The sequence below is a fragment of the Hippopotamus amphibius genome, chromosome 13 (genome assembly GCF_030028045.1).
Source record: "Hippopotamus amphibius kiboko isolate mHipAmp2 chromosome 13, mHipAmp2.hap2, whole genome shotgun sequence".
NCBI classification, from domain to species: Eukaryota; Metazoa; Chordata; class Mammalia; order Artiodactyla; family Hippopotamidae; genus Hippopotamus; species Hippopotamus amphibius.
In genome coordinates, this window is record NC_080198.1 from 1,923,071 (window position 1) to 2,052,463 (window position 129,393).

Consider the following 129,393-nt stretch of genomic DNA (forward strand, 5'->3'; position numbering starts at 1 on the left):
TCTTGTTTTCTTGATGAGTCTGGCTAAAGGTTTATCAATATTGTTTATCTTTTCAAAGGATGAGCTCTTAGTTTCATTGATTAAATTTTTTTTTTCACTCTCAGTTTCATTTATTTCCCCTCTGATCTTTATGATTTCTTTCTAACTTTAGCTTTTTTGTTCTTCTTTTTTAGTTCCTCTAGGTATAAAGTTAAATTGGTTGGTTTGAGATTTTTCTTATTTCCTAAAGTAGGCTTATATGGCTATAAACGGCCCTCTTAGATCTTCTTTTGCTGTGTTTCATAGTTTTTGTTTGTTTGATCATTGTGTTTTCATTTGTCTCCAGATATTTTTTATTTCTTCTTTGACTTTTCCCCCCAGTGACTCATTCTTTGTTTAGTAGCATATTGTTTAGCCTCCACATGTTTGTGCTTTTTTGCAGCTTTTTCCCCTGTAGTTGATTTCTTAGCTTTTGTAGTCAGAAAAGATGCTTGATACGATTTAAGGTTGTTTAAATTTACAGAGGTTTGTTTTGTGCCCTAGCATGTAATCTGTCATGGAGAATGTTCCATGTGCACTTGATAAAAAAGATATATTATGCTGGTTTTGGATGGAATGTTCTACATATTCTCTTAAGTCCATCTATTCTAAAGTGTCATTTAAGGCAGATGTTTCCTTATTGATGTTTTTCTGTCTGTCTGATCTGTCCATTGATGCAGGTGGGGTGTTAAAGTTCCCTGCCATTGTTTTGTTACTGTCAATCTCTCTGTTTATGTCTGTTACAATTTGCTTTATGTACTTAGGTGCTCCTGTGTTGGGCGCATATTTGCAATTGTTATATCTGCTTGAAGTAATCCCTTGATCATCATGTACTGGCCTTTTCTGTCTCTTGTTGGAGTCTTTGTTTTAGTCTGTTTTGTCTGATGCAAGTATTGCTACCCCAACTTTCTTTTGATTTCCATTTGCATGGAAGGCCTTTTCTCATCCCCTCACCTTCAGTCTGTGTCTCTTTAGGTCTGAAGTAAGTCCCTTGCAGGCAGCCTAGGTACATTTTTATATCCATTCAGCCACTCTGTCTTTTTTTTTTTTTTTTTTACAATTTGATTGGTTTTTTTGTTTGTTTTTTGTTTTGTTTTTAAGAACTTTTATTGAGATACAGTTAACAGACAATAAACAGCATATATTTAGAGTGTACAATTTGGTATCCCAGTCTCCCAGTTCATTCCCCCCCCCAACCCTCCCCACTTTCCCCACTTGGTGTCCATGTGTTTGTTCTCTACATCTGTGACTCTATTTCTGCCTTGCATTTCCTCTTTCATGGTTGTTAGCATTTGCCTTATGTATTGAGGTGCTCCTATATTGGGTGCATATATATTTATAATTGTTATCTCCTCTTCTTGGATGGATCCCTTGATCTTTATGTAATGTCCTTTCTTGTCTCTTGTAACATTTTTTATTTTAAAGTCTATTTTATCTGTTGTGACTATTGCTACTCCAGCTTTCTTTTGATTTTCATTTGCATGGAATATCTTTTCCCATCCCCTCACCTTCAGTCTGTATGTGTGCCTAGGTCTGAAGTGGGTCTCTTTGAGACAGCATATATATGCGTCTTGTTTTTGTATCCATTCAGCCACTCTGTGTCTTCTGGTTGGTGCATTTAGTCCATTTACATTCAAGGTGATTATCAATACATATGTTCCTATTATCATTTTTCTGAATTGTTTTGTTTTTGTAGGTCCTTTTCTTCTCTTATGTTTCCCGCTTAGAGAAGTTCCTGTAGTATTTGTTGTAGGGCTGGTTTGGTGGTGCTGAATTCTCTTAGCTGTTGCTTGTCTGTAAAGCTTTTGATTTCTCTGTCAAATCTGAATGAGATCCTTGCTGGGTAGAGTATTCTTGGTTGTAGCTTCTTCCCTTTCATCACTTTAAATATATCATGCCACTCCCTTCTGGCTTGCAGAGTTTCTGCTGAGAAATCAGCTGTTAACCTGATGGGAGTTCCCTTGTATGTTATTTGTCGTTTTTCCCTTGTTGCTTTTAATAACATTTCTCTGTCTTCAATTTTTGTCAGCTTGACTACTATATGTCTTGGTGTGTTTCTCCTTGGATTTATCCTGCCTGGGACTCTCTGCGCTTCCTGGACTTGGCTAGCTATTTCCTTTCCCATGGTAGGGAAATTTTCAACTATAATCTCTTCCAATATTTTCTCAGGTCCGTTCTCTCTCTCATCTCCTTCTGGGACCCCTATAATGCGAATGTTGGTGTGTTTAATGGTGTCCCAGAGGTCTCTAAGGCTGTCTTCAGTTCTTTTCATTCTTTTTTCTTTATTCTTTTCCGCATCACTGATTATCACCATTCTGTCTTCCAGGTCACTTATTCACCCTTCTGCCTCAGTTAATCTGCTATTGGTTCCTTCCAGTGTGTTTTTCATTTCAGTTATTGTGTTGCATATCTCTGTTTGTTTGCTCTTTAATTCTTCTAGGTCTTTGGTAAACTTTTCGATCTTTGCCTCCAGTCTTTTTTCAAAGTGCTGGATCATCTTCACTAGCATTATTCTGAATTCTGTTTCTGTAAGGGTGCCTATCTCCTCTTCATGTAGTTGTTTTTTCTGGGGCTTTATCCTGTCCCTTCATCTGGTACAAAGTCCTCTGCTTTTTCATTTTCTCTATGTTTCTGTGGCTGTGGTTTTCAGTTCTGCAACACAAAATACTGCTGATACTGCGGTCTGCTCTCTCCTGGAGGAAGCTATCTAGGAGCCTCCTGTGTGCTTCCTCATGGGAGGGACTGATGGTGGGTAGGGCTGGGTGGGTGGAGCCCAGCAAAGCTTTAATCCAATTTGGTGGGCAGAGCTCAGTAAAACCTTAATCTGCTTGTCTGCTAATGGGTGGGGCTGTGTTCACACCCCGTGTTGGTTGTTTGGCCTGAGGCCTCCTAGCGCTGGAGCCCACAGGCTCTTTGGTGGGGCTGATGGCAGACTCTGAGGGCTCACACCAGTGAGCACTACCCAAAACCCCTGCTGCCAGTGCCCCCGTCTCCTCAGTGAGCCACAGCTGCCCCCCACCTGTGCAGGCAACCCTCCAGCACCAGCAGGTAGGTCTGGTTCCGTCTCCTTATCAGGTCACTGCTCCTTCCCCCCGGGTCCTGGTGAGCACATTTTTTTGTGTGCCCTCCAAGAGTGGAGTCTCTGTTTCCACCAGTCCTGTGGAGGTCCTGCCATCAAATCCCGCTGGCTTTCAGGGTCTGATTCTTTGGGGATTCCTCCTCCCGTTGCTGGACTCCCAGATTGGGAAGCCTGATGTGGGGCTCAGAACCCTCACTTTAGCGGGTGGACTTCTGCAGTGTAACTGTTCTCCAGTTGTGAGTCACCCACCCAACATTTATGGGATTTGATTGTAACACGATTGCGCCCCTCCTACCGTCTCATTGCAGCTTCTCCTTTGTCTCTGGATGTGGGGTGTCTTTTTTGGTGAGTTCCAGTGTCTTTCTGTCGATGATTGTTCAGTAGTTAATTGTAATTCTGGTGCTCTTGCAAGAGGGAGTGAGCCCAAGTCCTCCTACTCCGCCATCTTAATCCTATCTACAATTTGATGTTTCAGCCACTCTGTCTTTTTTTTTAGGCTTTTTATTGGAATATAATTGCTTTGCACTCTTGTACCAGTTTTTGAGGTACACCAAAGTCAGTCAGCTGTATTTATACACATATCCCCATATTCCCTCCCTCCCTCAACTCCCCGCACCCTCCCCGTCCCGGCCCTCTAAGGCATCACCCATCATGGAGTTGATCTCCGTTTGTTATACGGCAACGTCCCACTGGCTATCTGTTTTACAGTTGGTAGTGAATATATGTCTATGCTCCTCTCTCACTTGGTCCCAGCTTCCCCTTCGCCCCCCACCCCCCCAACCTCATGTCCTCCAGTCCATTCTCTGCATCTGCATCCTTATTCTTGTCTTGTCACTGGGTTCATCAGTACCATTTTGTTTTTTTTTTAGGTTCCGTATATATGAGTTAGCATAGAGTATTTGTTTTTCTCTTTCTGGCTTACTTCACTCTGTATGACAGACTCTGGGTCTATCCACCTCATTACATACAGCTCCATCGCATCCCTTTTTATAGCTGAGTAATATTCCATTATATATATGTGCCACATCTTCTTTATCCATTCATCTGTTGATGGGCATTTAGGTTGCTTCCATGTCCTGGCTGTTGTAAATAGTGCTGCAATAAACATTATGGTACATGTTTCTTTTTGGATTATGGTTTTCTGTGGGTATATGCCCAGTAGTCGGATTGCTGGGTCATATGGTAGTTCCATTCTTAGTTTTTTATGGAACCTCCAAACTGTTTTCCATAGTGGCTGTACCAACTTACATTCCCACCAACAGTGCAGGAGAGTTCCCTTTTCTCCACACCCTCTCCGACATTTGTTGTTTCTAGATTTTTTGATGATGGCCATTCTGACCAGTGTGAGGTGATACCTCATTGTCAGCCACTCTGTCTTTTGATTGGAGCATTTAGTTCATTTACATTCAAACTAATTGTTGATAGCCGTGTAATTATTGACATTTTGTTAATTGTTTTGTTTTGTTTTGTTTGTTCCTTTATTCTTCTCTTCCCTTATGATATGATGACTGTCTTTATTGTATTTGGATTCCTTTCTCTCTTTGTGTGTGTATCTAGTATAGATTTTTAGTTTGAGATTACTATGAGGTTTATGTATAGCAATCTATATATGTGTGATTATTTTAAATTGCTAATCTTTTAATTTCAAATACATTTTAACATTCCTGCATTTTTAATCTCCCCCTCCATAATTACTGTGTTGTTTTTTTTTTTTTCTTTTGGCTGTACTGCATGTGGGCTCTTAGTTCCCTGACCAGGGATGGGACCTGCACCCCCTGCCTTGGAAGTGCAGAGTCTTAACCCCTGAACCATCAGAGAGGTCCCACTGTGATTTTTGACATCACATTTTACATCTTTTTGTGTATCCCTTAACTGCTTACTGTGGATATAGATTTTACTACTTTTGTCTTTTAACCCTCCTACTAGCTTTGTATGTGGTTGATTTACTACCTTAAGTGTATATTTGCTTTACCAATGAGTTTTTTCCTTTCATAATTTTCACGTTTATGGTTGGCTTCTTCTTTTTTGCTTAGTCTCCTGAACATGTTTTGTAAAGCTGGTTTGGTGGTACTGTAAAACATTTGATCTCTCCATCAAATCTGAATGAGAGTCTTGCGAGGCAAATTACAGTTGAGTGTAGGTTTTTCCCTTTCATCACTTAAAATGTATTGTGTCACTCCCTTCTGACCTGCAGAGTTTCTGCTGAAAAGTCAGCTGATAGCCTATGGGAGTTACTTTGTAGGTAAGGTTGCTTTTCCCTTGCTATTTTTAATGTTCTGGGTTTGTCTTTAATTTTTGCCATTTTAATTACAATGTGTCTTGGTGTGTTCCTTTTTGGTGTTGCTCCTTTGGGATTCTCTGTGATTCCTGGACCTGAAAGTCTTTTTCCTTTCCCAGGTTAGGGAAGTTTTCAGTTACAATGTCTTCACATAAATTCTCTGTCCTTTTTTCTTTCTCTTCTCCTCCTAGGACTCCTGTAATGCTAATGTGAGTACACTTGATGTTATCCCAGAGGGCTTTTAAACTGTCTTCACTTCCGTTCTTTTTTCTCGTCAGTTTCAGTGATTTCCGGTACTGTCTTCCAATTTGCTGATCTGTTCCTCTGTATCATTTAATCTGCTGTTGATTCCTTCTAGTGTGTTTTTTTCGTTTCAGTTATAGCATCCTTCCTCTTTGTTTGGTGGTCCTTTACATTTTCTAACTCTTTGTTAAGAGCGTCTAACTTCTCACTCTCATCATCTGCTCTTCTCCTGAGCTCTTTGATTTTATGATCATTACCTTGAACGCTTTCTTGGGAAGATTGCCTGTGTCTGGTTCACTTGGCTCTTCTGGGGTTTTATCTTTTTCCTTCATTTGGAACGTGTTCCTCTGTCACCTCATTTTGCCTTATTTGCTGGTTTTTTTTATGTATCTGGTAGCTTGGTTACATTACCCAACTTTGGAGAAATGGCCTTTTGTAGGCGGTGTCCTGTGTGTCCCAGCAGGGCAGTCTCCTCCGGCCATGCTATATGTTGTAGGGGTGCCCCCTATGTGGGCTGCGTAGGTCCTTCTGTTGCCGCAGGCTGACTAGTGTGGGTGGTCTGGTGGGTGTAGATGGCCCCCGGTCCAGTTGGGTGCCTTTTTTCTTTCTTTCTTTCTTTTAAAATTAATTAATTAATTAATTAATTATGTTTGGCTGTGTTGGGTCTTCACTGCTATGTGGGCTTTCTCTAGTTGCTGTGGGCAGGGGCTACTCTTAGTTGTGGTGCATGGGCTTCTCATTGCGGTGGCTTCTCTCATGGAGCACGGGCTCTAGGCATGCAGGCTTCAGTAGTTGTGGCACTTGGGCTCAGTAGTTGTGGCTCATGGGCTCTAGAGTGTAGGCTCAGTAGTTGTAGCACACGGGCTTAGTTGCTCTGTGGCATGTGGGATCTTCCCGGACCAGGGCTCAAACCCGTGTCCCCTACATCGGCGGGCAGATTCTTAACCACTGCGCCACCAGGGAAATCCTGGTTGCTTTTTTTCTTTTAATAATATTAGCATTAGCTGGGTACATGGTTGCCCAGCTATAGGTGATATTTCCCCGGTCCCCTGCAGCTAGATGTGGCCAGTGGGATGAGAACAGAGGAGATGTGAGCCCGAGTCCCCGCCCCTTCCTTTTCTGCCTCCTCCATCCTGTGGGCTGGAGGGTGATGCTGGTGAATTGGCTTCCACCATGTGAAGGAGGATGACAGCCTAGGGGATAACAGAGCAGCAAGGTGGGGGGATCCTGGGTCCCTGGGTGACTGCCTAGAGCAGAGCTGCCCTGTCAACCAAGACCACTCACCTCTGGACTGTTACAGGAGAGAAAGTTCTATCCTGTTTGACCCAGAGTATTTTGGGATCTCTTTTATCGAGGCGGTTTAGCCTGTACCAAAACCAATCCAGACCCCAAGCCTGGGGTTTCGTAGCCAGAGACAGCTAGTAGTGGTAGGAAGTGTGTGAGATGTGAGCTCAGAAAATAGGCCTCAGTCCAGGCTTGGATGCTACTTTGCTGTGTGATGCTGGGCAGGTCACCCAGCCTCTCTGGGCACCTCTGTATCCTAGTCCACCTCATAAACTTGCCTCCTGTGAGATGAGAGTCGTACAAGCGATGATGAGCCTTTGATTATCAGGCAGTGATGAGAGAAGGTTTTTTATTAGGAAGCTCCTGCGGATGAGTATACAGGAGCCCTCCCTGCCTGCTGTCACAGGTTCCAGGCGGCCAGAGCAGGGGTGCTTCAGGAATATTTCCTCTGGTCCCTTTCATGTTTTATTAACATGCAGTGAAGTTGACTTTTTGGAGAGGAACATCCAGTTCCATGAATCTTAACACATGTGTGGATTCCTGTGGCCAGGCACGAGGCCAGGCGCTGTCCTCCAGCTTTCCCTGTGGGCCCTGCCCAGGAGTGCCTGCTGGTCCCGGGGCCCCCGATCTCCCTCCCCCACGGCTCCCCTTCTGTGTCCCCATGGCTCTGCTCCAACCCTCTGGTGACTCTTTGCTCCCACAGTCCTGCAGCCTCCTGTCTCCCCCCTCCCGTGGCCCCCACTGCCTGGGGGATGGAGTCCTGGTCTGCCATCAAGCCCCCCTGACCTGCCCTATCCCCGCCAGGCGCCTGCCCTCGTCCTGCCCTCTCTGCAGTGCTTCCTCCTCCTCGGCTTGGACTGGTCCCTCTCAGCTGGCCTCTCGGCACCTCTCTTCCCTCAGTGTAGCCCACATTTCACCCGCAGTGCACTGCATGCCAACGTGTCTTTCTCCCCTACAAGGGTTTAAGGTAGATGAGACCAGGCAGCTTGTCCTCCTCTTTCCTGTGACCCCATGAGGCCCGTACCTACTGTGTGCTCAGGGAAGAGGGGCTCTGGGGTCTGTACTCATGGGGGCCCTTTCTGGCTCCACACTTTTGCTCTCACCGTTACCTCACATTAAATGCCCTTCCCTCCTCTCTGCCTGTCTAAATTCCGTCCCTCTTCTAGAGCTAGTTCAAGGCCACCTCCACCAGGAAGCCTGCAGTGATCACTCTGCCCCCCTTGGAGTTCCCCCAGCCCTAGCTGGCCTTCAGCAATTCCTGGGGCATCGGTAGTTTCCCCAGTGGACCAGGGGGCGTAGAGGCCTGCTGCAGGGCAGAAGGGGACAGTGCTGGGAAGGGAAGAGATCCTGGGAGCCAGGGAAGGGAGTCTGGACTGGACCGGGCAGAAAAGGGATGCAGCAGCAGGTACAGGTTGATCCAGCAACCGTAGGGAAATGTGGACACTGGCAGCAGGAATGCAGGGACTGCAAAGGAATCTGGGAGGAGCCCAAGATAGGGATGGCTGCTGGGCTCTGAGCTTGGACCAGTCTCAGAAGGAGCCGGCGCCTCCAGGGTTCTGAGGAAGTGATGGTGGCCAGGCTGCCCAGGAGGCCCACAGGCTGGGCCAGCAACATCAGCAGGAAACAAGGAGGGAGTTGGTGACTGCAGGAGCTGCAGAGGCTGGTGCCGAGGGCTCTCTGCGCAGGAGCTCACAGCCAGCCAAAGCTCGGTGCAGGGCATCCAGCATGGCCGAGGGGCCAGACGTCCCGTCTGGGAAGAAAGAGTAGGCAGCAGGGCGGGTCAGTCTGCTCACTCTGGCCCACAGAGCCGCTCCCCTTCCTCCCTGGGCCCTCCCCCGCCCTGTCCAGGTGCCCCCACCTCTTGCTCCTTTCCCACTGAGGACCCTGGGGAAGGGGGCTTCTAGTGCACAGTTTCTGATCTCCCCTTGGATGCCAGGGACCATTCAGGGCACTGGACATACCTGAGCCCTGCCCAGAGGTGCCCCGTGAGGGCAGCAAGCAAGGGCTTATCACCAGTCTCCCCATCAGCCTCTGAGGCCCTTTCAGGCAGGAGCCAGCCATGCGTCTCCTGATTTCACCGGGCGTGAGCTGGCACTGATGAAATTGTGCTGCCCTGAACTTTGTCTAAACAGCAGGGCCACGTGGCCTAGTACTTAAGAGAGAGACCTGAGGTCTCAATGTGGCCGGTCCTTGGCGTCTCTGTGCCTCCATCAGCCCATCCATGGAATGGGTGTGATAAGAGCCCTTCCTGCGCAGGAAGCCCAGGACTGCAGGGAAGTCTAAATTGCCAGCCGGGAGCCGCCTGGCTCCCTTGGGGTCTGGCCACACTGGCTTCTGTTTGGCCTTTTCCCTGGGGCGTCTGCTCCCTGCTCTTGTCAGATAGCACCTTCAGCTTCCCGGAGCCTGTTCCTGACTGTACCCTTTGCAGGTGGGCAGGGCAGGAACGAGGCGGCATTTTGCAGACAAGACACTTAGGACAGAGGTGCTAGGCTAGGATGCCCTCCGGCTGCTGCCCAGGCTCTGGAAGACGGGGCCGGGGGCTCACCTACCGTGTGCGGGGTCCCTGCAGGCATCCAGCGTGCTCAGCACCGTCCTCCCCAGGGCTCTTTTTGATATGTTCTTAAAGAGAAATGAGACAGGGTTGGAGCAGCCGTGGCTGCCGCGCCCTCAGGCGGCAGGTGGGGCTTGGTGGCCCCTGCAGGCTTGGTGCCCCCGGGGGCAGATCGAGTCCCCCGTGCCCCCATCCCTAGGGTGGCCACACTGCCCAGACTCTAGGTGGCTGATGGAGCAGAGCGCGGGGCCCCTGTCGTCAAAGATCGCGTGCCTACAGACTACCGTCCACGCGCCCGAGTAGGCACTTGGCAAGTGACTGTGAACAGAGCATTTTGATGCATTTGCTCCTTTAATCCTTGAAAGAGCTTATTTTATTCTCATTTTAAGCAGTGAAAAAAGCAATGCTGAGAAAATGGCTGGTCTGCCCAAAGCCACCCAGCAGGGAGGCGGAAAGACCAGCACTTGCCCCAGGCTGCCCCGGCCGGGAGCTGTGCTGGGAGCCACTGCCCTCTGCCCACACGTGCTGGGCTGCCACTTGCCGCTCTCCCAGGCTGTGTCACATCAGGCGGGGCCTCCGTAGCCCTACGTCCTGCGCAGCCTGAAGCGTAGGCGAGAGCCCCCTTCACACCCTGAAGACCTGGGTTCAAATCCTACTTCCATCCGTAGTGGCTGTGCAATCCTGGCTAAGTTAGCGTCCCTTAAAATTTTTTTTTTAAATGGTTTGCTGATGCTGTTTAGGAATACTGATTTCTGTGTTATGATTGTTAGAAAAATTGGGCACCTTGCCAAAGACTCACAGTAATTTTCCTTTAATTCACTTCGGGATTGTATGTGGATAAATGATACACAATTACTGATCACTTGGTTTCTTCCTCTCTAGTCCTTACCTCCTTTCTTTTTCTTATTTTACTTCATTGGCTAGAACCTCTGTGTGGCATAAGCAGTGATGACAGACAGGCCTGCTTGTCTAGATGATGATTTTTTAGGATTCCGTCTAACATTTCAGCGGTAGGTGTGAGGTTTGTGAGAGGTAGTCGACTGGGACGCCTTATGTTACTGAGGAAGATCCTGCTGTTGTTAATTTGCCAAGAGGTTTTATCATCGAAGGAGACTGTTACTGACTGCTCGGCTATTGAGATGAGTACATGGTTTTTCTCCTTTTAATCTGCAGTGTGGTGTCCTGTGTTAATGGAGGTTTGATCTTGACTCATCTTTGAATTCCTGGGGTGAATCCAGCTTAGTCACGTTGCATTTCTGTAAACACTGCCGGAGTTGGTTCACTGACCCGCTATTTGATATCTTTGCATCCGCGTGTAAACGGGACAGCAGCTCATGCTTTTCGTTTCTTATGTTTATGGTCACCTGGTTCTGAGACCAAAGTTATATCAGCTTCATAAAATGAGTGAGGGAGCCTCCCCTTCTTTTCAGTTAGCTTCCCTGAGCTCTTTCTGCATCTGGAAGTAGAGGTGACACCTGCCCACGCGGGGAGAGCCCAGAGCCAGGGCCCTACACAGGCCGGGCTCCTCCCCGGAGCGCCTCCCCTGCCCTGCTGCGCCCGCGCCCGCGCGCCTACCAGGTCCCGGAGCCTCTGCAGCAGCAGCAGCACGTCCTCCAGCTTCTCCTCCAGCAGGGACAGCCGCACCCTCTCCGTCTCCACCATCTGCAGCTCCAGCCTCAGGCGCTCGTTCTCGTCCGCCTTCCGCTGCAGCTCTGCCTGCGGGGACCCGCGGGGCCTCAGCGCCTGCCCCTGCCCGGGGTCACAGCAGCATCCCCAGGCAGGGCCCACGGCCCGCCTCCACCCTTTCGCAGAGGTCGTCTCCTCTGGCCCCCCAAGCCTGCCAGGTGGCTGGGCAGATAGAACCCCCACCCCGCCATCTCCCCAGGGATGGAACTGACGCCCAGAGAAGCTGAATGCCTGGCCTAAGGCCACACAGTGAGTCAAGCTGATGTCAGAATACACATATTCCTTTTCTGGTGGAAGGACTCCATCCTCCCTTCTTGGCTCTATGCATCTGCTTTTTCTTTTGAAACTTTTTTTGGGTGCAAGCAACAAACCAATCTGGCTAGTTTGAACAGAAAGGGAATTCACTGGCAGGCCAGCGGCTTGTTCCCAGGAGGGACTGGCGGCTGGAGAGCCTCAGGGATGGGCGGCCGTGGCGGGGGAGGCAGTAGAAACACCTGGAGTCTCCTCTCCAGGGGCCAGAGCTGAGAACCCTCTCCTGCCATTCCCCGCACTCCCTCGGGGTGGAGAGCCCCAGGAGAGGGGCACGACTCGCCCAGCCGCCGTCACCGGCCCACCCCTGGCCGGGGACACGGACGCTGTTGAGGGAGGATGGTGGAAGGTCGCACAACGCCGCACGGCCACCTGCCTCCTAAAGCAGGGACGGCAGGGGTGAGGCAGCCCCCACCCTGGGCGCCGATGGAGGGGAAGAGAAGCAGCTGAAGCTGTGCTGCTGTGGGACACTCAGCTTCGGGCAGGAGACAGAAGGCTTGGGAACATCGTCTGCGGGTCCCGGCAGCTGAGCTCCGCAGCCCCGTTTGAGGTTTACGTAGAAAGGGGTGGTTGCCATGTCTTCTGGAATGGCGTCAGACCACAGATACGTAAAAAAAGCCCCAAACGGTACAGGTTTAAGATTTCAGGTATATAAATGTAAAACTTTTATCAGAGTCTGTTTGTAAAATGCATTGTGCTGGAGGGCTTAGTGAGATGCTAAGTTAACAGCATTCCACGTGTGATTCCTGTGGAACCGGGAGGTTACCACGGAGTAGACACATGAGAGAGGAATACTCAGTGGTCTTATTGAAGTGGAGACACCTCTCTTCATGGTGCCTGGCCCCACCCTCCTCCCCCCACAACCAACTCACTAACTTTCCTTGGAGGAGGTGTCCCTCCTCTGTTTCATCTGACTTTGATGGAGCTGCCGATCATGGGACGCTGCCCACCTACCACAGGGATTGGCCCAGGGGTGGGCACGTGACTGAGGCTGGACCACTGGAGTTCTTCCCTGAGATTTCATGTGTATTCGGCTATTATTGTTCCTCTCGTGTTTCCTAAGTGGGCTGCTGTGAGCCTAGAGCTGTCTGTGGTCCTGCCTTCCCTCCCCCACCACAGGGAGCAAGCCCCTCTGAAGTAGGGGAAAGTGAGGCCAGCACACAGAAAAACACAGACCAGACAAGCTAATCTGAGTCCCTGGATCCAGCCGTGCCTGAAGCTCATCATAGCTGCTCCTCTGAAGCTGTTCTCCAGCTCCATATTCTCATTTTCACTCGAGCCAATCTGAGACGGATCCGTTAACTTGCAGCCAAAATATTCTTCATTAGATCTGAATCATCCCTCTCTGAGTCTTGGTTTTCCCGTCTGTGAATGGGGCACAGGACTTGGCTGAGATCCCTCTGTTCTTCCACCTGTGAGAGACTCCAGCACTGGTCCAGCTCTCAGTATCTGGGGCTCAACTGACCTCCTCCCCAGGTGTCCCCAGGGTCTTCCCAGCGCAGCCGTGGGTCCCCAGCTGCTCCACCAGCATGGCGACGCGGGCCTCCAGCTCCCCCAGGGCTCGGGCGTGGTCGGTGCTGCTGAAGTGACTGAAGTAAGTTACGAGCTCCTTGGCGGTCTGCTCATCACACCTGCAGCGAAGGAGAGCGCCAGCACTGAGGGAGCTGCTTTCCAAAGTCCGCTGCAGTCTGGGAGGGGGTTGTTATTACCGAGTCTGTCTCCTCTGAAAGCTGAGCGGGGCCATGGCCCCCCCTGCTCACACCCTCCGAGGCTCCCCATCTCATGAGAGCAAAAGCCAGAGGCCTCGCCCAGTCTGCCTGACCTCCTGGCCTCCCTCCCACCCACTCTGCGCGTTCCGCTGCAGCCACCCCGCCTCCCCGTGGCCCCTCCCACAGGCCTCAGGGCCTTTGCACCTGCTGCTTCCTCTGCCTGCAGTGCTTTCCCCTCATTTCCATCCGGTCTCCGCTCACACAGCACCTCCGCTCACACAGCACCTTCTCGGAGGCCCTCCCAGCATGTCCTGCCTCTGCCCCCTCTTCCTCACGCTGGTCACCACTCGCTAGAGCAGAGGCTGGAGGGCAGAGGGCCTGTCTTGGTAGTTTTGTTTTCCAGGTGCCCCCAGATTTGCCTGGCGCATCCTAGGTGCTTAATATTCGCTTGTTGACGTAAAGGGTTGGTGATGACAAGTTACCCCAGAAAACTAACCGAACTTTATAATAACAGCAGTCAAGGCTGCCCCCAGTGGAGCACCTGCTGGGATCGGGCACCCGTGAGGCCTCTTATATCCTCAGTGGCGCATCCTCACAAAACCTCTGCCAGACAGGTGTTACTGTCCCATCTTAGAGACGGGAAGACTGAGGCTCAGAAGTCAGGTGACGTGGTGCCCCCGGCGTCGGGCGTGGTGGGTTAGGAAAGGGTCTGTCGTGTCCGGGAGCCCACTAGAACTTTGGGGCAGGTCCTGGGACCGTGGCCAAGGGAGGGAGCGTCGGTGGGAATTAAACCTCCTAGGACCTGTGCCTTCACTCATGCCTCACACGTGCCGGGGGCCGTCTTCTCGCCTCCCCAGCGGACAAGGGGACAGAGCGTCAGAGGGTAGGGAGGTGACCCAGCCTGGACGTGAATCGGGGAGTCAGCCTCCCACGTTCAAGGTCTGTCACCACACGGAGGGGCCGCCCTGGGCTTCCAGGACAACTGTGAGCGCCCAGCGCCGGGTCCTGGACGTCCTCGCCGGCACACGTACCCACGCCGGCAGCTGGAGAGGCCGGCCAGCAGGGCCTTGACCTCGGCCGGTGGCCTCTCGTCCTCCCGCCACTTCTCGTCTTCCTCCTCGTCAGAGGCAGCCTGGCCCTCGACCGAGCGGAAGAGCTGCTCGTCCACCGCTGGGGAAGCAGGGGCTGTGGACAAGAGGCAGAGGGAGGGGAGCAGGCAGCCCTCCTGGGGGGAGAGGCCCTGGCACCGTCTGCCCAGCCCGTCCCCCTCCCGCGCGCCTGGCCCAGGAGCCCTCCCTGGGTTTCGTACGGGGACACCGGCAGAGAGGAGCCCCCCTCTCTCCTGCTGAGAAGCCAGGGCCTGTCTGTGCCCTCAGAGGGGCTGTTGTTGCCCATGGAGGACATGGTGATCCCAGCCAGGGAGCCAAGACCCGCTCTTGGGCTGGGGCCGGGGCTCTGCGGGGCACAGGCGCCCAGTGAACCCATCTTCCGCTCTCGGGGACCGCGTGCCCCTAACACCCAGGGGAGGGGTGTCAGGCGTGTGACTCCCTGTGATCCCCGACGTGGCCACGCCCCCCGGTGCGCTCCAGCAGGACTGAGCGTCACTAACCCCGGGGGTCTGTGGTGCCCGGTCTCCGGGGCAGCCCTGACTCTCCTGGGGGCCTCCCCCGCCTCCACGCCACCCCGGCCTGGGGGACCCGTGAGCCCAGCTGGCCGGTCAGGGCACAGACCGCCCAGCCACACGGCGGGTTCAGGCAGGGCCGGGGACCCAGCGTGAGCCCGGGAGGGTCGGGCCAACACCTGACGCAGACTCCGGGGAGGAGCGACGCCCCTGCTCCCGCAGCCGGGGGCCCCGAGGCGTGGGTCTGAGCTGCTGGGGGGCGCCTTCTGTGACGTGAGCTCTCGCAGGGGACCAGGGGACGGCAGGAGGGCTGGACTCCGCTGCCCCTCGCTGCGCCTGAAGCCTGCTTGGGCTTTTACGTGAGCTGTGTGAACCAGTAAGTTCCCTTTAACTCGAGTCAGTTCGGGCCAGACGGCCCGACACTCTAGGAGGTCCCCCCCTACCCCAGAGGATGCGCACAGCTGCCCGGGGTGGGCCTGGCCGGCCGGCGGGTTTGCAAACCACGGGCTCAGGGGTCCTGATGTGCCACAGCCAGCTGGGTTGCGCACAGGGCGGTTCTGTGCCGTCTCAGTAAAGAGCGTCCCAGACACAGTGGAACAGGGTTGAGGTGACGGGTCCATGCCTTTTTGATGATGTAAGGGTGTTTCCAATATTGACAATTTGTTTTCGTTCTGGGAACGTCCCGGTGCTGTGTGGGCGGTGCCACTGTTGTCACCGTCGTCTCGGTGCCCGGGGCGGGGGCGGGGCAGGACAGGGGTTCTGAGACGGGTGGGAGGGATGGCCCTGGCGGCCGGTCCAGGCCTGCTTGTCGCTGAGCCGGGAGAGCCCTGGGGCGCTGGCTCAGGCAGCCTTTCTCTCCTTTCCTCCCGCGGCTCTGCGCCCTTGGACCCAGGGTCCTGAGATGATGGGCTGCTTGTGGTCTTCTTGCGGGGTGACCATACAGCCCTGCTCACACACCTCACTCACCCCAGCGCCCTGGCCCGACCCACCCCTACGCGGGACTGACAGGAGACGCACTTTCCCCCACGCTGAGCCAGGACCTGCCTTCCTGGACCCCAGCCACCCCCACAGGGTGTCTGCTCCCAGGCTTGGGGGCGGGGAGGGGGGGAGGCTAGGGGCTAGGGAAGCCCAGCCTCAGCAGGTAGGGGATGGGGTTCTGTTTGGAGCCCGGTTGGTGGCATCAGCAGACAGGACCCTGGGAGCGGGGCTGGGGCACCGTCAGGTCGGCAGCAAGCCTGGGTGTGCGGGACAAACCTTCATCCAGGGATCTGCTCCCCGAGCTGCTGTCGGGCCCCCAGGCTCCCTCTGGTGGCGGGGCTGGACCTCTGGTCCCTCCATCCTCCGCTCCACCCCTCCTGGCTTCTGGCTCCGGGCCGGCTCGTGGGGAGGCTGGGCGCTGGGTGCCCTCTGACCTGTGGGTGGGGGAAGACGCAGGTGTTGAGAGCGAGGGGGACTCAGCCAACTTCCTGCCGGAGGGTGTGGGTACGGGCCCACCCTCCTCCACTCCTCAGCTGCACAGCTAGGCTGTCCGTGACATGCCTGCAGAAGCCCCCGGGTGGTCTCTGACCCCGTCGGCTCCCTGCTTAGTGGCCAGCAGGGCAGTCAGCCCTCCATGGTGGATAGTCTCCCAGCCTCCCTTGCAGCTAAGACATAGGCTTGTGACTCAGTTTTAGCCAGAGGCATCCAGGAGGGCAGGGCAGGGGTCCTTGACTCCCCCGGTGCTGCAGACAGGAACTGGCAGTGGGACTTGGGCCTCATCTTGCAGGTGGGTCACCGGAGCCAAGGCCTCTGAGGTCCTCCCGGCTCTGACTGGGTTCTCACGGTCGGGCCTGAGTGACGGGCAGGGGGTAGGAAGCCATTGGCTTGTCCAGAAGCTCCGCTGACTGCGGGCGGGTCACGGGGACCGTGGCAGCTGTCCCACAGTAACTGGGCATGGGGAGGAGGCACCATAGAGCGCCCGAGCAGGTGTGGGCACCCAGGGTTTCTCAGGTGAGCTCAGCACCCACAGCACCGTCTGCGGAGCCAAACAAGAGGGAGTCTGCAAGATTGCACGTGAGGCCCAGGGTGGGCCATCTGCCACTTGTGGCCATCCAGCACCCCCTCCCCAGTGGGGACAGCTCCCAGATTGCCACCCAGGTGTCTCACCTGCTCATCTATCCAGGCCACAGGCTGCTTCCCTGCTCAGAGGCACGGGCTCTTCCCCACACAAATCGGCATAATCCCACCCCTGGCCGCTGTGATTGGCTAAGAGCTGCACAGGTAGCTAGTGAGATGCAAGAAGCTGTCGGCTGGGGGACTTCCCTGAAACAGAGCCAGCCTCTCCCTAACTCGCTGTGCTCACCCCCCCCCCACCCCAGTGAGGAGCAGGGGTGCAGTGGGGAGATGTGACAGCCTCCTGTGACTCTTAGGGGGCCGCCTGGAGATGCTGGGGGCTACGGATAGAGCCTAATGATGACGGCAATAAAAACGGGTCCTTAGTAACATTATTTGAGCTGCTGGATCAGACTCTGCCTGAAGCCAGAGTTATGCCTAACCTTTTGTGTTTTATGAGCCAGTAACTGACGGATAAAGTCCTGCATTCAGGCTCCCCCAGTGCAAGCCAAGAACGGGAAGGGGCTTGGCGGCAGTCAGTGTGAGACCCCCCTGGATGGGGATTCTTGGCTCAATAAGAAACTGAGTGATTAGCACTTAGGTCATATCACTTGAGGTCTACCTGGGCAGGTGACAGTCCCTCTCAACTCTAGAGGCTCAGACCACAGCCGGAAGAAGAGAAGACACAGGGGTATAGGGTCATCGTCTCCAAGACTTGGGGGTGGAGGTGAGTAGCCTTGATGTGGCCCCAGAGGGCAGTGCTTGAGCAGAATGCGTGGCAGGCGGAGCAAAGATGACAGTTAAAGAGACAAAAGAAGGCAATCTTAGCTCACTTTCAGGAAAAGCTTTCTCACAAGGACTGCTGACCAAGAAAGGAATGGGTTGCCTTGGGAGGTGGTGAGCTTCCTGGCGGAGGAGGTATATGAGCAGGTAAGGGACTTTAATGGGTAGAGTTTTGAAAGAGTTGGACTAGATAATATCTAAGTCTTCCCACTATGAGAAACTTCTTTTTTTCCCTGAATTATTTAAGGGCTTCAACAGGAAAATGAGACAGGGGACAGCCCTTATTAAACATTTCCTAGCAGAGGCTGCCTCGGGTAGACCGGGTCCCTACACTCCCCGCGTCCCCTCGGCCACCGCAGTCTTAGAAGCTGGTTCCAAGAACAACTTCCTGTGTCATCACAACAGTAACTAAATCCTTCCGTGAGCTCTCTCGGTGCCAGGCGCCGTTCTAGGGCTTTAAACGTTTCCTCACGACAGCCCCATGAGGCAGGTACCGTCATTCCCCCCGCTTTGCCAGCGTGACCTGCTCAGGCCGCACAGCTGGGAAGTGGAGGAGCTGGGTTTACTCTCGGGCCCCTGGCTCCAGGCCTGCGTCTCAGTGGCCCCGCCAGGCGCAGGGGAAGCTTGCGAGGCAGGCTTGGAATGGCCCAGCCCAGCTGCTGGGCTCCTTAGGTGACCGCAGGTCACATGCAGTGAAGTGGGGAAGAGGAAGCTGGCGAGAACAGAGCTCGGAGAGCGGGACAGATGAGGACACGCTTTGGAATTTCCCAAGAAGTGAAACGTGGCTGCAGAGAAACAGAGTGGCTCTTACTCTCGTGCAGCAGCTGGTCTCCAAGGGCGGGTGTGGCCTCCCGCTCCCTGCTGGGTCCGTCTGCAGGAGCATTCTCGCGCCACGCAGCTGAGCTGCACTGTCTCCACCTTGAAACAAACAAAGCCCCCCTCCCACCATGTCCCCCCCCCCCCGCCCCCATCCCCTTCTCGGCCTGCTCTACTCGCATCCTGTCACCCAGCACCACTGCACTGCCGGGCCTGCAGAGAAAGGGCTGACCCCACGTCACTCCCCCGCCAGACACCTTCTTCCCGCAGCTTCCGGGAGATGTTTGACCTCCCCTGCACCCTTTCTTGTCTACTGTGCGAGCTCCTCCTCTTCATCCTAAACCCCGGTGGTTCTCGCCTCCCCCCCCCCGCCCCCCAGCACCTCCTCTCTTCTTTGAATGCGTTCGCTCTGTAAGGTCTCAGCCAGTGCTGTGGCTTCAAGCACTGCTGGCTTCCAGATCTGCCACCAGCTCTGGCCCCTCAGATCCTGTTTCCTGACGAGCTCCCCAGGGCAGCTGCTGCCTTGGCATCTCTGCCTGGGTGCCCACAGGCACCTCCGACGCCTCCTGGTCTTCCTCCGTCTGCCCCTCCCGCTGCCCCCGGGCTCAGGGTGAAATGCCCTCGCCCCCCGGCCACCCAGACAGCGGTGTCGGGTTTGGCCCCCTGGAGGTCATGCGGAGGGCCCAGCCAGGAGGGGGTGGGGCGCAGGGCGGCTGCTGGGCAGAGGGCTGCAGTGTAGATGCGGTCCTGTGGCACCCACCGTTGCTGTGTCTGTGCAGGCGGGGAGAGGAGCCGGGAGGCAGGAGGAGGGGAGAGGGGCACAGCCCCCGCCCTCAGTGGTCCTCTGGGTGGAGACGGGACCATCAGGCAGGGAGAGCAGAGAGAGCCCGCGTCCTTCAGCGCCGTGCCCGCTGGACACGGGGCTGGACCCCCCCAGCCTTCAGACAAGGAGCAGGGTTCTGCAGAGCGGGGAAGGCAGCCTGGAGGAGGCAGGGCGTGGGGGTGAGCAGCAGGAAAGAGGCCTGGGTGGAAGAAGAGCGCTGGCAGGACAGACGGGAGGCAGCAGGTCCAGGGCAGAGGACTCACAGACCAGACCCGAGAACGGGTGAGCCGGCGCTGACCCGACACCCTGCTCTGGGCCAGGCCTTGGCGTGCTGTGTGGGCCCCTCTCGTGCCTGGGCTGTGAGGTCGCTGTGTCTCAGAGGAGGAAAAGGCCACCTCACAGAGGCGGTGGGGGGACAGCGATCTGGACCCGGACCCGCCCCCGTGAGGTATTGACACACACACGTGTTCTCTTCCAGATTCTTTCCCGTGACAGGGTCCTGTGCGAGACTGAGTGTAGTCCCCTGTGCTGTACAGCAGGTCCTTGTCGTGTGCCTGTTTTATAGGTAGTATGTGTATGGCCTGAGTGTGTTCATGCAAAAACTCAGCTACCCCTCCCAGCAGCCCTAAGAAAAATGTGGTCTCATTCCTGCCATTTCACAGATGAGGAAACGGAGGTGCAGAGCGGGAGGAACTTGCTGAGACCACGCAGATCCCTCGGCCTGCGGTGTGCCCTCCTCCGGCGCTGGCTCTGCCTGGCAAACCCTGAAGGTCCTTCACGCCTGGCCCCCGCCGCAGACGTCCCTTCCTCGAAGAGCCCGCCTCCCCACCTGGACTCCCTGAGCGCCCGTGGTCTCCGGCGGCTGTTGTGCTGTGTCCCCCAGCCCGCCACCGTCGACGGCATTTCCTGGAGGGCGGCCAGCACAGCACAGAGCGGCCTGTCGAGGTTTGTTGAATGAATGGCTGACGGAGTGGGTGCACGTCCCCACGGGCGGCAGCTCAGGTGCCTAGAGGGAAGGCAGGCCAGGCGGAGGCAGACCCTGTGCCCGGTGGGATGCCAGCTCTTGGATTGTTCCAGAAAGACAGGAGAGCACTAGCTTTGGAGCCACAGGCCCAGGGGGAGGTCCAGCCCATCACTGCCCCGTCCCATGGATGGGGGCTGACCCCCTGCCCACCCCACAGAGGGTGAGGGGGACCTTCCCACATGGCAGGCACTTCGGGTCACTGGCCCTTTTATTGGCTAATACAGATTTCCTCTCATAGGAAACATGATCAGCAAGAGGAGCAAGCCAGTGCCTCTTGCCATAAATAGCAAATAACCAGAAAAACACCCAAAACATCCACAAAACAGCCAGCTGCAGCTAGATCTTGTTTTCTGTCTGCCTCTGAGCCAGGCTCTTCTTTCTCTGTTGAAAAGAGAGGTTGGCACTGCTAAGGGAAGTTGGAGATTGACCAGATCCAGTCCAGGACCTGAGACAGCCAGGACTGAAAAGGCCGGCGGAGGCCCTCCCTGGCCGGCAACCCCACGTCCACCCCTGCCCACCTCGGGCCGCTCCCCTCTGGCGGACATGGAGGGGCTGGGGGCGCTTCTGGGACCTGCAGGGATGCCTGTCACCCCACAGGCATAGCTGAGCACCTCCCGCTCGGCTTCAGGCCCTGCCGGGGAGAGGCAGGCCCTCGGCTGCCGACTGTCCCCTCCTGCCCTCACGCCCGGGCAGACCTGCGTCCTCATGCCAGCAGGGCGTTCCCTCCAGCTGCGCACATCTGCGTGCTGCCCCGAGCGAGCTTCTGATGTCTTCCTTGTGCTGGAGGCCGGCGGCCAACACCATCTGACCAGGGCCAGATGTTCCCCCTTCCCCCAGCCCTGGCAGCTCCCAGCTCCAGGCCTCCGGCGGACAGAGCCTCCCTCGGTTCTCTGAGGCAAAGGGGGGGGCTTCTCAGGAGCCGCCAAATCCAGATTGCACCCTCCAGGACCGCGTGACCCTCCACAACTGCCCCCGCCCCCGGTAAACACGGATGGGCCCTGGGGTCCCGTGAAGATGAAATGAAATAAGGTTCTAAACACAGGGAGTTCCTGCCATTGCTTAGTATTTAAGGGGATTTTAGGCGGCACTCGGATGAACAGGGGTTTGTGTGTGTGTGTGTGTGTTTTAAACAGTTAAGTATTTAGTATAATGTATACTAAAAACAGTTGAGCACATCAAACCATTTTCGTTTCATGTTTATGACAGTGATGGAACTTCCTTTTAAAGTAAGTAAAAAGAGTGAGATGATTTAAGGAAAAATAGTAACTGAAGAATGATAACATGGGTGCTACGCAGCTATGGTGAAAGATGACGCAGCGCCTAGGAGAGTGTGTAACTTGGCGCACGCTTGGACAGCAGTACCTCATAAGCTCTGGCACCGCTGGAGCCAAGCTCTTGCCCCATCCTTCAGCCACTCATTCTGTCCCCGCGACAGCGGAGGACCCCACCTTTAACAAACTGATACCCTCTTTTTATAACTGATATTTTGGAACATCCCTATGCTATCCCAAAATGAGCTGGATAAATAATAGACCCTGTCTTTACATGTTCTTTGAAAAAATTAATATGATGCCTTGTGACTTAATGGAGAGAGAAAGGAATTGTACAATATAAATTTCAATGTGTAAATACTCAGATATAAAGAACATTTTAGTTGCCTAAACCTATTTATGATGACTAAGGTTGAATTTGAGAGAGAGAAGATAATACTCAGTTGAATCTGTTGACACTCCTTCTCTGTATTTGACATTTTCAAATAAGGGTTAGGAAAAGATATTCAGGTAGGTGGATGGATGGATGGAAGGATAGACAGATAGGCAGATAGACAGATATGCAGACTCCCTGGGACACAGGATAACAAATGCCAGTGGACACAGGAACTCCTTACCATCTGGTTGAGCTTCACAAATACTGTTATCATCTGTGACATGGTTATGAAATGATGAGCAACCCTTGGAAAATTCCAAACCAACCAAAGTATAACCTTCCCTCAACTCACACAGCATTGCATTCTTGCAAAATTCTTTTTATATGAAAACTATACAAAAAAATTGTGTTTGTATGGAAAGCAGTTAGATGCTAGGCTCAGATAAGTGCAGTGAAAGCAAGTTTTTTGTAGAACGAACACCCAACAGGGCATTTGGAAGTCGTGTGGGTACAAGGCAATCCTGGTAGGTTGTGCAGGACCTACGTGGAGGCCTGTATCCTGGAATCCACCCCCAGCAAGTAGTGGGAGCACCGTCCTCCTAGTCATTGAGACAGACGGCCCCTTCCCCACACATTTCCTGAGTGTCTCCGGGGCAGAGACTGCTCCCGTGGAGACGCCTTGTCCTTACCACACTCACAGCTGCAGGAATTAGGGTGTGGGATCTCGGGGGCCATTCCTAGAAATTCTGCCCACGCCCACAGTAGCCATGGTGCCACCACACCAAGACAGACATTTCATTGGAAAGAAAGGAGAAGTGAGTTGTTCAAGGCTGTACCAGCCAGGGGTTCGTGGCTGTAACAACCGAAACCATCGCTGAAGCAGGAAAGGAATTGGTGTGCAGGATGCCCAGGAGCTAACAGAGTCGATGGGCAGCTTGAAGGACCAGGCTCGGGCAGAAGGCAAGCTGGTGCAGGAGCAGAATTTCTTGGCTGGTGCAGAAGAGGAAGTCAGGGAGATATGAAGTGTGAGAAGGACTTGGGTCATTGCTGACTGGAGGATGAACAGGGCCACGGGAGAGGTCATGTAGAGAGCAACCCCTGCTAACAGCCAGCAAGGAATGGGGATCTCAGTCCTACAACCACAAGGATCTGAATTCTGCCACCCCCTGGGTGAGCTTGGAAACAGACTTTTTGCCCTCACCCAAGGTCAACGACACCTTAATTTCAGCCTTGTGGGAGCCTAGGCAGAGAACCCAGGCCAGCCTGCATGGACTTCTGGCCTGTGGAATGTGAGATCATAAGTGGATGTTGTTTTGACTGCCTAAGTTTGTGGTAATTTGTTATGGTTGCATAGAAACCAAATACAATGACCGAAACAGTCACACCCCATCTGTCTTGTTGGCACAACCTCAGTTATTCCGTCAGGCACTGAGTGGCCAAGTGCAGACAGGAGCCCGGGTTGGTCTAAGCTGATCATGATGACTCCTTCCTTTTGCCAAGGGTTGGTTTAGGAACAGGCATGTGATGTGATCCTGGCCAATGAGAGGGGAGGGGAGGTCTGCCAGGGGGATCTCTGGAAATTGAGAAGTTGAAGGAAGAAGTTATTTTTTCTGTCTCTGGATGTGGCAGTGATATCTGAGCCATGGCAGCTATCTTGTGACCATGAGGGGCCTTTGCTGACAAGCCAAGATGACAGGCTGAGGAAGGCAGAGTCGGAAGATGGGGAATTGGGTCCTTGCAGACATCACTGAGCTGCTCTCCCCTGTGCTCCTCAGGCAGGATCATCAGAGTCAATGCTTTAAGCTATTCTGAGTTGAGTTTTCTGTTACTTGCAGCCTAAAGTATGGTCATTGATTAAACAGTTCACAGCACTGCTTGGGGGTTAAACAGTGTTGTGTGCCTGAAGTCATTAGCACAGCGCCTCATGCCTGCAGGTGCACAGAAACGCCAGCCTCTGTTCCCCTCCTGCCTCAGCCCCTGCACAAGTCAGGGTTCAACCAGCGGAGTGGGGCCAGGAGGGGATGCCCATCGACGTCCACGTCTATCGCTGTAGCGCTGTCTCAGGAGCTTTACCACCAGGAGGTGGCCTCCATGATTGGGGGACCTGCTCAGCGAGCCTGAAATCCAGAGCGAGGGAGGGCATGGTCGGGCTGGACCCCTGGGCACAGTTGGAAGCTCTGTCCACAGGCAGAACCTCTTTGTTTCAGGGATGGCCTCAGCCTCGCTTTAAGGTCTGTCGAGTAATTAAGTCGGGCTCACCCACATTATCCAGGACAGTCTCCCTTACTCAAAGTCCACTGGTTACAGACTTGAATTACATCTGCAGAATGCCTCATGGCAACCGTAGGTTAGTGTTTGAATGACTTGGGCTGGAACCAAGTGACTCAGCGGAGACCAACACACCCCCAGGTTCGGCTTTTTCTGAAATGGATGGAAAACAGCACTCATCTGTTCCCCTCCCTGTGTCCGACCCTCTGACACCCAGGGGCCCCCGGGGCTTCGGGCAGCTGCAGGGCACAGCGGACACGCAGGGCTGGCCGAGAGCCGGTCGCCAGGCAGCGGAGGTCCAGGAGGCGCGCACGCCGGCTGCCTTTGCTGTGTGGCGTTTCCTGAGTGAAGGCTCGCAGGAAACAGAGGCTTGTGTGTGAAAACAAGAGAACAACAGTAGGAAGAAGAGCTCGAGGAGGGGGCCTCAGAGGAAGAGCCGAAAATAAATCCTGAAGAGGGGAGTGTGCAGATAGGCCTCGGGGCTCGGGAAGCCCTCTCAACCGCTCCTCGTTTCTGGTTCCCTACCTGAATGCAGGACACTGTCATTATGGGGGGGGGTGCAAGGGAGTGTCCGAGCGGACCCCCACCCCACCCCCCAGTCCAAGCTGCTGATTCGGCTCTGCAGCTCATCCGGCAGATGGACGGAGCCAGCACCGCGCTGTGTGCCGGGTTCACTGTGCTTAGTGGAGCAGCCTGACCTCCTGGAGCCTGCCTTCCCCTGGGGGACACGGACCTCGCGGAAGGCACAACACAAATAAATGAAGGACAGAAAGGCCAGGGGCTGTGAGAGATGACAGGGGAGCAGGCTGGCTGGGCTGGGGCCTCTGAAGATGTCGTGGGATGTGGCCAAGACGGCTGGATGGATGTGAATTAGTCAGGAGTCGGCTGGGATGGGTTGGGGGACCCTGTGCCCGAAGAGGACTGGGGAAGGGGTTTGCGGAGTTTGAGGAACAGAGAGGTCAGTGAGGCTGGAGGTGTGCACAGCAGGCAGCGTGGAGGACGCTGGGGCCCAGGGAGGGGCCCCATCACTCACGGTCATGGTCACAGCACGGAAGGAGGCCCTCACCCCAGGAACCTCAGGATGTGACTGCATTTGGAGACGGGGCCTTTAAAGAGGTGATTAAGTGAAAACGAGGCCCTAGGGTGGCCCTAATCCAACGTGACTGGTCTGCTTGTAAGGAGAGGCAGACGCCTGCAGAGGGATGGCCGTGTGAGGGCACGGGGAGAAGACGGCCGTCTCCAGGCCGAGGAGAGAGGCCTCGGGGGAGACCAGCACGCGCACCCCTTGCTCTTGGACTTCCGGCCTCTGGGGCTGCGGGACGGCACTGCTCTGTGGTCGGCGCCGCCCAGTCCCGGCGCTCGTCACAGAGCCCGAGCTGCACACCCTGCTGCTCACGTCCTGCAGCGGAGCCGCCGCCAGCGCCTGCCCTCCCCTCGCTCACCCCGTCTGCTGCCGCCTCGTGGTCCGCGGTCTTGCCCCAGGACGTCAGCCCCGCGAGGGCAGGGACTCTGCCTCGTTCGCGGCCGTGTAGCTCGGACCCAGGGCAGCGTGGCACTCGGGGCGCGCGACGCAGTGTGGGTGGGTGACGAACGGTCGGCGGTTACCTCTGACGGCGTCGGGAAGAGACCCCGTGGATGGTCTCTGTCCCCTCCCCTCTTCAGGTCTCTGACGTCGGTGGCTCCAAGCTTCCCTAAGTCACCTCACGCCTCTCAGGAGGATTCAGGGCAGGTGACAGAAGCCTCAGGTGTTTTCCGTGGTCCAGGTACCTGCCTGGTCAGGAGGAAGTGCCTGCCTTCCTGGGCCAGGCCCTCTGCTGGGCGGTGGCCCCAGGGACAGAAAGGAAGGGCACTGGGCACCATCGCTGCCCACAGAAGCTCCCAGTTGAGAGGGACTCTTGTTCTTTGGAGAATCCACCTCCCCTTCAATTTGTCAGTGACACCCAGGTCTGGTCAACCAGAGTGGCACTCATTGGTCCAGAGTAGTCACATGACCCCCCACCTAGCCAATCAGCATATTCCAACATCCCTGGTACCACTGATGGGGTACCAGGGAAGGGCACGATCCATGTCAGGTAATCAAGAGTTAATCTAAGGACTTTCTGGGAGCCACTGGGAAAGAAATGCGCGTTCTGTCGGGGGTGATTAGAAGGACTGTTGCTGATCCTGGGCTCGGAGGCCCAGACATCCACTTCTTCATCTTCCCTTTGCTTGGCGCCACGCTGCAGCCTTCCCTCATCTTGGATTCTCACTTCCAAGAGGAAGGTCACGAGATGCCATGTGTCGTTTTTGTCTGATGGCATCCTTCTTCTGTCTCCTGGTAACAGCACCACCTTGCTTTCAGGAACTGTCCTGCCCCCTACCCATCCTAGCACCCACCTCTCCCAGACCACAGGATCGAGTGTGTGCCCTGGTCCTGGCTTGCTGGTGTATCCTGCTGGCCCAGCCACAGTGATGGTCTACACGTGGTCTGTAACCCAGGCTGGGCCGGGCAGCGTTCTTCCCTGAGACTTTATCTGCAGGTGCTGGGAAGCAGTATGCAGGGCACTGAATTTTTTTTTTTCGTTTTTTTTTTGTTTTTTGGTTTTTTTAAAATTTGTTTATTTATTGGCTGCATTGGGTCTTTGTTGCAGCACGGGCTTTCTCTAGTTGTGGCGAGTGGGGGCTACTCTTTGTTGTGGTGCATGGGCTTCTCACTGCATGGGCTTCTCTTGTTGCGGAGTGTGGGCTTCAGTAGTTGCGGCACGTGGGCTCAGTAACTGTGACTCACGGGCTCTAAAGCGCAGGCTCAGTAGTTGTGGCGCACGGTCTTAGTTGCTCCGCGGCATGTGGGATCTTCCTGGACCAGGGCTCGAACCCGTGTCCCCTGCATTGGCAGGCGGATTCTTAACCACTGCACCACCAGGGAAGTCCCAGGTCACTGAATTTGGAAAGTTATGGATCTGGGGTCCCTGCAGCCTGTGACCCGCCATGTGGAGCAGGAGTGCGTGAAACCAAGCAGGGACAAGCAGAGATTCGGGAAGGGAAGGCTGGACAGTGCTGGTGGCATGGGGTGTAGAGGCGGCTCCCCGCAGGTGAGGGCCAACTGATGACAGAGAAATCGGGAACCACTTACTGCGTGCCAGGAGTGAGTCGAGGTACTTTTTACACATAATCTCGTATAATTCTTACCTATGACGTAGGCACTGAGATTAGCCTCATTTTCCAGATGGGCAACCAGAGGCAAAAACAGGTTGAGTCAGACCTTCCCAAGAAGTGTCAAGGCACCAAAGAAGATGGATAAGGCAGGTCGCGGCCAAAGGCGACTGGTGTGGCGCTTCAGGCCATCCTAGTCCTTTGTGGCTGCCCCTGGCCTGGGGAACCACTATCTTGCTCCACTTGTCGCCTGTCTGCACGCCAGAGGCCACCCACCTGGCTTGGAACTGGAAAAGCAGGGCTTGCGAAGGTGGGGTCACGGAGCGCCCCCAGCTAAGCTCGAAGGCACAGAGCCGAGGCCTGTTCCCAGACCCCGAGGGAAGCAGCACGAGAGCCCAGGACGCTTGGGCTCTTGAGGACTGCGTTCAGCCTGGGCTGTGCCCTGACTGCCTAGGTGACCTTGGCCAGATCACCGTCCCTCTCCGAGGGACTGTATCCGTGGAACAACTCAGCAGATGGTCCCCGGCTCCTCGCCCCTCGCTGCCTCTGCTCGTTCCCGGGCTCCGCTGCCCTCTGGGGCCGCTCCCTGGCTGTGGGCTCACATGGACGTGCACTTGTGGTTTCTGGGCAGGCCCGGCTTTTCTGAACAGAGGAGAGCAGATGTCCACGTGCCTCCTGCCTTTAATAGATTGTAGAGGCTACGTGTGTGAGGGACATGGCAAAGACTCATCCCAGAGCCAGCCCCGGACTTCCGGTCAGGAGCAGACAGTGGTTCCCAACCACTGGTAGATGAGTCCTGCAGCTTGCGGCTGAAGGGCACCCCTAACCGATGGGACCCCAGCGCTAGAGACCTGTTCCCAGCTGCCCCCCGGAGGCCATCCTTCTGCAGGTGTGGCATGACCGTCCACGTGCCCTCCTGGCTGCAGCGTGTAACCTGTGGCCAATGGAGCGAGAGACGTCAGGGATGTAGTGAGAAATCGTAGATGGAACTTGAGTTTAGATCCAGATGATGTGGCTTTGCAAACTCTGGTTGCAATTTCAGGGTGATGTAATGGGGGGTAAAAGGTCCAGTAAGTCCCCATCGAAGGCTTCCTGTGCCCCGGCAGGACCCTGAGGAGTCAGGAGGGACCACAGTCACCTGACACCCCCTCTTCAGCCTGTGCCCAGTGGGATCCTTTGCTGAACCGGGCTCCCGGCGGTCTGCGACTGTGACCGTGACCGTGTAAGGTTCGCGAGGCACAGTGCTCGCTCCCAGTGACCCCTGGGGTCCTGGCGCACCACCTGGTCCACGCTGCTCTAATGTTTCCACCATTCGTCGGAGCGCTCTGTTAATCCCGGGGTGAAACCCACTTGTGTCTGCTCTCCCCAACCCAGCATGAGGTGAGGACAGCGAGGCTCGCTCTGGGTGACCTCGTGCTGACGCCTCCACCTGGAGGAGGGTCCCCGTTGTCACCCTGGCTGCTGCCTCCAGCTCTCTTGGCTTTTTCACCCTGCAGATCCTAAGGTTCTTGAAGAGGGCTCTGACCTAGCACGGGGAATGGCAGGCTGAGGCTCCGCCCAGCTCCAGGTAAGCCTCCAGGTGCGGGGCTGGTGGTGCATCCCTTCTCAGGCACGGGACCCAGAAACAGCCTCCTCACCCGCCTCCTTGCCTCTCGCCTCCCCTCCTGCCCATCTGTCCTCCACAGGCAGCCTGAAGGGTCACTATGAAGCTCAAAGTGGTCACTTTACTCCCTGTGTCAAGCCCTCCTCTGTCTCCCTCGTTCTCTGGGGCGAAGGCCTCGTGCCTCAGGGCCCTTCGCCGTCCTCACCTGCCCTTCGGCTTCCTCTCCTGCCACTTTCCACCTCAGATCCGACAGCCACAGCACGCCTTCCTGTTCCCAAGAGGCACCAAGCCCTTCACACCTCCAAGCCTTTGTAGTCATGGCAGCCTGAATCTGCGATACCTTGGAAAACTCCTACTCATCCTTCAACACCCAGCTCAGATGATGGCATTCCCCCAAGAGATGCCCTAGCCAGCGTCCCTCACGCCTCCTCTGTGCGTGCCCCCACTCTGCAGCGCTGGTAGGACCCTGACACTCAGCTGACGTGTCCACTGCTTGTGGTGGTCTCCGCACACAGAGGGCTCTTTGGGGCCAGACTCCATTCATTTCAACACCACCAACCACCACGACCATTACTGTTTCTGGGGGTGCTGTGATGGGGCAAATCCAGTAGAAACCTCCAGCGTTTCTCAAGACTTTTCTCAGTGCCGAGCGCTGCGCGAGGGGCTTTGTGCATGGGGGCACGTTATCTTCAAATCCCCTGTGAAGCAGGGGACGTATGATGATTCTTGTCACCCTCATTTTGCAGATGAGGAAATGGAGGCTCACGGAAGCAAGAATGACCTGCGCAGGTCAGCACCCCCCGCCGCGCCCTCAGCCTGTACCGCCCTGCCCCCACCGCACGGACCACGCACACATCCCGGGAACGGGGCCCCACCCCCCTTCACAGATGCGGTGACCGAGGCTGGCAGAGGGGAAGGGACCAGCTCAAGGGCCCACCGTAAAGTCCTGGAAGCTCTGGCATTCAAACCCAGGTTGGGCTGGGCCTCCCGAGCCTGGGCGCCCCCCTCACCGAGCCCCCCCTGCATCTCGACGGCCCCAGGGGGGCCGGGGCAGGGGCCCAGCCAGCCGTGTCCCTTTGTGAGCCCTGGGGTCTTGTCCCCGGGGAGAAAGGCCACCCACACACTCACACCTGAGGATAATGGGGTCCACAGCCACCCTCCTCCCGGTTCCAGATGGCGCCTCCCCGACCACCCGCCGGCTGCCCCCCGCCCATCCGCTTCCCTCCTGACCCACTGACTCTGCCCCCCACCCCCCATCAGGCCGGGCTGCGGCCCTGGGGCGGAAGAAAGGAGGTGGCCCTCCAAGGCCTCATCTCTGTGGCCAGCCCAGTAAGCCGCCCTCGGCCTCCCCGCCTCTTCCCCACCCGCCCTGCCCATCCCAGCCTTTCCATCCTTCCGCAGCAAGGACAACAAAGCCACAGAGGCCAGACCGGCGGCCCCTCCTCCCGCTCCAGCTGAGCTAGGTTTTCTGTCTTTTCTGGGCGTTGCAGCCCAGCCCGTGCCCAGCCGTGCTGGCCCCAGGCTGCCTATCCTGGTGTCCTGAAGGCCCTGCATCTCCTCAGTGGCGCAGAGCAGGGGGCGGCAGGACAGGGAGATGGCTGAGACGTGGGGCTTCAAGAGAATCCAGTCACTGAGTGGAGAGTGGTGCCCCTCGAAGCAGGATCAGGCTGTTGGGCCCCTCAGGGCTCCGCTGGGGCTGGACTCCTGCATGCCTGTGCCCTTTCTGCCAAGACGTTTTTGAGGCTGCCTCCATCCATGTGCTCGTTTGTCCGTTCACTTGTTCCCTGCATCTCACTGGGAGCCCTGGACTGGGTGCTGCCCCGGAGGGCTCACGGGCTGGGCCAGGAGACCGCCAGTAAGGACCCTTTCGGCTGATCCTCCCAGCAAGTTCTGAAGCACCAGGACAGGCAGGGCTGGCGAGGGTGCAGAGTGCCCCCAGCCAGCACCAAGCGTTCAGTAGCCTGGAAGAGCTGACTCCGAGACACGCCTGTCCCGTGTTTAAGCGTGCTCTCTCCCGGGGCCTCCACTCAGAGATCCTCCAGTTGCCACAGGTGGGCTGTTCCCGAGACAAGAAAGGGGGTTCGGGCTGTGAGTTCTGGAGAGGAGCAAAGGCAGGGGTGTGTGTGGTGTAACACGTCTGGGATACGTGCTCCCGTGATTCTCCTGGGAGGATCTCAGTCCCAGAGTTGGACAGGGTTGCCTGTGGGTCTGTGTATGTCTGGTGGGTAAGTGACTAAAGTTTGGCCAATCAGAGCATCAATTCATCATGGCCCCCTGAGGGGTTGAAGGATGAGCATGTTTCCAAGTTGGTCTGTTGAGGCTCAAGCCTGGCCTCCAGTGGGATAGCTCAGACAAGAGACGATCTTTCCTTACCGGACTTGGAACTTTGGAGATGTAAGTGCCCCAGAGGCTGCCAGGGGTGAGAACTTGCCTAAGAGTGAAGCAGAGCTTCCATATCCCGGTGACAGTGTTTGAGTACCTGGATCCAGCCATGCCTGAAGCAGGACATGCCTGAACTTTACTAAGAGCCAACTTCTTTTTTAAGCAAGTCAGTTTGAGTCAGGCTTTCTGGCACTCATCTAAGAGACCTGGCTGATAGGAAGCAAGAGAAAACAGGAGAGAAGGATGGAGAGTGGTTGGCTGTAGTTCTGGAGAAGTAACAGGGAAACTAGCTGGATGGGGGGTTCAATGACATAGTATGAATTGTGATGTTAAATGTTCCACGTGAAACTATTTGCATCGTTGCAGCGTAATCCACGTCTTCGCCTCTGGGTCATCTGTCAGGGTTACTGTGCCCACAGATGTGCTGGGAGGAGGACTGTCGTGTGGGATTTGGAGGAGCTGTCCCCTGTCTGGGACGGGGTGGTGTGAGAGCCAGGAGACCAGCTGTGGGAAGCAGAGGCCCGGAGCAGGCTGATGGGCTTGTGGTGGACGGGGCAAGCCTTCCCCGCAGGCTGGGCTGACTGGGTGAGCCCAGGGGCTTTGCCGAGCTCCAGGAGGCTGCAGACCGTGCTGACACGTCGAATGCTTGTATCCGATCCAGGACTCCCATGGTTCTGAAAGCAGCAGTTGCTCCCTTGGGGCCCCTCTGCACAAAGCATGTCTGTGTCTCAACGTGCGTGTTCACGGCCTGCTCCGCTTGGGCCCAGGAGACCCCCAGAGGGCAGTGGGCGTGCCTGTGCCAGCTCTCTGTACCCAGGGAACCCGTGCAGGTCTTTGTCCGCGGAAGGCACTTAGAAAATGTGGGACGAATACAGGAGTGTCTCCAGTGGCTTAAATATTTGCTGTCTGTTCTCTTAGGTCCCTGGTCAGGATGGCGGATGGAGGTGCTATGGGAGCCTCCCTTTCTATCTACAGACACACAGAAGCGCTGGATAAAATACAACCATTGGAAAGAATACAGAATCAAGGTCAAAAACAAGAAGGTGAGATGCCCAGCTTGTGTGGGGACCAGGAGATGGAGCCGAAATGCCCCTGAGGGGGCAGGGCTGGGGTTATGATGCCTGGGTGGGGAAGGGCCAGGAGACCCTGTGTGCTGAGAGAAGACGAGGAGGCCCCTGCCTGAAGCCTGGGGCTGCCCAGGGGCTGTCTCATCCACGGACAGAGCCAGAAAGCCCCCGGACGGGCCTTGGGATGGTATCCTAATGTGTAGAGCTCAACGTCTCACCACCTGAGAAACCCTGAGCTGGGAAACGCGTCTAGAAGCCGGGCCAGAGTCAGGCCCTGGTGGAGGCAGAGGGGGATCTCCACAACCCTGGTGATCAGGGGACCCTGCAGGATCCCGGCTTCTGCCAAAGCCAGGCTCACGGGCAGCAATCACAGAGCACGCCGGGAACTCATCACCACGGCAGGAAGAGCTGGGCGAGCTCGGGGCTACAGTAACCCCAGAGAGACGTGACAGCAGGAGGGTTCCCCGAGAAATGGGGCAGGAACTGGGTAGAACCTACAACAAAGGACTGAGTGGGGGAGGGAAAGAAGGTGCAGGTTCGAGAGAGAACTAAATAGAAGCCTGAGCACCGAGGAAGAGAGTTGCTGCGACAGCACTTGAGGCAGAGAAGGGGAAGGAGGTTTGATTTGAAGGTGGGAAGCTCAGCTGAGTTCTGGAAGCCTCGAGCGTGGCTACGTGACTAGTGTTCTCGGCCGTACTATCCCCTGCCCTTTCCTTTCTTCAAAGAGGGAGAGCTTTGGGGGCAAGTCACCCCACAGACCTGCGAGCTTTGACTACAGAAATAGGGGAGAGGAGGTTTGCTCTTAGGGCTGGGTGAGGTGTACGGGCAGGGAAACAAGTGACAGTCACCACCTGATCACTCTGTGAAGGTCACTCTCTGGTCCTTGGTTTCCTCATTCACTGGGCATCTCCTTTGGAGCCTCCTTTTTCCTTCCTAAGAAAGCCTCACTTTTGTTTGGGGCATCAATATCACCAGACTCTCCTGCAGGTAGGGGCAGCCACGTGATGCAGTTCTGGCCAAGTTAACGGAGGTGTAAGTTCCGGCGGGAGGAGGGGGAGCCTCTCTCCCTGAATATAAAGGAAAAGCTCACGAGAAGAAAATCCTTCCCACCCCCAAAATCACTGGTCCTTCTTATGCCTGGACAGCAGACATGAGGCCTGGAGGTGCAGCAGCCATCTTGTAACCAAGAGTCAACAACAAAAAAGGTAAAGTGGAAAGAAAGAAAGAACACAGGCTATGGGGGAAGACAGACCTTCCTTTTCCACATTCTGGCTGTGTGGCCTCGGGTATGTCACTTAACTTCTCAGAGCGTCACTTCCCACAACCTGTAAGATGGAGTGCTCGTGAGGATTAAGTACTGCATTGGCTTTGAATCCACGTTTTCTCCGGTAAAGAGCTATCCCAGTATTTGGAGTTACTTTTACAATCGTGCTGTAAAGGCCAGTTACTTTAGGACAAAAGAAAGAAGAGACCCTTTATTTCTCTTCTTGGAGAAAGTTCCAAGGCTGGACACGGGCCTCAAGCCAATGGGCCCTGCTCTTCAGCTGATCAGCTATGCAAACAGGAAGTGACTGTCCAAACATTTGGAGCTGCAGGAGGTTAGCCCAGAGCCGGCCTCCTCCCTCCACCATGGTGCCTTCTTGTCTCCCCGCTGGGAGCACCTCAGAAGTCAAGGATGTTGGTCGCCCTGGTGAGGAACTAGGTTCAGAGCCACCTCTTCTGGCTGCCCTGCCCACCATTCTGGGCCAGACCACCTTGCGTTCAGGCTGGAGGCGGGCAGCAGCCCCTCACCGGGCTCCCACTGTCTCCTGCCCTTCTCCTCTCCTTCCATCTTCTTGTTACAGCTGTAGCCAGGGTGATTGTCTTTGCAATGCATTTCTGTTCCTGTCGGCCCTTAGAACTTTCCCATGGCTTCATGCTTTCTTGAGGAAAAGGCTGACATCCTCACCACAGCCTTCGGGGTCGGCCTGGCCTCTGCCGGCCTCTGCAGCTCTACCCCTCCAGCCACTCTTTTAGCTTCTGGACCGGGCCAGGGTCCCTCCTGCCTCTGCAGCTTTGCCCACACTGTTCCCATGTTCCAGCACGCGCTCCCTTCTCCCCATCCCTGGCCTATCTCACCAGATGACGTCCCGCCCTCCACGCTCCTCTCCCACGTCAGGCCTTCCGGTGCTGGCTGAGCCTGCAGCAGGCGTGACACGGGTCCTGCGGCCACACATCCGCTCACGTGCGGCCCTCATATGCTCGCGGGTACTGCTCAGGGCAAGGATTTCAGAATGTCTTGCTCACAGTGACACCCCCGGTGCCCCGCACAGTCCCTCAACAGAGCTGGTCTTGAGTAACTGTGGAAGGCAGGCCTGGTGCCTTGTGATTGGAATGGGAGGGAGTTTTGTTTACTGAGCACCTAAGTGAGCCAGGCAGGACCTCACTGCCTCTTCACAGCCACCCTGGCAGGCAGGGACGCCAGTCTCTGTTCCACCCAAGAGGAAACAGGGGCTCCTGGGGGCCAGGACTTGCCCAGAGTCACTCAGCTGTCAGAGGCCCTGCCACGTTTTGAACCTTGGTGCCAAGCCCAGCTTCCTGCCCTGGTGAAGCCAGCACAAGGGTTCACTGCACATCTGCTTCCTCACTTGGAGAATGGGGCCGTGGTGGCACCTACCTCGCAGGGCTGGCGGCTGTGAGGACCCAGTGAGTTAGGTCAGTGCTTAGCTCCGAGCCGGGCACACGCTAGGTGCTCGGTAAATGTTAGCTCTTATCATCATTATTGCACTGATCCAATCGAAGAACAAATAAGAACAAAGATACCCTATTGCCACCAGTGAGTAGGCAAATGGGGGGACTTTGTGGGTGAATAGGCCCATGGACAGATGGATGGAAGGAGGGATGAGTGGGTGGAGGGAGGGAGGGATGAGTGGGTGGAGGGAGGGAGGGGTGGGTGGGTGGATGGATGGGTGGCGGGAGGGGCTGGCTGGCTGGGTGGGTGGAGGGGTGGAGGGAGGAAGAGATGGGTGGGTGCATGGATGGATGGGTAGATGGACGGGTGGGTGGATACACGAACGCGTGAACAACCAGGGGGACGTGAGAACGTGTGGGGAGGAAGAAAGCACGCCTGAGGTTCGGGAGAGCAGGGTGGGACCTGGGGCACCCGCGCGCCGGCTCACCTGTAGCGCTGCAGCTCGCCCTCCAGCCGCCGCACGCAGCGCTGCAGGCCCGGCACCTGGCGCGCCAGCGCCTCGAGCTCGCGCACGCGGCCCAGGCTGCGCAGCACGGCCCGCCGGGCCTCCTCCGCGCGCCGCCGCACCTCGGCCTGGCCCCAGCGCAGCCGCCCCGCGCGCGCCTCGGCCGCCGCCAGCGCGCCCCGCGCCTGCCGCAGCTCCCGCGCCGCCGCCTCGGGCCCGCCGCGCGCCGCCTCCCGGGTGCCCGCCTGGCTCTTCCAGAGGCCGACCTGCCGGGACAGCGCGATGGGGCGGGCGGTGAGCGCCTCGCGTGGGAGCCACCCGGCCCAGAGCGCATGCGTGGCGCGCGTGCCCGCCTTCCCCCCCACCCCCCCAGCTCTACCTTTTCGTGGGTGAGGGCCACTGAGGCGCAGAGCCCGCCTGCGGCCCCTGGCGCACCCGCGCTCTTCTCTGCCCGCCTCGGGGCCCCCCGCCCCCGTGCGCCTGCACCCCTGGACCCGGGAGCCCTCCTCGCGCGCCTCCTGGGCGCGTGCCCGGTCCTGCCTCGAGGCTGCGCTTTTCTTCCCTAGTTTTACTGCTGTGCGTCCGACGCCTGAAGCAGGCCCGACACACAGTAGGTGCTCACTAAATACTTGGAGAACGAATGACCCGGGACGATCTCACTGCACATGATGGCAGTCCTTTCCGCCCTAGACTCAGCGTCTCCGATGCCCAGGGGCCGCTGAAATCCGCACCTTGCACCCCGTGCGTTACCCGGCCCCTCTACCCCTCGGGGCTGTGTCTGGGCTGTGTTGGGGGCGGGAAGGGTTAATACCCCGTCAGCTCCCTCCTGGCCTGGGGTCCTTTGGGGCAGAGGCTGTTCTGGTCCTCATCTGAACACCACCCCCACCTCCGCCCCTCAGGCATCACCTTCGGCACACGGCTGGGCACAGGGCTTAAGTGCTTGTTGAGTGAATCGCAGATACTTAGGCTGGGTCCTTGCCTTGCTCGCTGACTGGACCCCACAGCGCTGGTGGCCAGTGCCTGCCTGATCGACAGTGACACTGCCTGTTTAGCACGAAAAACGCCAGGCCTGGCTCTGAAGGAGGCCAACCAGTGTTTGTTGAATGACCGCGCAGAGCTACGCATATGCTCGCTTAGGTAGGGAGCTCCTTGAGGGTGGGGACAGGGCCTTCCTCACACCTTACCTCCTGGGCCCCCTGGAAGCCTGGCACTGCGGAGAGCTCAAGAGGCATACGTGAGCCTGCCCAGGTTTCCTGGGAAGGGTCCACGGCTGCGTCAGAGGGGAGGATGAGTTGGGCTGTGTGTGTGGGTGGGGTGTTTCTCGGAGGGACTGGAGTTTTGGGGGGTGCAATGGGTCATGTGAGTAGGGGAGGGGACCGGAGTGCGTCGGAGTGGAGTGGAGTGGGATAGGACAGGAAGCGAGTGGGCTGCAGTGGGGGGGCTGCCGTTCCCCCCCCCCTTCGTCTTCCCCTGCGCAGTCGGGGCCCTGCAGCCAGCCTCCTGTCAGCCGCCCCCCGCCCCCCGCTCGCCCCGGGCCCGGCGCACCTGCAGCGCTAGGCAGCGCGCGTCACTGCTCTGCAGCGCGGCCCGCAGGTCCTCCACCAGCTCGCGCAGGCTGCTGTTTTCTTCCTCCAGTCGCGCCAGGCGCTCGCTGTCCGGGCCGCCGTCGGGGCCGCCGTCGAGGCCGGGCGTGCGGGCGGCGCGGCGGCGGCGGCGCGGGCGGCGCAGGCGGATCTGCGTCTCGATGTGCTCGCTGAGGGCACCGCGGGGCAGGCGCGGCCCGGCGCGGGCGCCGAAGTAGCCGCACAGGCGCGCGTGGAACTGGCGGAAGGTGAGCTCGGGCGGTTCCGCGCGCAGCGCCAGGCGCGCCTCCTCCTCCACGTCCGCGTCGCCGTTGGCGGCCACCCCGGCGGCCGTGTCCCCAGCGATCCCACCCCCGGAGTTCGTGTCTTCGGCGGCCGTATCCCCGGCGGCCTCCCCAGCGGCGGCGGCGGCCTCCTCGGCGCGCAGCCCCAGCACCGCGCAGAGCGCGCGGAAGTCGGCGCGCGGCAGGCGGCCAGCGCCTCGGCAGTCCAAGTGGTGGAAGACCTCCTGCAGATACTGGTCCAGGCCGGTGGCCAGCACCACGATCTCGTTCTCCACGCCGCGGTCCAGCCCGTAGTGGTGCGCCAGGGCGCTCAGCAGCCACTGCGTGCGCCGCGCCGGCCGCTGGTACGGGTCGCCCGCCGCGCCTTCCATGCTGGTCTCCGCGCCCGGGCCGCTGGGCTCCATCGCCGCCGAGAGCCGCTGCTCCGGTGCCTCCGCCCCGCCGCTTCCAGGGGCGGCCCCAGAGATTCTGGAAAGGAGGGGCTGAGCGGCGGCGGTCTGGTTGGCGCGGCGCCGAGGGCCGCGTCCAGCAGCTGCGCCGGCCTGGCCGGGCGTCTGTGTTTACACGGGTTGGCTTGGAGGGGGCTGGAATAGGGAACCTAGGAGCCCCGGGACCCGCGCGGGGCCGCCGCTGCCTGGTCTCCCTCCGGATCTCGCTTATCTCGGTGACCCTTGCACGCTTCTCCCCTCATCACTCCCGGGGCGTTCCTGGCATCTTCTCCTTTCCTCCCATTCCCGGGTCTGTCCGCTTTCAACTCCCCCACTCTGTGCCCACCGGCGTTGTGCAGAGAGTTGTCCCAGACCGGGCGAGGGGTGGGCGCAGGATAGGAAGCTGGGGAGGGGCTGGAGGGTGGCCGCCTGGTCGGGTTGCTGGGGGCGTGTCTCCAGGCCCACGTGTCACTCCACCCTTTCTCCCCTGAAAGCCTTTCTAGGGTAGCCCAGCTAGTTCGCTAGGACGGCCCTCTACCCACGTAAGTTCCCAGAAGCCCCCCTCCGCTTAAATTCAGCTACTGGGTTGCCAACACCCCTTCTTGCTCCACCAGGGCTGGTGCAAAGGGCCTTATGTGATAACTAGAGCAGAGGAAAACCCAGCTCGGAGAAGTGAGGGGATGCGTTAGGGCCGTCCCACTGGATAGAAACCCATCTGAGCTGGACCCTTGCTCTCCAAGCTCTGCGTGTGTTGGGGGGTGGGGGTGGGGGGGATGCCGGGTAGGAAAGCGGTGGTTGTCCGTCTTCCCATCTGTTTGTGCCCGGAGATGGTGAGTTGGCCCTGTGACCAGCCTTCCATCTCTGAACTGGGGTTAGGCTACCAGGTAACCAACATTTCCTCTGGTGCCTTAGAACAGCTTTCTGGAAAATGAAAGAAAAATCAGCCTCTCAGGTGAATGTAGGGCTGCTTTTCCTTTTCCTTTTTTTTTTTTTTTTTTTTTTGACAAGAGAGGTGCAGCAGTCTCCTAACCTGATGCCTGTGCCCTGCACGGGGAACTGTCACCCGCTCTTGCGGCACCGAGAGGCAGATTTCCTCAACTGTCGGCCTCGTGTACACCGCTTGGAGGGTTGCTGTTTGCATTTAGAACAGGACTCTGGGGACTTCCCTGGTAGTCCAGTGGCTAAGATGCCATGCTCCGAAGGCGGCTGGGGTTCGATCCCTGGTCAGGGAACTAGATCCCACAGGCCACAACCAAAGATCCCACAGGCTGCAACTAAAGATCCCACATGTAGCAACGAAGATCCTGCGTGGCACAACTCACACCTGGTGCCGCCAAATAAATAAATAAGTAAATAAATAAAATATTAAAAGCAAAAAAACGGGGCGCTGGGACTCGGCTCTGGACTTGTGAGCCGCATGTCTGCAGGTGAATCGGACTTGATTGCATGTGAATGCTGAGAGCTGTTGGCCCAGGCGACACTGCCCCTGCCCCTGCAGCTGGCGACTGCTTTGGCGGAAGGAATACTTTGAACAGGAACTTTTCTGGGCCAGTCAGTATTGAAAAGGAAGCCTTTAAATACCTCGCCAGCCACAGAACCGTCGCCTGGGCTTCGCCCCCCGCAGCTCCGCGGGGCAGGGGAGTCTGGGTTGATAATAGGGAGCTGTCAGGCCTGTCTGTCTGCTGGGCGGTGTTACCAGGCGCTTCTGAAATCATCCCAGTTGGACCCACAAGGTTTTTGTTTAAGGTTCGAAGAGAGCAAACTCAGAGGTCTCCTGCGCTTTTGTGTGAGCTGGGGGATGGGTGTGTGTCTGCGTGGGGGAGAGCGGAGGCCCCGGCAGAGAAGTGATTTTTCTGAAGTCAGCTCAGTATTGTTTGAGCCATTCCAAGTAGTACATTGTTCACAGTGTCTTGAAAGAGCCCAGAAGAATGCTAAAAAGCAAAAATCATCCCCCAGCTGACAACAAGAGGAGAACACAGAGTTCTTCTGATGTATTTGTTGTTAGGTGTTTTGCACGCATTCTAGGGGGTGACGGAAACATTCTATGTCTTCATTGGGACGGTGGTTACGTGACTATATATCTGTCGAAACACTTAGAAAGAGTAAATTTGTGTACAGTGGAAAGTAACACGACATTGCAAAGCAACTATACTCCAATAAAAAATTTTTTTTAATTTTTAAAAAGAGGGTGAATTTTACAGGATGTCAGTGGTACCTCCTTAAGCTTGACTTAAAGAAATGAGCTGAAATGCGGCTGTTGGGATCTTTCTTTGCACATTAGCCATCTCCCTGAATGGCTCTGTCATCATCACCATTCCTGGGTAACGCTGTTCTCGAAGGCTGGTCCCTGCTCCCTCTCAGGACTGACCTGGGAGGTGTTTCGTCATCCCCACAGGTGCACATTGATGTGCTTTGTGGTTTTTCTGTATTCAAACAACACTGAACCATTGGCTCTGTCTCCTGGGTGATTCCTCGTGGGCCTGGGGAGTGTGGATACTTTATAAGCTCTTGATGTTGTCAGACTGTTTTTCAGAAAGTTTGTGTCTTTCTCTATAGTCCCCTGGAGTGTCTGGGATTGTTCAAGGGCCATCATTTCTAGTGTCAAAACTTTTACGTTTTTAGGAGTCCTGACTAGGGGAGTTGCTTATAGCATTCACACACTGTTTTACTTTTCCCTATTAAATGGGCCTGAGGGAATTCCCTGGAGGTCCCGTGGTTAGGACTTGGTGCTTCCACTGCTGGGGGCCTGGGTTGAATCCCTGGTCGGGGAAGATCCTGCAAGCTGTGCAGTATGGCAAAAAAAAAAAGCAAAAGGAAAAAAGGGGCCTGAGTTAGGGAAAGATTTCTTAGCTACAACACCAAACACATGGTCCAAAAAAAGAAAACAATCAATACACTGCATCTCATCAAAATTCAGAACTTTTGCACTTCAAAGTGCAATGGTAAAGACACCATCACCAAATGACAGGACAAACGGACTGGGATAAAATGTTGATGAAACACATGGCCAGTTTGGGACTTGTATTCAGAATTGACAAAGAACTCCAACAGCTCAATAAGAAGACAAAGAACCCAGTCGAAAAATGGGTGAAAGACAGGGACAGACATCGCCCCAAAGAAGATATATGGATGGCCAGTAAGCATGAGAAAAGATCCCAGTACCGTGAGGCATTAGGGAAATACGAAACAGGACCTCAGCGAGAGACTAGCTCACCCTCACAAGAATAAATAGGATGTGGAGAAACAGGAACCCGCACACGGTGCTGGTGGGATGTGAAATGCTGCAGCCACACTGGAGGACAGTTTGGCAGTAAAGGACAAGCATAAAGCTTGAAGTACACGTGGAGCTCCCACGCCTCGGTGCCTCTCCCCGAGGGAAATGGAAACGTCTGTCCGCAGAGGTGTTCGTGTGAGTGTTCACAGCAGCACTTTTCTTAAATGTCTCCATGTCCAACCCCAGCGTCCGTGAACTGATGGACGGACAAAGTGGTCTCTCATACGATGGGATATTATTCAGCCGTGAGAGGGAGTGGAGTATTGACAGATGCTGCAACATGAGTGAACCCCAGAACCTGTGACGCTCGGTGAGAAAAGCCAGTCACAGAGCCAGACCACAGATTGAATGGCTCCATTTACATGAAATGTTCAGAAAAAGGCACATTTTTAGAGACAGACAGCAGATAAATGGTTGTCTGGAGCTGGGATAATTAATTATAGTACTTTTGGGTAAAACTTGTGCACGAAGGATCTTATTAGGAAGATGAAACTGTTCTAAAACTTACTTATAGTGATGATTTCACCACTTGGTGAAGTTATTAAAATCATTGAATTTACACTTGAAATGGGTGGATTGTATGATATAGAATATACCTCAGTAAAGCTGTTGTAAAGGGCGGGTGCACTTTGCTTAGGAGCGGGGTGACAAGAAGATGGATGTATGCTTCCAACTGCCAGGGTCTTGGGATAACTTCAGAAAGCTCTCTGGGCGCCCGTGGGAGCTTTGGGGCTCCACTGCCCGGGAGGAAGAAGGAAGCAGGGACAGATTGCCCTAGATTGCTGCCGTCCACCAGCTGCCCCTTTGCAATGTGACTTTGCCCTGCCTCCTGCCCAGAGGCAGAGCCTGTTCCTCGTCCCCTTGGGCTGTGGCGGAAGTGCCACCATGCTGGTTCTAAGCCTAGGTTTCAAGAGCCCTTGCAGCTTCCACCTTGGCCCTCTTGGAACCCTGCCCTGGGAACGCCGTCTGCGGAAGCCACTCCAGCCTGGGGGAGGGGGAGGGGCCACGTGGAGGGGAACTGAGATGCCTAGGCAGCGGCACCCACCACCAGACATGTGGGCGAGGCCAGCTTGGACCTTGCAGCCCTGTCGACCCCCCACGTGAGTACAGCCCAGTGAGTGAGCCCAGGCGCACTCGCGCAGCACCACCCACCCGGCCCACACAACTGTGAGCAATGACCAGTGGCTGTGGTTTTACCCACTGAGTGTTTGGGGTGCTTTGTCATGCGGCAATAAGACAATTGAAACAAATGCTCCCTTTCCTTTCCTTTGACTTTGCTGGCTGGGGGAAGGTTGTGGACCCACCCCTCACACCTGAGTGCCAGGTGGCACACTTGGCCCTGGTTCCATCCCATGATGCCCAGCTCCTGAGCTGGACACTGCCTCCCTCAGGGCAGTGGTTCCACACCTTGGCTGTGCAGCGGGATCTTGGTGGAGGTAACTTTAACAAATAAGGGTTCTGTCTCATTTGCCATTGTGCGGCAGCCCCCAAATTTAGTGGCTTAGGACAATCACTTACTTTGCCGATAAATCTGCTATTTAGAGAGGGCTTCGTGGGGGCAGTCGGTTTCTGCTACATGTGGTATCAGCCAGGTGACTCAAAGGCTGGTGTTGGAATCATCTGAAGTCCAGCTGTCACATGTCTGGCAGTGAGGCTAGTGGCTGGCTGGGAACTCAGCTGGCTGTTGGCCAGAGCATCTACATGTGGCCTTTGCATGAAGCTGCTTGGGCTTCCTCACAACATGGTGCTGCGTTCCTAGCATGAGCGCCCCGAAGAGCAAGGCAGACGTGCATGGAATTTGCATGACCTGGCCTCAGGTGTCACACTGTCACTTCCACCCTATGCTGTTGGCGGAGGTGGTCCCAGAGTTCTGTCTGGGTTCAAGGGGGAGGGCACTTGTCCCACCAGGGGATGTGAAGAGTGTTGACATCACTCTGTGAGAAGGGAGGGTGGGAGGGACTCTATAGAGGTGTTTGGAAAATACAACCCATCGCCGATTTCTAAGCCCCACCTCTGGAGAATCAACTCCACGAGCCTGGAGTGGAGCCTCAGGATTGACGTTTTGACGTGATCCTGGGTGATTCTCAGGCACGTCTAGGACCAAGGCTCTGTGGTCTAAGATCTGTGGCCTCTCGACCCTGAGCTCAGGGCCGCCCCACAGGAGATGCTGGGGAGACTGGCTGCTGCTGCCCTTGGTAACTGTGATTGAGGACCTTTTGGAGCAAAAGCAGCAGGTGGCACGCGACGGCAGGAGGCCTGCTGTCTCTCCCAGGGAGGGTGGTGTCACTGCCCTGCGCTTGGTAATGGAGCTTTTAGGAGCTGGTGTATCCTAGTAGCCTTTCCCCTTCCAACCCTGTGTGCCTTTTCAGCACTTCCTCGCTCATGGGCGGTGTGTGCAGGCTGCTGGAGAAGGTGTCATGGCGTTCACTGGTGAGAACGCGAGTCCTTCTCCCCAGGGGACCTCAACTCATTTGGTGACCTCCCCTCACAGCTGTTCTTGAGGCTCAATTGTTTTTAGACTGATTGAGCCTGAGGAATATTGGAGGATCCGTGGGCAGCATCCTGGAATACTGAACTACTGCCCCAGCCCCGGGGGCGGGGGAGTCTAGGGAGGCGGGCACTGGGGGGCAGGGGGCGTGGGGTCACAGTGTTGCTCTTTGGCCACAGATACGTCGCGTCTCAGAGTCTCAGTTTCTGCAGCAGCTAAGTGTGTGGCGGCTTGGCTTCCATTCTCTTGACAAGCTCCTGCCGGGGTGTTGTTCCGGAGGCCCCACCCGCTGCCGCTCCGGCCGCATCATCCCGTCCCTGAACTTACCATGCATTTCCACTGCACTTGGCCTTTGCGTGTGCTGTTTCCTCTGCCTAGAATGCCTTCTCTCGCTTACCTCGCCTGGCAAAGCTCCCAGTTTGGCTTTTGTCACCTCCTCTGTGAAGCCTGCCCCGACCCCTCGGGTCGTTGCCTCTGTGGCGTGTCCCTCTGCCCTTTGGGGATCCGTGGTCTACGTGGGGAGCCCCAGCCTGGGCTCCCTTGGCTGGGGCGGGGGCAGGGTGTCAGGTAGTCTGGATTTCAGCCCAGTGCTGCTGTATACCTGTGACCTCAGGCAGGTCGCGTCACCTCTCGAAGCCCCAGGTTCCTCGTCTCTGAGTCTGGGGCTCGTGATCACTAAACAGAATTCTCGTATTTTAAGGACCTCAGTGACGGAAGCGGAGAGCCTCTGTGAGAGAGGGGTGGGGTGGGGTGGGGTGGTCTGAGTTTGCAGAACCCAGAGCTTCCTTTGCCTTCACCAAAGAACGGGAGGCAGGGGCTGATGGAGCTGCAGTGGGGAGCCCACGACGCCGCTCCCCTGTACTGCAGGTAAGGCTCAGGCGCCTAATAGGCGCTGACGTTCAGAGCGGGAATTCCTTAAACACTGAATGGACGGGGGCTTCCCTGGCGGGCCAGTGGTTGGCTCCCCCTTCCAATGTAGGGGGTGCGAGTTCGATCCCTGGTCGGGGAGCCTAAGGTCGCACATGCCTCGCAGCCAAACAAAACAAAACAAAAACCCAAAACATAAAAAACTTAGAAGCAATATCATAACATATTCGATAAAGGCTTTAAAAATGGTGCGCATCAAAAAAATCTTAAAAAAAAAAAGAAAAAAGACGGAATGGATGAGCGAATAACTGAAGGCAGCTGGTTCTGCGCTTTGGGGACGCGTCTCGGCCCGACCCTGTGCGCGCGCCCGGCCCGGGACCCGCGGCCGCGGCGGGAGCCCCGCCCCCGGGGGCGCGGCCGCGCGCGTCTCCTAGCAACCGCCACACGCCGGCCTCCCTGCGCGGCGGACCCACCGCGTCCCCGGAGCCTCCTCGCCGGGGCGGCTGCGCGGCTGCCGGGAGCGCCTGCCGACGCCGCCGTCGGAGCCCAGCGCGCCGGCTCACAGGCGCCGCAGGTACCCCCGCCGCCCCGGGGCCGGCTCCAGCGGGCAGCCCCTGCTTAGCGCTCGCTGGCGTGCGGCTTCCATGGAGGGCGCCGGTGCCCTGCGCCCAGCACGCAATGCCTCGGGTTCGGGTTCGGGTCCTGCCCTGGGGTCCTCGCCCTCCTTGGCCTCACCAGGCTCTTGAGCGTGCGGCCCCCAAACAGCAAACCCACACTGTGCTTCGGCGCCGCTAACCTGTGCCCCCCGCCCGTGGTTCCTGGGGAATGGCTCTCACCTGGCGCAGGCACTCCGGACGTGCTGAGTGATCATCACCTTTCATCGCGAAAGGGGGAACAGCCGGGCCGGGAGGGCGGGACTCGGGACTCGATTTGGAGAAACTGGCTTTGCCGCCGATCACGATTACTGACCGCGCCATTCTCTGTGGTTCATCTGATACTTACTGAGTGTCCGCAGTGTGCCAGGCCGTGTCTGAGCCTTGGCTGCTCGGCCCGGGACAGGACAAGTCACCCGGCGGGGTGGGGGGTCGCCTGCAAGAGGCAAGGCTTCCCTCCTGGGAGCAGTAGTGGCGACAACAGTGCCTTTATCTCCTTGCAGCCGGGAGTGCCGGCCACTGGGCCGCCCTGCATCATGTCGCTGCACGCCTGGGAGTGGGGGGATGAGGACCAGGTGAGCGTGGGTCCCGCGTCCTCCACGGGCAGCTTTTACCCGTCGGGGAGCGAGTGTGACGTGGAGGAGCACCTGCCGGTCAGGGCCTGGGCCCAGGAGTCGGACACCGACCACCCGTGCAGCAGCGAGTCCTCAGAAGGGCCCGCCAGCACCTTCGACTCCGACGTGCCCCACACCGTCCCCTGCAAGTTCATCATCTCGCTGGCCTTCCCAGCGACTGCGGGTGAGTGTTAGAGCAGAGACGGCGTGTACCAGTGACCTTCTCCCAGGAGTTTAGGGCACCTGTGCTCCCTCCGCGGCCTCCCCTAAGTGGGGTGGCGGATGCCAGCAACAGAGGTCTGGAAGGAAGCTGCCATCTTAGGGCCCGCTGTGGGCCAGGCAAGGAAGCGGTTGTATGTGCTTCACAGACTTAATCCTCTCCAAACCCTGAGAAGCAGGTGATGTTATTTCTGCTTTTTGCAAGTAAGGAAATGAGGGAGAGGTTAAGGCCTTTTTTCCCCTATAAGCTGGTTGTGCGCCATCTAATTCCTTGTTAAATACAGATTCTCAAATTACTGAATCAAAATCTCTGAGTGCAAAAATAGTGAATTAGGTACTGCCGAAAAATGCCATGTAACAGATGCAAACAACTCCACATTTCACTGGCTTCAAACAGAAATCCCTGTTGTGGGTGAGCCAGCCAGCGGGTCTAGGCGGGGCTCCCTGTAGAAGCTCTGCTCTGCTGCTGTGTCTCCTCCTCCTCTCAGACGTGTAGGCACCCCACACACATGCCTGTCATGGAAAGGCAGGACGCACAAGAGGGCAAGTCCAGGCACCCCAGCACTCTTCAGGTCTTGGGCACCTCCTACCTGCAAACATTTTATTGGCCAAAACAGGTTGAACCCCAAGAGTAAGGTCAGAGAAAAGTCCTCCAATTTTTTTTAAGATGGACTATCTTTTTTTTATATCAGTTTTTTAAATTGAAATATAGTTAATTCACAATGTTGTGTTAGTTTCAAGAGTACAGCAAAGTGATTCAGTCATATATGTTCTTTTTCAGGTTCTTTTCCATCATAGGTTGTTTGTTTTGTTTGTTTCCTTGTTTTTTGCTGCGTTGGGTCTTCATTGCTTTCTCTAACTGGTGAGCGGGGGCTACTCTTCACTGCAGTGCGCGGGCTTCTGAGTGTGGTGGCTTCTCTTGTTGCAAAGCATGGGCTCTAGGCGAGTGGGCTTCAGTAGTTGCAACATTCAGGCTCAGTAGTTGTGGTGCGCAGGCCTAGTAGTTGAGGCTCACGGGCTCTAGAGCACAGGTTCACTAGTTGTGGCGCACAGCCTTAGTTGCTCCGCGGCATGTGGGATCTTCCCGGGCCAGGGATGGAACCCGTGGTCCCTGCATTGGCAGGCGGATTCTTAACCACTGCGCCACCAGGGAAGCCCCTCAGTTATCGGTTATTACAAGCTATTGAGTATAGCTTCCTGTGCTCTACAGTAGGTCCTTGTTTATGTATTTTATACACAGTAGGGTGCGTATGTTCATCCCAACCTCCTAATTTCTCTCTCCTCTGCTGCTGTCCCTTTTGATAACCATAAGTCTCTTTTCTACGTCTGTGCGTCTGTTTCTGCTTTGTATCATTTTTTTAGATTCACGTAGGAGTGATCTCATATGATCCTTGTCTCTGTCTGACTTCACTTAGTATGATCATCTTTGGGTCCATCCATGTTTCTGCAAATGGCATTATTTCATTCTTTTTAGGGCTGAGTAACATTCCATTGTATATATATGTACCACATCTTTTTTTTTCTCCCATAGGAATGTTCATTTAATTTTTTTTAACTTTTTATTTTTACAATAAACTGCATATATTTAGAATGTACAATTGGGTATCCCAATCTCCCAATTCATCCCCCCCCAAACCTCCCCCCTTTCCCCACTTGGTGTCCATGTTTGTTCTCTACATCTGTGTCTCTATTTCTGCCTTGCACACTGGTTGATTTGTACCATTTTTCTGTAGTCCACATATATGCGTTAATATACAATATTTGTTTTTCTCTTTCTGACTCACGTCACTCTGTATGACAGTCTCTAGGTCCATCCATGTCTCTACAAATGTCCCAGTTTCCTTGCTTTTCACAGCTGAGTAATATTCCATTGTATGTAGGTACCACATCTTTTTTATCCATTTATCTGTTGATGGACATTTAGGTTGCTTCCATGTCCTGGCTATTGTAAATAGTGCTGCAGTGAACATTGGAGTGCATGTGTCTTTTTGAATGATGGTGTTCTCTGGGTATATGCCCAGTAGTGGGATTGCTGGGTTATGTGGTAGTTGTATTTTCAGTTTTTCAAGGAACCTCCATACTGTTTTCCATAGTGGCTGTATCAATTTACATTCCCACCAACAGTGCAAGAGCGTTCCCTTTTCTCCACACCCTCTCCAGCATTCACTGTTTGTCGATTTTCTGATGATGCCCATTCTGACTGGTGTGAGGTGATACCTCATTGTCGTTTTGATTTGCATTTCTCTAATAATTAGCGATGTGGAGCAGCTTTTCATGTGCCTCCTGGCCATCCGTATGTCTTCTTTGGAGAAATGCCTATTTAGTTCTTCTGCCCATTTTTTGATTGGGTTGTTTGTTTTTTTGATATTGAGCTGGATAAACTGTTTATATATTTTGGAGATTAATCCTTTGTCTGTTGATTCGTTTGCAAATATTTTCTCCCATCCTGAGGGTTGTCTTTTCGTCTTGCTTATAGTTTCCTTTGCTGTGCAGAAGCTTTGAAGTTTCATTAGGTCCCACTTATTTATTTTTGTTTTTATTTCCATTACTCTAGGGGGTGGATCAGAAAAGATCTTGCTGTGATTTACATCGAAGAGTGTTCTTCCTATGTTTTCCTCTAGGAGTTTTATAGTGTCTTGGCCTTACATTTAGGTCTTTAATCCATTTGGAGTTTATTTTTCTGTGTGGTGTTAGGAAGTGTTCTAATTTCATTCTTTTCCATGTAGCTGTCCAGTTTTCCCAGCACCACTTATTGGAGAGGCTGCCTTTTCTCCATTGTATATCCTTGCCTCCTTTGTCATAGATTAGTTGACCGTAGTTTATCTCTGGGCTTTCTATTCTGTTCCGTTGATCTATATTTCTGTTTCTGTGCCAGTACCATACTGTCTTGATCACTGTAGCCTTGTAGTATAGCCTGAAGTCAGGAAGCCTGACTCCAGCATCTCCGTCTTTCCTTCTCAAGATTGCTTTGGCTATTCGGGGTCTTTTGTGTTTCCATACAAATCGTAAGATTTCTTGTTCTAGTTCTGTGAAAAATGCCATTGCTAATTTGATTGGGATTGCATTGAATCTGTAAGTTGCTTTGGGTAATATAGTCATTTTCACAATGTTGATTCTTCCAATCCAAGAACATGGTATGTCCCTCCATCTGTTTGTGTCTTCTTTGATTTCTTTCATGAGTGTCTTATAGTTTTCTGAGTACAGGTCTTTTACCTCCTTGGTTAGGTTTATTCCTAGGTATTTTATTCTTTTTGTTGTAATGGTGAATGGGATTGTATCCTTAATTTCTCTTTTCTGATCTTTCATTGTTAGTGTATAGAAATGCAAGAGATTTCTGTGTGTTAATTTTGTATCCTGCAACTTTACTAAATTCATTGATTAGCTCGAGTAGTTTTCTGGTGGCATCTTTAGGGTTTTCTATGTATAGTATCATGTCATCTGCAAACAGTGACAGTTTTACTTCTTCTTTTCCAATTTGGATTCCTTTGATTTCTTTTTCTTCTCTGATTGCTGTGGCAAGGACTTCCAAAACTATGTTGAATAGTAGTGGCGAGAGTGGACATCCTTGTCTTGTTCCTGATCTTAGAGGGAATGCTTCCAGTTTTTCACCATTCAGAATGATGTTTGCTGTGGGTTTGTCATATATGGCCTTTATTGTGTTGAGGTAGGTTCCCTCTCTGCCCACCTTCTGGAGAGTTTTTATCATAAATGGGTGTTGAATTTTGTCAAAAGCTTTTCCTGCATCTATTGAGATGATCATGTGGTTTTTATCCTTCAATTTGTTAATATGGTGTATCACATTGATTGATTTGCATATATTGAAGAATCCTTGCATTCCAGGGATAAACCCCACTTGATCATGGTATATGATCCTTTTAATGTGTTGTTGGATTCTGTTGGCTAGTATTTTGTTGAGGATTTTTGCATCTAAATTCATCAGTGATATTGGTCTGTAGTTTTCTTTTTTTGTAGTATCTTTGTCTGGTTTTGGTATCAGGATGATGGTGGCTTCATAAAATGAGTTTGGGAGTGTTCCTTCCTCTGCAATGTTTTGGAAAAATTTGAGAAGGATGGGTGTTAGCTCTTCTCTAAATGTTTGATAAAATTCACCTGTGAATCCATCTGGTCCTGGACTTTTGTTTGTTGGGAGATTTTTAATCACAGTTTCAATTTCATTACTTGTGATTGGTCTGTTCATATTTTCTATGTCTCCCTGATTCAGTCTTGGAAGTTTATACCTTTCTAAGAATCTGTCCATTTCATCCCGGTTTTCCATTTTATTGGCATATAGTTGCTTGTAGTAGTCTCTTATGGTGCTTTTTATTTCTGCAGTGTCCTTTGTAACTTCTCCTATTTCATTTCTAATTTTATTGATTTGAGTCCTCTCCCTCTTTTTCTTGATGAGTCTTGCTAGAGATTTATTGATTTTATTTATCTTCTCAAAGAACCAGCTTTTAGTTTTATTGATTTTTTGCTATTTTTTTTTGTTTCTATTTCATTTATTTCTGCTCTGATCTTTATGATTTCTCTCCGTCTACTAACTTTGGGTTTTGTTTGCTCTTCTTTCTCTGGTTTCTTTAGGTGTAAAGTTAGATGGGATTTCTCTTGTTTCTTGAGGTAGGATTGTATCGCTATAAACTTCCCTCTTAGAACTGCCTTTGCTGCATCCCATAGGTTTTGGATCATTGTGTTTTCATTGTCATTTGTCTCTAGGTATTTTTGATTTCCTCTTTGATTTCTTCAGTGATCTCTTGGTAATTTAGTAGCGTATTGTTTAGCCTCCATGTATTTGTGCTTTTTACAGTTTTTTTCCTGTAATTGATTTCTAATCTCATAGCGTTGTGGTCAGAAAAGGTGCTTGATATGATTTCAATTTTCTTGAATTTACCAAGGTTTGATTTATGACCCAAAATGTGATCTATCCTGTGCACTTGAGAAGAATGTGTAATCTGCTGTTTTTGGATGTAATGTCCTATAGATGTCTATTAAATCAAGCTGATTTATTGTGTCATTTAAAGCTTGTGTTTCCTTGTTAATTTTCTGTGTGGATGATCTGTCCGTTGGTGTGAGTGGGGTGTTAAAGTCCCCCACTATGATTGTGTTACTGTCGATTTCCTCTTTCATAGTTGTTAGCATTTGCCTTGTGTATTGAGGTGCTCCTATATTGGGTGCATATATATTTATAATTGTTATCTCCTCTTCTTGGATGGATCCCTTGATCTTTATGTAATGTCCTTTCTTGTCTCTTGTAACATTTTTTATTTTAAAGTCTATTTTATCTGATGTGAGTATCGCTATTCCAGCTTTCTTTTGATTTCCATTTGCATGGAATATCTTTTCCATCCCCTCATTTTCAGTCTGTATATGTCCCTAAGTCTGAAGTGGGTCTCTTGTAGACAGCATATATATGGGTCTTGGTTTTGTATCCATTCAGCCAGTCTGTGTCTTTTGGTTGGGGCATTTAGTCCACTTACATTCAAGGTGATTATCGAGATGTATGTTCCTATTACCATTTTCTTAATTGTTTTGTTTTTGTTTCTGTAGGTCCTTTTCTTCTCTTATGTTTCCCGCTTAGAAAAGTTCCTCTAGCATTTGTGGTAGGGCTGGTTTGGTGGTGCTGAATTCTCTTAGCTGTTGCCTGTCTGTAAAGCTTTGGATTTCTCTGTCGAATCTGAATGAGATCCTTGCTGGGTAGAGTATTCTTGGTTGTAGCTTCTTCCCTTTCATCACTCTAAATATATCGTGCCACTCCCTTCTGGCTTGCAGAGTTTCTGCTGAGAAATCAGCTGTTAACCTGATGGGAGTTCCCTTGTATGTTATTTGTCATTTTTCCCTTGTTGCTTTTAATAACTTCTCTCTGTCTTTAATTTTTGTCAACTTGACTACTATATGTCTTGGTGTGTTTCTCCTTGGGTTTATCCTGCCTGGAACTCTCTGCACTTCCTGGACTTGGGTAGCTCTTTCCTTTCCCATGTTAGGGAAGTTTTCAACTATAGTCTCTTCCAGTATTTTCTTGGGTCCTTTCCTCTCTCTTCTTCTGGGACCCCTATAATGCGAATGTTGGTGCGTTTCACATTGTCCCAGAGGTCTCTTAGGCTGTCTTCAGTTCTTTTCATTTTGTCTTTATTCTTTTCTGCATCAGTGATTATCACCATTCTGTCTTCCAGCTCACTTATTTGCCCTTCTGCCTCAGTTAATCTGCTATTGGTTCCTTCTACTGTATTTTTCATTTCAGTTATTGTGTTGCATATCTCTGTTTGTTTGCTCTTTAATTCTTCTAGGTCTTTGGTAAACTTTTCTTGCAACTTTTCGATCTTTGCATCCAGTCTTTTTTCAAAGTGCTGGATCATCTTCACCATCATTATTCTGAATTCTTTTTCCAGAAGAGTGCCTATCTCCTCTTCATTTAGTTGTTTTTCTGGGGCTTTATCCTGTCCCTTCATCTGGTACAAAGTCCTCTGATTTTTCATTTTCTCTCTCTTTCTGTGGCTGTGGTTTTCAGTTCCACAAGATGAAATACTGCTGATACTGCTTGATACTGCTGTCTGCCCTCTTGTGGAGGAAGCTGTCCAGGAGGCTTGTGGGTGCTTCCTGATGGGAGGGACTGTTGGTGGGTTGGGCTGGATGGGCGGAGCTCAGTAAAACTAATCCAATTTAGTGGGTGGAGTTCAGTGACACTTTAATCTCCTTGTCTGCCAATGGGTGGGGCTGTGTTCCCACCCTGGTGGTCATTTGGCCTGAGGCTACCCAGCACTGGCACTTACAGGCTCTTTGGTGGGGCTAATGGTGGACTCTGGGAGGGCTCACGCCAATGAGCACTTCCCAGAACCCTTGCCGCCAGTGCCCCTGTCTCCTTGGTGAGCCACAGCTGCCCCCCACCTCTGCAGGCAACCCTCCAACACCAGCAAGTAGGTCTGGTTCAGTCTCCTATGGGGTCACTGCTCCTTCCCCCTGGGTCCTGTGAGCACACTATTTTTTGTGTGCCCTCCAAGAGTAGAGTCTCCGTTTCCCCCAGTCCTGTGGAGGTCCTGCCATCAAATCCCGCTGGCTTTCAGGGTCTGATTCTCTGGGGATTTCTCTTCCTGTTGCTGGACCCCCAGATTGGGAAGCCTGATGTGGGGTTCAGAACCCTCACTTTAGTGGGTGGACTTCTACAGTATAACTGTTCTCCAGTGTGTGAGTCACCCACCCAGCATTTATGGGATTTGATTTTAATGCGATTGCGCCCCTCCTACTGTCTCATTGAGGCTTCTCCTTTGTCTCTGGGTGTGGGGTGTTTTTTTGGTGAGTTCCAGTGTCTTTCTGTCGATGATTGTTCAGCAGTTAGTTGTAATTCCAGTGTTCTTGCAAGAGGGAGTGAGCGCACGTCCTCCTACTCCGCCATCTTCCTGTTCCACAGATCAGCTATACCACATCTTCTTTATCCATTCATCTGTCGATGGACATTTAGGTTGCTTCCACGTCTTGGCTGTTGTGAATAGTGCTGCAGTGAACACTGAGGTGCATGTATCTTTTTGAATCAGAGTTTTCTGTAGATATAGGACCAGGAGTGGGTTTGCAGGATCATATAGTCGTTCTATTTTTAGTTTTTCAGAGAACCTCCACGTTCTCCACAATGGCTACACCAATTTACATTCCTACCAACAGTGCAGGAGGGTTCCCTTTTCTCCACACCCTCTCCAGCATTTATTATTTGTAGATTTTTAATGATGGCCATTCTGATTGGTGTGAGGTGATGCCTCATTGCAGTTTTGATTTTTCATTTCTTTAATAACTAGTGATATTGAGCATCTTTTCAGTGCTTGTTGGGCATCCGTATGTCTTTTTGGAGACATGTCTATTTATGTTGTCTGCCCATTTTTGATTGGGTTGTTTGGTTTTTTTGATATTATGCTGTATGAGTTGTTTGTACACTTTGGGAATTAATCCCTTGTTGGTAGCATCATTTGCAAATAGTTTTTCCCGGACTGTAGGTTATCTTTTTGTTTTGTTTATGGTTTCATTTGCTGTGCAAAAGCTTTTAAGATGAATTAGGGCTCATTTGTTTGTTTTTGTTTTTATTTCCATCACTCTAGGAGATGAATCCAAAAAAATACTGCTGCGATTTATGTCAATGAGTGTTCTGCCTATGTTTTCCTCTAGGAATTTTATAGTATCCTGTCTTATATTTAGGTCTTTAATCCATTTTAAGTTTATTTTTGTGTATGGTGTTAGAGAGTGTTCTAATTTCATTCTTTTACATGTAGCTGTCCAGTTTTCCCAGCACCACTTATTGAAGAGACTGTCTTATGTCCATTATATATTCTTGCCTCCTTTGTCATAGATTAATTGGCCATAAGTGCGTGGGTTTGTTTCTGGGATTTTTATCCTCTTCCATTGATCTATATGTCTTTTTTTTGTGCCAGTACCATACTGTTTTGATCACTTTAGCTTTGTAGTAAACTTTGAAGTCAGGGAGCCTGATTCCTCCAGCTCCTTTCTTTCTCAAGATTTCAGGGTATTTGTTTTTTTTTTTTTTTGGTATTTGTCTTTCAATACAAATTTAAACATATTTTGTTCTAGTTCTGTAAAATATGCCATTGACAGTTTGATAGGGATTGTGTTGAATCTGTAGATTGCCTTGGATATTGTGGTCATTTCAACAATATTGACTCTTCCAATCCAAGAACATGTGGTATGTCTTTCCATCTGTTTGTGTCATCTTTGATGTCTTTCATTGGTGTCTTATAGTTTTTGGAGTACAGGTCTTTTGCCTCCTTAGGTAGGTTTATTCCTATGTATATCTACTTGAAATATTCCTCCAGGATGATTACTTTCAGCTTCTTCTTGTAGTTCTATTGATGGTTGCTTCAGATATTTTGGAGGCTATTTGGTTAGGTGTATACCATGTTGTAGAATTGAGCTATCTTCCTGGTGAATTGAACTTTTTGTCATTATGTGTGACCTCCTCTATCCATAATGATGCTTTTTATCTTTGGTCTGTTGATATCAAGCAAAAGAGCCTGGAAAAAGACATCTGCAAATACCACCCAAAAGAAAACTGGTGCTTACTGATTACCTTTAACCCTCACATCTCTTGCAGCATCTCTTAGACTTGTTTTTCTTATTTTGGCACCTTTTCCAAAGACGCTTACAAAGTAGATCATTGTGCAGCTCAACTTACGAGACCTTGCCTGAGAGTATTTTTGTGGCGCCGGTACCTTCGAAGGATCTGTCTTTGGCTGGATATAAAATTCTAGCTTCAGTGTTTTTTCCTTCAATACCTGAACATTTGTGACGTTATGTATGAGTGTTTATGTAAGTTGTTTATTTAAGAGGAATGAGATCCTACATTGCCTAGTCTACAGCTTGCTTCTTAAAAACTTGATGGCACATCTTAGATCTCTTACAGGATATGAGCAGACTTGGTTTCACTTTGTCGTTGTTTGTTTTAACCACCTATGTAGTATGCCATCATGTGTGTCTCATTTATCCTGCCCCGTGTTGCTGGGGTTTTTTTTTTAAACCTGCTTCTTACTGTCAAGAGTGGGTGCAGGCAAGTGAGCGCCTGAGGTGAAACATTCGAGATGCTCAGCTCAGAGTCACGCACTAGAATTCTGCACACTGGCCTGCAGCCCTGGCGCTGCTCCTCTGCTGGCCGCGAGGGCTGGACGTGCATCTTCACTCCAAGCTGGCAGCAGCAGGGGGTCTGCATACAACCCTGCACCCCCGCCCACCGCCTCGGGCTCTTCTTGTTTCTAGGGAATCGTGGAGATGGGTCTGCTTTCCCACGTGAGGTTAGTACAAGACTCATTACATCTGTATCTTCTAGGTCATAAAGGAAAATATTCAAGCTTCGTTGAAAAATATAGGAGACACTCTAAAGTGGACAAACCTATGGCAAAGGTCCGCCATTACTACCACATAGAGTACTTCCTCCTGCCCGACGACGGGGAGCCTAAAAAGGTCGACGTGGTGATGTTTCCAGCCTTGGCCAAAGTGTTCCTGGATTCGGGAATAAAGGTGAGTGTGTGTGTGTGTGTGTGTGTCCGTCCTTGTATATAGTCTGATACCCACAGGAAACAGCAAGAGCTGCAAAGGATGCTCGCTTCCCCTGGAACTTGCTAGAAATGCAGGATCTTGGGTGCTTCCCCAGGCCTACTGAAAGGGAATCTGCACAAACCTACTCATACAGATGGCAACTCTGTGGTTTTCTTTGTAGCTATTTTTGCCTTATAATTTCTTTGGTGTTTCAAAAGTTTTGGCAGCTCTTGCTTTTTCTTTGTGTGTGTGCATGTGCGTACGTGTGTGTGAGTGTGAGTACATGTGCGTGAGTGTGAGTACATGTGTGTGCATGAGTACGAGTGTGCGTGAGTACGTGTGTGTGCGTGTGAGTACGTGTGTGTGCATGAGTACGTGTGTGTGAGTACGTGTGTGTGCATGTGAGTACGTGTGTGTGCATGTGAGTACGTGTGTGTGTGTGCACGCATGCCCACTGCCTGCACACATGCACACTCCCGACTGGGGCAGGGCTGTCAGTCAGGTTGCGGAGTCCCTGGGAGGGACACTCTTTGCAGGGAATTGCTTTCACTTTATTTTTCTGAGGAACCCAGAGGCGTGTGGGCCCCTGTCTGTGGCACCCGTTTCCTGATTCCCTGTATAAGTTGGGACCTAGGAGAGAGCAGTACACACACACAGATGGGCGGAGGGCAGGGCCTGCCCCATCGTGGCGGCGGTCAGATCTTGGCTGCTGAACTTCCCACGATGAGAGTCTCTTGCTGTCCTTTTACACAGACCATCAGGCCGTGGCAGGAAGGGGACAAGGTCTGGGTGTCGTGGACCCAATCTTTTAACATCAGCGTGACAAAGGAGTTACTAAAGAAAATAAATTTCCACAAAATCACCTTGAGACTCTGGGACACAAAGGACAAGGTTTCAAAAAAAGTCAAGTATTATCGATTAAAGCCTTCTGGATTTCTGGAAGATGCAGGATCTTTTGGTAAGACAGATATTGGTGTTTTGTTTTGTTTTTAAATTAATTATTTATTTATTGACTGTATTGGGTCTTCGTTGCTGTGCACAGGCTTCCTCTAGTTGTGTCAAGTGGGGGCTACTCTTTGTTGCGGTGTGTGAGTTTCTCATTGTGGTGGCTTCTCTTGTTGTGGAGCACGGGCTCTAGGTGCACGGACTTCAGTAATTGTAGCACATGGGCTCAGTAGTTGTGGTGCACAGGCTTAGTTGCTCCATTGCATGTGGGATCTTTGCGGCCCAGGGAACATGTGTCCCCTGCACTGGCAGGTGGATTCTTAACCACTGCGCCACCAGGTAAGTGGGATGAGTCTGGTGTGTTCACAGAAAAAAAAAATTAGAGGCTATCGAAAACTGAAAGAGAAAACTCCAAAGTCCCACAGCCCTGTTTCCATTAGGCCCTCCAGACTCTTCCTCATGTAAAGATTACATCAATACCAGTAGGTCTCCTTTTGAACTCCCTTCGAAGGAGAGAAAGGCCGAGCTTGAAGTCACGCAGCTGAACTGAGCCCGGTCTCCATCCTGAGCCAATGGTGACCTTCGGCACCTGCTTCCTCTGGCCGGATGCTCCCCTGGAGGGGCGGCAGGGCAGTGGGCGTGCACCCTCGCTCCCCCAGTAGTAAGGAGGGTTGTGTTGTCTAGACGAGAGAATTGTAAAACCAAAATAAAATGCTGCTGATTAGACTGTGCGGCAGCGTTTTGTAAGATGCATCGCAGTTTTGGGAGACGCTGGAAGGTAAAGTCGATGTGCATCTCTGCCTCCTCTGTCTGCACCCACTTTTATTTGTGTGTCCTCTCTCCTGCACGGTTCCCTGACCCTCCTGTATCACCCCTCAGACCCTCGCGCTTTGTGCTCTGCAGCTTCGGGAACCAAGTGTGACGTCTGAGTCCAGCCTCCAAGGCATCGTGCGCTTTGCTCCCCAGGCCTCCTTTCTTATCGCCAGTGTCACCTTCACACCTGGTCCTGCCCTGGTCCCTGAAGACACAAGCCCTTTCCCCGTGGTCGGGCCTGCCTTCGGGCATCGGGAGCTCTTAGCGTAATCTCTTGCTGCAGAAGTGTCATCCATCCTTCAGTGCTGCATCCCGTCTCCCCTCTCTCCTCCCCACGTCTTTCTTCGACATCTGTTACTGCTGTTGGTTCACCCCCTCCCTCTGCTCGGTGGTTGTTCCACGCGTGTGGCTGCTGCGGTGCGCGCAGAGCCCGACACGGATGAACGGGAAAGCCGGGGGGGGGGGGGCACCACCCTCGCTGGGGGTCCTCCTCACTTTGGTCAGGGACCAGCTCTCTGCCCACAGGAGGGTGACGTACGCGTCTGTAAAGTGGGGAGGGGGTGATGCCTTCCTTAAAGTGCAGCGGGAACATCAGACGCGACAGCAGACACGAAGTGCTTGGTGAGCTTGTTGGGGAGCAGCCGTGGCCGGTGGAGGCTGGCGTTGCTGGTGTTCCGAAGCAGCTCCCCGGCGGTGGCGGCAGGAGGGCAGCGGCCTCGTCTGCCTTGTTGGTGCAGCACGAGGAGGGCGATGGCCGCATCGTGGGTATGAGTGTGCGTTTCTGGTGCACTGAGTCAGTGATGCTTTCTTCTCCTGTGTTCTAGAGGAAGTGAAGCATTCGGTTTTAAGTCAGAGAAAATTGTCTGAACAGGGCATTCACGTCACAGAGGAGCTGCAGGACGACCACGCACCAGGGAAGCCCGAAAAAGCAAGAAAATGCTTCAAGTCTGGGCACGGTGAGCGGAGACGGCCTGTGCGGACGCGCTGAGCGCAGACCGGGCGGGGAAGGCGGTTGGTGGGTGTGGCCGGTGCGGCGCCTGGGCGGCCGCCGTGCTCGCCTGTCCTGCTGCACGACTCGCCGTGGCTGTCTGTTCTTTTCCTTTACGTTTGGTGCCTTGCAAAAACCCTTTTCTAAGTATAGAAGTTATATACATTTGCTTTTGTTTTTTAGACTATTTAGTGAGTACACAAAAGCGTAAAACAAGCAGGGAAAGTAACCTATCGCTGGATCACCAGGAACAAATATGAGAGTTTGGTTTTCATATTACGGCAGGTTCGTTTGTTTTTGTGCTCAGCTTCTCGTTTTTGTTTTCACATAGAGGAGGTTATTCTGGATACAGAATTTTCCGTTCCGAGGTTACTACGTCATCACACGCACTGTCCTATTTCCTTAACAACTTCTCGTACACTTCGTTTGTGGTGGCTGTAATGTGTCACCTGCTGCTGGCACTGTGCTTTGCTTAACGACTCCCTGTCGGTGGGGACGTAGGAATCTGGGGAGTGTTTTTAGTATTCTCTAATGTCGCCAGTGCTAACGTGGACAGGTGAGTAGATCATAGCCTTCCCTTTGTTCTCTGTGGGGTATTGTATGAGGACCTGGAGGCCTTCTCTTGCCTCCATGTGTCCAAGTAATCACAGTTATCCTGCGTATTCATCCATTCACGCGTATATTACTGACAGACCTCTGTATCGAATGCCTGGGGACTGCCGCCTGGGCCCGGCCTTGCAGGCGTGGCTTAGTGACTAGCGTAGAACAGGAGGCTTGGGGCCGTCGGCTGACACTGTGGGGTTCTCTCCCCGCAGAAACGGAAGCTCTTCCCAAGACCGCAGAGGACTGTGAGAAGCCCCTCGGGACGGACGAGCTCGCCGCGGTGCAGTAAGCGTGGCCCCGTGTTATTCCGGGCTGTGGGCCTGCAGCCACCTCTGGTCCTTGCCCCCCAGACTCCCGCCCAGAGTCATGTCGACGTTTGGTAACTTGGGTTCCTGAGGGGCTGGGGCACGCCAGGCGAGACGGGCAGGGCAGAGCGAGGCGTGCTGCGGCTACGAGCGCGGGTCCCGCGTGGGGCCCTGGGCTGCTGCAGGCCTGCCCTCCGCACCGTCTCTCTGCGGGGCGGCACCACCTCCGCTGCGCAGTGACCGAGTGGTTACGTGATGTGCACAAAGTTATCAAACTAGAATTCTTGGGAGTCTTGGGCGTGCTGGCCGAGATCCTAACCCTCATCTTCAGGTGCCGGAGCCCACGGCCTTTCCTGCGGGGGTGCCGTTGCTCTTGGGGCCTTCTGTAGCCTCACGAGAGTCAGAGGAGGCTTCTCAGAGGCCGGGGGGAGTCGGGGAGCGTGGAGGCCCAGCTGGTGGCTTGGCGGGATAGGATGGAAAGAACCAAGAGGACGTGTCATTTAAAGGAAGTCTAATTGAAGTATAGTTGACTTAGTGTTGTGTCAACGTCTTCTGTACAGCAAAATGCCTCAAAACATGTCATTTTAAAGTGTTGATTAAAAAAATTTTTGTAGGAATTTATAGATTAATTTGGGGAGAATTGACATTTTTCCATTGTGAAGTTCTCCCATTCATGATCATGGTGTATCTTTTCAGCTAATTCAGCTCCTCCTTTGGGACTTTTAATGAGGTTAATTTTTTTTCCTCCTATAGATGTGGTGGATAATTCCTGTCAATGAATTCCTGGATATCTTAGAGTTTCAGTTGCTTTTTCTTAAAAAATATATTATTTTTTCCTTCATCGTGGGTGGTGCAAGTTTGTCTGCAGGCCAGCGGCCTCGACAGCCCTGGGAGCTTGTTAGAAGTGGGAATCTCAGGGCCACGCAGGCCTGCTGAGCCGCAGTCTGTGTTGTGTTCAGTAACGTTCCCAGGTGCTTCACACGCACGCTGAAATCTGAGAAGCACGGGGTTAGAGGAATGCAGAGTCATTTTTTTTTTTTTTTTTTTTTTGCTTAACATTCAGTCCAGTAAATACATTCTTAGATCTGGTCCCTGATTTTTCTCACGTTCATTTCTTTTTCTCTTTGTGAATTTTCTAGATGGGATACTTCAAGACCCGTGTTTTCTTTGGGAGGGGCAACCACGACGGAGATGAAGGAGTTAATGGAGAAGCCATCACTTAGCAGCTTAACAAACTTGTTAGAAAAGCAAACATTTCAAAGTAAGTTAGGGTGGGATTTTGGAACTTTATAGTATAACTAGACCTGGAAAAGAATTATGAAACATTTCAAATTCAGAATACTTCAATAAGATTCAAATATCATTCAAAAGTAAAAAATACTACCTGCGGTTTTAACTTCCCCGGTCCATCTCACCTCATCCGTCCATCCTTCCCTCCATCCCTCCATCCCTCCCGTCCTTTCCCACTCCACCAGCATTTCGGTGCTCCTGGTCCATGGTGTTGTGTGTAAGTCTCTAATATTGACCAGAGACTTCCAGGTGAATAATCACACCCCTGTATGATAGATGCTGTGTGGGTGGGTGTGTGGGATGTGGCGGGGGTGCAGAGGCTATCTTTGGGAGATGAGAAGCGATTTGCTTGTCACGGTGGAAGGAGTGAAACGGCACGGATGAAAGTGGGTGATCTCAGCGTCTGGCTCCCAGCAGGGATCTTCAGGTGCCTGAGTCGCGCCCCTCGTTCTTGGCCTCGGTCTCCTCACCAGTGCTTCAGCACGCGGTTGGGTTTCCAGTGTGAGTGGGAATTTCTAGAGCCGGGACACTTGCTGCCCGTTTTCCCCGTTCGTTCAACTGGAACTATTGCAAATCATTTCCTTAACCCTCAGTCAGCCTGCTCTTCCTGCTTCTAGTTCAGCCCTGGAGCTTCTGGAGTCAGGCTCCCGCCGGCTGTGGGAGACACAGGGGAGTAAGTCGCCCTGTGTTTTAGGCCCTGAAAGACTCGTCCGCACTTTCCTATCCGAACACCTCGCAACTCCTTCTGCGTTTTCTCTTTTCCAGGTTAAACCGTCTCACTCCTTTTTAGTGTCCTTTAAAGCATTTTAATGAGGTTTTCAAGCTGTTCCTTTTATTTTGAAATAGAGGAAAGTACACAGGAAAATATAACAACAGTGTGCCCACAATTCAGGTGTTAATGTTGTGCCATATTTATTACTTCCCTGTTTCTCTTTCCTTTTCTTCCTTCCTTTCTTTTAAAAAATTAATTAATTGACTGCATTGCTGCGCACAGGCTTTCTCTAGGTGCAGCGAGCAGGGGCTACTCTTCATGGCGGTGCACAGGCTTCTTATTGCGGTGGCTTCTCTTGTTGCAGAGCACGAGCTCTAGGCGCGCAGGCTTCAGTAGTTGTGGCACACGGGCTTAGTTGCTCCACGGCATGTGGGATCTTCCTGGGCCAGGGCTCGAACCCATGTCTGCCTCATTGGCAGGCGGATTCTTAACCACTGCGCCACCGGGGAAGCCCCTCCCTTCCTTCCTTCCTTCCTTCCGCAGGTTACTGGTGAAGTTCAAGTCCCCTTGGCATCCCATGCTCTTAAGAAGCCTACACCTTCCTCGCCTGGACATTGATGTACTCCCCCCGCCCTGTCTCTCTCTCACACGTTCACACCTGGTAGTGACTTTGGTTTTCCCAAGTCACTTCGTGCATGTGAATCTAACAGCAACGTGCTCTCTCACTTGACTTTATTTCTCAGCTTTATTGGTGTCAGTACCTCTCAGTCCAGCCCCTCCGTCTGCCTTCTCTAAAGCGCCCTGTCGCGTAGAGGCACCCCCTTCATCCCCGCAGGCCCCGCTGAGGGACGTTTGACTTGTCACCAGTTTCCTGCTGCCGCCAGCACTGCGACGGCGGCCGTCCTTGCGCGGGGCCGCGGTGCACACGTAGGAGGTCTAGGGCGCGTGCCCGGTGGGGTCCCAGGCGTGGGAAATGCACCGTGGCTGCTCGGGGGACGCTGCCGGTGTAGGGTCCCGGTTGTACCTGTTTGCCCTCCTGCCAGCAGCCCTGAGAATTCCCACTTCTCCTCCGCTCCTCCTTCCTGATCAGTGGGGCTGAGAGCATCTAGGGTGCTTATCTGGTCAGCACTTAGGTCGCTTGCCTGTGCCTGTGTCTTCGCGTACGCTGTTCGGTTAGGTTTACATGCTTCTCTTGATGATCCCCCGACTTTATGTTGTTAGGTCTTTTGAATAATTCTGTGTGGTTTCCTGCGCTGTAAACGTCACAGGCTGGGGTCCATATCTTACCCTTTACCTTCACATTGGGTGTCTTGTGTACCCCAAGTAGTCACCTCTTCTCATCCAGTTTGTACTTTGGGTAACACTTAAGAAACTCTTCCTCATCCAGGTGGCAGTCTCGTCTCCCAAATATTCTTCTGTCGTTTCCCGCCGTCCGCCTGCAGCTCATTTTGCGTGTGGCCTGAGGGGCCCTGTGACTTCATTTGCCTCCAGAGGGGTCGTCATGCCGTTAATTGACTCGTCCGTCTTCTCCCGCTGGTTTGAAATGCCACCTCTGGCCTCTGTTCAGTCTCCCTGTGTGTGTGGCTCTGTTTCTGGGTTTGCCCAGAATGGTCTGTCCCATCGGTCTCTCTGTCACAGAACCTATAGCTCCTGGTTTGAATCACCCAGACGTGTGTGTCTGATCATCTCTCTTTTCTTCCGGATGTCAGCTGGGCGCTGAGCTGCGCATCTTCTGTACCTTCGCCCACAGACTCTTCTCGACGCGCTAGGAGGCAGGTGCGGTAGCCCCCATTCGACCGATGGGGGAGCCAAGGCTCAGAATGGTTAAGGCGCTTTCCTTGCAGGAGCTGGTCCTGGAACTTTGGTGATTCAGTGCCAAATCCCAACCCTCAGCTCTGCACTGCGGTTAAGAGCCACCATGGAGGAGAACTCGCGGTGCTGGTGTCGTCATGGCAGGCTCTGGGTAGTGGCGGGTCGGGAATCAGGACACTCCTTCGTTTCCTCCTGTGTGTAGCTGCCGAGGACCGGCCTGCGGTCACATGCGGACGCCTCTTCTGGTGGTTGCGATGGAGCAGGAGCACAGGCTGTGCCTCCAAGGAGCTCCCAGAAACTTCTGCATCCTTGCAGCGTGAAGCAGTCACATATGACCTCTGGGACAGGAGCTCCTCTTAACGCGTATTCGCTTCCTCCGATTTCACAGTTAAACAGAAAGAATCAGATGGGAGAAGGAAAAGCCAGAGGAGAAGGAAGAAAGCTCGAGCGGAGGAGGAGACGGACTCGAGGCTGGCAGGCCGCGGGAAGCAGGGCACCTTCTCCATCCAGCTGGCGGTGATGCCACTCCTCGCAGGTAGACACACCTGTTCCCAGCAGCTTCTGGTTGCCTTGTCCCATGTGGCTAGAATGTCCATAAACAGGACACTTGTGGTGACTGAGCCCCTGCTCTGCGCCACCTTGTTTTGTGCTCTCAGCCACGTGTGCAAAGTGGGGGTGAGTGTCTCCATGATACAGAGGGGGAAACAGAGGCACGGAGTGGTCAGACACATCGTCCAAGATCAGACAGCGATGAAGCGAAGCCAAGATTTGAACCTAGATCTCATTCCAGAGTTCACACAAACATGTGGGGATGCCACAGTTGTGTTTGCTAAATAAAATGCTGCTTTGCATAAGCACATCCCTACAGGTTTTTACAAAGACGTCTAGTAAAGGAAAAGACGTCTAGTAAAGGAGATGAGGAAGGGCGACCAGTGTTTAGGTCCCATCACTTCTCCTGGTGGACTCCGATCCTCCCAGTGGAGTGGCGGCGGCGATGGTGCGGGCGGTAGGTGTCACTGTCACTATTTTTACAGTGAGGAATCAAAACTCAGAGACACCAAGCAACTTACCTGAGGGCACACAGCTCAGTGGCAGAACAGGGGATTGATTCTTTTGCTGTGCAAGATCTATCACAGTTTATAAACTAGATTTGATAAATAATAAATAGGTATTTATTATGTCCATTTGTTTAGATAATGGAAGGCTCAGAATATATTTTGGGCAAAATTATGTGACTTTGTTCTAAGAAAGGTAATATGGGGGGAACCCTCTTCTTTTTCTTTTTAGGAACTTATTTCACTGTGAGGTTTTTGGCCATCAGGGTGGACGAGCCCCCCTCTTCTGCAGAAACTTAGGCAGATGCGGAGGGTCAGTGAAACCCAGCAGGGTCCGTGTCCAGGTCCAGGGATGCTGGGAACATCCTTGTTTCCACAAGCACTTGGGTTGATGTTGATACGTTTTGAGGAACTGCTATTAACTGTTTAGTTCACACTTTTAGATGGAGTTTTGAAAACTAGTTCCACCCAGAGTGAGTTTTCAGAGACTCTTACCCACTGCTGAGCCGTGTCCAGGAGGAGCGGGCCTCCCACACAGCAGCCACGTGGCCCCGCCTGGGGCACTGTCTTTGGTTCTTGCTTCTTTGGCCTTGAACCCAGAAGGAACGGGTGCTGCTGCAGGCGGGTGGGCTTCGGGGGACCTGCCTGACCCGCTCCTTGCTTAGCTGTGGGGGGGGAGACGCAGGTCTTGGCCTGCCTGGGGTGACAGTAACCGCACGGGAAGCCAAGAGGTGCCTGGGCCGCCCTCCCTCCAACCTGTGCTGTCCTGGCCCTGTACGGTGACAGTTACTGTGAGAGTGGCAGACAGACTGAATCCTGGCTCAGGTGCTTAGCAGCTGCTTTCTCTGAGTCTCAGTTTCCTCATCTGTAAAATGGGGACAATAACTCCCACCCCCGGGGGCCGTAGGAATCACAAGAGATAATGTGCGTAAAGGGCTTTGCAGGGCGTCCTGCACGCGGCAGGTCTCAGACACGTTGCTGGAGAGGAGGTGGCAGCTGCTTCGCCAGGATGTCTGGGTGGGCTGCGCGCAGGGTGCTGGGCCTCTGGCGGGGGACGCAGAAAGACCCCTCCTCCGCAGTACCGATGCCACGGCTCGTGGTCGTGAACTGCGCGAGGTCGTGGCCCCACAGGCCAATTGTAGGTCTCTTTTTGCCATTAAAATATAACGGTGTATGATCACCCCGAAGCCAGCAGGATCCTATTTCCTCACCTTCACTTTTCGACTGGGCCGCGGACCTTGCGTATCTTGGCAGTAAATACTGCTGGCCGGTAAGAGCCTGGAAGGTTCTGTGTCTGGAGTGAGCGCTTGTGTTGACCGCACAGTAGAGGGACCTCAGCCACGCAGGACTGGTTTGGACAGTGGTTCCGCTGCTGGTTAGCCAAGAGTCCTTGGACGGTCCCTTGACACCCCTGGGCCTGTCACGTTCAAGCCCGGCCGCGGTAGGTGCACACACTTTGCGGCGGCCGCTCCCCTTCGCCCTGTTCCCTCCGTGGGACGGCGGTCCTCACCTCGGACACGTGTGCCCCCGGGGACACTAGGCGCTGGCTGAGGCATCCCTGGACGTCGCAGGGGGCGTGGGCTGCCGCTGGGCGCCCCACGGTGCACAGGGTGGTCCCCACGGCAGAGAGTTACCTGTGCCCAAGTGTCCGTCGCGCTGGGGTAGAGACCCCGGCCCTGGGTCATGGCTGACACCACCTGAAGTTTCTAATTGATGATTTGAGTAGATGTTTGCGCTAGAGAGTCCTTCTAAACTGGGCAGTCTTCTGCGAAAAGGCTTACAAAGGTCTAGAACAGAAATCATAGTTAGCTACGACCTTAACGAGTGGGTTTGCTGAAGAGTCACGAGGGAGCCGCGAGGGGTCCCCAGGAGACGCCCGCGGCCCGCACAGACCGTGCACGCTCTGGGCCGAGGCCCTGTTCCGGAAGCAGCCGCTCTTTCTGAGTGTGAGTGACGGGGCTTTCATGTGCCTTAGCAGTATGTTGGATTGGCCAAAAAGTTCGTTCGGTTTTTTTTTTTGTTTTGTTTTGTTTTGTTTTTAAAGGCCAAACAAGCTTTTTGGTCAACCCACTATTTTCCCAGCATCGTGAAAGGAATCGAATTGGTCTTTTTGTGCACAGACCCTGTGCTGGGAAGGACAGGGTTCCCAGCACCTTCCCATGAACAATCCTCCTTCATCCTCTTAACCCTAAGGATGGTGTTGTCTCTGCCCACTTTGCACACGAAGGAATTGAGCCTCAAAAGCCTCTAACTTGTTGTAGGTCACACGATGACGAACAGTCAGATTCAGGGATTGAAACTAGGCCTCTCTGCTTGCAAATCTGGAGCTTTGCTTTTTTTTTTTTTTTTTTTTTGCCTTCACCAGTATGTCTCCACCTGGTGAAATGTATGGGCCCCTTTTATGAGAAACGTATTCTCCCAGCTGCCTACATGCCCTGCAGCGGCCCAGCCACCCACCCTCTCCTGCAGTCGCACTGTTGCAGAACGGTCGAGGCAGGAGCCGTGGCAGGCTGGATCTGGCCCGAACGCACCGCTTGTACTCCACGGCCGTGTCTACGCTTTCCTCCCTGGGCCACGGGAGCAAAAGCGACACCACGGGGCACCAGACACAGACACTGGCATTATTTGCTCCTGACCGTGTGCTAGGCCAGGAGAGCTGCCCGGAGCCGTGCTCCGGAGCTTCCCGCAGTGAGCGGCTGGTTCCACGTCTGCTCATTGCCACACACGGCTGCTGGACGTGTGAAGGGGGCCTCACGTGACGAAGGAAGTGCGTTTTAAATCGTATTTAATTTTAATTCATTTAAACATCAGTATCCACATACCGCCAGTAGCTAATGGACTGGCAGCACAAGTCTGGTGGTTCTAGAATTCCTGAGGAGGTTTTAAAAATCCCGGAGTGGAGGCCACAGCCCAGACCAAGCCCGTCAGGCTGAGGGTGGGCCCGAAGCATCATTGTCCCTGATGGTACCTGATAGGTGATTCAGGACGTGCTTACATCCCATGTGGCCATGAAGATTAAATCACAAAGTGAAATTCTCTTAGAGAACCTGGGAGACCCCAGCTGAGAGAGTGGTATAGACATGCTGCCTATAGGTGTTTCCCAATTATTATTTTTTTAAAGTTTTCTTCTTTTAGGTGTCATTTTTATCTTTGGCTCTCAGGTGGCCTGATCCCTCTGTGCTTGTCTCAGGGCCGTCGTAACTGTTTAACGCCGTGTGCATCTCCCACCAGGATGGCAAACTGTCGTGAGTCGTGGCAGTGGGAGGTCTGCCAACATCTTAGATTGTTTCCTGACGCTGAAAACGGAAGTTCCCCTCATGACCGAAGAGCAAAAGCAGGACTTAAACCCCCTGACCATAAAGATCAAGTGTGTGTCCTGCCTCCCGTCACAGCCTGTGTCCGTCTGCGAACTAGAGGTAAGACGGAGCCGGGCCAGCCGGTCTGAGAGCTGCTTTTCCCAGACGTCTGCCTGTCACCTGTCACCCCTCCCCCTCGGCAGCCCTGCCTGAGAAGTACAGTCATCAGCCCCGTTTCACCATTTAGGATCTCATAGCCAGACGTGGAAAGATTAGGTTCCTGTGATCAGGAGTTACCAAGTGTGAGGCCTCTCCGCTAGACCCCAGGGTTCTACAGATGGAGGTAGCGACCCTGCGCGCAGAAGGAGCCCTGAGCTTCCTTGTCCCAGCAGCGGTGCTCGCCGAGTGCGCACTGGTTTTGAACCAGCCAGTTTAGGGCAGCTGTTTACCCTGGGAGTCCCCTGTTCCTCTCCCGGTGGGTCCCGTCTCCTGGATTCTGTGTCTTGCTCCTGCTTTGTTTCCTCTTTGATTTTGCTGGAGCACATCCTCCTGTAGCTTTTTGAGAACAGGTTAATGGGCGATACTTGTTTTATTAACTCCTATGTCTGAAAACATCCTTATTCTACCCTTATACTTGATTGATAGTTTAGGTATAGAATTCTAGGTTAAAAATCATTTTCCTTCAGTTTTTTTTTAAATTAATTTTATTGGCTGTGTTGGGTCTTCATTGCTGCACACAGGCTTTCTCTAGTTGCGGTAAGCAGGGGCTGCTCTTCGTTGTGGTGCACGGACTCCTCATTGTGGTGGCCTCTCTTGTTGTGGAGCATGGGCTGTAGGCGTGTGGGCTTCAGTAGTTGTGGCATGAGGGCTAGGGCGCAGCCTCAGTAGTTGTGGCACATGGGCTCAGTAGTTGTGGCGCACGGGCTTAGTTGCTCCGTGGCATGTGGGATCTTCCTAGGGCAGGGACCGAACCCGTGTCCCCTGCATTGGCAGGCGGATTCTTAACCACTGCACCACCAGGGAAGTCCCTTTCCTTCAGCTTTTAAAAATTTTTATTGGAGTATAGTTGATTTATGCTGTTGTGTTAGTTTTAGGTGTACAGTAGAGTGAATCAGTTACACACACACACATCCACTCTTATTTATATTTTTCTCCCATACAGGCCGTTACAGAGCACTGAGTAGAGTCCCCTGTGCGCTACAGCAGGTCCTTATTAGTTACCTGTTTTATATATAGTAGCGTGTATATATCAATCCCTGTCTCTCAGTTTATCCCCCACCCTGCCCCCCGGTAACCATAAGTTTGTTTTCTGCATCTGTGACTCTATTTCTGTTTTGTAAATAAGTTCCTTTGTACCATTTTCTAGATTCCACATATAAGCACATGTAAGTGTTTAAGCATATAAGCACATATAAGGCCATTTTGATAAACTCTGTGTATCACAGTTCCTCTGCTCAGAAAGGATTTCCTTTGCTCAGATTTTCAGGTGTCTGCCCAGCTGCTGCCATGGCAACCAGATTACAGCTTCAGAACTTGAACTTGCCCGAGGGCAGGTCCAGGAGAGAAAAGCAACAGGGGATTTCCCTCCACTCTCTCTGTCCAATAGGGGTCCCCACCCTGTTCCTTGGAACTGAAGGAGAGCTCTGTCTCTCCATGCCTGGTGTACGATTCTGGGATTCAGCCTTCCTTTGAGTCTAGCCGGGGACATGCACGAAGAAAATGAAACCCAAGAAACTCACTGGGTTTGGTCTCTTTCTCCAGTCTGCCCACTGCCTTTTACTTTTCAGAAGCTGCTCCGTGCGTCTCTCCAGGGTTTTTAGTTGCATTCGGTGGGAGGTGCAGGCTTGGGTGTGCTTATTCTGTTTAACCAGATTTGAAAACTCCTCTTTTATTATTTTTCTTTTTAATTATTGATTTATGGATATTCTTTTTATTAATATATTGTAGGTACAAGTCTTTTGTCAGGTATATATGTATCTTACATATTTTCTGCCAGTCTGGAGCTTGACTTCAATTTTCTTAATAGCGTCTTTGGTAAAGTCCATCATATCAACCTTTTCTGTTATGATTAGTGTTTTTTGTGTCATAGCAAATGAATCTTTTTTCCACCCCAAGTCTGTGAAGATACTACCCTATGTTTTCTTCTAGAAGATGTATGATTTTAGCTTTTATCCTTAGGTCTGGGATTCTTCTAGAATTAATTGCATTTTCCTAACCATAAAAATGGTATATTTCTTCATTTAGATTCTCTTTAACATCTCTCTGCAGTGTTTTGTAGTTTTCAAGGTACAGGTCTTACGTATCTTTCATTTCTTCCTAAGCATTTTATGTTTTTTAAAAAATTTAATTAAGTTAATATATTTATTTGGTTGTGCTGGGTCTTAGTTGCGGCAGGCAGGCTCCTTAGTTGCAGCCTGCGAGCTCTTTAATTGCAGCATGCATGTTGGATCTAGTTCCCTGACCAGGGATTGACCTCCGGCCGCCTGCTTTGGGAGCACGGAGTCTTAACCACTGTGCCATCGGGGAGGTCCCAGCATTTTATGTTTTGATGCTATTGTAGGTGATATGTTAAAATTTTCCCTTTTAGAATTTATATGCTAGTAAATAGAATTACAATAGATTTGACCTTGATGATATACTTCTATTTTTTAAAAACCTAACAAATACATTTATTTTCTGCACCTGACTGTTCTGATACCTTTGCTTTGTGCACCTGGTTTTGCTAGTGGTGCCTTTTCCTCGCAGGTGTTTGGTGAGTTTTACTATGATACCATGTTTGGTGGAACTTTCTCTTTGGGAATTTTTTGAGGCCTAGGTTGGAAATAGATTTCCTCCAGAAAGTTTTCTTAATGATTTCTGCCAGGTCCCTGCGAGCCCTACCAACCCAGGATTATTTTAAAATAAAAGCTCAGCATCAGAGTAAAATAAATAGTACCCTTGGACTATGCGTTCAGACCACACACTTGTGTAATGGTCAGCTTCTCACAATAAAGTCGTAACACGTGCCAAGTGCCCTGTTTCTGTCCCAGCACAGCCCTGTCCCTCCCTCACCTCATCCTGCAAGTCCTCTTAAACCCCAACCCAGGTTCTGCTTGGTCACTTTATACGCTAAAGCTTACCCGTGGCAGCCCTCCACGTGCATGTCTGGGAAACAGGGGTACCCTGCTCTAAAAGCCGCTTGTCTCCACCTTTCCTGTGCCTGGCTGTGGGGCGGGGCGGAGGCACAGGGCCTGTCCTCGCGGCGCTGACCATTGGGGGGAGGCCGTAGTGACCCATACTTACGGAGCCCTCGTCTGGCGCCAGCCGCCAGCGTGGTGCTGTCCGCGTGGCCCTCGGGCCTTGCAGGGGTGGCTCTGCCCTCGGGGTTTGTGCATGAGGAACCCGGGCTGCGGGGGGCTGCGTGGGGTTAGCCCAGCAGGGGGTTTGAGCCCCCAGGTGGGGGCCGCCTGGAGGGGAGGGGGGCAGGGGGTGCCCCCGGTTGCCCCGGTGACCGCCGCCCCCGCTCTCCTGCAGCGGCTGCGTGTCCCCGTGTACTGCACATACCAGTTCCACGGGACCCCGGTGCACAGGACTGAGGGCCAGCCCCACGGGACCCACGTCTACTTCCAGGACGTCAACGTCATCTTCCTGGGGGCCATGCACCCCAGCGACCTGAGGGAGTACCTGGAGGGCCCCCCCATGGTGGTGGAAGTTCACGACCGGGACCGCAAGTCAGAGGGGTATGCCCGCGAGCCCACCCTGTTTGGGGAGGACGCCCTGGATGCGTACCTCAACCTCCAGGCCCTCATCTCCCCCAGACAGACAGAGAACAACCCCTTTGAAACCCAAGATAAGATGTGGGACCCTTACGGGGTCGCCCAGGTCAGCTTTGCCGACCTCCTCCTCGGCCACAAGTACTTGAACCTGGTCGCCCCCGTCCACAACTGCGAGCCCAAGGCCATGCACCTGGGCCACGACAGCAGGAGCAGGAAGGTGGTGGGGTTCCGGGTCCCCAGAGACGGGCTGCGGCGCGGCCCGGTGCCCCCGGGGGCCTACCTGGAGGCCAGCTCCGTGCTGAAGCTGCGCGTGGACGTGGCGGTGCCACTGCGGGCCGGGCCCGAGGCCCTGGTTGCTGACCCCATGGCCTCCCAGTTCGGCCGCGTCATCTTCGTGGTGGACTCCAGGAAGCGCTCCCTCCTGCACGGCCTCCTGCAGGACGTCACCATGATCAATGCCAGGGCCCTGGCCCTGGACTCCTACCCCCTGGAGTACCTCCAGCAGACCCTGTCCGCCTTTAAGATGCGGGCGAAGATCCAGGAGCGGCCGGACCTGGACGTGCTCACTGGCTTCCACCTGCTGGACGGGACGGTGCACCTCCTCATCCTGGAGGGCTTGGCGGACCGAGGCCTGAGGCGGCTGTGGGAGGGCCACCAGCGCCGGTAGGTGCGCCGCGTCTCTGGCTGGGGAGGGGTGGGGAGGTCTTTGGAAGCCAAGCTCAGGTTCAGTGTCGCCGACCGCGGGGGGCATCTGTTGACTGGGTGCCTCTCGGGGTGTTTATAAGGCACTTGGCAGGGCTCAGAAACTGGCTGACAGGGAGGACTGCTCGCCTTGGTCGAAGGGAGGACTTCAGGGGTGAATGGGAGGGAGGCTGGTTTAGGGAACTGGGTCCTGCCTTCATTCAGGCCCCCCAGGGGCCCCCCCGGCCAGCGGGAAGCAGAGTGTTCTCCATGACCCTGAGAGGGGCGCCACCACAACGCAGATGTCCCCTCGGCCCCAGGGAGACACGGTGGGTTATTATGAAGCTGGAGGCGCTGCTACGCTGCACAAGTTCCCCTTCCGTGAGGCCTCGGGTGCACCCGAAGGCTGCCCCCTGGAGGTGTGCCAGAGGCAGCTGACGTGTCCCCTTCAGGGCTGGAGCAGGTGGCCCCTCGTGGTCCTTTCATTCTTTAGTTTTGGTGACACAGTGACTCTCTTTTTCTTTCGTGATTTGCACGTATCCTAGTTTGGGTCAGTAGGGCCTCCCTCCTCTAGTCTGGAGGCCCCCCGTCTGTCCTCGGAGCTCAGGTGCCCCAGGACCCAGATGGTGACAACTGCAGGAAGCTTGGACGTGGAGTCTGTCCACCCAGGAGGGGGCCTGTCTTGACGTGCTGATGGCCAAGAGCACAGGCAGTGGTGGGAGGGTAGCCTTGTGGCTGATAATCCGCCCGGGAAAACTGAAAACATGCATCCCCACAAAACCTGCACGTGGATGTTCACAGCAGCGTTATTTATAATGATCAGAAAGTGACGCGAGCCAGGCGTCCATCAGCCGACGAAGAAAATGTGATATATCCATGCTATAGAGTAACATGCAGCCGTGAAAAGGAATGCAGTATTGATACACACACTTCAGTGTGGATGAACCTTTAAGACATCATGCTAAGTGACCTGGAGGGCACCATGCCAAGTGAAATAAGGCAGACAGAGAAAGACAAATCCTGTATGTTATCACCTACATGTGGAGTCTAAAAAATAAAAGTAGTGAATATAACAGCAACAACAAAAAAAACCCAGACTCACAGATACAGAGAACAAACTAGTGGTGACCAGTGGGGAAGGAGAGAAGGGAGGGGCGGGGGGGGGAGGGGATTAAGAGGTACCTACTGTATGAGGTGAATAAGCTACAAGGAATTTTTGAATGGCAGAGTACAATATTTTATGATGACTATAAATGGAGTATAGTCTATAAAAATTTTGAATCACTATGTTGTACACATAAAACTAATATAATATTGTAAATAAACTATACCTCAATTAAACATGATGCTCAAAAAAGAAGCCAGACATAGAAGACTACCTATTATATGATGCCATTCATATGAAATGTCTAGAATAGTCAGGTCCATCGACATAGAGGTAGATCAGTGGTTTCCAGGGTCTGAGAGGAGGGATGAGGGAGAAGTGGGGAGTGATGAAATGTTCTGGAACTAGACAGTGTTTGTGGTTGCGCAGCATTGGGAGTATACTAAAACCGCTGAATTGTACACTTTTTTTGGGGGGTATACTGTTTTACTCATGTTTGAATTTCACCATCAAAACCAGACTTCAGTATATGCTGGGCCTGCGTTCAGATTTGGGAAACAAAGGTGGACAGACAGCCTTAAGGGTGCAAGGTGGTAAACACGGCACAGTGTACTACACAGCTAGAGGAAGGCTGGGGGTGGCGTAACTCTGTATACCTTTGTACATTTAGTGACATCAGGTATGAGGAGGAGCCCAGCACCTGGAGGACAAGCCCGTTCGGGACTGAACAGAGGCCCTTGGCTGCGGTCATCATCCTCCCTTGACGTTCGGGGCAGACAGCAACAGGGTGAACGTCAGGCAGTTGGCTCCTGCCAGTTAGGACTGTGGGGGCTGGTCTGAAGCGAGCGGGGCTGGCTGGAGGTAGGACGTGTTGCAGCTCAAGTCCGGGATCTGCAGGTCAGAACAGCAATCTCATCTAGAGGCAGGATGGTGGGGGCATCCTGCGAAACGCCCCGGGTGTGCAGACAAGTGCCTGGGACGCTCTCTTCAGACGGCATGAATCGTACACTTCAAAAGGGTGAACCTCATGGAGTGTAGGAGAGAATGTGGCCTTGCCCGAGGGAGGCCTGGCTCTTGCCCTTGGCTTCTGGGTGGTTATCTGTGTGATGCCTGATAGGAGTGTCTTTGGTTAGGTTGGGGGCTGACCACACTGGATCTTAGGCTGAAGCCTCACCTGAGGGGCACAGGATGGAGGGTGGTGGGGCCAGAAAGACCAGCAGTGTGACTTAGGTTTGGGGCTCTGGGGCTCTGGGTCACGCCGTGTCACATGCATGTTTTCAGTTCTCCTGGGTGGATAACCGGCCACGAGGCAGCGTTCCCCGCTGCCCCTGCCCCCCACTCTTGGGCCATCAGCACGTCGAGACAGGCCCCCTACGGGACTTCCCTGGTGGCGCAGTGGTTAAGGCTCTGCACTTCCAATGCAGGGGGCCTGGGTTCGATCCCTGGTCAGGGAACTAGATCCCACATGCATGCTGCAACTAAGAGTTTGCATGCCGCAACTAAGGAGCCCGCCTGCCGCAACTAGGACTGGCACAACCAAATAAATAAATAAATAAATAAAGGCAGGCCCCCTCTTGACCAGGAAACTGAGATTGCAGTGTTGGCCATCAACCAGTCAATCAGTCGATCAATAATGGAGCCCCAGTAAAGCCTCTGGACACCACGGCTAGGGGGAGCTACTCTGTGTATTTGGTCCTTTCATCATCTTAAAAATATCTTTTCCAAAGAAAAAGTTTTGAATTTTGATGGAGTCCAATTTATTATTTTTCCTTTTATAGATTATGCTTTTGTTGTCATGGTTAGGAATTCTTCAGAAAGCCTTAGGTCTTCCCCCGGCACATGTAGGTTTCTGTAGATGTCCTTCACCAACTTGAGAAAGGTCCACTCTGTTCCTTATTCGCTAGGAGTTTCCTGATTTGCGGGTTCACACAGTTCACAAAAGTCAGTCCCAGGCACAGGAAAAACCTATTTGCAATAATTATAGACTCATAGTAAACTGCAAAAATAACAGAGAGGTTCCACGTACCCAGCACCGCGCTTCCCCCAGTGGTGACATCTGACATACTGATGGATGCAGTACGGTCAACCAGACCACACCTGTCTGTTCTTAGCTTTCACCAGAAAGACCTTTTTGTTGTTGTTGTTGATTTTATTTTTCAGGTTCCATACATAAGTGAGAACATGCAGTATTTGTCTTTCTCTGTATGACTTATTTTACTAAGCTTAATACCTTCCAGGTCCATCCATGTTGTTGCCAATGGCAAAATTTTATTCTTTTTAATGGCTAATATTCCATTGCATATATGTACCACATCTTCTTTAATTCATCTGTTGGTGGGCACTTAGTTTGCTTACATATCTTGGCTGCTGTAAACTGGGGTGCATATGTCTTTTCAAAGTATTATTTTCATTTTCTTTGGATAAATACCCAGGAGTGGAATTGCTGGATCATATGGTAGTTCTGTTTTTCATTTGTTTAGGAACCAACATACTGTTTTCCATAGTAGCCGCACCAATTTACATTCCCACCAGAAGGGTACTAGGTTCCCTTTTTCCCACATCCTCACCAATACTTTATTTCTTGTCTTTTTATGACAGCCATTCTGACAGGTGTGAGGTGATATCTCATTGTGGTTCTGATTTACATTTCCCTGATAATTAGTGATGTTGAATATCTTTTCATGTGCCTGTTGGCCATCTGTATGGCTTCTTTGGAAAAATGCCTGTTCAGGTCCTCTGCCCATTTATTATTTGGGTGGTTTGGTTTTTTAACATTGAGTTGTATGAGTAATTTATATATTTTGAGTATTAACCCCTTGTCAGACACATCATTTGCAAATATTCTCTCCCATTCGTTAGGTAGCCTTTATGTTTTGTTGATGGTTTCCTTTGCCGTGCAAAAGCGTCTGTTTGATTAGGGTCCATGTGTTTATTTTTGGTTTTGTTTCCCTTGCCCAAGGTGACAGATCCAAAAAAATACTAAGACCAATGTCAAAGAATGTACTGCCCTGCCAGTGTTTTCTTCTAAGAGTTCTGTGGTTTCAGGTCTTATATCTAGGTCTGTAATCCATTTTGAGTTTATTTTGTGACACATAGCTGTCCAGTTCTCCCAGTGCCACGTATATAATGTCTTTTCCCCATCGTATGTTCTTACCTTTCTTGTAGAAAAAAAAAAAAATCTATCTTTAAAAAGCTAAACTGTAGAGCTTTTTTAGAGAGTAATATAGGAGGACATATTCATGACCTCAGAATAAAGAAAGACTTCTTGAATAAGACAGAAGTAGAAACAATAAAAGAAACAAATGACAGATTTGGCTATATTAAGGTTAATAACTTCTATTCATCCAAAGACACCAAAACATTGCGAAACGAGAAGCCACAAACTGAGAAAAAAGTATTTGCAATGTATGGAGCTGGTATTCTGAGTATATAGAAACGCCTGCGAATTCATAAAAAACAGTGAAAACATCCCGGTGGAGGAAAGGGCAAAAGACTTGAACAGGGGACGCGCCCCCCGCCCCAGCACCCAGCGCCGCGCGTGCGGTGCGCAGCCCCCGCGTAGGTTCCCCAGGTGCCAGGCGGTGGCGGGACCTGCGCCCCGCACAGCGGGGGGCACAGCGGTGGGGGGCGGGGCGGAGGGGGGTGGCGGGGCGGCAGCGGCTGCGCTCTCTCCCCCCCGCAGGGTCCCGCGCGCGGAGCAGGGCGTCTACAAGGCGCTCTACAACTCGCAGCTGCGCTTCCGCCGCCGCATCTACGCCGCCCTGGAGAGCATCCTGTGCCGCGTGCGCCTGTGCCGGCCGCTGGCGCAGCTGGTGCAGCGCGCGGGGCTCTACGTGCGCAGCGCGGTGGCGCCGCCCGCCTTCCAGGCGCTCAGCAGGTGCGCCCGCACGCCGCGCGGGGGGCATCCCGGGGGGCATCCCGGGGGCAGGGTGGGGGGCCTGGCCCTAACCCCAGCTGGGCGGCCCAGAGGCTCCGTGCCTACTGCCCTGCCCCCGGGCGGGAGGGAGCGGTGCGGTGCGCCCCCGCGGCGGCCAGCCAGCGGTCCCTCCCCAGTGGGGCGTGGGTTGGTGCGACGCAGGGAATGCGGCCACCGGAACCGAACACATAATCGGAGCAGAAAGTGGGAAGCCTTTAACTGCGGGGGACCGGGAAGGGGGAGGGAAGGGGCGTCCCCCCACCTGCCCCCCGTGGGCTCAGCGCGTGGGATCTCAGTCCTCGTGCGTGAGCTGTGACCCGGGACCGGCTCACCCACCTCTCTGCGTCCTCATTTCCTCTTGTAAAACGGGAGCGCGCGGGCCTGTCGCCAGGCAGGTGAGTCTGAGGGGGGCCCTTCTGCGTTCCAGGATCTACTGCATCTGCCGTTACAGCACCAGGCTCAGGGAGGTGATCGCCGGAGACCTGCTGCCCTCCTGCGCCATGATCAAGGAGCTGAGCCGGGAGTTCGGGTTGCCCATTTCCCAGGAAGACCTCACAGAGGGAAAACTGCTGGCCGTGTCCCCTCCTCCTGCCCCCAGCCTGGAGGACTTCCGGAGCCAGCATTCCACCCTCGCTTCCGAGATCCAGGCCCACAAGGAGAAGTACCTGCAGTGGCGGAACACCACGATCCTGAAGAACAGAGACCAGACGAACAGCCTGATCCAGGTAGGTGCTCCCACCCCCAGGCATCCCAGGCTTCGCCCAACCTGAGCCTCTAGCCAGCTGCTGGGAGATGCAGGGGGTCTGCTTCTGGCCACGTCTGTTCTGCTGCTCAGGGATCCCAGGCGCGGTGGGCAGGAGGTGCGGCGTGAAGGGCACAGCCACACCAGAAGCTCTCCCTCCCATCCCTGGCGTACCTTGTCTTTCCTGAAAGGTGAAGACGAACACTCTTAGGTGTGTTTCCTTCCCTTTGGCCCCAGACTTCATCTTAGAGAAAGAACTGTGTGTGTGTGTGTGTGTGTGTGTGTGTGTGTAACATTTTGCTTAAGCTGCTAAGGGCATGAATGTTATATTATGTCCAAGCAACACAGCAGATAAACTAACCTGTGTGAGAAAATGTGAGTAGAGAGGAAGAGAACAGGAGACTGAGAAGCTGGTGAGGTGATGGAAGGCCAGCTGTATGTGGCTTGAATGGCCAAGGGCCTCTCTCAGCCCATACTAACCCAAAAGGCTTAAAAAGGCCAACATCTGAGCTGTGCCTTGAACTTGTAGTCTGTGTGGGTGAAGCCCACCCATGCATGGGCTGCGTGGATGAAGCCACTGCCTGGTCCTCCCATACCAGTCTCTAGTAAAAATCTTCTCAGAAGTTTTTAAGTTTTATATGTGTGCATTCTTTATGAAAATCAACAAAGAGGGGTTTGTTTTTTTCCATCAGTGTTCAAGTTTTTAGCTTTTTCAAAAGAACCAGTTCTTTGATTTATCTATCAATCTACTTTTTCTGTTTTCCTAATTCATTACCTTCAACTTTTATTTTTTATCATTTTTTAAAAAATATATTTATTTATTTATTTTATTGGCCGTGTTGGGCCTTTTTTTTTTTGCTGTGCACGGGCTTTCTTTTAGTTGCGGTGAGTGGGGACTACTCTTCATTGTGGTGCGTGGGCTCCTCATTGCCGTGGCTTCTCTTGTTGCGGAGCACGGGCTCTAGGCGCGTGGGCTTGAGTAGTTGCAGCACATGGGCTCAATAGTTGTGGCTCACGGGCTCTAAAGCGCAGACTCAATAGTTGTGGCTCACGGGCTTAGTTGCTCTGTGGTACGTGGGATCTTCCTGGAGCAGGGATCAAACCCGTGTCCCCTACAACGGCAGGTGGATTCTTAACCACTGCGCCACCGAGGAAGCCCCTATGATATTTTAAAACATACTTTTCTCCTTTTTTCCCCATAGCTTGTTCAGTTGACTATTTCATTCATTTTAAGTTTTTTTTTTAATAAGAAAGACTATGAATTTTCCTCTGTATATATCCTTGGCCATATTTTGTAAAGTGTTATATGTGCTGTGTATTCTTATAAATTGCAAAACAAGACCTAGGTATATACCTATAAAACAGTAAAGCAATATGGAGAGTATTAGCAGTCTTTCCTCACCCCTTTATCCCACCTCAGCCCACTTACATATGTACACATGTGCACATGAATGTATTATATTCATATACAGATTAGTACTGTTTTGTTAATGCCATTTAACAAGGGTTTTGAAGATTATACAATAATACAGCTGTGTAGAATTTTGTAATATGTTAGTACAATTTATTTAACATGCCCTTTTTTCCTATATTTTGTTGAAATCCTTGGAAATATTGTCCTAGATTGTCAAGAAATTATATTTTTAATGTCTTAGGAATTGCTACTTTAAAATGGCTTTAGATATCTTATCCATATTAAGATCAATAATTGAAATGCAACCATTATTTAATTTTTTTCTGTTTATACTGTTACTGAGATGTAATTAACATCAAAATCTATGAAATCCACTCATTTTAAGTGTATGTAAATCAAATCAATGATTTTTTGTGAATGTATGGAATTGCACAACTGTTACAGTCCAGTTTTAGAACAATTTCCATTGTCATGAGAAGTTTCCTTATGCTTGTTTGCAGTCAGACCCTGTTGCCACTCTCAGCCCCAGGTAGCCACTGACACGCTTTTCGCCTCTTACACATGTGCCTTTTCTGGACATGTCACGTGAAGGGAATCATACAGTGTGTGACCTTTCATGTCTGGCTTCTTCCACTAAGCGTGTTTCCGGGGTTCCTCCATGTTGCAGAATGTATCGGACATGTGTTCCACTTTAAACTGCTGAGTGGTACCCTGTTGGTTGAGCGCACCAGGTTTTCTTTATCCATCAGCAGTTGGGGGATTGCATTGCTTCCGGTTTGGGACTGTTATGAATGTCGCTGCTGTGAACGTTTGCAGGCAGACCATCGTGTGGAAATGTGTTTTCGTGTCTCTTGGGTAGAAACCCAGAAGTAGAATTTTGAGGTCATTTGGTAAGTTTATGTTTAACATTTTCAGAAACCGTCCAGCAGTTTTACCATGTAGTTCCGTTTTGTGTCACCAAAAGCAACGCGTGCGGGTTCCAGGTTCTCCACATCCCCCAAGCACTTGTTGTTGTCAGTGGTTTTGATTATAGCTGTTCTAGTGTGTGCAGTGGTACCTAAATGTGCTTGTACTTGCATTTTATAATCACTGATGGTGTCGGACATCTTTAATGTGCTTATTAGCAATTTATATATCTTCTTTAATGGAATATCTATTCATATCTTTAACCCACTCTAAAATTAGATTATCTTCTTATTGTTGAGGTGTAAGAGTTCTTTGTATATTATGAATACAGTTGCTTATTCAGAAATGTGATTTGTAAATATTTCTTGTGTACCTGTGGCTTTTTATTTTCTTAACCATACAAGGAAAAACTCCAATCTGTCAGTTTTTTTCTTTTTCAGTCATGCTTTTGGTGTCATAGCTAACAACTCTGTCTAGCCCAAGGTCAAAGATTTTTTCCCTATGCTTTATTCTGGGAGATATATATTTTTAGCATACATTTAGGCCTACGAACCATTTCTGACTAAGTTTTTTGTATGTTTATGATGTAAGATGCAGGGGTCTAAACTCACTCTACATGTGCATATCCAGTTGTTCCAGCACCATTTCTCAGAAAGACTGACTCTTCCCCCACTGAATGGCCTTGGCACCTTTGTCAAGAATCACTTGGCTGGAAGTTTGTTCTGGATTCTGTTACATTCCGTTTGCTTACATGCCTGTTCTCACACCAGCCCCGCATTGTTTACTGATTCCTGTAGCTTTACAGTCAGTTTTGAAATTGGATTGTGTTAAGTCCTTTAAGTTCGTTTCCAGAACTGTTAAACTACTTTGGGTCCTTCACATTTCCAGGTAAATTTTAGCATCAGTTTGCCAGTTTCTACAGAAAAGCCTGTGGAGGTTTTCATGAAAGTTGTTATTGACTCTATAGATCAGCTTGGGAAGGGTTGCTGTCGTGACAGTTTTGAAGCTGCTAATTCATGAACATGAACTGTCTCTGTTTTCATTAAGTCTTCTTAAGCTTCCCTCAGTAGTTTCTGTAGTTGTCAGCGTACAAGTCTTACACTGTGTGAAACTAATGTTATTATGAATTGAATTATTTAATTTTTGTATTGTCTATTGGCAGAATATAGAAATACAATCGATTTTTAGATACTGATTTTGAATCCTGCGACCATAGGAAATTGGATCATGTCATCCCTGGGTAAAGACCAATCTGGACGCCTTCCTTCCTTCCTGTATTGGTTGGCTCAGGCTTCCACATGAAATACCACAGGTTGGAGGCTTAACCATCAGAAATTAATTTTCCCACAGTTTGGGAGGCCAGGAAGTAAGATCATGGTGCTGGCAAAGTAGGTTTCATCCCAAGGCCTCTTCTCTTGGCTCGTGGGTGGCTGGTGGCTGCCGGCTCACCGTGTGCCCATGTGACCTCTTTGTGAGCAGGGGCAGGGAGGGTGAGCCAGCTCTGTGGTGCCTCTTCTTACAAGGAGCTGAATCCACTGGACAAGGGCCCCCACTCTTATGACCTCATTTAACCTTAATCTCTTCCTTCCTCCAAGTAGAGCCACACTGGGGTTAGGGATTCAACATACGAATTTGGGGGGAACACAGACATTCAGTCCATAGGCCCCCCTCCCTCCCCTCCCTTTTGCATGGCCTGGAGCCTCTAGGATGAAGCACCTTGTCCTGCAGGAGTTGTGGGAGAGACACGCTTGCCTTGCTTCTGATCGTGAGGGGAAAGCACTCAGTCTTTTGCCATGAGGTTGGATATTCACTACAGGTTTGCAGGAGATGCACTTTCTCAGGTTGAGGAAGTTCTCTTCTGTCCTAGTTTGTTGAGAGTTTTTTTTTTTAATCATGAATAAATGTTGGATTTTGTCAGTTGCTGTTTTCCTGCATATACTGAGGTGTGGTTCCTGAGAATTATTAATATGGTATATTACATTACTTGATGTTTAGATTTTAAAAACAGCCTTGCATTCTTGGCATAAATCCCACTTGGTCGTGGTGCTTAATTTTTTCTCTGCATGTTGCTGGGTTTGGTTTGCTAATATTTTTTTTCTCGTGATATCTTTGTCTGCCTTTAGTGTCGGTAATACTGACCCTGTAGAATGAGTCGGGAAGTGTTTCCTTCTATTTTCTGGAAAATTGTGAAAGGTTAGTCTTCATTCTTTCAACTAACCAGTGAAGCCATCTAAGCCTGAAGTGTTCTTGGTAGGGAATTTTAAAATTTCTGTTTGATCTCTATTCTTGTTGTTTTGTCCACTCAGATATCTATTTTTTCTTAAGACAGGTTTGGCCATTTGTATCTTTCTAGGAATGTTCCCATTTCATCCTGTATCATTGTTGGCATATAGTCATAGTATTCTCTTAGAATCCTTCATAACCCTTACATGTCTGTAAAGTCAATAGAATATCTCCACTTTCATCCCTGGTTTTACTAATCTGTGTCTTTTCTCTTTCTCGATCAGTCTAGCTACAGGTTCGTCAATATTGGTTTTTTCAAAGAATGAGTTTTGACGTTCATTTGTTTTCTCTGTTTTTCTATTTCATTTCCTTTTACTCTAAACTGTATTAAACTCTTCCTTCTGCTAGTGCTTTGGATTTAACTGGTGCCTCTAGTTCTTGAGAAAAGCCAGGGTTTTAATTCGAGCCTTTCTTTCATATACATATTTTAGCTACAGATTTCCCTCTAAACACTGCTTCAGCTGCAGCCCATAGATTTAGTATGTTGTATTTTCATTTTCAGAAAATATTTTATAATTTCCATTGTGGTTTTTCAGAATTGTGTTGCTCATCCAAATATCTAAATATTTGGAGATTTATCAACTGTCTTACTATTGGTAATTTTTAATTAAATTTTGTGACTGGAGAACGTACGCTGTACGGTTTCTATGAGATGAACACATTGTGGTTTGTCTTACGCCCTCCCATGTGCTCCACCCTCAGGCTTGAAGGGAGCACCTGTCCTTCTGACGTTGGGAGGAGTGTCTTGTAGATGGCAAGTCCGCTAAGTGTTGTTCAGTCGTCTGCGTCCCTGCTGGTTTCCACTCTAGTTCTGTCATTACTGAGATGGAGGTACTGGGGTTGCTGTCAGTGGCTGAGTTCCTGTTTCTCCTTTCAAACCTGTCAGTTTTTGCTTCTTGTACTTGGTATGTTTGTGTCTATAAATGTTGTATCTTCCTGATGAGTTGACCCTTTAATCATTGTGAAATACCCATTTCCAGTACATTTGTTGTCCTAAAGACCAATCTGTCTTATCTAAGGATACCCACTCCAGCACCCTTCTGTGTTTCTAACCATCCTTTTACTTTGAAACCCTTTGTGTCTCTGAACGTAAAGTGTGTCTTCTATGGACACCACGTAGTTGGATCCTGTCTTTTATTTTTAAAACCAGTCTGGAGTCTCTGCCTCTTGACTGTTTCTGCATATGACTATTATTGCTGTGATAGGAACCATGTCTTCTGGGTTTTTTCCCCGTATATTTCACATTCACTTTGTTTTTCTGTTGCTCCTTTAGTGCCACCTTTTGTGTTGAACAGATATTTTTAGTGTCAAGTTTTAACACTTTGATTTTTACCTTTCTTGGTGCTTTCTCTGGGGTTTCTCTTCGGTATGCATCTACATTACCATTCTACTTCAGGTGATTACGAACAACTTACGGAAACTATTCTACAATATAGTTCCCATGCCTCGCCTCCGTTGGGCCAGGGGTCAAACCCGTGTCCCCTGCAATGGCAGGCAGGTTCTTAACCACTGCGCCACCTACCAAGCCCCACGGGATGTTTCTTGGGCGCAGGTGAGAGTAACAGCCCTGCAGGCCTTGTGAGTGGGAAGTGCCCTGAAGCCCTGGAGGGAACGCTGTAGCTCCGGCAAATGTCCACAAGGCGGCAGCACGTCTCCACGCCCACCTCGGGTTCCCCTGGCAACCAGTGCCTACGGGACCGTGGCTTCCTGGGCTGTGAATGACCGCGGACGGTGCCAGAGCACACCCCCAAGGGCTTGGGCCTCCCTCCTCCTTCCCCCTTCAGCCTCGCCCCCCAGAGGTACCCACCCCTGCAGACCCGGCCCGCTGAGGGTGTTGTGGTTGGTTGGGAGGGCGAGGCCCCAGGGAAGGAGGCTGGAGGGGGCCCGGGAGCCGCAGGAGAGGTGGAGGCCTGGTGGCGGTTGGGAGCTCCTGCAGCCCAGAGGGGCCACCCTCGTGTGGGGGTACTAGGCTGGTGCAACTGTCGGGGGGCCCCCAGGCCCGGAGCCCGCGGCCCCATCCAGAGGGGACGGACACGACAGGTCCGAGTGGGTGTCAGCCGCGGGCACGTCCTCCTGTGCTCTGTCAGCCCCGCTGCAGTCCAGCCTTGACCCGAGCCGGCCGGTCACCAGGGATGGGACATCCACCTTGGTCTCTGAGGCCAGAGGGTCACGTAGCACTGATGTATGTTTCTTTGTAACGTGATTTTCATTGTATGTTGGAGGATCGCTGACTTACAAAGCTGTGTTCCTTTTAGCTGAACAGCAAGCTGATGTACTTAGAGATACACACGGACCTATTCTTTCTCCAGTTCTGATTCCATGCAGGTCCTTGCGGAATGTCGAGTAGAGTTCCCTGTGTTCTGCAGGCGCTTCACGCTGATGACTTATCCTGTATGTGTGTGTGCACACGCACAGTCATATACCGTGAATCTCCAACTCCTGATTGATCCCCTGCCCCGCCCCCCATGTTGGCCACCCCAGGTTTCCTGTGCGACTCTGGGAGCGTGCTTCTGCTCTGTCAGTTCGCGGGGATCTATTTCTCGAGTGCCCCTCAGCGTGACGTCCTGTGTTTTCTGTCTTCCTCCGTCTGCCTCCCTTTACTTCGTGGACGATCGTCTTGGGTCCGTGCGTGTTGCTGCCAGTGGCGTCATCTCGTACTTGCCTGTGGCCGAGTAGCAGTCCAGGGTAGATATGTAGCACGCCGTCTCTATGCAGACACGCGTCGGTGGACATTTTGGTTGTTTCTGTGTGTCGGCTCTTGGAACTACTGCTGCCGTGAGCGCTGGGGTGCCCAGGTCACTTGCACTCACTTACGCTCTTCTCCTGAGGCACATCGCGTGGCCCCGCCGGCTCCTAGGACAGCCCCCTTTTTGATCTTTGAAGGCACTCTGATACTGGCTGCTGCAGGTGTCCGCTCCCTGCAGCAGTGTAGCAGGGTTCCCTTTTCTTGCAGGTTCACTCTCGCATTTATTGCTGGTAAAGCATTTGATGCTGGCCCTTGTGAGTGGTGGGAGGTGATTCCTGGATGCAGTTTCACTGGCACTGCTGTAGGCATTAACCATGTGGAATGTCTTGTCACGTGCCATCCTGTTTTTGTTTTGTTTTTTAATAAATGGCGCGCGTAAAATTTCCTGGTTTAAATCGGGTTCTTGAAAGTCGGTCGCGTTTGGAGGTCTTTTCGATGACCTGCCCCAAGACACTTGCTGAGGTCAGGTGTGGTTAAGAGCGCTGCGGGCCTCGTGAATGTGAGTGTCCTGGATGATCGGCGGCAAAGTTCTTTTTATGGGAAATGTCCATGAGTCTTGGCCTGAAGACGGTTCCTGTGTGGGCCCAGGTCACCATCTTGATCTCTAGTTTGTGGTCCTCCGAGTTCCTGTGTGAGCGGTGAGGGCTTGTCTCGGTGGTCCCTTTAGCAGGGGTCTGTGCTGCTCTCGGGAGCACGTACCTGGGGTGCAGCCACACCCAGGAGGTCACCTCGCTGGATGCACGCAGGCAGTCGTGGAGAGGGGGCCTCGTGTGGGGAGTGACAGGTGTCTCTTTCTCCAGAAAAACATCTCAGGGGCCTGCCAGTTAAGCAAGAAGGCTCCCAAGTCTGTGGTGAAGCTCATCAGGGTGTCAGCCCCGGCCAAGGGCGCGGTCTACAACTACAGTATCCAGACCCTGAACTCCGCGGAGCTCGCCAAGAAGGAGCTGTATCGAGAGATGGCCAAGGTGAGTGAAGGCCCAGGGTGGGGAGCCGCGAGCGCTTCCACCGCAGGCAGGGCCGTGAGCACCCTGGCGGGCTCCTTCCTCTGGCCACACGGCCTGCAGTGTGGGGGTCTGCGGTGTGGGGGGAGCCAGCAAGGAGTCAGCGCCGGGAGACAGAGGCCTTGTGTTCCCGAGCGCCTGCCCAGGGGCGCGTGGCTGTGAGAGGCCACAGGTCCCTGCCTCTCAGCCGCGCCCCCGCTGCTGCCTAGGAAAGGCAGCTGAAGCCCCAGGTCGGGGACGGGAAGCCTGGGCTTCGACTTCCTTCCAGCACTGGCCCTGGGGGAGAGGAACGTGGCCACATGGGGCTGCTGTCCGGCTCTGCTAAGCGGCACGCTCCCCACACCGCCAGGAGCCAGCATCCTGCCCCCGCGCTGCGGCGGGTCCCCCGCCCGCCCACCCGTGTCTGCTCTCATTCCAGGAGCCGCGGAGGAGGTTCACGTACTCCCAGAACTACCTCTCAGCCACCGTGGAGCCTCAGGACTCAGAGGCAGAAAGGAGAGAAGCCCAGAGGAAGTCCCGCGAGGCCTGGCTCACACCCAGCGGCTTCCAGGTGGCAGGTCTTCGCCGCACGGCCGGGACCTGTGCCCTGGGGCTGCCGCCCCCCAGCACCGTCACAGAGGTGGGTGGTGGGAGCGGGGCTCTGGCGGGCGCCCGCCGGGGCCTCCCCTGCCCTGCCCTGACCTGCCGCTGCCCGACACAGGAGTGGAGGGAGAAGGCGCTGTTTGCGAACGTGCTGGAGCCGGTGCTGGACAGAGAGAGGTGGGCCTGGGATCAGCGCCACCAGGACTTCGATGTGTACACGCGGCCGCCGCCTCTCCTGGAGCTGCCGCCCCTCCCTCCCACCCCAAAGCGCCCAACAGGTAACACAGCAGGGAGGCTCTCCCCGCACTTCACTGCGGCGAGGTCAGGATTCAGGCTGGGGCTGGTGTGCGAGTGCAGGCCGGGCTGGACGGCTTCCGGCAGCGTCACCCACGCACCGTGTGATGGTAGGCAGGTCCCGGCCCTGCTCGGAGTCTGGTTTCTTAACTAAGAAAGGGAGACGCTGGAAGGTATGTCTGGGGGCTTTCGCGCTGCACTGTGTTGCCCACTGCCAGCCTCTGGGGGCTCTGGGCTCTGCTGGGCCCTTCCAGCTCCCACGCACGGCCAGCTGTCCCTCCGTGGGGGGAGGACGGGAGCCTGGCCACACCAGCCCCTCTTCGTCCCCACTGTGAAGAGGGACCACAAAATCATTTACAGGTTCATAGAGAATCAGAATTTGTGGCTTTGTTCAGGGAGAAAGAGAGAGGAGTTCATCTGGCAACAAGGTTTGCCAGTGACCCGCTGCCCAGAAAGCTAGATGGGGTCAACCATGGAGTTCTTTCCTCCCGACTCCCAGGGGCAGCAGGCGGCAGCGCCAGGCGACAGCGGGACGTGCTGACACTGGCCGCTCCTGCCCCGGGCCTGGCTGCCCCCCTTCAGCACAGGCCCCAGACTCGGGGCTGCAGGCAGATGCGCCGCTGCCTGGTGCGGGCGCCCAGGGTCGCTGCTGTGGTCACACCCGGCTCGCGGCTCCGGGCCTCCCCAGCACAAGCTCCCTGGGTGCGCAGCTGAGACACATGGCCACGCGAGGGCTCCCTCCCCTCCCCACAGGAAGAATGGCCCCGACACAGCAGGGGACACAGGAGATGGAATCTCCACGGGACCAAGAGAACCTACTGCAGATAGGCTGCCAGCCCTCCCGAGGGCTCCATGCAAACACCAGGTGAGGAGACACGGACTCTCTGTCCTGGGCACAGTGCTTCCTTGTTGGCAAATCACTGTAAGAACGCGGGGTGTCACTGGGAGGTTACTTCCAGAGGCTCATCTGTGGAAGACGAGCTGGCAGCAAGGCGCAGCCCTGCCCCGAGCACGCGCAGCTCTCAGGAGGCTGCTGTCGCCCCGGTGGACGACTCCTCCTTGGAGGAGGAAGACCTGCCCGCCTCGAGGCAACGCCTGTGATGGGCTTTCTGGACAAACCACCCAGGAACCAGACCAGAGCGCGAAGCCCACAAGGGGAGCGCGCCCGGCCGAGTGTGTCCAGCAAGGAACAGCGGGAGCCTGGATGCGCGTGGAGGGGGCGCGGCGTCGGGCTCGCAGCCCGCACAGCGCCGCGGCGTGGACGCCTCTGCGCGTGGAGCCTCTTCTTCAGCGTGAGGACAAAGGGTCCTGGAAGCCGCCCCCAGAAGGCGGAGCTGAGGGTCCAGACCGTAAAGGCTGGTTCTGAGGGAACGGGCGCCTGCTACACCCAGCAGACCCTGGCGGGGAACACAGGCTGTGCCATCTTACATTCCTTTCTGTGAAACGGCTCTTGGTACGTTTTAAGTGCCTTTGCTCCCCTTTTAAAAGAATGACACGTACGCAGTTTTCAAGCTGTTTCTTGGAGAACGTGTGGTCTGGCAGAAGTGGTCCCCCTGCTGAGACCTGTCCCTGCCCGTCCCCGTCCAGCTTCCACCGGGAAGCCTCCCGAGAAGGCACGTCTCAGCCCCTCTGCGGCCCCCGGTGTGCACTCAGAGCCTGGGATCGTGTCAGGCAGCAGTGCCCACAGGGGCCTGGAGAAAGGCCGTCCGGAGACTGGGAGGCGTGGCCAACCTGCAACAAAGCAAGTCCTCCACCTGCTGCAAGGCACGAGCAGCAGCAGGAAAACCGTCCCCCTGCTTCAGGACGTCCGCTCCAGAGGGTGGGCGCAGACGTAGGCTCGCTTCTCTAGGATCTGCCGGGACACCTTCTGGATCAGTTCATCGAGATTTTCTGGAGAATCTGGGAGGAAAGAGGGAGAGCAGGTGATCTTCCTGGCTATGATAAAAGGAATACTGCGGGAGCATTTTTTCCCAACAAAGCCCGCTGCTTGTGAAGGAGCCCTGAAGATGACAGCCCTCCTCAGGAAGTGACTCTGGGCCGCATGCAGAGAAAGTGCTAAGAAGTCCTCTAGCGATTCAAGGCTACTGGAGGAGAAGCCATCTCGTCACCGGGACAGCCGTGTCAGCACCGTGGAGGGTCTCCCAGCGCCCAGAGCCGCGTGGAGTCCCGTGCTCCTCCCTCCACGGTCAGCTGGGTGCGGGGGTGCCCCCCCGCCACGGGGCTCCTGCCTCGCCGGCCCTGTGTGCTCCTGCTGGCAGGCCTCACGCAGCCCTCGCCGGGCAGGAGCCACCATCAGGCCGCCCGGAATCAGGTTTCTCCCCGCCTCTCCCCCCACCGGAGCCGCCCTCTTACACTTGTCCAGCTGGGACAGGGCGAAGAGGTTCTGGTAGTATGCTTCTGCGCAGAAGATGCTGGCCAGCAGAACCTGCCAGAACCAAAGTCAGAGAGGGTGGCCGCTGAGGACCCTGGGATCTCTGGGCCTCAGGGCAGCCCATCCCTGGAGACGGACCTCTGAGCTTTAAAGAAAGTCTGTTGGCCAAAGCAGGCAGCTGACCAGGGTCAGGAGGCGTGGCTCGAGCCATGGCCTTTGGCTCAGGGCTGCAGTTAGAGGCTAACGAGCCCTGTCCCCGGTGCGAGTGACTCAACACCCCTGAGCCTCAGTTTCTTCCTCGGGGAGGAGGACATCCCAATCCCCGCGGCTACCGTGGACTAAGGTGGGTCAGGACCGAGTGTGCACACAGCAGGCGCTCAGACGGCACGCACCCTGCCAGCAGGGTGAGGCGGCAGACAGAGGGAGGGCGCTGGGCTTGGGACTGCGACACCCACCCCTCCTCTTCTCGCAGGCAGAAAGGCGGAAGGCAGCAGCGCTGTGTCCTGAGCAGCACGGACCTGCCCGTCAGAGCTAAGAGCACTGGCCGCAACTTGGCAACCCCACCCGTGTCTGGGTCAGCTGGCATGGACCCTACGCTCACCACCCCGGGACACGGCCCTGGACGTGCCCAGCCCCTCCCTCCCACAACTACCCGCCCTCATTAAAGCACAGCAGGACGAAGCTGGCAGGGAGGCAGCCTGCAGGGGCGGGAGGGGCGGGCTGACCTCGTGGTCATGGTTCCGGAGCCCCACACGGATGGAGCGGCTGGCCCGCGACAGCACGGCCGTCATCCCGTACAGGTTGATGAGGATGTTGGCCACGCGTTTCAAGACCAGCTGCTCCTCCACGACGGTCTGGGAACAGAGGGCAGGGTGGAGACTCACCCCCTGGGACCCCAGCCCGCCCAGTCACACACACACAGCCCCTCCCCTGGGCCCACCTCTGCCCATCTCTGAGCCTCCCCTTCCTTCCACCCTGGGGTAGCGGGGCTAACACTGCCGTCCTTTCCGCTTCTCCCTTAGCTCTGTCCAGATCGGGGCAGGAGTCAAGACCAGACATACGATCACTTCAGCCGCAAGAGACACACATCAGGTCCTAAGATTCAGGACTGCGCGTCACCTGGGACGTGCCCACCCAGCAGGGGCTCCCCCCACCCCAGCTAGCTGCGCGGCCCCCGGGGCAGGCAGCCACGGCCAGCCCTCTTCCCCACCCCAGCCCTCCATGGTGACCAAGATGTCTTTCTAGGCCTGGTCCCCAGGGTAGACCCTCGGCACCACGCCATCCTGTAGGTGCTGCCCCGTCTCCCTGCCCCCGGGCACCTTGCCAAAGCGAAGCAGCAGGGTCTCCACCGTGCGGCCGAAGTGGTACACGTTCTCCTCCAGCTTGTGGGCGCTGTCCTGCTGGGCCGGGGGCGACTCCGCTCAGCACCACACTCTCCCGGTGCCCAGGCCCCGCTGCCGGGTGGGCTGTTCTCCACCGTGACGGGGAGGCGATGGGGGCATCCGGGGACCCTTAGACGGGCTGGTCCTCCCCAGGGCCTCTGACCACAGCCTTTCTGGGGATAGCTCATGGGGGGTACCTGCTGGGCCCACTCACCGCGAGGCTGGGGTGCACGGCTCCGAGCGTCCCTGTCAGCCCGAGGTCCACAGTTCGGCCCAGGGAGTCCCGAAGCCTCCGGCCGACGGTCTCCACGATGGTGGTCACGTTGCCCCGCTTAAGCTCCCTGCAGGGAACCAGGCTCTGTAAGCCGTGCCCCGCGGACACTCCTGCCCCCCGGCAACACGGCGCCCTCCGCACCAGCAGCTCCAGGGCCCCCGCGCCAGCTCTCTGACTGTGCAAAGCCAGAGGGGTCACTCGGCACCTCCGTGCTCCTCCCCCTGGCCCGCAAGTCAGGGAGCAGCTGTCTCCTCTGCTGCCAGAGACCCAGGGTCACACCAGCTTCCAGGCCACTCTCTCCCTGAGTAGCCTGCAAAATCCTCTAAACCATGCCTGGCTGGCACCTCTCCTTGTCCCAGTTTGAAAGCAGCTCCCTGCCACACAGCAGACAGGCACCGCAGGGGAGGAGGACAGGCTGGCTGCAGGGCAGGGCTCTGACAGCTTCCCCGGGCCACCACCCCCTCCCTCTTGCCAGCCTGTGAGTGAGCTGCGCCCTGCAAGGCAGCATGCCCGGTCCCGGGACGAGGCAGCCCCCTCCTCTGGCCTCTGCCGGGCAGGGTGGACCCAAGGGGCAGACAGTGGAGCGGCACCTACTTGACCCTCGCGGTCAGGACGCGGCCGGCGTGCTGCAGGCCCGTGAGGGCGATGTACATCCGCAGGATCTCGTTGGTTCCCTGTGGCCAACATCGTCCCGTCAGAGGCCGCCCTGCAGAGCCACGTGCATGACCGGCTCAGCCGCACTGCTGTCTGCGAACCCTCCAGCAGCAGCTGGGAGCAGGGCTGTGACCAGGGGGCCAGGGCCACACACAGGCCACTGCCTCCACAGGACACGTCCGGGAGGACCGGACGGCGGGGCCCTTCCTCTGGGACCCACCCCATCCCATGACCAACCGTACATAACTCATTCCTTTTCCAAGCTTCCGATTCTACTTCTTTCAGGGGGAGAAACAGCTTTCCTTGGGCAGCAAGGGATGCCCACACCCAGGACACAGCAAGTCCTCGGCAGACCCTCCGGCTCAGGCCAGGCCAGGCTCCTCGGGAGCAGCTGGCCGCCCCCCAGTGCTAGGTGTCAACACCCAGGGGGCCGCCTCGTCCCTGCTGCCGTCCCAGGCACCAGCCCCACCACCGTGAGTCGGCTGGCTTCGGGGAGGCAGCCTGGGGGGCTTGTGCCTGTCGTGCGCGATGGTGCTGTGGGTCGGAGGGGCAGGGGCTGGACTGAGGCCACACAGCCAAGCTGCGCCACAGACTGAGACGCTCACGTGAGAGAGGAAGGGGGAGTGGGGGGGGGCCTCCAGGCTCATCCTGAGCAGTCTTGGCTTCACACTGAAGGCCCCGTACCCCTCAGAGCTCCGGAACCCCTGCAAACCACCCCACCCGCCACGGACGACCACACGTGCCCAGGCCGATGGGAGGAGCCTCGGGAGAAGCAGTCCCGGGGCAGCAGGGACATGACACCGGAACTGCCCTGTGTCCTCGGACTGGCTGCGCCCTGTGTGTCCACGAAGGGAGAGGATGCAGGGAACACTCACAACCAATGTGGTCTTCCCCTTGGAGGGGGAGCCACCCAGGCGCTCAGCCTCACGCTCACGTCCTGCCTGAAATCCTGCCTGGCCTCTCTCTATGGCCTCTGGTTGCACCCCTGCAACCCAGCCCCCCTGGCAGCCATGGGGACTTTCCTAGGACGCAAAGGTCAAGGTCCACAAGCCATTCTCTGTTCCAGACTTTGTTAGAGCTTCTCTACCCTGACCGTCAGATCCAAACTGCTCTGCTTATCAACCAGGGTCCTCCTGGCTGGCTTGCCGGCTAAGCCCCCCTGCCCTGCCCACCCTACCACACCAGTGTCCCAGCCCCGTGGAGCAGGACCGGCTGCTGCCCCTCTGTGCACCTGGAGCCGGCAGGGAAGGTCCCGCCTGGGCCACGCTGTTCCCCTGCCGGCTCCTAGGCCTGATCAAAGCCCTTTCTGCCTTCAAGGCCAAGAGCGCTGGCCTCCTGAGACCCCAGCTCCTCTGGAAGGAGGTGCACCTCAGCCCCTCACCGTACGGGTGTTCCAGAGTCGTCCTCCGTCACCCGGGCCGCACAATGAGACTGCCAGCACCCCAAAGGCATCCCTGAGGCCCCAACGCCCCTCTCCTCCCTGCTCATTGCCTGGGAAGGCCCTCAGGGGTGACCCCGCCAGCAGCTCCCTCAGCAGCAAGAGGGGGGCGCAGACCCGCAGTGGGCGCTGGAGGCAGGACCCTGGCCTGCCAGGCAGAGATCTGTGGCAGCAGCGGGCCCTCAGCGCCCTCCACGCGGGAACGGGAGGAGGGTCAGGTGAGACGAGGCGCCGGCCGGGGCCCTGCACTCACCTCGAAGATCAGCAGGATGCGGCTGTCACGCAGCATGCGCTCATAGGGGAAGTCCCTCATGTAGCCTGCGCCCCCGAGGACCTGCAGGGCCTCGCTCACACACTGCCAGGCGCCCTCCGAGCTGAACACCTGCCACGGGGCCGGGCCCAGGTCAGCACGGGGCCGTCGGCACCAAGCCCCTCAGCCACGGGGCCAGGTGGCTGGGGATGGGGTGAGAGGCTCCCTGAGGAGAACGGGGCTTTGGGACGAGACGGCCCAGGGAGGAGCCCTGACTGTCACACCTCACTGTGGCCGAAAAATGACATCCCCCCACCCCCCAAAAAAACCCAGAAGCACAGGAAACTCTTTACCTCAACCAAATATTTCATACAAGGAAGTTCTGATAAGAAAACAGGAAGGCCACAGACTCAGAACAAGACAGTCCTTCCCAAGGAAGCCCAGCTGCGCTTCTAGGCGTACTTTCTGCTTCCCCCACGATCACTGACCAGCTGCTGACAGCTCGGCACACGCCCTGCTGGGAGACCCCGGCCTCACAAGCTGGGCTCTGTCCCCCATGCTGCCCCTGCTGCCTGCCAGGGTGCCTGGCGTGGCGGGCGCCTCGTAAACACCTGAGCCGTGACACCCTGACAGAGGGAGCAAGACATCAGGCACGCTGTGTGCAGGGTTACCTTCACCATGGCGGCCTCGATGGAGCAGTCAGGAAAGCCGGGCTGGTCCAGCATCCCTGCGGTGAGGTAGGCCATACTTTCCATCACGTAAGCCTTCTGAGCCATCAGGGCAAACTTCTCCTGGAACGTTCAGAAAAAAACACAGTGAAGAACGAACCTGGACTTTCCTGGTGGCGCAGTGGTTAAGAATCCGCCTGCCAACGCAGGGCACACCGGTTCGATTCCTGGTCCGGGAGGATCCCACATGCTGCAGAACAACGAAGCCCACGGGCCACAACTACTGAGCCCACGTCCCCAGAGCCTGCGAGCCACAACAAGAGAAGCCACCGCCACGAGAAGCCTGCACACTGCAATGAAGAGTATCCCCCCCCCGCACAGCAATGAGGAGGGAGAGAGGGAGAGAGGGAGGGAGGGAGGACGGACCTCGACCCTCCGTACCTGAATCAATCCAAACTCGCTGAGGTTCCTGTTGAACTGTTTCCTTGTGCAGGCGTACTCGGCGGTCATTTCTGAGGAAGAGCAGAGTTATCAGAAAGAGCCGTTTTCTGGCTGTCCTACTATGATCTCCTAAATGTCCCGGCATCACCCTCAAACACTCAGGCGGGAATGATAAGAAGCGGGTCTGCTGAGACCAAACACCTGAACGTCAGCGCCCTGCCTTCCAGCCTCTCTGCGTCGAGCAGCACCCAGGGTGGGGGGGCGGGGTGGGCGCAGGGGCCACAGTCGGACACATCTGGACCCGACACTCGCTCTCACCAGCTGGGCCCGGGCCAGGCAGCCTCCCCTCCCTCATCAACACTGTCAACCTCGGAGAGCGGCACCGGCCGTGGGCCGCCGGCGGGGCGCCCCCCGTAGAGGAGCAGGCTCCCACCTGGCACGTGTCCACCCGGCAGCAGGAGCGTGGCCCGTGGCGTCCACGTGTGCAGCTGAGTCTGCTCTGGGTGTGGGCCGGCCCTGAAGGCGCCACCATGCACACAGCTGCCTCCCGCCCGCAGCCAGCACTCTCCCAACGCTCCGCAGGCACGTCCGGGTGTAACCCGCGCGCTGATGGGTGCGCACGCAGAAAGACTCCCCACATCCCCCCACTTCCGGGCCTCGGGAGCTCAGAGGCGCTCTATCCTTTGGGGACATGCCGACCCTCAGAGTGAAGCCCTTGCATTAATGAGTTTCCCACATAAGGAAGCAGCGTCTAGATGGGCTCAGGGACTTGGGGGCAGCTCGGCAGAGGGAGACGAGCCCTGCGTGTGTAGTCTGATGGGGCCCATGGTCTCCGCACATCACTCTCCTTCTCTGAGCCTCAGTCCCCTCAACTGTACACGAACCCTGCCCTGAACCCGAGACGCTTCCTGCGCACACCGGCTCTGCAGCCAGGGCCCTGCGTGTCCCCAGGGCCCCTCCCACAAAGCTCCCCTAAAACCCTCTTGGGCTGCTTTAACGTCACTGGCAGAGGGAAGTCTAGGGTTCAGTGACCCTAACAGAAGGAAGGAACGACCCAAAGGCACCAGGGCCCCCACCCCGCCCCACGGCCCGCCCACCGTGCCGTCTCCTGCAGGGAGCCGACGTGCAGGCGTGCTGGTGTCTGGCTGACATTCAGACACCAGCTCAGCAGTCCTGTCCTCAGCGGTCGGAGCAGCTACCCCTCTGTCCCCCCATCCCCTACGCTGTGCGTGCTGAACCCTGAACACGAGCCCTTCAGGGGCAGCCTGAGCGCACGCTCTGGTCTACATCGAGCCCAGATCCTAGACGTGAACGGGATCGGCTGTGCGCGGCCTGCCTCCGTGCCGGCCCACCCGCTCGGGGACGTGGCAGAGCCCCACGCGGCAGCAGGCGGCGGCCGCGGAGGCGGCTGTCCCCGCCTCACCTACCGATCAGTTTCCTGAGCATCCCGGCCACGGAGCTGCCCATGCTGAAGCGCCCGCTGTTGAGGATGTTCATGGCCACCTGCGGAGAGAGGAGGGCTCCGCGGGGGTCACTTCCTGAGCGTCAGGCCGGGAAAGCCCGAGGGCCCTGGAGGGCCGGAGCACACAGGGCTGGCCCGCTTTTCCCAGAAGCTTTCCTGGAGACACAGGCAGCCTCTGGGGTGGAGTTACTCATCCTGCCAACCCTCCCTGGGCCGAGAGCACACAGTCCCAGCGCCTCAAGACCAGGCAATCCATCCCTGCGATGCTCTCACCAACATCCTTGCCGTCACCCCCCCCACCCCCAAAAAGGAACAGGACACCCTTATTCCAAAGGAACCGGCCACTTCTCTCAGCCTCTGGGAAAGGGAGCAGAAACGAACACTGGCTGGGTACCCGCTGCCAGCTCCTTCCTTTCCCAGCATGGCTTCCGCGTCAGGGTCCCCCTTTCAACAGATGAAGAGCCCAAGGTTCTGAGTGGGGAACCAGTCACAGAGCAAGCCGCTGCCTGCCGTGCGCGCCCATGCGCCCTGCACCGCGCCCGCCCGTCACTGATGCGAGGTGCTCCTCCTCCGTTTCCTACGGTAGTGGCCGTAGTCCGGGGGCTCTGCCAGCTTCTCTCCTCTCTTCCACCCTCAACTTCCTACCTAAAGCAGATGGCGCGCACACACACTGCTCCCAAGTACCAGACTGTCCGGGTTTGGGGAGGCACCCCTTACAGACCCAGAGGCGCACAGACACCACAGCCACCCGGGCACCGGGCAGACGCGAGGCCCCCAGAGGACGCTGTGACCCGCCCCCCTCTGCGCAGGCCCGTGAAGCCCAGGGAGGAGGCCACGAGGCAGGGCCGGGGCCCAGGGACGATGCGCGGCCTGGGCTGGGCTTCACGCGTGGCGCTGCTCTGCACTGGCCGCCACCTCCGTGACTGGGATCAGCCCACGGTACCTCCGGACCTGAATTATGATCACGCGCTACGCAGCCGGAGTGCAGACCCTCTCAAAACAGGCCTGTGGGGCGGCAGAGACAACACACACCGCTCCAGCCACTGGGCAGGCGCCCTGGTCCTGACAGGTGAGTCCCAGGCAGCTGGGCCCCGCCAGAAGCTGGGGTGGGCGGCCCCGGCTCGGTCCCAGTGCGGTGTGGCACGTGGGCCCTGTCCTGCCTCCTGCTGGGGCCTCTACCCTGTACCGTCAGAGGCCCTGCGTCTCAGGACGCGGCGGGGCGGGGGGGATGTGGCTGCGGGGGACGCCGGCCCTGCCTGACCTGCCAGGACTGTGAGCAGGAACTGCACACCCCCCGCGTTGGCCCCTCTTCCCAGACGGGCTCTCACATGCCAGCTCACAGTTTCATGAGCAGACTCGCTTCACGGCCCCTTGGCAGCTTATCCTCAGCTTCACCGACAACAATAACGAGAGAGGAGGGCTGGATGCCAGGCCCCGCTCCCCAGGAGGGTGGAAGGCCCGGCCTTACCTGCAGGGGTCCGTGAGCCCAGCTGTTCCCTCCCACACACCCCGGATCCTGCTGCTGTATCACCTTCCAACCGCAGAGCGGTCCCCTCGCACAGCTACCTGCAGACCCAAGGCACGGCCGCCCCGCAGCCCCCGCCGGCTGCCCACCTCTGTGCCCCGATGAAGCGCCCCCTCGACCTCACACGGGCATCTGCGTTCCCCGGGCCTGTGGTCATCCTACCCGCCACCTCCGGGGTCACCTCAGTGCGGAGGCTGACTGGCAGGCAGCCCCACTCATTACAGAGCAGGGCTTTAGAAATTGCTTTTTCTTTTGCATATTAAAACCATCACTTTTCATCTAAAACAATGGAAAAAAAATTTTTTTTTAATGCAGCACTGGGAAGGACTGGGCAAACACCTCACGCGTGGCCCACGCCCAGCAGGCAACGTGGCAGCACGGACCAACACCTTAAACTCAGGAAGTACTGAGACAGGTGTGCAAGACAGGTACAAGGACACAGGCCATGCCACGCGGCCCCGGGTGGGGAAGAAGGGAAACTGCTAAACGCCTGGTCCTGGGGACCCGGGGACAGGGATGGTGGCGTCGCCCCACGAGGGAATGCGGCGCGGTTCTCAGCCTCAGCAAATCACATTCCCTAGCGTGAGAAGCCTGTGAGGGCTTGTTGATAAGTGAAAAGTGCTGGCTCTCAGCTCTTACACACAGAACTGTTTCTGCGCTGTGAACCCTCTGCCCCCTCCACCTCCCCCGCCCTCTGCCCCACACTCCCAGGGCAGCGGGCGTTGCAGCACTGGCTCACGGCCCTTACGTGGCTCTCGTAACGCCCAGGAGGCTGCGGAGGTCCTGCCTTGACCCCCGTTCACAGCCAAGGTGGGGGCAGCTCCCTGCCGTGAAGACACTTACCCAGGCCACCCAGTAAGTTAGGGGCAGCAACATGAAGACAAGGAGCTCAACCTAAAGACGGGCGGAGGGTCTGGAAAAGCATTTCTCCGAAGGCGATAAACAGCCCGCGGAAACAACCTACGTGTCCACGGACAGATGAACGGATAAAGAAGATGTGGTGCATATATACACTGCAATATTACTCAGCCACAAAAGGAACAAAATAATGCTGTCTGCAGCAACATGGATGCAACTAGAGATGATCACACTAAGTTAAGTCAGAGAGAGAGACAAATAGCACATGATATCACTTACACGTGGAATCTAAAATATGACACAAATGAACCCATCTACAAAACAGAAACAGATTCACAGACATAAAGATCAGACTTGGGGTTGCCGAGGGGGAGGGGAAGGGAAGGACTGGGAGTGTGAGACGAGCAGATGTAAACTATTACACACAGGATGGTTAAACAACAAGGTCCTACTGTAGAGCACAGGGAAGGACATTCAATGTCCTGTAATAAACCATGGTGAAAAAGAATATGAAAAAAAGACTGTATATATGTGCGTAACAGTCACTTTGCTGTACAGCAGAGATTGGCACAACATTGTAAATTAACTATACTTCAATAAAATAAAAAACAAAAAAAACAAAGGAGATGTACAGCCAATAAGTGCATAAAAAGATGCTCAACACAACTAACCATCAGGGAAATGCAAATCCCGCCACAGGGAGGCACCCTTCACACCCACGAGGACCGCTGTGCTTCTCAGCGTGGGCGAGCACCTGAGCTGACAAGGATGCAGAGGGACGGGAGCCCTGTCACACTGCTGGTGGGCACGTGGAATGGTGCAGCCCTCGTGGAGAAGAGCGTGGCGGTTCCCAAGCAAACTGAACACACAGTCACCGTCGGACCCTACATCCTCCCAGGGGTGCATCCAGCGGAACAGAAAACGGCGTTCACACAGAAACGTGCGCGAGCGCTCACAGCAGCTCTGCTCGAATGGCCAGAAGGTGAAACAGCCCAAACATCCACCAGCTGGTGACGCGTGAACCAAACGTGGTCCGTCCACACGACGGAACGTCCCTCAGCTGCAGGAAGGAGCGACACCCGCCACAACCTGCATAAACCTTGAAAACATGACACAGCGCAAAAGAAGCACCACACGAAAGACCACACGTGGATTCCATCTAAGTGAAACGTTCAAAACAGGCAGATCCACAGAAGCAGGAAGTAAAAGAGAGACGGCCCAGGGCCGGGGAGGGGAAATGAGAAAGCGCGGCGTTTCTTTCTGGGGTGACGGCAACGTTCCGGAATCAGACCATGGAGACGGCTGCACAGCAGTGAAGATACCAGAAACCACTAAGGCGTTCGTCTGACAATGGTAAATTCTGTTACGTGAATTACCTGTCGATAAAAAAAATATAAAATCTTCCTCTAAGAAAAAAAAATCAGGGTGGGCACTCAGGACCCAGGGCTGTGCATCCTTGAGCTTCGTGGGGCTGCTGGGCTGCTCTCTCCACTGGCTGCAGGGAGGAACCTACCCCCACGCGAGGCAGAGGAAGCCTCCAGATGGAGGGGAGACCTCGTGCTGCCGCACCCCCAGCTCCCAGAGCCGACTTCTCTCTGCTCCGCTGAGCTCCCAACAGAGAGCCATGCACGGCCACCGGGCCAGCACAGCCCGCTCTGCTGCCAGCGGGGAGGGGACAGGAAGCTGGGCCCACGAATGCACGTGAGACTGCGACACGAGCCAGCACACGCGGCAGCGCACCTTAAAGCCGCCTCCCACTTCTCCGAGGACGTTTTCCACGGGCACCCTGGTGTTCTCGAAGTGGACCTCGCAGGCTGGAACACACGACACCAGGACCTCAGCTGGGGGGGCAGGAGGCGCTCGGCCCCTGCCCCACATGCAGGCGTGCGGGTCACTCACTCACGCGCTCACTCGTTTCTTCAGACCCCCCACCGTCTGAGCGAAGGGCCCCAAGAGGCTGAGGCTCGTCAGGACTGCGTGGCAGCTCTGCGCGGGCCCGGGGCCTCTTATGGACCGCTGGCCGGGAGTGAACTGAGTGCTGACTGGGCCTGGGCGGGGAGGAGGGAGCGCGAAGGAAGGAGGAGTCCCAGGCGGGAAAGCCGGGGGTCTGCTGTACTGGAACGCTGACCCAGGACCCCCACCACCACTTCCCTCCAAGGCTGAGTGCCCTATGAGGCGGCGATGACCTCACCTTGAAGTCATCGCCGCCTGATGTGTGGAGAGATTTTGCCAAATGCTCGGGCAGAAACAAAACTATTTAAGTCTCACTTTATCTTGATGTTTGATATCTTTTTATCAAGATAAAATCTCTTTATCTAACTCTCACACACACACACACACACACACACACACACACACGGACGCCAGTGCCACTCACTGTTGGAGCCTCGGATGCCTAATTTATCCTCAGGTTTCCCGCTGGTGACGCCACCAAAGTCTCTCTCTACTATGAATGCTGTGATCTTGTCCTTCACTGAGCCATCAGAATCAATAACCTCTGTCTTTGCAAACACAGTAAAAACACTGGCCAGTCCCCCATTGGTGATCCAGACCTGAGGAGAGAAAGCAAAAGGGCCCCGGAGAAAACCAAACCACTACAAGCTGGCCACCTCTCAGCACCAGCTGCCCGTCACAGCTCAGGCCAGGATGGGCTCAGCCCAGCGTCCCCAGAACATGGGCTTCCCCAGGAGACACAGGTGACCACGGCGGGGGATGATTCTTGACAAACTGCTTTGTACAGAACTTATTTGGATGTTGATTCAAGCAACTTGTTTGAAAAACACAGATATGAGACAATCAGGGAAATTTGAATACTAAACAGATAGAGAAATTATCACCACGTTTTAAGGATACAGCGGTGCCGTGACTTTCACAGCCCCATCCTGCACAGCTGCACTGAGCCCACCCTGCTGCCGTCCAAAGCCGCGATGTGACAGAGGAAGCACTGGGGCCGGGAGATGGGGGTGGACGTTCACGACACTAAACTTTTGTGTTTCAAGTTCCGTGTAATAAAACGTTAAACAGACACTGGAGAGTGGCTCCGGGAGGGGGGCGGCACCACAGAGGCCCGCAGGCTCGGGAGCCAGGAGGCCTTGGTTCCCACCCTTCCACTGAGCACACGGAATGGTGGCGGGTCACGTAACCTCTCTGAGCCACGTCCCCCGAGGATGACGGTTAAGGGTGACGTGTCTGCCCTCTGTGACCCCTGGAACACGGGGAATGGTCAGTACGTGATGGTGAACATGGTCAGGAATGAGACCCCGAGGCGGCCACGGAGGCCACATGGCTGTACCTTGGAGCCATTGAGGACGTAGTGTTTCTTATCTTCACTTAACGTGGCCCTGGTCCGGATGGAGGCGGCATCGCTCCCGCTGCGGGGACAGAAACACGTGGTTGAGGAGGAACGCTGGGAACAGGAAGAACAGTTTTCAGGGCCCCCCATGGAAAGTTTTGGTACTTTAACACAGGAATTGGCAAACTTTTAAAACAAAGGCCCAGGTAATAAATATATTCAGCTTTGCAGCCACAGACAATCTGTAAACAGGCATGTCCCAGTAAAACTTTATTTACAAAAGCAGGCGGCACGTGGATTTGGCCAACCAACCCTGCTTTGTCACATTGGGTGAAGAGGCAGCAGTGACAACGTTTGGGAGGTCTAAACATGGAGATGTGGGCTCACACAGGCTCCGAGCTCCCGCAAGATATCTTGAGTGCAGGGGACCCAGGTCCCCAGGTGGGGGAAGCAGGATGGAGAAGGGCTGGTAATGGACTTGCCATCAGGGCAGCTCTGAGGCGCAGGGCTGACCACCCCACCTCCCTGAACCTCAGTTCATGGCCTTTAAAGTGAGGATAATACCAACCGCCCTTCATACTCTGAAAGTCATTGTGAAGCCCAAGTGCATTATTGTATATAAGCAGGGTTTCAAAGCCCCCCAAATTACAGGTGCTGTCAGGCATGTTATCTCCTGTGTAAAGGTCACTGGGAAGCAGAAATAAGGTAAAGATAAAAGCACATGAAGAGAACAGGTAAGAAAAGCTGTGGACTCGACTCCTGGGAAGCCCTCAGGGAGGGAAGAAGCCAGTCACCTCCTCCTCAACAAAAGCCACCACAGCCCATGGACCCTGAAGCTCCGAGTGACACACAGGGCTGACCTGGCTGGCTCTGTCAGGCAGAAGGCGGCCACGTGCTCCCCGGACGCCAGCTTGGGCAGGTACCTGGCCTTCTGCTCCTCGCTGCCGGCCAAGATGATGCCCTGACAACACACGCAGGCTGCTTTCAGTGGTGACGAGAAAGACGCGTGTGAGATGTGCTTGCAGAACATGGCCCCTCCTGGAACATGCTTCCTTCACGCAAGAGCTGGCAGCCCCAGTAAAACGTGGGGAGCTGTTGGGGGGTCTGGGGAGCTGGGCTGCCAGGGAGCCCCCCAAAGGACCTGATCCTCCCTGGGTGGCTGGGGCCACAGCTGGTGCTCGGGCAGTGCCCAGCCCGGAGGCCGGGCTACACACTCAGCCCCCTCGGTTTCTACGCTGAACAAAAACCACCCAGGAAGTGAATGAGCTGTGGGCTCCTGCACCTGCCCTGAAGTGCGCCAAGCCCAGTGGAGGAGAAGGGCAGGTGCCACCAGCAGGGCAGACAGGCTCAGGCTCTGAGGGAGCAACTCAAGAGGGGGGGCCGCTGCCAGCCCGCAGTGAAGGCAGGCTGCACGGAGGCAGCGCCACCTGACCTGGGCCTGGAAGCCTGGGTCAGAGGCGACAGGGCAGGGGGAGGTTTCAAAAGGAAGGACAGCGCCACGGAAGGGCACCGAGCGCGGTACAGCGAGGCTGCAGGACAGAGGGCTCTCCTCCGAGACGCCGAGCGGCTGCCGCCTCACCACCCCGCGGCTGCGGACACCCAGAGCCCTGACCTTGAGGCCGATGGCCTGGTGCGCTGCCAGCGTCACTGCGATGGAGGCGTCCAGGCCGATGACCTCTCCCAGCCGCGTGTACATGGTGTTGGAGAGGCCCAGGCCACCTGCAGCAGAGACAGGCCGACGTCACTTACGCTCCAGCCCAAGTGTCTCCCAGAAAAGGCAAACGGCTCTATAAAGTAAAGCCACCTCACCATTTTTTTAAAATCACAATACAGAATGGTACAAAGAAAGCAGAAATGACCTGTAAGCTTATCACTCAGAAAGAGCACTCTGTGTACATCCTTTCAGACTTTTTCTAGGCATACATGCATACATAGATGTACATTTTAATGTAAAAACATAGTATTTAATACAAAAATGTATAAACACCTATACATACATAAAGTCACTTAAAATCCTGTGAATACTTGCTAGCACAGATCCTGCTGGGGCTTTACAGACACAAAGCCTGTCCTGCGTACCCCAGCACCTTGAGGCCTCAGGACACTGGCATCCGGGGCTGGGTCCTTCTGCGGCAGGGGTGCCCCGTGAGCTGTAGGATGGCGGGTGGCATCTTTGGCCTCTGCCTACTACATACCAGTCGCTCCCCCTCCCGCACAGCTCTGACAACAAAACTGTCTCTACACAGGGCCAATGTCCCCCCTCAGGAGGAATCACTGCTCTAGGAGCAAAAAGAGAAAAACACTAAAAAACAAAGACTCCCCTGAACTTGTGTATTCTGCATTTCATCTTCAACTTCCAGAGGTGGTGCGGTGGCCTTATGTACACCTTACAGATGACTATCTGAGGCCTAAAGTCACGTGACCGACAAGCAGCAGGGCCGGCCCCAAGCTACCGCGTGACCCCACAGCAGCGGCGCCTTCCACACGAGGGAGGTCTGAGTCCCTGCAGGCGCCTGCAGTGTCCCCTGGGCTCCGTGGGGACGCAGGGAAGGCCAGGGCCCCGCAGCAGCCACCGCCCTGCCTCTTCCAATCAAAAGTTTTATTCCTACTTGCTTGATATATGGAAGTCACTACTGCTTGTTAAAACAAAACTGTGATGCTTTTTCCCCAAGAAAGTATCAGTAAAATCATGAGGGGGGGACAATCAAGAGGACAGATGACAGGTGGGTGGAGACTGCTGATGGGGGAGGGGCTGCGGGGCAGGGGCGGGCCGGGGGCGTCCAGGGCACTGGGGCGGAAACCAGGCTGCCAGTGGAGAGGCCTCTTTTCCAGGATGGCGGTTTCCAACCAGCCTTCAGAATGCTCCAGACTGGGAACGCTTCCTGAAAACGTTCCGGGCAGGAACACAAGGTCGCTGTTGCCTTAATCTCCCAAGGAAGGATTTAAAACAAGGAAAGACAACAAAACAGTCCCAAAGGTGACCACTACCATGTCATGAAAGAAAGAGCATTTTCACACCCAAGAAGGGACATACAACAGGAATAAGGGATGGAATTGTGCCCTCACCGCCCCTCCCCGCCGAACGTGCTGGCATAAAACACAGAGAGATGCACAAAGACATACTCCAATCTCACACCAAAATTGTCTGTAGGAAAACTGCACTACTTATCAAACAAGAAGGGGAGACACGTCACCCGCCCAGCTGTGTCTGGCCGCTTTCCTGTGCTGTCTTCTTCAAGCACTTTCTTTTCTCAGCTGAGGACACCAACCACTGCTCTCTGGCTCAGCCCCGCCTGCTCTCTGTTCTAATGTTTGACACGGCCCCCACCTTACGGCAGACTATTTCCCGGGGCCTGTGAGTCAGCTCTCGAGGTCTGGGGAGAACGAGGCTGCAGGTGCAAGCACCCCCCACCCGGAGCCCTGTGCAGGGTCCCATCACCGGGGGGGCAGAGGCCGCGATTATCCCGTGTTTCCTGCACAGACGGGAACTTCTTTCACACATTTGGAAATGTAGTGAGAGGTATTGCATTGGATGACAAGTAGGAGACGTCCTTTACCAGCTTAAAACACTGTGACAGACACACACACAAATGAAGATTAAACCTGATTAAAATATGCCTCCGAATCAAGGAAACCAATTGTTCTACATTTTCACATCTTGTCTCAGACTGGAGCAGCTCCAGGCTGCGTCCCAGTGGGACTTCTACAGGCATCGAGGGCCCCCACCCTTGGCTGCATGGTGGGGTGGCAGCAGATCTCACTTCAGTCCCGGAGATAAACCAGGCAGAGACAGAACGTCAAGGACAGTTCCTGTGTCTGGGCCTTGCTGTGCAAACCTAACCCACGGCCTGGCTGGGAAGATGTACCCGGCTGTCACAGCACCAGCAACAGTTCTCAGGCCCAAACCCCTGACCCTGAGCTGATGAAGCCGGAAGCCACCTCAGCCAGGGCTCGGGGGAGGGCTCAGCGAGCAGGGCGTGCAGGGTGAAGGCCACACGTCTATGGCAAAAGATCCCGAGAGTGAAAATAACAGGGACATGCGTCTGTGCCCTTGCTCGCACAGGACTACGGTCTGTCCCTTTTCCTCCGCCAACACACACACTTTGTGTCTGTCCCCTTAGTCCCACGGAACTGAGAGAACCACCCCTAGATCAGGCAGGAGACAGACAAGCGGCATGGTCGGCTCAGTCCCAGAGGGCAGAGGCACCGGGAGGGGATCCTGGGGGAATGGCAGGGCCTCTCATTACAAACTTCCAACAACCATGGGCACAGGCCAGAGGACGAAGGGCCTGCTCGAAGGTTCCCAAGGCCAGCGTCCCCACCTCCCCGAAGCGGCCTGTGCCCCACAGCCCTGCGCCTATTTCTTCGGACAGGAGAGAGGCGGGCCTGCTGGGCCCTGTCCCCAAGCTCTCACCGTGCGGCTTTCCCTACATACAAAGCACTTGTGGGCTTGGGGCAGTTCCTCTACCAGAGACACCGCAGGGCTTCACACAGCGGAGGCCACACTGCCATCGCCCGAGCTCTTCCTCCCCTACCCACGGGACCCAGGGAGCACAGACGTCCAGCAGGGCCCCTCCCCACCTCCGAGGAGGACAGTGCAGAACTGACAAAGCTTCCTGCCACACACGCTCACCAGCCAGCCGCCTGGATTTAGCCCACAAAAGGCGTTTTTTACAGCCTCACCTTGGCCTTAATGCACTTTCGAAGGCCACCTTTCTGGAACAGAACCCCTTTTTGGACAAATACAGAGGGTTTTCTGAAAAGCCAAATCGGTTGGGCGGTGGTCTCCTTTACTCACCGTACTCTTCTGGGACTTGCATCCCAAAAAGCCCCAGGCTCTTCACTTTCTCTAAAGTTGCATCTGGGATTTTCCCCTCCCGGTCGATTTTTTGAGAGTCCACTGCCAAGAAGAAATATTTTGATTAAACAAAACATAACCTATGTTTACACAAACAGAAATAAACAGAACAATTGTACGTTACACAATCCCAGTGTTAGAAACTTCACAACTGTAAGTTGTCTAGCCATGGTCATTCAGCATATGTCCAATTTTACCTCATTCGCCCAGCAAGAACTGCATTTCAAACAATTACCAGTATCAGGTAATGTTCTGTTTCTTGATACGGGTGTGTTCATTGTGTAAAACTGCTGAAATTTAGACATTTATGAGACGTAAACTTTTCTGCAGGCATTTACTGAACTTGAATTTTTGTTTTATCTATCACTTGTACCTTCTAGAAAACTAGAGAACAAACACACAACTGCCAGCACTACCCTAGAACATTCGGCTACATAGCCAGACTCCAGGCAGCCTCTGGGCCCAGCCGCACCCAATGTTCAGAACCACGCTGCTCCCCCAGAGTCCACAGGTTCTGAGACAGGTCAGCCTGTTGACCACTAACGCGTACACTCATCAGAGCAACACTCAGCCATCATTGTGTGAGGTCTGCCAATGCGCACTGTCACATGAATCAAGGAAAAGTGCTTTCATAAACTGCCCATAAATTAAACTTCATCACTATCATAAATCATAACAACTATAATCACGCTTACAAATTTTTATACATATGGGTAAGTAATGAGAAATACAGGTTTCCCAAATGGAGTGCAAACCCCTCATTTTTTATTTTTACAATTTTATTGACATATATAATTGGCACACAATAAACTGCACATATTTAGAATAATTTTTTGAGTTCTGATATCTGTTCGCCCATGAAACCATCCCTGCAATCAACAAAAACATTTCCTTTTCCACCAAAATTTCCTCATGTCCCTTTGTGATCAATCCTTCTCTCTGTCTCCATCTCCAGGCAACCAATAATCTCTTTATTTATAGATCAGTTTGCATTTTTAAGTTTTATATAAATGGAATCACACAGTACTTTTTGTGGTCTGGCCTCTCTAATTTGACATAATGATTTTGAAATTCATCCATATTGCTGCAGGTGGAAATACTTCATTCCTTTTTATTGTTCACTAGCTACTGTACGGGTATAAGATTGTTGATCTAGTCACCCCTTGGAAGACATCTGGTTGGTTCCCAGTTTTGGGCTCTTAGAAATACAGATCCTATATCATTCACGTTCAAGTTTTAATGCAGCTACATGTTTTCATTTCACTTTGGAGTGCAGTGGTTGGGCTGTATGGTAGGGTATGTTCAACTTTTAACAAACTGCCAGGATCTGGGGATACTTCCTTCCTGCAAGATGGAGATACAGGGACTGAATTTATCTCACTGCCTTAGAATACAGGGTATTAGCTACAATGTGTAAGAGTCATGTGTCACTAGTAGGAAAGAATCAGCCCGAGACCATACATTCTCAACAGGGCAACATTACCCCCAAGGGGGTGAAAACTGGCTCTGGAGGAAGGAGAGCAAAAAAATATATTTTTATGTATAAAGCACAGAAACACCTGTAATACATAAGCAGATAATAGTATAGCTGTAGCATTAAAATTTCACAGAGGGATGTGCTTACGGTAAAAAGATGTCTAAAAAGGCTCTGGGGAAAGAGAGAGCAATGATAGAAGCTGAGAAACACTGCCCTACAGGCTGCTCTGCTCCCCTAACAGCACTTCAAAGCAAGTCTCAAAGAGATCAAACTTTTCCAAGTAACTTAACTGTGCCCCAGAACAAAGCTTAAGAGCATACTACACACACATACACACCCCAGTAATGTAACATCCACAATGCCTGGCATCCAATAGAAAACTACTAGGCACATGAAGAAGCAGGAAAATATGAGCGATAATGAGAAAAAAAATCGATCAACTGAACATGACCCAGAATAATAAAGATGACAGCAGACAAGGGTATTACAAGAGTTATTATAACTAAACTCCAAATGCTCAGAAATGTAGAAGAAAATATGAGCATATTAAGCAGAGACATGGAGGAAATAAAAAGACACAATTCAAATTTCCAGAGATGAACGAATGCTCAAGATGAAAAACACTGGATCAGATTAACAGCAGATCAAATACTGGGGAAAAGAAGATTAGAGAACATAGGACATGATATAAACTATACAAAATAAAAAAGACAAAAATTCCAGAGCATCAGTGAGTTGTGGGACAACCTAAAGCAGATATGTATGTATACCTTTATACATATATGTATCGTTTTATAGATATATATACTTTATATCTACCTATATCTATCTACAATCTCCAAAGGAGAAGAGGGAGGAAGGCGTGTAGGAATGTGGTATGGTTGGTGATAAAACAATGTTTAAAGAAATAATGACCCAAAATTTACCAAAGTTGATAAACACTATAAACACACAGAGCCAAGAAGTTCAAAGAACCCTGAGAAAAATATGAAGAAAACTACACTAATACCAATTTCTCTAAAACCACTTAAAGGCAGCCAGATACAAAAGAAACAACGCATTAAAAACAAACAAACAAAAAAACCCAAAGATAAAATGGCAGCAGACATCTCATTGGAAACAATGTGTTAAATCAGAAGAAAGTGATGGAAGAAAAATGCTGTCAACACAGAAATCTTTTCTGATGAAACGGACTTTTCAGGTACATAAAACTACTCATCCCTGCAAAGCTGCACCACGAGAAAGGTGAAAAGAAGTCCTTCCCACAGAAGAATGATGGTACCAAGAGGAAGTCAATAAATAAAATGGTAAATTTTATGTCACATACATTTTATGACAAAAGAAAGGGAATAACAAAGTATTACAATACTTTGTTTATAAAGAATGTAGAAATAAAATAAAATGTACGGGACTTCCCTGGCAGCACAGTGGTTAAGAATCCACCTGCCAATGCAAGGGACATGGGTTCAATCCCTGGTCCTGGAAGACCCCACATGCCATGTGTGGCACAACTACTAAGCCTGTCCTCTGGAGCCTGCGAGCCACAACTATTGAGCCCATGTGCCGCAGCTACTGAAGCCCATGCACCTAGAGTCAGTGCTCCACAACAAGAGAAGCCACCACAATGAGGAGCCTGCGCACCACAATGAAGAGCCTGCACACCACAATGAAGAGTAGCCCCCACTCACCGCAACTAGAGAAAGCCCGTGTGCAGCAACGAAGACCCAATGCAGCCAATAAATAAATAAGCAAATTTATAAAAAAAGAAAAAGACAGATAACCAATAAGGACCTACTATATAGCACGGGGAACTCTACTCAATAATCTGTGATAACCTGTATGATAAAAAAATCTGAAAAATGAATGTGTGTACATATAAGTGAATCTCTCTGCTAGACACATGGAAGTAACATTATATATCAACTATATCCAATAAAAGAATAAAATAAAATAGTTTAATAACACTGAAAAAAAGTTTATGTTAATACGTGATGGGCTTATTATTTTTAAAGGAAGTAATAAAGGAACACAGCATTTTAAAAGTTCCTTACTTTTACTTTGTAAAAGGACAACTGTTGATAGATAAAACCCACATAAACAAAACTCCTTGGGGTCCTGAGTGGTGGGGAAGCACTGCTGTCAATCTGTCACCCATCAACCCGCCAGGGGGCTCCCGCGCAGAGGCCACTGCCCACGCTAAGGGCTGTGACCCTTGAGTGAGGGACCCTGCAGTTCACACTGGTGCCTGCAACCTGTGGTCTGATCCCTAGATGGTCCCTGGTTCCTAACAAGCTAAGCACAGAAATTGAGAGTAAACCTTCAGAAACATTTACAGCAATTTTACATTGCCACACAACCACGCACATGATCGATGGGCTTACATTTTGTATGCTTCTTTTTAAAATTCCATTTTTCTAATTGTTCACTTTTATTGTATTTTACAAGTGTCATTATGCAACAGTTTGAAATGTTTAAAGTGGTCCTTCACCACAGATACATTAAGAAGCACTGAACTAGGGACTTCCCTGGTGGTCCAGTGGCTAAGACTCCGAGCTCCCAGCGCAGGGGGCCCAGGTTTGGTCTCTGGTCAGGGAACTAGATTCCACATGCCACAACTAAGATACGATGCAGCCAAAAAAACAAAACAAAAAACAAAAACAAACAAACAAAAAAACACTGAACTAAATACCTTATAGTTAAAGAGCAGTTGGAATGATCTTTTAAGGAAACTATGTCAATGGTATTATTTCTCAATGATTAATATATACTGCTTCTAACATAAACATCAAAGCATCGCCATTAAAATGGAAATCGGTAATGATAAAGGAAACCATACATACCCTCTTCAGTGAAGAATTTTTCTACAGGTCCCACAAACTGATTAATTTCATCAAGTTCATCTTGGCTAACTTCCGGAAATGGGAAAACTTCTTTCTAAAAATGATAAACATGTAGTAAAATTTTAATTTTTGGCAACCTCCCATAGAAATAATATCAGTTAAAAGGGAAGGACGGACTTTGGATGGACAATGGAAGGGGGACACGGGTTCAAGCCCTGTTCCAGGAAGATCTCACGTGCCATGGAGCAACTAAGCCCGTGCACCGCAACTACTGAGCCTGCACTCTAGAGCCCACGTGCCACAACTGCTGAAGCCTGTGTGCCTAAAGCCTGTGCTCCGCAACAAGAGAAGCCACTGCAATGAGAAGCCTGCACACTGCTAAGAGTAGCCCCCACTTGCCGCAACTAGAGAAATCCCTTGTGCAGCAACGAAGACCAAATGCAGCCAAAAATAAATAAAATAAATTTAAAAAAAAAGGGAAGGAGAAAGACTTGCTAGTTTTCATATCGGCTGGCAGGGCCTTGTTATCTGAAGGAACTGGAAAGCAACCTTCAGAAGGAGCTTAAGACACAGAAGTGGTGTCTGACTCCACCATCTCAGTTCATCTTACTCCCTGACCCAAAATTACCCCTGAATGTGATCAGCTTTCCGTGTTAATAACAAGTTATGACAACTGTCTTACGAAACAGAGAGGCTGGACTAACATTTCAAACCCTAGTCTGGCCCCTGATTTGCAGCTTCCTAACTGGACAGCCTTAGTCACATCCCTTCACCTGTCCACACAGCCGTTTTCTCACCCATAATATGCAGATAACATCTACCCAAGGTCGTTGTGAGGACCGCGAAGATAATGGATGAGTAAGCTCTTTACCAAAACATAAAATCCACGTCAGTTACTTTGTAAGCTCAAAGATGCTGCCACTGACAAGAAGGTACAGCGGTCACAAGGTCTGACATCTTGCTGGGATCGCACCTGGCTGCTCGCTCTAGCACCCAATGACCCCTGCTACGTGTGCTGAGCGTGCCAGGGGCAGGGCCTCCAGAGGAGGCCGAGCTGAGTGGCCAGGTCAACCTGAATGCAGCCTGCTGGGACCTTTGCCCCTCTGCCTTTCAGGCTCCATCCTCCCCTTTAGCTGCCAGTGTGACAATGCGTATTTGGATTTGGCCGACGCCTGCTGAGAAGTGATGTCCCAGCCCCTAAGCCACCCCCAGGAGCCCTGCCTCTCCTCATAGCAGCTCTCACCAAGTGAGTCAAGAAAGGTCTTCAAAGCAGGAGTCCTGTCTCCTCCCTCCAGCCCTGCAAATAACGGGCCACTCTAATTACAGGCTCCTGTATCTGTTTTCTCCTCTCAGGCCACCCGTACAGGTGACAGGTGAGTTCCATGCCAAAACCGAGAGCTGACTCAGAGGAATCCCTCCCTCCAGGCCACCTCTGACCCTGCCCCTAAGGTGGTCGAGAAGGAAATTACGCTGAGCTGTCATCACTCCACGGCTCTGGCTGAATGCAGCAGTCAGTCCACTGCACTGGCCTGCACGGGCTCACCTGCGCCTGGTGCAATGGCTGTGTAAGAGGAAGATGATTCTGGTACCAGGGAGCAGCCAGGTGAGAGAACAGCCTGGAAACCAGCTGGCCTCAACTGCAACCAAAGGACAACTGTCCCCAGGAGAGAGATCTCGAGCCCACGTGAGAACAAATCTCTGAGACAATGTTCAGAGTCTAAATGGGGTGCCTCATGGGTGTGGGTTCAATTTCAGCAGTGGTTTTCAAATTTTTGAAAGCAGTAGAACCAGTTTCTCAAATAACTCCAGTGCAGAAACCAAATATGTAAAACAGATACAAACCAAGGTGCTCTGGCTGAGGTTGTAACAGGGAGAAAAATCATCCAGATCCCTCCCCTCGACCCACTACTGGTCCCTGCAGTGGTCCTGGGGGTGCTCTGAGGAGCAGCCTGGGTCCAACTGCCAGCCTACGTGACCATGAAGGTCTCCTTCTATTCCAAGATTCTAAGCATCTCTGGATGTCACGTTGCTGCTCAAACCCCAGCAATGCTGAGAGACGATGTCAGGCTGAACCAGGGTGGTACTGGTGGAAGTGCTTAAAAGCTGCCAGATTCTAAATAGAACCTGAACATAGAGGAAAACAGCATTTGCTGTTAGATTAAATGTGGATTATGAGAACAAGAGCTGTCAAAGGTGACCCCAGGTGTTTGACCTGAACAAGTAGAACAACAGAGTCACCACCATCTCCGATAAGAAGAGCACAGGGCAGGACTGGGTGGAGAGACCAGGATCTCAGTTTTGGGTGGGCTAGACTGGTGATGCCTAGTAACATCCAAGTATAGCTTTTGAGTAGAAAGGTAGATGTAGAAAGCCGGGAGTCAGGGAAGAAACCTCAACTGGAGAAATAAATATGCGTCTTCAGGATACTGACAGCATGATACTAAATTAGATCATCAGAGGAATGCTTATGGATGGCAAGAGAAGTCCACTGAGCGAGCCTTCGAAAACTCCAACTCCGACTGAGCTGGTTGGAAATGCTGGCTAATGTTTAGACATCAAGGAGCCAAGAAGGAATCAATGCCCTTGAGTGACTGAGAAGGCTTGGAGTACAGTTTGCCTTTGCTGGGAGTGGACAGCTCCCCCACATCAATGGAGAAAATGCAGACCACTCGGGCACACATGTGGGGAGGAGGGGTAAGGGTGGCGGTGGAAGTTCTTACCTCAGTGAAACAGGAAGCAAAGCCAACAGGTGAGAGTGAAGATGGGGGAGGTGGCGCCAAGGGTTTGGCGATAGAGAAGCATGAAATGAGACAGGCTGGAACCTGGGACCTTTTGCTGCAGAGCTGCAATGCTTGCACCTGGACACACCTCTCCTCAAGCAACAAAACACAAAGAAACTGTGGGACTAAAAATAACTGTGTGCACCCGCGGTTGGGGCAAACTCTGGACCCAAAAGAAACAAAGAGACAAAAATCCAAATGCCACTTTTGAAGAGCCTGGAGCAAACACAGGGTACCGCGCATGCCCTCTGCACACACCACCACAGAAGGGGTGGGCGAAACACCTAAGCCACCCCTCCAGCCCGACCCCCTGGACACACCCCTGCCCTAGCCCCATTTGAGAAACGAGCTTGCTCCCCGTCGCGGAGCGAGTAAGCAAAGGAACCTGCTGTGTGCTCCAGCTCCCCGATGCTGCAGCAGGGGCCGCAGGAAAGCCTTGCCTAACTTCTCGTCTGGCCTCTAGCCACTCTCCATTGCTTGAGGGAGGCTAAGAACCCTGGTAGGTAACGGAAAGGTGTGTTCTTTCCTCCCCACGTTGCTATGGGGGTCCCAGGACAGAGCGCCACACAGCCCCTGGTTCTGGCGGAAATGGCTTCCCTAAAGTTAAGACCTAGCTTCGCACTTTTAGCAGGACAAACCACTCAACTCTGAGCGCCTGCATCTGTGATGCCTGACGACCTTAGGAACCAGGCAACAACTCCGAAAGGAACACAGAATCAGCCAACGTTCCAGCTAAGCCCAACGCGCTTTACACACACTGTCCTTTGGTTTTCGGGCCTCCTGAGGGAGGGGAGGGGAGCGAGGGCTGCCTTCACGCCTCTGTCCTGTGTGAGAGCGCGGAGGCGCCGCGCAGGAGCGCCCGGCGCGAGGCCGCAGGACCCGCACGCGGGGCGGGCAGCGCTCCCCACTCGTGCTGCGGCCTCCGGCATCCGCGCCCGTCCTGCAACTTGAACAGCGCTTCCACGTGTGCGCGTCTCACGCGGGCTTCACAACACGTCCGAGAGGCGGAACGCGCCGCCCGCTCCACGGTAGGGCCGAAGGCGCTGGGGCTCCGGGTCGCAGAGCCAGGGTCAAGGCCAAGGCTTCCGACCCCGAGAGGCCGGGGAGCGCTCGGAAACAAGGGGCTGCGCCTCGGCGGCGCGACCGGGGAAGGCACCTCGGAGGCGGGGGAGCCCCCAGCTCGCGGCCGGGCGCTGAGCGGGGGTCGCCGCGCGGCCGCCGCACACGGACCAACACCGGAGCTCCTGAGAGCCGGAGCCTCGGCCCGCCCGCAGGGGCGCCTCTCCGGAGGCCCGACGCGGCCACCCCGCAGAGGGCGGCGGCGAGGGGAGGCGAGGGCCGGCGGGGCTCGGCGCTACCTTCTCCAGGTTGCCCAGGAAGAGCTCCTTGGCGAAAGCTCGGCGCGGCGGACTGGTGCGCAGCGGGCGCCGGCTCGCCGTGGAGGCCACCAGCGCGCGGCAGGAGCGCGCCGCCGACCGCAGGAGGAGCCCGTAGCCGCTCATGCCGCCCCGAGGTGCGCTCGCCGCCGCCGCCGCCGCTCTCCCGGCGTCTCAGTCACCCGCCCGGACTCGCGCCGCCGGATGACGCCACCCGCCTGCGCCGCCCGCCGGATGATGCCCACGCGCCTGCGCCGCCCCGCCCACGCGCCTGCGCCGCCCGCCGGATGCCGCCAACGCGCCTGCGCCGCCCCGCCCACGCGCCTGCGCCGGGTGACGCCCACGCGCCTGCGCGGCCTCGCTCCCAGGCTTGGAAACGCGGGGCACCCGGGCCGCTGTGCTCAAACACCTGCGGCTGTTGCTCGGCTTCCGTGGGTTGCCAGGCCCCGAGCGTCTCGGGGCGCAGGAACCAGCTGCCTCCATTTGCCTCCCTCTCGCCCGTCGGGGCGACGAGGACGTGGTGAAACTAAAAGAGGGAGATGGGGAAATTTACGACATTGGTTATCTCTGGAGGGCTCGTGCAGAGGGGCTGTGGTCCCTGGGATGAGTGGGTGGTTGATTCGTGAGGGTTTCCTTGGTGTTGCTGCGCGGCTTACGTATGTGCCACGTGCGGGGGGTGCGGAGAGGAAAATGAAAGGGCTGTCCCATGGACGTCTGGACGAGACCCTGTAGTAACTGCGTCCCTGGGGAGACGCCAGCCTGGGGGGCGGGGGGCGGCTGGAGGTGGGACCGGTCGGGGACCCCCCCCCCCGCACCCACTGATGCTCTTAAAGGCTTTCTTCGCCTCTCCCTGCGCTTGCGCCCTGCCTTTCGCACTTACAGAACAGTAACAATACGCCTTTTTCGTATTGGAAATGCTTTCTGCCTCGGTCGGAATTCAGAGCACGGTGGGAAGAGCATTCAGCCCGACTGTGCTCTGCTGGACCCAATAAAAGGTGGGCTCGTTTGGGTAAAGACTCCATGATGAAAACGCACTCCTTGGGAGGGACTTAAACCCACCTGCATCTCAGATGTGGACTCGGGCCCACACTATCTTTCCATTAAAACTACTCACCTGGCGTCAGGACTTACTGAAGCTCAGGTTCTCTTGTCTGGTCGCAGAAAGAAGTCCGCGTGAGGCACAGTGACAGGCAAAGAGTCTGTTAGCACAGGGCTCCTATGAGAGATACAAGCCGGCTGGCAAGGAAATGCAGCCCTGAGAACAAAGAGGGCTACACCTTTATTATCCAAGAAAAAGTGGGGAGGGGAGGAGACCGCCTTCCTCCTCGTTCTTGGGCAGATGTCAAGGCTTGTATCATTAGTTCCTCCTTTGACCCTATATGGTATAACCGGGGCAGTCATGGTGCTATTTAAATCATTTATATTAGCAAAAAGGTAGTAACATAGACTAAAATGTGGTAATTCATCTCAGGTTTCAGTATAACCTCCCCTTTCACCTAGTTTCTGTCCCCTTTCACCTATATTTCTCTCTTGGCTACATACAGAAATGCTACTCGTAAAGGACCATTAACTCCTCGACCTCATGCAACAAGACTCAGACCTCCTATCTTTTGTCTTGTGCTTTAACTCTCGGTTTGTGACTTGCGTGTGCCTGATGCTTGGATGCACCTGGTCTTCCTTCAAAGTAGTGTAGATCGTTGCTAGGTTGCTGGAGTCTTCTCTTGTGTGGTCATTAGCTTACACAGTCTCCCAAACTCCCTTAAAATTCCCTCTCTGTTTTTATTCCCTTAGTGAGATTTCTAAACTAATTATCCTACTCTATCCCTATCAATGACATAGCATCAGGGAGAAAAGAGCTCAAAAACTTTCTTGGTTGCAAAATACCTGTACTTGCAAGGCATCTTCTGCAATGTGTTATCTATTTTGTTTTTAACTTTTAAAGGCTTGTCGCCTGGTTTCTTCATCAGTGGTCAGTATTTGCCACTTTCAGCATTCAGCTTCTCAAGAAGGCATTTGGTAACAACTGCCTTTGTGAATTACCTCTGCAGGTGAAACAAAGAAAAAGTGACATTGCTGGACTTTAAGTTTGATCTGGTGTACGTTTTGGCCAAAACAAATGTAGTCAAATCAGTTGTCATCCGATAATGTGTCGAATCCTCTTTAGTGGATCCTAATTTAGTCGGATCCTCCCCAAATTAACCAAGTGAGAAATTCAGCAGCAGTTTCCAAAACAAAAAATGAGAAAAGAAATTAAGGCATAATTTCTACATACTCTAGTAGCATATACAGTGGGGAAAGTTTAAGTTCTAACACTTTTGTGAAGATTAGCTAAATCCACATAAAAGCATTGGCCACAACAAGTGATCAAGGTTTTTCTTGTAATAATATAAAAATAAAAAATGGTTCACACTGAGATTTCCATTTTAAACCTGAGTATTGGCCTCTGAGAAATAGGATGCCATTTTATTTATTTATTTTTTATTTTTATTTTTTTGTGGCGCATGGGCTTCGTTGCTCCGTGGCATGTGGGATCTTCCTGGGGCAGGGCTCGAACCCGTGTGCCCTGCATTGGCAGGCGGATTCTTACCCACTGCGCCACCTAGGAAGTCCATAGGATGCCATTTTAAAGCAGTTTGCTTTAGACATCGAATTTCCACATTTCATATTTAAAACACTCACCGAGTACCTCTGAATGTCCTGTTGTATGGTGATGTCAGTACAGCTGGTTCCCGCACATGATTTACCAGCAGATGACCCGGCACTCTTGTATGGCCGTTGGTGTTAGCACACCTGGATGCCTGACTCTGGGCCTCTGGCACGTCGTCTGGGTAGGAAACTGTTCCTACATCCCTCAGCGTGAGAGCCACCCAGTGGGAAGGCCACGGGGACATTTACTAACAGAATTGGAGAAGAGAAGGGGGTGCGCTGTCTCCTGTCCTGAGGCTACAAGGTCAATAGTCAGTCATGTGAAAGATGAGAGTCTAGTCAAGGTTCCTGCCTCGTAGCTATCTGTGTCCTAACTAAAGGGCCCACAGGTGTGTTGTGCAGAGTTATCACCAGTGCATTTCCTGCTGAGAGAAGCTGGCTGACACCTCACTGTCCAGACATCAAACATCTGCACAAAGAGAGGTGTCCCTCAAAGAATAATTTTGCCTCATACACTAAATTATGTTGTCCACCACGACTTCCTTCCCCTTTGATGTGTACTTGCCCCCTTTAATATGGAAACATGGACGTCCCTGGCTTGTTGAAAGCCACAAAGGTCATGAGGTGTTATGGGTTGAATTGTGGACCCCCAAAATTCATTTGTTGAAATCCTAACCCCCAGTACCTGAGAAGGTGACCTTATTTGGAAAGAGGGTTTCCTGTTGCATTGTGCTGCAGATGTAATGAGCTAAGTTAGGAAGAGGTCCTAGTGGGGTGGGGTGGACCCCTCGTCCGATATAACGGGTGCCCTCATAAGAAGGAGAAGTGTGGACACAGACGTGTACACAGGGAAACGCTGTGTGAGGGTGAAGACAGAGATGAAAAGAACGCTTCTACAAGCCAGGAAGGCCAAGGTGGCCAGCAAACCACAGCAGCTGACAGAGAGGCCTGGAACAGACGCGCAGCCCTCAGAAGGAACCAACACTGCCGACACCTCGATCTTGGACTTCCAGACACCAGAAGTGGGAGACAACAGATTGTTTAAGCCCCCGGTCTCTGGTTCTTTCTTACAGCAGCCCCTTGCGGGCTAAGACACGAGGGCTTGTGATTCTTGGCGCATGGAAACATCAATAAATAGCACCTAATAGAGACCACAGGGCTGGGGCTGTGTCTCAGAGCCTACACTCCCAGGGCTCCCGCTATGGTTTAGAATCAATAGTGACTTCCAGTTTTTAAGAAATGCGTGGGCATTCTTTGCTGCCTCCTCTTCCACCAATTGGAAGCAGAGGACTCGGCCCTAGTGGGTGGCAGGACAAGATGGGAAAACCTAGGTCTTTCCGTATTGGTCTTTTCCTCCAAAGAAGGAAAGCCAGCCACAGAGTAGGGACGCCCATGTTGCAAATTAACAGGAGCAAGGAATACATACTGTTTGGAGCCACTGACATTTGGGGGTTTGTTACAGCAGCCACTGTTAACAAACTAAAATACCTTCCAAGTGTCACGGAAAACACTATAAGGCACAGTATACACAGGGAGTCATCATTTTAGGGGCCCGTCACACCTGTCAAGCAGGTCAACCAAGCCCCAAGCAAGGAGACTGTTGTTACTGAGCCCCTATCCTGGTCGCCCAGGAGGAGCGCGTTCTATGCCAGGCACTGGCTCATGTGCTTAACACGTGTTAATACCATTTACTCCCCTACACAAGCCTGTGAATTCACTGTTGTTACTTTGTGTCTGTTTTACAAATGGGAAACACAGGCACAGAAAGCTCACACAGTCCTACATAGCAAAGCCAGGCTCATAGCCTGCCAGCAGGCTCCTGGGCCTGTGTCCTCATCCCCCGGGGCTGTACTGTCTTCCTGAAGGCAGTAGGCAAGTCTTGGCAAGTGAAAAAAGACCTTTTTCTCCGTCCTCACTTGCCCCTATTATTGGCGGACCAATAAGGTGAAATTACCCTGATGGAGGTGAGCAGCCCCATCAGGCCTTGCACTCCCTCTCCACCTCTAGCCTGCTCAACGGGGTGACACACCTTTAGGTCAAGTTGCAATGAAGGGTAAAGCACAGCCCTGTGGAACTTAGGTGCCCATTTTACATGCGTCCTGGCTCTTCTTTCTTACCTGTGCTTGCACAGTCGCAATGTTTTGGACTGACTTGTCTAACATGACCTTCTGCTCAGTGATGCATTTTCACCAATCCACTCCCCCCTCCTCCACCTTCACCACCACCAGGCCTCAGGCAAGTCACACCCTATTCCAGAGTCCCAGTTTCTCACCTATCAAACGATGAAATCAGCACAAAACATGGATTTTTATGCAAATCAAGTGAACGAACATTGAATGCTCCTCCCACTCCACACACAGTAGATTTCAGGGTCTGGCGATCAAGAAAAAAAAAATCTAAAAGTAGGGGCTCTTAGGTTGAGACTTGGTCCCAGTGGTAACAGTCTTTGAAAATCTCAGGAGAGCTAAAATATCAACAGCATTAACAATGACAAAAACAAAATACCTTTGAATTTTCCTTGTGTTTCAAAAGCCAAGGATCCAACCAAGTTCTAGAGCATGTATTCCCCACTATTACGAAAAGCATGTTAAAATAACACAAATGCTGTGTTGAAAGCGCCAGAATTCACAAAGCAACTGCTGTAACAAGAGCCAAATAAGCACATTAACTCACTGAGGTCTTATCTGTTTGCATAAAAAGCCAGTAGAGCCCGAAATCTTATTTCAAGATGGCCAGGTGGCAGAACCAGCATCCTTAACTCATGGGAAGCTGCCCTAAAAGAAGATGCAATGCCAATCCTTGCTAAAGGGACTTGCTGTGGGCTATTCCTCTTCAGCTCGAACAAATAACTCCCAGGAAACATATTTGGAGAAGCACAGTCCATCACCCTGATGCCTGCGGTAGCAGAATCTTGACCCACAGTGAGATCCGGCTGCGTCATTGTCAGGAAGCCCTGCAGTCAGCCTCTCGCCAGAAAATCCTGGGGGCTCAAAAAGGCGTTTGGCACTCAGCACTAGCATGTCTTCGAAACCAACAACAATATTTTTTTGTAATCCTTCAAGCCAGTGACTGGGACTGCAAACCAGATAATGAAGCGTGATGGGGGGAATTCATCTTAATGGTTCACCCACGGAGCCTGGGAGGCAGAGACAGCTCAGGCCCCCAGTCAGTCCCTGCGTTTCAGATGGCTTTCAGTGCTCACTCAGCACGAGCTGATAAAGTTTGCTGACCATTAAAGCTCAATAAAAACATCTAGCGGACCACACTGTGATCTCCTAGGCAGACACGGATATCTCTGTTCTCCCCGTTTGTTCACTCATTTCTACCCTGCCTGCCACGGAGGAGGGACTGGCCTGTATATTCACACACGACTGTGAGAGTGAAGTGCGTGAAAAAATCCTCTGTCCGTCGTTCCCAGATGTTGTAAGTGCAGATTGATTACAGGACCGTAGAGAGTCGGCATTAGGTCAAAAATTATTGATAAACGCTGTGTTCGTTCTCTTTTAAGGAAAATTACCCCCCTTAGTTACTGAATAGAACTTGGCATTTACTCGAATTCATTTTTTTCCCAGTTGTAATCTGCAAGGGGGATAACCAAGTGAAACTCACCTGAGGACCTCATTTTGTATTTTTTCCTCCAATACACTACAGTAGTTTTTTTGTTCCCAGCATCCTCTCCCTGGCCAGCCTGTAGCATGTAAACCAGAAGTGCCCAGCGCAGCCCGACGAGCAGCCCCCGTCCTGGCTGCTGCCGACACAAGGCTGACAGCAGCGGGTTTCCAGGATGTCCAGCCAAAGGGGTCAGACATCCGGGTGTGGACTCCAGGTCATGAAAGAAAGGGCCGTTTGGGATGCCATTTACTGAGAAACGCTCCCTAGCGTGAAGGCTGGTCCCAGCAAATGTGCATGAGACGTACCTCCCCTACTTGGACGCAACGTCCAGTGGAGTGTATGAACCCAGCCTGCGAGGGAAAGCAGCCTTTGTCCCCGACACTTTTCTGTGGGTGGCATGATGCTTTTTACGGGAATGAACGGTCAGCACGCACGAGAGCGGTACTGCGCCAGCCCCTCATGGGTGTTAAGGATGATGTGTTTGGCTTGAGCTCCAGACATGCAGGAGGGATTTTAACCAGCCAAGTGAGAAGGAAGACTGCGGGGTAGAGGATGGCCTCCAGACCCACAGTTGGTGCAAAGGTGTTGACTATTTCTCCTTTCAAACCTTTCCCTTGTTATGGCTTTGATGCCAGATATGGATACAGGATCTAAGGGAATACAATTGGAACAGAGCAGCACCCTATGGGGTCTTTCTAGAACAGGCCACCCCCACCCCCCGCCATGTCCTCTGCCTGCCTTTTGTTTGTAGAAAAACTTTGGTCAAAGAATAAATTTAATCAGAGAAGTGAGGAAATGCGGAAAGAAAAGAGCACAGTCGGGACTTCCCTGGTGGCGCGGTGGTTAAGAATCCTCCTGCCAATGCGGGGGACACGGGGGACAAGCCCTGCTCTGGGAAGATCCCACATGCCTCGGAGCAACGAAGCCCATGCGCCACAACGACTGAGCCTGTGCTCTAGGGCCTGTGAGCCACAACTGTTGAGCCTGCATGCCACAGCTACTGAAGCCCACGCACCTAGAGCCTGTGCTCCGCAACAAAAGAAGCCGCCACAATGAGAAGCCTGCGCACCGCAACAAAGAGTAGCCCCTGCTCTCTGCAACTAGAGAAAGCCCGTGCGCAGCAACAAAGACCCAACCACAGCCAATAAATAAATAAACACAGTCAAGCAAGACAAAATCGTCAGAGTTTAGCCGTTACACAAAGGCAAAGACCTTTCGTTCCTCCTCAAGGGCTACGGGTAATATTCTGAGTCACGTCTCTTGAGCTGTTTCGCAGATACTGAAACTACCAGGTGGAAGCAGTTAACGGTACGCTGCCCACAAGCACGCAGACCCCAGGCCAGCTGGGACCAGAAGGCTAATGATGTTGACGCCTGATGACCTCACCACCAGCCAATCAGAAGAATGTCTGTGAGCTGACGGCCCACCCCACCAGCCCCCTCCCTCACCCTGTCTTAAAAAACCTTTCCCTGAAAGCCTTCTGGGAGTTCAGGCCTTTGAAGCAGGGGCTGCCTGGACTCCTTGCTTGGTGTCTGCAATAAACGCTGCCCTTTCCTTCACCCCAACCTGGTGTCAGCAGATCCCGTCCCACACGGAGGTCCTAGCTGTTGTCACGCCTGTCATCACCCTCAAGGGCAGCCTTCCTGGGGCCCCAAAGGCGTTCGCTTCCGCAGCGCTTCATCCAGGCATCCCAGATGACAGCCCTGCACGCCTGGCCCGCCAGCACCACGTTTCCCAGGGGATGCGCAGCAGCCCAGGGCGCCCCACAACCGGCTCCCAAATCCCATCACCGTGGTGGGGCTATCTCCTGGTATCACGCACGGCACCGATTTTGCAGCCGTCAGAGTCCTTTGACTAGCGAAGGTTTAATACGAAGATTTTTAAACTATTTAGAGGCGATTCAATACTAAGACGGGACAGAAAAAGGATTCTCAAAAAATACCCTTGAAAGCGACAACCTGCGGGGGGTGGGCCCTTCCCAAGACGGCACTGCACATTCCGCAGGTGCCTGGCTGCCACGGGCTGGGCTGCCCTGGGCCCCAAAGGGCCTGCGGTCAGCAGGTCAGCGGCAGGCGGGGGCCACGCGTTGGGCACAAGCAGCGAGCAGGAGACCTCCCACCGCGGGGGCTGGGGGGGGATCGTTGGGGGCTGGGAGGGGGGACTGAGGTGTGTGGCGGGGACGCACACACTGCAGAAAAGCACAGCCGCTCGCGGGACCTGGAAGAAAATCCCCCTCCTCTGGCAGCGTCCAGACCCGCCCTGCGCGCTCTATCGGCAACGCGAAGCACCTCGCCAGGCGGCAGGTGAGGTCGAATCCCGCCCCGGAGCACAGCGCCGGACACCGCGGGCGCGGCGGGGCCCACAGACCGGCCACACCCGAGCGACTGCGGGGGAGGAGGGGCGGCAGGAGGATGCACCCTGTGCTGCCTTTTCTGGAGGAAAGTCTGGGAAGGACGCTCTGTGCCGCTTTCCTTACCTTTGTGAAAGGAAACACGGGCATGATCAACCTAGAAAAGGGCACACAGGGTGACCTGGAGCAGACGGGAGGGTGATAAGAACGGAGAGAGCGGTGCTGAAGCGACGATTTCTGAAAATAGTTCCTTTTTTCTTTTGGCCGAGTGGCTTGCGGGATCTTACTGCCCTGACCAATGACGGAACCCGGGCCACGGGCAGTGAAAGCGTGGAATCCTAACCACTAGACCACCAGGAAACTCCCCTGAAAATAGCTTTTTATGTGGTTTTGACTTTCAAACCAAGTGTCCAAAAGTTAGAATTAAAAAAAAAAAAAAGCAAACCCTAACTGGTCTCACTACAGATCCACCATTACCACCGACTAGCCGGCCCACGTTAGAGGTGGAAGGGATTCCGGAAAATGCAGTTGCCACAAGGGGCGGGTCGCGGGGGGGGGGGGGGCACACCGAAAGGACTGGTTCTGTATGCCGGCGGCCACACTTTGAGCCAAGCTCCACTGCGTGGTGGTGTCACCCCATGGTCAGCACACAAGGTGCGGAAACGAACAGCAGGGTAGCTCCTCTCATGATTTCGCCTAAGAACCCGTGCACAGAGTTCTTACATCCCTTCCTGGCAACGTCCAGCTCCGCATGTTTGGCTGTCGTAGATCCCCGGGGGGACGCTTGCTTCCACCAGAGGAAATGCAGCAAGGGTCCTGCTCAGAGGGAGGTGACGGCCACCTGGCCCCTGGCCCCCTATTGCTACTGCACCACCAGGAAGCAGAAGGGTTTACTCTCCTGGCTGAAGGGGTGGGTCCTGATGGCCAAGGGGAAAGTGGGCTGCGGCTACACGGTGGGGGCAACCTCTTCGTACATCCACACCCAACAACAACAGCCGCCGAAACAGGGAAGATGCTTGAAGACTCAGGCCACACGGGATGATGGTGTGAGTCACTCCTGCAGGCGAGGGAGCCCGGCTGGGTCACGGAGGATGGCTGATCCTTTAACATCCGGGGGCTGAACTGCGAGCTCCCAGGTATACGCAGATCTTTCTCAGTAGTAAATGCTACCGGTGGCGTGGGGGAGGGATACCTTAGGAGATTGTGATTGACATACACACACGTACATATGAAGGAGATAATCAACAAGGATGTCCTGGGCCTCACAGGGAACTCTGCTCAATACTCTGTAGTAACCTACGTGGGAAAAGAATCTGAAAAAGAATGGCTATGTGTATCTGATACCTGAATCGCTGTGCTGTACCCGGGAAACTACCATGACATTGTAAGTCAACTATACTCCAATATAAAATAAAAATTAAGTTAAAATTAAAAAAATAAAAACAATTAAAAAACACACTCCAGTACACGACAGGCCGAGGTTGGTTGAATCTGTGGAAGGCCACCTATCAATTACAGGGGGATTAGCCCCCACGTTGTTTCACGGTAAACTGTGTATTAGCTTACATTTCAAGTGTCAGTAGATGCTTGCTATTGTTTTATTCCACACTTGTGCTTTGGTTGTCGGTAGTTTTGTGTTTATGCAGCCTTTGTCAGGTGTAGAAGACGTTGCTGTAGTCACTCGTATTTGTACGTTTTCCTTCCATCGCTGTGGTGTGAAACAGTTTAAGCAGCGTTGAGATGATCGGAAATTTGAAGGTTTAGAAGAATTCCCCTACGAAAGCATATGGGCCTGGCAGGTTGATTATTTCTCTGTTTCTCTGACTGGAATTGGTCTGTTTAGAATCTCTGTCTCTCCAGGGGCTAGTCCTGGCTGATCATCAGTTTTGTGTAGGTTTTTCAAGTTGATTTGCATACGGTTGTTCAGAGTAGCATTGCTTTCAATTTCTTCCTTCATTGCAACAGTTTCTTCCCTCTTACTGTTTCTTTTCTTTCTTTTTTTAAATTTATTTGGCTGCGCCAGGTCTTGGTTGTGGCACTGGGAATGCTCGTTGCCACGTGCGGGATTTTTAGCTGAGCCACGTGAACTCTTCGTCGCCGTGTGCAGGATCTAGTTCCCTGACCAGGGATCGAATTCGGGCCCTCTGCATTGGGAGCAGAGCCTTAACCGCTGGACCACCGGGGAAGTGTCCCCCTCTTATCATTTCTTATTCTGTGTTTGTGCTTTCTTTTCATCTTGATTCGGTTACCTATAGGTTTGTCAACTCTATCTGACTCTCTGACAGCATCTTGTTCGAATGGGCCCTTATCTCAGCTGCTCCTTTCTTTCCCTTTGTCACCAGGCCTCCGGGAAATCTGCCCTTTCCGTGGTGCTTCGCTCTTCTCCAGAAGCAGGGCTTCTGCACCTCTGGTTTCACGTTCCCAGTCTTTTCCTTTCAATTCCCCAGCGGCCAGTGCTCTCACCCACCAGCTCTCACGTCCCCTCTGAGGGTCAGTCTGTCCTCACGGGTGTGAACTCTAGTTGAAGTCATTTCCTCTAATCTGCACAGTCCTCACTCTGTATTGGCTCTATATTCTGGTGTGGGACTCCACGGCAACTTGGCTAGTCCAAGATGTTTATTTCCCACTCCTGGTTACACTGTAAGTCTGGGCTATAGGTGGTTTAATTTGTTCCTTTTCTGAATACTTCTCAGGATGTGGGAAGACATTCCAATTTAGGTGGCCTCCATTACCCTCTGGCATTTTTATTTTAGAATTTTTTTTAAGCTCTTTTTTGGAATATAATTGCTTTACACTCTTGTACCAGCTTTTGAGGCACACCAAAGTGAATCAGCTGTATTTATACCTATATCCCCATATCCCCTCCCTCCTGCGACTCCCTCCCACCCTCCCTGTCCCGGCCCTCTAAGGCATCACCCATCATCGAGTTGATCTCCCTTTGTTATACAGCAACTTCCCACTAGCTAGCTATTTTACAGTTGGTAGTGTATCTATGTCTATGCTACTCTCTCACTTCGTCCCAGCTTCCCCTTCACCCCCTCCCAACCCCGTGTCCTCCAGTCCATTCCCGGCATCTGCATCCTTATCCTTGCCCTGTCACTGGGCCCATCAGTACCACAGAATGTTTTCTTTCCTATTAACCCCACGGAAGATGACGCCTAAGAGCTTTAGTCCCCATCGTTCAGATTTAAATGGGACTTTTTCGGTATAGGACACCGGTCGCATCGTGGAGGTGCAGGTGGAGTGTGGTCAGGAGTAATAGAAAGGGGAGAAGACAGTTCCCTAAAAGGGCCTTAGAAGTCTTGAAGGTACACATCAGAAACAGGGGTAAGTATCCTCCATGACACACCTGCATTGGCAGGTTCACTGCAGACCCACTCGATGCTGAAAGGGGAGGTGGGTTCCCGCAGGAGGGGAGCGCTGAATGAATACACCCAATGAGAGGCATCTCAGGTGACTCGTGGCCACCCGGGGCCACCAAAGCAGCATTGCTGTTCCTCCCAGGAGCTCTGCCCTAAAGTCAGACTCAGGGGTGCCCCACTCCCCCAGGCCCCCAGGCCCTACCAGAGTCACCAAATCTGCTCAGAAATGCTATGATTTCCATCCATCTGTTCCTTATTCACCAAAAATAACACTATCTGGTGGCAAGCACATCAGTGGCCTCCCATGTGAGGGGCCAGTATGCAAATGTCATAAACTGTTGCATCTTTTATAACATTAGGCTATTATTAAGGAAAGAAGGAAATACAATTTACACATACAAACTTCTGAAGTGTATGCTGTAGAACAAGACAGCGTTCCACTGCAACAGACATTTGGGAAACGTGACACAGACTATCTTTCAGAGATTCACAATGCACATCACCTTTCTAAGAGGCTCTGCGGGACAGAGATGGTTTAACTCTGTCTCACCTGCCATCTTCCAGATGGTTCCCATCGTGAAATGCTTTCTTCACAAGGGGCACCGAATAATACTTACACGCTGTCTGGGACACACGTCACAGATCTGAACCACGTAACCGAGAAACAGGCCCAAAGACAGGGTGGGAAGGGGGGAGACCAAGCCCTCAACCATAACTGTGTTTGGGTGGTGGGATTCTGGGTCATTCTTCCTCCTGCTGTTTATGAGTCTATTCTTTCCAAATGCTCTGACTGTTAAAACATATTTGATGGACGTCAAAACACAATGATTAAAAGCCTCCGGCCACTGCCCAAAATATTCCTTGAATTAACAAGGAAGTGGCAGGACCCCGCCTCCCCCCTGCCTCTGGCCCACTGCGCTTCCCTAAGGTCTCTGATCTCACCTCAAACCACCAAAGTGCATCGTGCATTTCAGCACTATGTCCCCTTCTTCCTGCGTTGGTACTCATCTATTCATTCAACAAACATTTGCTGAAGCCCTATTTTGTGCCACATGTTAGGATTAACTAACACCCCGGCTGTGCAAGGACCTGCCCTTGGGACACTTACAGCAACGGAATGCTAACGCCACTGAATACACACCTGTGCGAACGCACTGCAGAGTGGACAGTGGCCGAGCTGAAATTTGGTGCAGGAAACAGAAGCTAACTCAACAAAGACGCAAGGAAGAGCACCCTACCTTTGGGGAACGGCCGGGGTCACGCCTGCACGGGCTCGGAGGCAGGGGGAACGCGGCTTCTCTGGGCATCTGACAGGCTAGTGTGGCTGGAATGAAACGGGACAGCGAGGGTTAAGGGGGAGGCAGAGCCCAGACCGTGCAGGCCTCACGCAGCCCATGTCAAGGGTCTTCTGTTATTTTACTTTTAATCCTGAGGACAAGAAGCCATTGACGTGACTTCGCAGGCAGCACCTCAAAAAGACCCCTCTGCTGCCGGTGGAGAGGGGTCGAGGGACCCACTGTGGAGGCCAGGAGCCCAGGCACTGACCCGGTGACACGCAACGGCCTGAAGGTGGGTGAGAGTTGTGAAGAGGCATAGGTAGATTCAAGGACACAAAGGAGGTAAAAATCTAAAGGGCCTGGTGACTGCACAGATTTGGAGAGTCAGGGAAAGGACGGGTGTCCAGAACAACTCCTACATTCTAATCTACACCCTCACAGGGATGCCAGTCCCCAACACGGGGGCCCGGGGAGGCCCCCGCTCCACGTGTGTGTGTCTGTGCGCGACCATGGGTCTGGTCCGGGAGAGTCTGCGGTGCTACTGAAAGATCCAAGGGACGTGGGTGTTGGGAGCAGTGGTCTGGGCTGGAGACTCGAATCCGGAATCTACAGGCAAACAGAATGTCGGCCGCGGCCGTGGGCTCGCGTGACGTTGCTGAGAAGCACGAAGGAAGGGAGAGGGCTTCCCGTGACCCCGAGACCAACCTTCATGGCTCTGGGGAGGGCTGTTAGCCTGCAAAGGAGACAGAGGAGGGGTCCCCCACCTCCTCCCCCCGAGAGGAAGGAGGGTGTATGGGACCAAAGACACCAAGTGTTTCACGAAGGGACGTGTGAACAGTGTTGAAAGCTTTGAGAGGTCAAGTAAAACGTAGGCTACAGGACACAGTCAGTGAGCAGGAACCTCTCAAGGAGAAGTGTCACGGTGTCACCTGTGTC

At 53.4% G+C, this 129,393-nt stretch overlaps 3 protein-coding genes across 6 annotated transcripts; 1 reads left to right on the top strand and 2 right to left on the bottom strand.

Annotated features, from left to right (window-relative positions):
* Positions 1-7,297: 7,297 nt before the first annotated feature.
* EFCC1 (EF-hand and coiled-coil domain containing 1) lies at positions 7,298-37,861 on the bottom strand. Of its 2 annotated transcripts, none has more exons than XM_057704324.1 (8): positions 37,136-37,861; positions 35,573-35,856; positions 16,033-16,190; positions 14,189-14,327; positions 12,914-13,079; positions 11,029-11,169; positions 9,452-9,521; positions 7,298-8,652 (listed from the first exon to the last, which is right to left on the bottom strand). In XM_057704324.1, exons 1-8 carry the CDS (start codon positions 37,859-37,861, stop codon positions 8,516-8,518), a joined length of 1,821 nt encoding a protein of 606 aa, XP_057560307.1. In that variant the 3' UTR covers positions 7,298-8,515. The 2 variants fall into 2 exon arrangements, with proteins under 2 accessions (XP_057560307.1, XP_057560306.1); XM_057704323.1 differs by having other exon boundaries at positions 14,189-14,342; positions 37,136-37,850.
* Positions 37,862-45,703: 7,842 nt separating this feature from the next.
* On the top strand, positions 45,704-88,630 carry CFAP92 (cilia and flagella associated protein 92 (putative)). Its single transcript, XM_057706313.1, has 16 exons — positions 45,704-45,965; positions 55,812-56,002; positions 56,774-56,995; positions 58,614-58,725; positions 59,558-59,654; positions 60,814-60,935; positions 63,877-64,023; positions 67,775-67,959; positions 71,353-72,257; positions 77,063-77,257; positions 77,724-78,021; positions 86,188-86,352; positions 86,807-87,007; positions 87,089-87,248; positions 87,764-87,966; positions 88,391-88,630. The coding sequence occupies exons 1-16, from the start codon at positions 45,704-45,706 to the stop codon at positions 88,628-88,630; spliced, it is 3,705 nt and encodes a 1,234-aa protein (XP_057562296.1).
* Positions 88,631-88,765: 135 nt separating this feature from the next.
* ACAD9 (acyl-CoA dehydrogenase family member 9) lies at positions 88,766-115,430 on the bottom strand. Of its 3 annotated transcripts, none has more exons than XM_057706227.1 (18): positions 115,193-115,430; positions 111,055-111,148; positions 106,678-106,779; positions 103,492-103,598; positions 102,740-102,840; positions 101,880-101,958; positions 100,965-101,139; positions 100,328-100,401; positions 96,170-96,245; positions 94,743-94,813; positions 94,305-94,424; positions 93,637-93,765; positions 91,886-91,965; positions 91,232-91,358; positions 90,955-91,032; positions 90,361-90,522; positions 89,617-89,689; positions 88,766-89,163 (listed from the first exon to the last, which is right to left on the bottom strand). In XM_057706227.1, exons 1-18 carry the CDS (start codon positions 115,334-115,336, stop codon positions 89,063-89,065), a joined length of 1,893 nt encoding a protein of 630 aa, XP_057562210.1. In that variant the 5' UTR covers positions 115,337-115,430; the 3' UTR covers positions 88,766-89,062. The 3 variants fall into 3 exon arrangements, with proteins under 3 accessions (XP_057562210.1, XP_057562211.1, XP_057562212.1); XM_057706228.1 differs by having other exon boundaries at positions 90,361-90,489; positions 115,193-115,429; XM_057706229.1 differs by lacking the exon at positions 90,955-91,032 and having other exon boundaries at positions 90,361-90,489; positions 115,193-115,429.
* Between the last annotated feature and the right edge of the window lie 13,963 nt (positions 115,431-129,393).

What these genes read in the sequence shown, in the direction of transcription:
- EFCC1 (XM_057704324.1), bottom strand. Translation starts at nt 37,861, where the DNA reads ATGGAGCCCAGCGGCCCGGGCGCGGAGACCAGCATGGAAGGCGCGGCG. An exon ending in GAGCAGATCCCTGGATGAAG is followed by an intron (nt 14,328 to 16,032) that starts GTTTGTCCCGCA and finishes CTGCTTCCCCAG; the next exon opens with CGGTGGACGAGCAGCTCTTC. An exon ending in CTCTCCAGCTGCCGGCGTGG is followed by an intron (nt 13,080 to 14,188) that starts GTACGTGTGCCG and finishes CCTTCGCTGCAG; the next exon opens with GTGTGATGAGCAGACCGCCA.
- CFAP92 (XM_057706313.1), top strand. Translation starts at nt 45,704, where the DNA reads ATGTCGCTGCACGCCTGGGAGTGGGGGGATGAGGACCAGGTGAGCGTG. An exon ending in TCCTGGATTCGGGAATAAAG is followed by an intron (nt 56,003 to 56,773) that starts GTGAGTGTGTGT and finishes CCTTTTACACAG; the next exon opens with ACCATCAGGCCGTGGCAGGA. An exon ending in CCCCAGCACAAGCTCCCTGG is followed by an intron (nt 87,967 to 88,390) that starts GTGCGCAGCTGA and finishes CAAACCACCCAG; the next exon opens with GAACCAGACCAGAGCGCGAA.
- ACAD9 (XM_057706227.1), bottom strand. Translation starts at nt 115,336, where the DNA reads ATGAGCGGCTACGGGCTCCTCCTGCGGTCGGCGGCGCGCTCCTGCCGC. An exon ending in AAAATTCTTCACTGAAGAGG is followed by an intron (nt 106,780 to 111,054) that starts GTATGTATGGTT and finishes TCTTCTTGGCAG; the next exon opens with TGGACTCTCAAAAAATCGAC. An exon ending in TCCGGAACCATGACCACGAG is followed by an intron (nt 89,690 to 90,360) that starts GTCAGCCCGCCC and finishes TGGTTCTGGCAG; the next exon opens with GTTCTGCTGGCCAGCATCTT.